Source organism: Macaca nemestrina, chromosome 15, assembly GCF_043159975.1.
Source record: "Macaca nemestrina isolate mMacNem1 chromosome 15, mMacNem.hap1, whole genome shotgun sequence".
NCBI lineage: Eukaryota > Metazoa > Chordata > Mammalia > Primates > Cercopithecidae > Macaca > Macaca nemestrina.
The window spans coordinates 26,588,684-26,702,664 of NC_092139.1; the positions used below are offsets into that span (position 1 = coordinate 26,588,684).

The window sequence follows — 113,981 nt, forward strand, 5'->3', positions numbered from 1 at the left end:
TGGCAAAGAGAATTGCCTCCTGGAGCCGGAGGCCAGTTCCTGTGTTCAGAAGGGAAGGACATGTCTTCTGTGCTCCCTGTGTCACGAGGCCCCTTCGATAGGCATGGACCTTCATTCTCAAGTTCAGGGAACCCTGTGGAATCTTGTCCTTGTCCTCCAGAAAGAATCCTGTCCACCCTCAAGGTCCCCTCTCTCTCTCACCTCCCCACCAAGCCTCCCTGGACTCAATGTCTTCTGTCCCCTTCCCTGCCCAACGTCCACCTCTCCAGGCTCAACCTCTGTGATCCAGTGCCATTGGGGCTCTGTGGGTGGCTGGGTCCTGGTGGTTGGGGACCGTGAGAAGGGTCCTATCTGTCGGGTCTTAGATGGAGCATACAGATGGCCACCCTTCATACTGCCCCGAGTGGCCCCTGCCAGCGCCTCTCTGGAGTGTCATTAAGCTGACAGTGTTTGCCTTGCCTCTGCAGTAGGATGCATTACTGAAGTGGCCTCTTGGTCACCTAGCTCTGAATTTTCCTGGCTCCAGAAAGAGGCTGGTGGGCACAGGTCCCCCGCAATGAGGCTGTGAAGGGGAGACAGGCAGGCCTGGGCCAGGCATAGGAGGACAACTAGGGCTTCTCAGGAGCTGTCTCAGCCAAGAGTCGCACACTCAATACTTAAAATGGCTTCAGGAATCTTCCAAGACTGAAGATTTCCCTGGGCGTGGTCTAGAGCCTGTCTGCCTCAGAGCCATGAGCAGAGCCAGTCAAAAGGCTTGCAAGGGCATCCTACCCCAGACATTAAAATAGACTCTTGGGGCTGGCCGGTGGCTGGAATCTGCGTTTGTAGTCAAGTGCTCTTCCTGTGTGACTCAGCAAAGTGGGGGTGTGTTTGGGGGAACACCCGGGGCTGGGGCCTGAGCCCCCCACCCAAAGCCAGGTTTGATTCTTGCATTTCACTCCCTGCCTTCCATCCAGACAGGCCCAAGGATGCATGAGGTGTGGGATTAGCCCATCTCCATCAATGTCTGTCGCCTCAGAGAGGTCTGAAGGCTCTTAAAATGCAGTTGCCATAGCAACAGCATTCAGCCAGTGGGGACCACAGACAGGGAGCCATGGAACCTGGGGTGCTGGGATGGAAACTGACTTGTGAGAGACCACAGCTACTGCTAGAAGGAAGGGGGGCAAAGTGGGCATAGGTAATCTAAGAATCCTTGGGCAGGAGGAGTCCCCAAGGCTACCTTGTGCATCCTTCTATCCCCAAAAAGAACTGTACCCCAACAATCTCTCCCCTCGCCGCATCCCCTGGGGAAGAAGGGAATGCAGAAATGAAATATCATAATGAGTAACAATGTATAAAAACAACAAATAATAACAGCTAATGTTTCTTTTGCATTTTCTTTGTGCCTAGCTTTGAGCTAAATCCTTTAAAAACTTTACAGGGCTTGTTGATTTTTTTTTTTTTTTTTTTTTTTTACAACATTGTGAGGAGGGATTCCACCCTATTTTACTGAGAATGAAGCTGAAACTCAGAGAGGTTTGGCGGTACCTTGCCCAGTGCCACCATGAGGGGCAGAGCTGGACTTGCCCTGGGCCTAGTTTATTGGCTTTGCCTGAGCCTGCCCACAGTAGGGGCATGGCATGGCCTCCCCCAGAGATTCCCTGTGAGTGATGACATAGCTTTGAATCAGCAAAGCCTCGGTCCCTGAGAGGCTGCTCTGAGGAGGCAGAGGCCACAGGTCCCCTCCATGGGATTTTTAAACAAAGTTTGAAGCCTGCTCTGGTGGAAGAAGATGGGCTCTCAAGGAACCCCAGGTCAGCTAGTGATGTGACTGTGTACATCCCGCTGTGATGCAAGCTCAAGGGGCTGGTAGGCAAGAGGCAGAAGGAGGAGCACAGCCTGGAAGTCAGGCACTTCAGGTGCCACTCTTCCCTGTTGCTGATAGCCTGGTCACCCGAGGCAGGTTGCGTCCTCTCTCGGATGCTCAGTTTACCCCATCTTTCCAATGGAGGCATTGGATGGATGAGGATCTTTCTCATCTTGGAAAGCCCTGCTTTTGAATCCAGGATTAACAGCCTAGTGCCTGTGAATAGACAGGTGCCCTTCAGTTTTCCCATCTGTTCACTGGATTTGTCAAGCCTGCTGGGTCAGGAAGATAAGATCTCTGGATCCTTGTGTTCTGCACCAAGCCTTCTTCTTTTCCAGAGGAGTAGCCATCTTGTGAAGGAATAAAGTTTTGAAAAGACTTTTCACTGCTGGGCAGTCATGTGGGGCAGACATAGGGCTGAGCCCAAACAGAAGTCTAGGCACTTTACAGTTTGCAAAACACTTTTTTTGTCCATATATTTCCCATCTGATATTTACTACAACCCTTTCGGTCACAGAGGTCATACTCTGAGATGGCCCCATTTTACAGATGGGAAGACTAAAGCCTAGAGAGGGGCAATGACTTGCCCAAGGTCACACAGCCAGGAAAGGGGCCAAGAAGGAGAAAGTACAGGGTCGGGGCCTGGTTCTGGATCAATGCCAAATCCAGGATTGTGGATGACTCTGTGTTTTGTCAGCCACTCTGAGGTAGGCCCCTCACACCCTTGTGACACAGACAGGGTGGCTGTCACACCCACTTTAGATCCAGACAGGGTGGCTGGCTGGGGTCAGAATACAGTCTGACCTCATAAAGCAGAGATGTCCTGTTCTCCAGGGGCTGTGAATTGGCCTCCAGCCCAGGACAAATTTGCCTGGTCCCAAAGCCCAGCTGAAAAATAGCTCTCTGAGGCCAGAGTCCCCTGCAGAGCTAGTGCTCTGGATAGGCGGCGGGACTCTGGGAGTCCCATTGCCCTCTGCCTGGGGCACGCTGCGGAACTCCGGGTAGCCGTGTTCTTCCTTAGGATCTCCTTTCCCCATCTGTGAGATGGAGGGATTAGGTCAGACCAGGGAAGGAAAATTGGTGTTGTTTTGTATGTGGAACCTCTGACCTGCCCTCCCAGTCCTGCTTCCCTCTCTGTGCACTGACCATCCATCCAGGCACCCAGGTCGGAAACTTGCAAGTTGTCCTCAAACCTCCTCTTAACTCCTAAATTCACTCTCCTGATCTCTCTGATATCTTCTACTTCTCTCTCCCTCCATCGTCCTCACCCTCATCCCAGCCTCCATCCTCTAGCCCCAGACAACTATAACAGGGTCCTCAGTGGTCTTCCTGCGGTCACTTGGATCCCCTTTATCTGTTCTCCACCCAGAAACGAGAGGAGTCTTTCAAAATGTAAAATAATGTCAGCCCTGCTTAACCCTGAACAGTAGCACCCCATAACTCTCCAGATAGAAAACCCAACCTTCCCGTGATCTACAAAGCCTGTGTCGTCAGCCTCTACCCTCTACTTCAGCTTCATCTCAATCTCCATGTCTTCTGAGTCCCAGAAGCAATAACTTGCTTTCAGTTCCTCAGCCATTCCAAGCTTTTTCTGAGATCAAGTTCCCCAGAAGTGGACCTCGGGGTGAGGATTCAGGTACAGGTGATTCATTGAAGAGGCGATCACAAGAGAAACCAGGAAGGGAAGCAGAACAGGGAAGGGAGGGAAGCCAAGGTGCAATTTCAGACCAAGTCCCAGCCTCTGCCTGGCTGTCTGGGGGAACTCTGGAGGATATTTTACACCTCCAAGGCACTTCAGGCTTTCTGCAGAATCATGTGGCACAAAGCAGAGTCCGATAGTTCCAGGGCAGACCTTGGAAGAAAGTTGCAAGTGTGGGCCCATAAAAGATAATATTCTGCACCAAAAATATGTAAAAAGCTCTCACAACTAAATATTACTACTAATAATAATAAATTTTAAACTGGACAGAGGACCTGAATAGGCTTTTCTCCAAAGAAGATGCACAGATGGCCAATAAGCACATGACAAGATATTCAACATTACTGGCCATCAGGGAAATGCAAATCAAAACCACAAGGAGATGTTGTTTCACAGCCACAAAGATGACTATAATAAAAAGACATATAACAAGTGTTGGTGAAGATGTGGAGAAATCAGAACTCTCATACCCTGCTGATGGCAATGTAAAATGGTGCAACTACTTTGGCAAGCAGTTTGCCAGTTCCTCAAACTGTTAAACATCAAGTCATCATATGACCAAACAATTCCATTACTAGGTATATACCCAAGAGAAATGAAAACGTATCCACACAAAAATTTATACATGAATGCTTATTGAGAATTATTCCTGATAGTCAAAAAGTAGAACCAAATGTTGATTAGCTATTGAATGGATTTTTAAAATATAGTATATACACATAATGAAATATTATTTAGCCATTAAAAAGGAATGGAGTCACTTCTGAACATTTTATGAAGCCACTGTTGTCCTGATATCAAAGCCAAATATGGACATAACAAAGAAAATTACTAACCTTATGAATATACCTTATGAATATAAATGCAAAAATCTTCAACAAAATGCTAGCAAACCAAACATGACAGCATCTTAAAAGGATTATACAGCATGACCAAGTGGGATTTATTCTAGAAGTGCAAAGATAGCTAAACATAAGAAAATCAATCAGTGTAATATGCCAAATTAATGGAATGAAGGAAAATAAACCACATGACCATCTCAATCAATGCAATAGCTTTTCATGATAAAAACACTCGGAAAAATGGGAATAAAAGTGAACTTACTCAACATGATAAAAGGCATTTATGAAAAACCCACAATGAACATCAAACTCAATAGTGAAAGACTGAAAGCTTTCTCTCTGAGGTCAGGAGGAAGACAAGAATACCCACTGGCAGCACTGCTATTCAGTATTTTACTGTAAGTTCTAGCCAGCACAATTAGACAAGAAAAAGGGAAAAAAGGCATCCAAATGGAAAAGCAGAAGTAAAACTATTTATATATTTAAAAGATCAGATCTCATTATTTTATATCTCAAAAATCCCAAAGAATCCACACGAAAGCTACTACAGCTAATAAATTCAGCGAAATTTCAGGTTACAAGATCAACACACAAAAATCAGTTGTGTTTTTATATACCAGAAACAAACAATTCAAAAAAGAAATTAAGAAAGCAAAATTTCATTTACAACAGCACTAAAAGAATAAAATACCCAGTAATAAATTTAACCAAGGAGATGAAAGATTTATACACGGAAACCTACAAAACATTACTAAAAGAAATTAAAGAAGACCTAAATAAATGGAAAGACACACTATATTTACGGATAGGATTGTTAAGATGTCAATACCACTCAAAGCAATATATAGGTTCAACGTAATCCTATCAAAATTCCAACTGCTTTTTTGTCCAGAAATAAAAAACCAATTCTCAAATTTAAAACAGATTGCAATAGGCGCCAAATGGCCAAAACATCTTGCAAAAGAAGGTCAAAGTTGGAGGACTCAGAGTTTTCCATTTCAAAAACTACTGCAAAGGTATAGTAATCAAAACAGTGTGGTACTGCCATAAAGATAAATGTATGGACAAAGGAATAGAATTTTGAATCCCAAAATAATACCATGCATCTATGGCCAATTGATTTTTGGCAAGGATCCCAAGTCCATTCAGTGGAGAAAAAATAGTCTCTTCAACAAATTATGCTGAGACAACAGAATTTCCAAATGTAAAAGAATAAAGTTGGACCCCTGCTTCAGACCATATAAAAAAGATTACTAAAAATAGATCAACAACTTAAATACAAGAGCTAAAACTATAAAACTCACAGAAAACGCCAGGTGCAGTGGCTCACGCCTGTAATCCCAGCACTATGGGAGGCCGAGGTGGGTGGATCAGGAGATCGAGACCATCCTGGATAACACGGTGAAACCCCATCTCTACTAAAAATACAAAACAAAACAAAACAAAAAAATTAGCTGGACATGGTGGCGGGCACCTGTAGTCCCAGCTACTCGGGAGGCTGAGGCAGGAGAATGGTGTGAACCCAGGAGGTGGAGCTTGCAGTGAGCGGAGATCACAGCACTGAACTCCAGCCTGGGCAACAGAGCGAGACTCTGTCTCAGAAAAAAAAAAAAATCATAGAAAAAAACATAGGGGTAAATCTTAATGAGCTTGGATTTGCCAATAGATACTTAGATATGACACCAAAAGTACGATCAATGTAAATAAAAATGGATAAATTAGACTTTATCAAAATTAAAATATTTAGTGCATCAAAGGAAATTATCAAGAAAGTGAAAAGGCAACATATAGAATGGGAGAAAATATTTGCAAATTGTCTATTTGATAAGAGTTTAATATACAGAATATGTGAAGAATTTCTATTACAACAACAAAAAAATACAACCCAATTACCAAATAGGTAAAGAACTTGAATACTTATTTCTCCAAAGAAGATGTACAGATGGCCAACAAGCACATGAAAAGATATATCACCAGTCAACAGGGAAATACAAATCAAAATCACAATGAGATACCATCTCGTAGCTACTAGCATGGCTATAACTTTTTAAATGCAGAAAATAACAAATGTTGGCAAGAACATGAAGAAATTAGAACCCTTATACATTGTTAGTGGGAATGTAAAATGGTGCAGCTGCTGTGTAAAACAGTTTGGAAGTTCCTCCAAAAGTTAAACATAGAATGACCTAGCAATTCCATTCCTAGTTATACACCCAAAATGTTTGAAAACAGAAACTCAAAGAGATACTTGCATGCCAGTGTTTATTGCAGCTTTATTCACAATAGCTCAAACATGGAAATAACCCAAGTGTCCATTAACAGATGAATGAATAAACAAAATACACACATATAATCCCACTTGTTTTATATAATCACATTTTGTTATATATACATATACACACGCACACACATACAATGGAATATTATCCTGCCACATAAAACGGAATGAAGTTCTGATACATGCTGCAACATGGATGCACCTTGAAAAGATTATGCTAAGTGAAATATGCCAGACACAAAAGGACCAATATGTATGAGTCCATTATATGAAATATCTAGAATAGGCAAATTCATAGAGACATAAAGTAGATAAGAGGTTACCAGTGGCTGAGAAGAGGTGGGAATGGGGAGTTATTGCCTAATGGGTAGGGAGTTTCTGTTTGGAGTGATGAAAAACTTTTGGAAAGAGACAGTGGTGATGGGTGTACATTGCAAATGTAATTAATGTCACTGAATTGTGCACTTAAAAACAAAATGGTAAATGTTATATATATTTTACCACAATAAAAAGTGTTTAAAGGAAAGAAGTGCTGATACATGTAATAATATAGATGACTTTGTAAACATTATGCTAAATGAAAGAAGTTAGTCATAAGAGACTACATATTATGTGTCTCCCTTTATAGAAATGTCCAGAATAGGTAAATCTATATACAGAGAAAGTAGATTAGTGGTCACTTAGGGCTGGGGATAGGGGAGGTGGGAGGATATGGCAGTGATCCCTCGAGGATACAGGATTTCTTTTTGAGATGATAAAAATGTTCCAAAATTGACTGTGGTGGTTGTAAATATCAGTGAATATACTAAAAACCATTGAATTGTACACTTTAAATGAGTGAATTGCATGGTGAATTGGCGATATCTCAATATAAGTTGTTTAAAACACACAGACACACACACACAGAGAAGCCAGAGGAGGGAAGCACAGCATTCCTCAGTGTGATTTTGATTTGCACTTCCCTGTAGACTGGTGATGTATCTTTTCATGTGCTTGTTGGCCATCTGTACATCTTCTTTGGAGAAATAACTATTCAAGTTCTTTACCTATTTGGTAATTGGGTTGGATTTTGTTGTTGTTGTAGTAGAGATTCTTTACATATTCTGTATGTTAAAGGTATCTGGGTGTAGCACTGACAGTGTCTGCTACAAGCTCTTTCTCATCTCAAGGCTTCAAACTTTTCAACTAGCTAAGCCCTCCTTATCCTTCAGATACCAGCAAGAGGTTCAGCCTTTCCTGACCACTCCGAAGTGGTCAAAATCCTCTTTTGTTAAAAACCAGGTACTACTTCTTCATAGCATGTATCTCAATTGTCATTTTGCAATATTTTATTTAATGCTTATATCCCCTACTAAACTGTGAGTTTCATGAGAGCAGAAATTGAGTCTACCTGTTCAATGTATGCTTTGCACAGGGAAGAAACTTAACAAAATTTGTCAGATAAATGAATGAATGGATGAATGCCAGATCTTTTCGATTAGTAGGGGCTGCCTCCAGCACCTGGTTGGCTCAGTAAGAAAGAATTCTATGGTTGATTAATGATGTCTGCCATGGGTGCCAGCAGGGATATAAGTAGTAGATGTGCCCTAACTTTGCTGTCCTTGAACTAGTAGAGCCACACCTCAGGATCCCCCATCAGAGGGGGTTCAGGTCTGCCTAGAAACAAGAGTCTCACCTCTCCCCCAGCTCCCAGGAGTGCAGTTGTCATCCCAGTTGGCCTTGCTAATCAATCACACAGCCACGCAGTGCCCGTTAGGATTTGTCACTGAGCCACATCCAGGTGCGCCAGGCAGGAGCAGGCAGGCTCGTTTGCATCTCATCTACATTAAATTTGCATACACCTCCGCAGCTCCCATCTCCTTGCAATTTTCAAGTTAAAATGTCATTACCGCTCCTGTGAAGCCTGTTATTTCTTGATTTCATTCTCCCTGTTCCTCTCCCCCTACTCCCTCCTCCGCCTTAGACACTCAAGCCTGGACTGGGAAAAAGGAGGTGGGAGTTTTCGCTCGGGTTCTGCTGCTGACTCACCGGACTGCGCTCTCTAGGCCGTGTCCGTGGCTCCAGGCACAGCGGCAGGAATGTGGCTGAAAGAGCTGCCCTTCAAGCAGCCACAGGAAGGCTAATAGGAACTTAGCCACTCAGTGTTCTCCACACTAAGCACCCAATTCCCCGCTGCCAAAGCCTTTGCCCATGCTGTACGCTCCTCCCGGAAAAAAGCCTTCTCCCTTTTCTGCATGTCAAAGTATTACCTACCCATAGTAAATGTCCAACAACCTCCACCCATCAGTTCTGTTTCCACCGTGCCACGGGCCACTGGTGTAGGCTGACTGGGTGCGGCGATAGACACGTGACTCAAGGTAGCCAATAAGATTCTTTTCTCCCAGGATTTGGCTTTGGGAATCAGAGATGCTAGGTGGGTTCTGGAGGGAGCATGTTTGGAGGACCACCGTGTCCAGCTACGTCCGTAGAAAACAGAAAGGTGGTCCCCACTGAGGAAGAACCAAAGCTGACAGGCTCAGAGCCAGACTCAAGAGGCCCAGAGGCAGCAGCGGCCCTGGCTCTGGGCTCAGGCCCTTCCCTCCACCCCCAGGTCAGGCTGCCCTGCATACTAGGGTTCCTCTGGTCACCACCCTGCTCCTAAGCCTCCTCTTCCATCCTCCATTCATGCTTGGGCAAGCTCTAGGGCTTCTGTTCCTCGCCTGGGTGGAACAATAAGCAGATTTAATGTGAGCTCAATGAACTTTTTGGGGGAAAGAACTTGATATTTGACATCTCAAAGAGACCATTGAAGTTGTCATGAAGATAAAAAGCTGAACTTCAGTGAGCTTTTATGTTTGTAGTTACACTGAGAAAAGGGAGCACGATAAACTCTTTAGAAACAGGTGTTTCTTAGGACCTTAATCTTGACATGACTATGACCCTGCCCAGGGGCCACCTCCTCCAGGAAGCCCACCCTGATGCCCCTACCCAAACCTCTCCTACATCTCTGAACCCCACAACCCTCAGTGTGTCCTTCATGCCCAGCACTCACTCCCTTAGCCTGGCCTTCATTCCCTGCAACACTGTGAGTAACCCCAGGGCAAGGCCTGAAAGTGTGAGGTCTGCCTTTTTCAGCATAGTTAATAATAACATTAATACAAAATATGAATGACCTCTTATTTACTGAGCATATATTCTATGCCAGCATTGTGGGTCATTTACCCTGCATTATCTCATTTTAATCCCCCATCACTTCTACAGGGGTCAATTGGTTCTATAGATCAGGAAACTCAGGGTTAGACGGATTAGGTAATGGGTCTGAGCTCATACAGCCCTTATGTGGTAGAACCAGGATGCAAACTCAGCAGTCTCATTTCAAAGTATATCCTACATGTAGACTTGAATTCCCCTAGGGGTGCCCCCTGACTTGAGGAATCCTCAAAAATATACCTGCCCCAGAACACTTCGGCCCTAACCTGTGGCCAATGCCTGAGTGACTGACATTGGTGCGTCTAGTACTTGGAGTTAGGCAATGACTATTCAGTAGAGAGACCAGACATCCCTGCTTGTCTTGGCCAGAACTGGTTAATGCCAACAATCACCACATCATTATTAATAGCTCTCCAAAGTGTTCTGGTTTGGCCAATAAATGACATGGTCACCCCACCCACCTGTTGTGTTTCATTAAGAACAATGTCTCCCCAGGCATGGGTGGAGGGAAGTGTAGATCTGGTGTCCTCCACATCGCTGTGCAACAAGACAGGGGCTAGAAAGTCCCAGGCTAGGGCAGCCTCACGGTCGATGGGATGTGGGGATGAGTCACAGCCGCTGTCTGATCTGCTGAGATCTGCAGGGAGGAAGCTGCTCACTCGTGCCTGCTCCTCCATGGTTCCCACGCATCCAGCCTACCCTGGGGAAGGAGCTAGGGTCCAGCTGCAGCTTCTGCTCCTCACCTCAACCCCTCTGGAAAGGGTTACCTGGTTTCCTCTCTGAGCCTCGGTTTGCCTATCTGTTAAAATGGGGACAATTGGCTGGGCACAGTGGCTCATGCCTGTAATCCCAGCACCTTGGGAGGCCAAGGCGGGTGAATCACTTGAGGCCAGGAGTTCAAGACTAGCCTGGCCAACATGGTGAAACTCCGTCTCTATTAAAAATACAAAAAATTAGCCGGGCGTGGTGGCACATGCCTGTAATCCCAGCTACTCTGGAGGCTGATGCACAAGAATTACTTGAACCCAGGAGGTGGAGGTTGCAGTGAGCCAAGATCGCACCACCGCATTCCAGCCTGGTCAGAGTGAGACTCTTTTTCCCTCCCCCCCCAAAAAATGGGGACAATTATCCTGGCTGCAGCTGCTAGGATAGCTGGGGTTGGGAAGTCTGTAGGGCCCACCTGCTTCCACACTTGCCAGGAACTCCTGACAACATAGCCGGATTCAGCCAGGGGCCCTGGGAGTTCTGGTTGCCAGTGGCCTGGGTCAGGAAGCTTCGAAGCACTTGAACAGGGCTGGGAGTTTGCCAGCATGCCTACACTTTCAGGGAAGGCCACTTCCCACCCACAAAACGTGCCCCTGAGCGCGAGTGCCAGGCTTGGGGTCCTGTCCCAGCTCCACCATTCATTCTCTAAGTCACATATCCTCCTCTGGAAATGGGGGTGACAGAGGAGTCCTACCCTCTAGCACTGTTGCGGGGTTGTGCAAAGTGAAGCACTGGCATGTGAGTGCCATGAGTGGGAGGTGGCATGATTATTAATATTAGACCCTTTTTTTTTTTTGAGACAGAGTCTCACTCTGTTGCCCAGGCTGGAGTGCAATGGTGCTATCTTGGCTCAATGCAACCTCCACCTCCTGGGTTCAAGTGATTCTCCTGCCTCAGCCTCCCAAGTAGCTGGGATTACAGGCATGTGCCACCACACCTGGCTAATTTTTTTTTTTTTTTTTTCAGTAGAGACAGGGTTTCACCATCTTGGCCAGGTTGGTCTCGAACTCCTGACCTCAAGTGATCTACCTGCCTTGGCCTCCCAAAGTGCTAGGATTACAGGCGTGAGCCACTGTGCCCAGCATAGACCCATTTACATACAAGGGATTCTGAACCCCCAGAGGCCTCTGCTGGACCGCCTCAGTGGGTTCTAGTCTCAGCTCAGCCTCTGGCTTATTGTGAGACCCCAGCAAGTCCCTCCCTGTCTCTGAGTCCAGAGGTCCTCCTCCAACTCACTGTCATTGCTGGGGAGAGGATCAGATGGTGGAGGAGGTGGAAATTGAGAATGAGCCAGGTCAGGGAGCCATTGTTAATTTGACAGGGCTGCTCAGGCTTTCAGATCTCCCCGCAGAGCCTCAGCAACCCCGACCTCAGTGGTTCCTTCCACTCTGCAATCATCTGCGGCAGCCGTGTGACCCTGCTGCACCCCAGCCTCTGGCAGGGACCCCATTCCACCCAGCTGCTCTCTGAAGGCCTCTGCTCTGGGGGTCCGTGCCAGGGCCCCAGCTCCACCCTCCAGCCCACCACACATAAGCACATCCTGTGGCTTGGGAGGCATTTCCCAGCTAGTTTTGTCTCAACATTTCCCCATGTGCTTGGCCAACTCTTCTGCAAATGCTGGGGTCACCAGGGCTGATGTGTGGGTGGGAGCTGTTTGCTTTTGTTTCCTTCTTTTTTTTTTTTTGAGACAAAGTCTCACTCTGTTGCTCAGGCTGGAGTGTAGTGGCACAGTCTTGGCTCACTGCAACCTCCATCTCCCAAGTTCAAGCAATTTTCCTGCTTCAGCTTCCCAAGTAGCTGGGATTACAGGCGCCTGCCACCATGCCTGGCTAATTTTTTGTATTTTTAGTAGAGAGGGGGTTTCACCATGTTGGCCAGGCTGGTCCCCAACTCCTGACCTCGTGATCTGCCCGCCTCGTCCTCCCAAAGTGCTGGGATTACAGGTGTGAACCACCGTGCGCCCGGCTGTCCTTATTGTTTGTAAGACAAAAGGCTTAACTCTGACTCTGAATACAGTCCTACTGCAGCAATGGCTCAGGGTTACTTTGGAAGGAGACCCAGGATTAAGCAGGGGCTGGTTTTGACCAGAAAAGGCTTGGATGGGTCTGGAGGGAGGAATCTGAACAGCTTGGGCTTCCAGTAACAGGGCTGATGCTGCCTTGAATCAGTGAAGCAAGGTTTTAGGCCCAGACTCCACGTGGGGGCCTCCCACCATGAGCATGGGGTAGGTTGTATTGGCCATAGTTGGCCACATCACCCATCCCATATAGTTTTCCTACACTGTGACCTTGACTCTCCTTCTGTTGAGCAGTGGGGTTCTATGTTCCTTCCCCTTTGTGACTGCCTTGACAATAGAGTGTGACGGAAGTGACAACATGTGGCTTCCATGGCTAGGTCATAAAAATGCATTTCCACCTAACTCGCTTGGAGCCCAGCCACCATGCTGTGGGAAAACCCAAACAGTCCACGCGGAGAGACCCCTCAGAGAGGCCACACGGAGGTGCTCTGGCAACGGCCCAGCTGAACTCGCAGCTGACAGCCAGTGTCAATCCCCAGACCTGCAAGTGCGGATGCTTCCAGACGATTCCAGCCTCCAGCCATTGAGTCACGCTTCAAGTATTCCCAGCTGACATCACGTATCAGGACAAACTGTCTCTCCCTGTGCTATGCCTGCTTTCCTGACCCACAGGACCCTGCGGGTTTTACACCACAAAGTTGTGATGCAGTGATAGTAGCCAGTGTCTTGCCAGGGCCTTCCCCACCCAAAGTTCAGGGCGGCATCTCCCTTCCTAGGGGCGGCTTCACCCCGCTCTCATCACTGGACCTCACCCAGAACATTCCTTCACTGTCCAGGTGAAGAAACAGGATCAGAGGATGAGGGACTTGCCTAGAGTCCACGGCCTTCCGTGGTTAACTGCTTTGCACAGGGGAAGCTCTGACCCAGTCAGATCCCTTAGAGCAATCAGCAAACTGCAGCCTGTAGATTGGCCTCGGGACCTGTTTTTGTAAATAAAGTTTTATTGTAACACAGCCATGCCTATTCATTGATAGATTATCTGTGGCTGCTTTTGAACTACAAAGACACAGTGGGTTCTGGCCCACAAAGCCTACTATCTGGCCCTTTACAGAAAAGGTTTGCAGATAATTCCTGCCTTAAAGATGTAAGGAAGCTGCAGTCCCTTCTAAAAGCTCAAACCTCTCCAAGGGACAAGTTGAAAATTTTTTTAGCAAGAGCTCTAAGGAGATCTGGGTTCTAATCTCCGCGCCCTCTCCAAGCCTCAGTTTTCTTTTCTACAAAACAGGGCAGTAAGTGTTCCTGCTAATTGAGAGTAAATTAGGGTAAAGCGCCCCTCTGCGCCCAAGTGCCAGCATGCAGCAGGCCCTCTTGTGAGCCCCTGCCCACCCCTTTCCTTCCACCCACAGAAGTTTCCGGCATTCGGGGAGGGCAAGAAAGGAGCTGGAGCCCCCAGGGAAATTAGCTCCTCGGCCTTGGTGGCTTCACCTCATTTAGGATGTTAATTAAATAGATTTGCATAATGTGCTCACTGAGGTGTTATTTTACTTGCACGTTTAAATCATTTAATCATCTGTGTTTTCCCCTCTCTGAATCGTGATGATGCCAAGATGGGGAGGGGCTGGTGGAAGAAAGATAGGAAACCAGGAGCCTCCAGGTCTCTCTGTGTCTCCTTTCTCTCTGTCTCTGTCTCTGTCCATCTCTCTTCCTCTCTTCCTCTCTCTCTCTCTCTCTCTCTCTCTCTCTCTCACATGCACACACACACACACATATGCAAACACATTGACAAAATGCACTCAGGTTTGTAACCCCAATGTTCAATGCATCCACCGTCTCCATCACTGGACTCCAGCCACACCGGCCTTCTTGCCATTCCTCACACATCAAGTGCATTCCTGCCCCGGGATCTTTGCACTTCCTTGTCCCTTGGCTTTGTATACCCTTAGTGCACTCATTCCCCAGATATCCACATAGTTTCCTCTCTCGCTTCCTTTAGGTCTTTACTCAAACGTTACCTCTTGAGAGAGGACTTCCTTGACCTCACTGTCTTATTTAGCAGTTCAATCCCTCTGTATTTTCCTGCAAAGTACTTATCACCGGCCAATATTATGTATACACGTTTATTTGTCTGTTGTTGGACTCCCTTAGCAGAATGTAAGCTCCACAAGGGCAGGCCTTTAAGTTTTGGGTTTTGCTCTTTTGCTTGTTTTTGTTTGCTGCTGTCTCCCCTAGTGTTTAGAACATTGCCTGGCACACAGCAGGTACTCAATAATATTTGTTGAATGAATGAACATGCATGGAAGGTTTGCAGGTCCCCAAAGGACAGGCTGTGATACCGTGAGGTTACAGGCTGCCCAGGGATGCACACCAAGCCCCTGCCAGCTCTGGGTCTAGCAGCCAGTCTTACTATCGCACAGGCTGGGCTTTCTCCAGAAATAGAACTGTTTCTGCAATAGCTCTGAAAGCACTGACTCCACGGCAGCTTCCCCTGAGGGCTGACATTTCTCAAGCAGCCTTCTGGGGAACTGGGCAATTGTTTTGCAACTCAGGCATCATCCGTGGGGTACCCTAGGGGCCAGGCTGATAAGCCCCAGAGGTCACAGTCTGACCACAGAGGGCACCGGGAGGAAGGCTCTGGGGACACAGGGCCAGAGGTCACTGAGAGTTCTGAGACAGCTGCTGTGCCCACTTCTCAGTGGATATTTTGAGCCAAGGTCAGAGCTGGAAGCCCAAGCTTCTTCTGCACTCTTGCATAGATGAGGAAACTGAGGCTCGGTGAAGGGATTCAGCTTGTCCAAGTCTGAACAGGACCAACCTCCCCCAGGAGCTCCCGGGGCTGAGAGACCCTCGCCAGCGAAGCTCTGGGCAGCTGGCTGCTCCACTGTCTGTGTTGTGTCTCTTCCCCCGCCAGACCTCAGCTCAGATGCTACTTCCTCAGGAAAGCTCTCCTTGATGCCCTCAGTTTACATCCAGTTTTTCTATTCTCAGAGAACCTCCCTCTTTCCTTTAGAGCTCACATCTCCTTGCAGTGATGACCTGATGTCTGTCTCCAGCCAGCCTCTAAGCTCCATAAGGGGAAAGACCAAGCCAGGCTGTTCTGTTCACCGCCCTGCTCTTGAGCCTAGCTCATAGTGGGTGCGTAGTAGGGTCTTTAGGACTATTTGTTGAATGAATGAGCACAGCATGTGCAAAAGTGTGGAGGCGAAAAAGTGAGGAAGCATTTTGCAGACAACGAGGTGAGCACAGAAACTGCCCAGGTCCTGGGATGGTTGCTCAGCTCCTCTGGGCACCTGTAGAGCCTAGGAATCTCTTTCCGGTCTCCAGCACAGCAGCTCCTGCTATGCACTCAGCCCCAGCAGCCTGCACCTGTGTCTCTTGTGGGCTGCCCCAGCTGCCAGAATTTCCTTTGCCTGGGCATAGGGGGAGCTGGAAGTGCCCGAAAACTGATGCCTCCTCTCATTCCCTTGGGGGTGCAGCCACTACCCAACGACTGCCAGGGCAGGGGCAATAGAGACTCCAGCTCTCCTGCCGCTGCCCTGCCTGAGGACTCACCTTGCTGGCATCCCTGTACTTGGCCTCCTTCCCTTCCCTACCCAGCATCCCGCCTGGCTCTGGTGTTTCTTGTACTTGGCCTCCTTCCCTTCCCTACCCAGCATCCCGCTTGGCTCTGGTGTTTCCTGGGGTCACTCCCTAATAAGCCACTTTCACACAAATCCTGTCTCCGGGCCTGCTTCGGAGTCCCACCTGCAACAGCCCCTCCCACTGAGGACCCCTTTCACACCTGGCTGAAGCTTGAGTCAGATACCCCTGGATCCAATCCCAACTCTGCTTCTGAGCAGCTGTAGGATCCTGGGTGAAACTTCATTGACCTCCCTGACCTCCACAGCAAATGGTGCGGCAACAATTAGAACCAGTATTTGTAAGAAACCTGATCCAGGCCAGGCCCTTATCCAGGGATAAGTGGTCATCGTCATCATCATCATTTTCTAACTCTAAGCATCTAGGAGTCCACCACCTGTCGAGCCTCAAATGGGAAACGCATGTTCAGAAAAGCAAGCACCCTGGTCCTGAGCCGTGGACTTGCCAGGAACTTGGAGGTCTTATTCCAGGAAGTCCCAAATAATCTGCCTGGCCTCCAGCTTCCCCGCCTCTGCTCCGTGTTCTTGGCCCAGCCCCCAGCATCTCCATAACCTCCTCCTGACCCTTGTCAGAGCAGAAACCTAAACATCAGGGCTTGGGGAAGCCTCAGAAAATCCATGTGGGTTGGCCCCGCTTCGTCTTTCCTCAAGCCTCCTTCAGGATGACTGGCTTCCCAGCAGCTCTTTAAAGAGGCTTCACTGCCTTGCTCCACCAGGCTTTGGCTCCTGCTGTTCCCACTCGCCTACCTGGCTAACTCCTACATATCGTTTCAAGGATAGCTCCAACATCACCTCCTCCTGGATGCCTTCCCTGACCATGCGCTTTCCCAGGTTGGGTTTGGTGCCCTCTTTGGGCACCTACATCTTCTGTTCTTGACTCAACAACATGGAGCTGGCTACACTTGTGCGTATTGATACTTGCCTCTTGTCTTGTCTGTTTCCAGGAGAATTGAGACTGGTTTGTGAAAAGCTGAATCCCAATCACCCAGCATAGGGCCTGGAATACATTAGGTGGGTAAACAAATGTTTGATGAATGAATGGATGGATGGACGGTTGGATGGATGGATGGATGGATGGATGGATGGACGGTTGGATGGATGGATGGATGGATGGACGGATGGATGGATGGATGGATGGATGGATGGATGGATGGATGGACGGACGGTTGGATGGATGGATGGATGGATGGATGGATGGATGGACGGTTGGATGGATGGATGGATGGACGGTTGGATGGATGGACGGTTGGATGGATGGATGGATGGATGGACGGTTGGATGGATGGATGGATGGATGGACGGTTGGATGGATGGATGGATGGATGGATGGACGGTTGGATGGATGGATGGATGGATGGATGGATGGACGGTTGGATGGATGGATGGATGGATGGACGGTTGGATGGATGGATGGATGGTTGGATGGATGGATGGACGATTGGATGGATGGACGGTTGGATGGATGGATGGATGGATGGATGGATGGATGGATGGACGGTTGGATGGATGGATGGATGGATGGATGGATGGATGGTTGGATGGATGCATGGATGGATGGAGACACCAAGCCACCTCCAGATCTTCCATCTGAGTTTGTTCCCCCATGTCAGGGAGTGATGAGTATGACCGCTTACTGTGGGTTTCACTGTGTGTGTTTTTATTTTTTGCTTTGGTTTTGGTTTTCCCCTTTTCTAAGGAAACAGTTTTAGTCCTGAGGGGCTCTGTCCTAACTCTCCCGTTACCAGGAAAGCGTGGGCCCCTGCATCACAGGAGCATCTGGCTGACACACTCCTCTTTGGGGGTGTTCCAAGCACACCCTGCACTCTCCGAAGCCTCTCCTCTCCTTCTCTTAAAGCCCTGCAGTGCGGTGGACGGCTAGACTTGAGAGTGACTCAGATCTGAGTTCTAGTCCCAGGCCCACCACTTTACCAGCAGACTAATCTTAGTAAGCCACTTCCCTACTGCGTGCCTGTTTCCCCAGCTGTTAAATGGACAGCTTAGACGTCCTTACAGGCATTCTGAGGCTCCTCTCCCTGCTTCTTGCCTCTGCAGAAAATAAAGGGTCAAAATATGTGCTCAGGGAGAGAACAGAGGTCTCTTTTCAGAAAAAAAGGCTGGAGCTCAGGGCAGGGCTGGGGGCCTCATGCTTTGGGACCTGAATGTCCTGAAAGCCCAGCCTTGGCCCTGGGGATGGTGGCTTTGCCACTGAGGCCTCCAGCAGGGCTGGGCAGGCTGAGCTGGCAGAAGAAGGAGGCTTGTTTTTCAGGGCCTGGCCTTCCCTGGGGGTGTCTCCTCCTTGGCCTGCAGGGCTTGGCCCAGCCCCTGGCAGAACCAAGCTCAGCTAGGGGTGGGTGGTACTGAGGGTGAGCCTGCCTTGGCCTGTCTCCCTCTGTGATACTGACCCAGCCCCACTTTAGCCTTCCCTGCTTTTTAGCCTGGACATACCTTCCCTGGAGGCTACCCCCCAATGCCTGGTTCTCTTGGACCAGGGACAGGCAGTGGTGAGAGCTGAGGGGGCTGCCTGAAGCAGTGACCATAGAAATTGATCAGGGCAAGATTTCTGGACATCAGAGCATGGTGGTTAAGGGCCTGATGGCCACTTTTTAAAACTCCCAGCTCTGCCTTTTGACCTTTCTGGGACTTAGTTTACTTAGTAAAATGGACTAATGATAGTATCAATGCTGCTTTTTATTTGTTTGTTTGTTTGTTTGTTTTTGAGATGGAGTCTCACTCTGTCACCCACACTGGAGCACAGTGGTACAATCTTGGCTCACTGCAACCTCCACCTACTGGGTTCAAACTATTCTCCTGTCTTAGCCTCCCAAGTAGCTGGGATTACAGGTGCAGGCCACCACGCCCAGCTAATTTTGGTATTTTTCGTAGAGACGGGGTTTCACCATGTTGGTCAGGATGGTTTCGAACTCCTGACCTCATGATTCGCCTGCCTTAGCCTCCCAAAGTGCTGGGATTACAGGCGTGAGCCACCGTACCATACCAGTATCAATGTCTTTAGGTTGCTAAGAGGATTGGTAAGTGATTGATCACTCATAACAGTATTTGGCACACAGTAAATGCTCTATAAACTTTATACTTGAATCCATGGACCCATAGAAGCCAGAAGTCTCGACTTTTCTCTGAAGGTTGAATTCATGGGGGGCTAGAGAGAATGTCCAGGCAGGGAGGAATGAGAAGAGAGGGAGGCTCCCTGGCAAAGTAGAACACGAGGTGCAGTGGAAGGAATGTTTCTTTGGCTAGGAAGTGGGCTGCTTTAAGTTCAGAGACCCTGGGAGTGTGTGTATGCAGTGAGGAGGCAGGGTGAGGGCAGTCCCCTGAGCTGAGCTCGGGAGAGCCTGGGTCCTAGCCCCAGTTCAAACCTGTGTTGCTGTGTGACATAGGAAAGCCACCGCCCATTTCTAAGCTTTGCATTTCCTCTCCTTCTTGGAACCATCTGGTCTCCAGGAGTTGTTTCCAGAACAATCAGTGATTCTGGCTGAACCCAGAAGACCAGCTCAGGAGCCCAGCTGAGTCAGCGCACAGAAGATGTGGTCCTGAACTCCGCTCTGCTTGTCACTTCCCTTGTGCCCATTTTACAGATGAGGACGCAGGCTCAAAGGCTGACTCACTAATAGTTCCCCACCTGTTCGTGGCAGGGATGGGTTCAGAGCTCTCCTGCGTGCATAATAATCCACCTACAGGAAATAAACATATCTGTCACTGCAGTGCACAAAAACAACTATGTAAATTTTTACACACTGGGGGGTGTTCGTTTGGGATGATCTGATTTTTTCTTTTTCTTTTCTTTTCTTTTTTTTTTTTTTTCTTTAAGAGATGAGATCTTGCCCAGGCTGGAGTGCAGTGGTGCAATCGTAGCTCACTGCAGTCTCAAACTCCTGGGCTAAAGGGATGGGATGATCTGATTTTAAATACAGGCTGCCTCGAGTATTCAGAGTTTGCTTTTGGGGTTTCCAGGTCGACCCAGAGTGTCTCAGAGAAAAAGCAACTACCCATGGAGTAGGGCTGGAACTGAGGCACCAGGGGAGACACGGGAGATGAGGTGAGTAAATTAAGAAGCTGAGCAGACGGAGAAAACAGTGGCCAGGGGTAGGCGCTCGAATGCTGACATTCATGTCTGACCAAGCTGCCATTTCTTAGAACGCTGAGTCCAAGGTGTTGAAGTCATGTGCTCCTCAGGAGGCAGCAGTGCTTGTTTATTTAATGATGACAGACCTGACATTTCCATTTGGATGTCTGAGGCAACTCAAACTTCACGTGTCTTGAACTAAATCTTCTGCTTTCGCCCCACTAAGCCAGCAACTCCTGCAACCTTCCCATCCCGGGCAATGACAGCTCCCTCCTACTTAGGTCAAAACCCTTGGAATCACCTTTGACACCCCTCTCACATGCACACTCAATCTGTTAGCAAATTATGTTGGCTCTGCTTTCAAGATGTATCCAGAACTTGACCCTTTCTCACCAGCTCCCCTACCTCCACCATTGTTTCTGGCCTAGATTATTTCAATAGTCTCCTTACTGGTCCGGCAGCTCCAAGCTTCCCTGTAAGGTGATCTGTTCCTCAAGCAGTATCTGGAACATCCTTTTAAAAATCTAAGACACATTGCTTCTCTCCTCTGTTCAAACTCCTTCTGTGGCTCCCATCTCTCTCAGAGCAAAGGACAATGTCTTTGGAATGTTCCAGAAGGCCTAAACAGTCTAGTCCTCTTTGTTGGTTCCTTACAATACCTCTGGGAAGTAAGCAAGGGAGGAAGGATTGCTCCCACTTTATGGGTAGGAGAACTGAGGCCCAAAGGGTAGAGATTATGTTCTTAGGTCTGAAGCACAGAGCATCTGGGGACTCTGTCCATCACTCAGTCCCAGAAGCCTGAGTGGGCAGCTGCTGGTGCTTCTCATCAGATGGGTCCGCTCAACCCACCCTCTCCGCAGAGCACTGGCTCCCCGCCCATTCTCCAGAGTCAGACCCGATGCCAAAATAGGCTAATGGACACTGTGTGCTTGGCCGGGGCAGGCCCTCGGATTCCACCCCTTTTTAGGCTAGATCAGAGCAGTGCATGGTCCACTCTGAGCTGCTGAGTAGCCATCAGAGGAATTTAAATCCCCTAAGCCCTGGAGTGGGTCAGTCTTAGGCAGCTGACTTTGTCCCTGCTCTGACTCTGACTCACTGAGTGAGCCTAGGCAAGTCACGTCTCTCTTCTGAGATACACTCTCTCCACCTGCATGGAGTTCTAACATTTAGGCATTGGAAGAACAAATTGATGGAACCTGGGCTGTATCCCTATGAGGCTGACAAAGAACCAGAAGCCAGAAGATATCAACGATCAACTTTTGCCATTGCCCTTAACAAAGGTCCATGGTGGAATGTCACAGGGCTCTGCCCCCAGCCCCACCTGTTCACCAGGTCTATAGATCATTTTAAGGTGGGGAGATGGCCCAGTACAGCATAGCTAGGAGGGGCAATAAGGCATTGGATATCAGAACCAGGATGTCCAAAGATCCTGACCAGCAGGACCGATGAGCAGAATATAAGCAAACAAAATATAATAAGAGTGGCTGGGCACAGTGGCTTGTGCCTGTAATCCCAGCAATTTGGGAGGCTGAGGATGGAGGATCACTTAAGGCCAGGAGCTTAAGACCACCCTGGGCAACACAGAGACACTCTGTCTCTACAAAAAAACACACCAAAAAAGTTAGCTGGGTGTGTTGGCACCCACCCATAGTCCTAGCTACTTAGGAGGCTGAGGTGGGAGGATTGTTTGAGCCCCAGCGATCGAGGCTGCAGTGAGCTATGAATGTGCCACTGCACTCCAAGATGGGTGACAAAGCAAGATCCCATCTCTAAAAAAAATTTAAAACTATATAATAAGAGTGACTGCCAACCCCCAAACTTGGACTCAAATGCCAACAACTAAGTGTGGAGTGAAGAGGTTAAGACTGAGATGGAGTGGGTTTAAACTGGTCGTTCTCTAGGGGACATTTTACATAATGCATGGGGTCGTCTTTGCACTGGGGGCTCTAGTGACATTTACAGGGCAAGAATCAGGAATGCTGGGCATCCCATAGTGGATGGGACAGTCCCACACAACAGAAATTTGGCCCACATCCTTTGTAGTTTTCAAACGTCCGCCAGATGCAAACCTACGACAACTATAAATCGGTCAGCCTTTACTACATTGCAGTACTGAAACGTTTCTACAAGAAGTTCCGTGAAAAACTCAGTAACTTAGAAAAAGGTTGTTATTGACAAGGACTCATAAATGGAATGGCAGTGAGTCAATTATTGAATAACATTCTCATTCCTCACAGCCTGTCTAGTCAATGTGTTAGACCATCGCCAACTACATATCTAGAGGAAAAGGGTTCCAGAGCATGAACGCAGTTACAGCAAAAACAGTGAAACCAACTGCAGATACTTATAACAGAGGAGATGTGTGACTCTTTTTTACAATCTTAGAGACAAGTATTCATAAATTATTAGAGATGCAAGAAATCTCACTGAATCTCACAAAATGACCATAAGGATGAGCATTTTAAATTTCTGTTGTGAAAACGATACATTGAGATGATGAGGTCACCATTTGTTTTCCAGTCTTGCTCAGAAATTGTTTCCACAGGTGCCCCATGTGGCTCCTCCATAGCGTCTTGGATTAAAGCTGCTTTCATGATCTATTTGCTTGTCGCCTCTGCCTCATGAGGGATCTGAAGGCAGAATGCACCCCTCTGTTGCAGGTGGGATTTTCAAGGAAGATACATTTTCTGGGTGACCACACAGGTACCCTGGCCTATGTCATGGGAGTTCTTTATCACTGCACACTGAGGCTCACCTTCCTTATTTCCCCCACTGACAGGCTGCAGCGTGCCTTGGGGGTACTCTCCTTACTCCAATTAAAGTCTTTCTTTCTGTTATCACATACAAATAAGTCAAGTCTGTTATGTCTTGCCCAAACAGCAGGTATTATTTCAATCTTCACCCTCACCTCCTGCCATTTCATTTTTTGGAACTTCTTTTGTGTCATGGCGTCTGGTCTGCTTACATCTCTGGAATCCAGACTTACTAATTACGGGCATACAGGGTTCTGGCACTTTCATTATGCCTTCTTGGGTAGTTGCGCCCAAGAACATATTGAAATACACTTTATTTTTTTTTTTATCACAAATCACTTCCATTTTATGTCTCCTTTATATTAGAGACATTGCATTGATGTATGTATGTATTATCATCCATAAGTTTCATTTCAGACCATTTAAAGGAAAGAAAGCATAAAATATTTGATACAGAAGGGGGCTTGGGTAATCATACTTGTGGGCTTAAACTCAGCTAGAATGTGTTCACGTGTTCATCAAAAGATATGTGGCCAGGTGCAGGAGCTCACACCTGTAATCCCGACACTTTGGGAGGCCGAGGCAGGTAGATTGCTTGAGCACAGGAGTTTGAGACCAGCCTGGGCAACATGACGAAACCTCGTCTCTACCAAAAAATTCAAAAATTAGCCAAGTATAGTGGCACACACCTGTAGTCCCAGCTACCCGGGAGGCTGAGGTGGGAGGATCGCTGGAGCCCAGGGAGGTAGAGGCTGCAGAGAGCCCTGATGGTGCCACACCACTCCAGCCTGGGTGACAGAGTGAGACTCTGTCTGAAAAATAAAAAAAATAAAAGATACGTGCAAGAATGTTTACAGCAGCACCATTTGTAATAGTTCCAAACTGGAAACAACACGAATATCTCAAAAATCTCGAAGCTGAATGGAAACATAAACTGAGGTGAGGCGCACAAAGGAACACCCACAGCAGAAGAATCAGTCACTCGCAGCTACACTCAGCAGTACAGATGGGTTTCACACGAGCATGCGGTTGAGTGAGAGAAGCCAGCCACAAAAGAGTGCGTGCTGAATGACACCACTTATAGAAAGTTCTAGAATCAGCACAACTCATCCATGCTGTTAGAAGGCAAGAAAGTGATTACCTTTGAGGGATGGAGGGTGGATGGAAGCACAAGGGGAACTTCCGGCATGATGATCGTGTTCCTGTTTCGTGGATGGAGGGTGGATGGAAGCACAACGGGAACTCCCGGGGTGATGGTCGTGTTCCTGTTTTGTGATCAGATGGGTTCAGTTTGTGAAAATGTATCAAGTTGTACAGTGATGTGTACTCTTCTGTATATAGGCTCATATTAGGGTTCTCCAGAAACAGAAAACAGAGCCAATGGGGTGTGTGTGTATGTGTGTGTGTGTGTGTGTGTGTGTGTGTGTGTGTGGAAAGAGACAGAGAGAGACAGAGACAGAGAGAGCAGAGAAGAGAGGAGAGATTTATTTTATTTTAAGGAATTGGCTTACATGACTGGAGACTGGCAAGTCCCAAATCTGCAGGCTAGGCTGGCAGGCCAGAGACCCAGAGAAGAGCTGACGTTGCAGTTCAAGTCTGAAGGCCACCTGCTGGCAGAATTCAGTCCTTTCCTATGAAGGCTTTCAATGGATTGACCAAGGCCCACCCACACTGTAGACAGATTGCTTCACTCTGTCTGCTGCTTTACTTTCGTGATCTGCTTTACTCAAGTCGGCTGATTTAAATACCAATTTCATCTTTAAAAAGATCGTGGCCTAGCCAAATTGACACATAAAATCAACTGTCACAATGCTATACCTCAATTAAAAAGTGATTAAAGTGGGGGGTGCTTTGGACTGAGGGTTGAGAACCACTAATTTAGTTGAAAGCTCATAAAGGGACCCACTTTTTTTTTTTTTTTTCAGATGGAGTCTTGTTCTGACTCCCAAGCTGGAGTGCAGTGGCGTGATCTCGGCTCACCACAACCTCTGCCTCCCGGGTTCAAGCAATTATCCTATCTCAGCCTCCTGAGTAGCTGGGACTACAGGCGCACACTGCCACACTCAGCTAATTTTTTGTGTTTTTAGTAGAGACAGGGTTTTGCCATGTTGGCCAGGCTGATCTCGAACTCCTGATCTCAGGTGATCTGTCTGCCTTGGCCTCCCAAAGTGCTGGGATTACAGGCATGAGCCACTGTGCCTGGCCAGGGACCCACATTTTAATTACAATCACCAAAGGGTGAGTTCTGCATTTGGTTGCACAAGCAGGAGTATTGTAACCGGATCAAGGAAGAGGATGTGTGTTCTCCCTGTCCTCCCCCCTCCCTCCTCCACCTCCTCTCCCCCTTTCTGCTGATTATTCATCACCTGGAGAATTCTAGTCATTTCTGAAAGCTATTCCTTCACAGTGACCCAGCTTGTCATGGAAGTTATGTGCCAAGGGAGTAGCCAAGAAAGAATGATTGGTATCTCAAAGAAACACGACTCACACAACAAAACAAAAGCCTTCAAAAAGAATAGGTGCCCTTAACCTCATAAAAGGCATCGATGAAAAACCTACAGCTAACATCATACTTCCTGGCAAAAGATTAGATGTTTCCCTCCCAAAGATCAGAAACAAAACAGTGATGCTCATTCTTGCCATTTCTATTCGACATTGTACTGGAGGTTCCAACCAGAGCAATTAGTTAAGAATATGAAAAAAAAGGCATCCAGATGGGAAAGAAATAAAACTATATTTGCAGATGATATAATCTTTTATATACAAGAAGATGGTAAGGAATCAACTAGAAAATTACTGAAACTAATAAACAAATTCAGCAAGGTTGTGGAACCTGTATGTAAAATCAATATATAAAAAGCAACTGTATTTCTATACACTAGCAATGAACAATCTAAAATCCAACTGAGAAAACAAACTTAATTTACAATAGCATGAACAAGAATGAATAGTTAGGTATAAATTTAACAAAAGGTACACAGACTTGTATACATAAAACTACCAAATATTGTTGAAAGAAATGAAAGATCTAAGTAAATGGAGACACACTCCGTGTTCATGGATCAAAGGACTTAATATCGTTAAGATGCCAATACTCTTGGAATTCGTCTAAAGATTCAATGCAATCTCTGTCAAAATTCCAGCTGGCTTTTTTTTTCCGGCAGAAATTGACAAGATGATCCTAAAATTCATATGGAATTGCAAGAGACCCCAAATAAACTTAACTACAACGCTCAGGTAATCAGGACAGTTTGGTACCAGCCTAAGGATAGACATATAGATTAAGGGAATAAAATGGAGCATGCAGAGATAAACCTTTATGCTTATGACCAATTGACTTTCAACAAGGGTGTCAAGACCATTCATTCAACAGGGGAAAGAAGAGTCTTTCAACAAATGATGCTAGGACAACTAGATATTCACATCCACACCACACATAAAAATCAACTCAAAATGGATCATAGACCTAAATGTAAGTTAAAAGTATAAAACTCTTAGAAAAAAACACAGGAATAAACTTTCATGACCTTGGGTTAATCTAAATCTTCTTCGATATAACACTAAAGGCACAAATGGCTAAAGAAAAAAAGACTGAACTTCATCACAATTAAAAAGTTCTCTGTTGGCCGGGCGCGGTGGCTCAAGCCTGTAATCCCAGCACTTTGGGAGGCCGAGACGGGCGGATCACGAGGTCGGGAGATCGAGACCATCCTGGTTAACACGGTGAAACCCCGTCTCTACTAAAAAATACAAAAAACTAGCCGGGCGAGGTGGCGGGCGCCTGTAGTCCCAGCTACTCGGGAGGCTGAGGCAGGAGAATGGCGTGAACCCGGGAGGCGGAGCTTGCAGTGAGCTGAGATCCGGCCACTGCACTCCAGCCTGGGTGACAGAGCGAGACTCTGTCTCAAAAAAAAAAAAAAAAAAAAAAAAAAGTTCTCTGTTGCAAACAGTATCATCCAGAGAGTGGAAAGACAACCCACAGAAATTTAAAAAAAAAAAAAAAAAGGAAAATCACATATCTTATTAAGGGATTTGTATCCAGAGTATACAAGGAAGCTTTGCAACTCATATAAATATGCAGTGGTTTACACCTGTAATCCCAGCACTTTGGGAGGGCAAGGCAGGTGGATCACTTGAGGTCAGGAGTTCGAGACCAACCTGGTCAACGTGGTGAAATCCTGTCTTACTAAAAATACAAAACTTAGCTGGTCATGGTGGCTGGCACCTGTAGTACCAGCTACTAGGGGGGCTGAGGCACAAGAATCACTTGAACTTGGGAGGTGGAAGTTGCAGTGAGCCAAATGCATGCCACTGCACTCCAACCTGGGCAACAGAGTGAGACTCCGTCTTTAAATAAATAAATAAAAGTCATATAACTCAACCTAAAAATGGGCAAAGGATTTGAAGAGACAATTCTCCAAAGAAGATATGTAAATGGGTAGTAAGCACATGAAGAGATGTTCAGCATCTTCAGTCATTAGGGAACTGTCTATCTAAACCATGAAATATGACTTCATACCCACTAGACTGGCTCTAAAAAAATGAGAGACAATATTAAGTGTTGACAAGGATATGGAACAATTGGAAATTCATAGGTTGCTAGTGGGAATGTGAAATTGTGCAACAACTTTGGAAGGCAGTTTGGTAGTCCCTGAAAAAGTTAAACATTGAGTTACCATGTGATCTAGCAATTCCACTTCTAGGTATATATATCCAAGAGAAATTTTTTTTTTCTCTGCTAAAAATTCCTTTATTAGAGAAGAAGAGGAAGACAAGTCCCAGGAGACAACCAACAATAACTCCCACCACCACCCTTTCTTTTTCTTTTCTTTTTTTCTTTTTTTTTTTTTTTTTATTGAGACAGAGTCTCCCTCTGTTGTCCAGGCTGTAGTACAGTGGCACGACCTTGGCTCACTGCATCCTCCGCCTCCTGGATTCAAGCAATTCTCATGCTTCAGCCTCCCGAGTAGCTGGAACTGACTACAGGTGTGTGCCACCACGCCCAGCTAATTTTTTTGTATTTTTAGTAGAGACGGGGTTTTGCCATGTTGGCCAGGCTGATCTCGAACTCCTGACCTCAGGTGATCCACCCTCCTCAGCCTCCCAAAGTGCTGGGATTACAGGTGTGAGCCACCACGCCTGGCCTCTTTTTCAAACACAAGCAGTCCAATCTGGCAAAAATATCAATCCTTGGATTTGGAGAAAAAACTCGTAACAGGCTTCTCTGACTTTGCCAGACATCTTCCATCCACACATAGACGGAGCCAGAGACTGTAATAAATCAGCATCAGGGGGAGGAAGCTCCAAGTTTGATGACATATGTGTCAGAATGTCTGTCTGAGTAAATTCCTGACTCTTCACCTGAGTGAGCTCTTGGAGGAGTAAACTGTTCCGCTGGCCAAAGGTAGAGAGCAATATCAAAACTCCATGTACACGCTCCAGTTGACTGAATACCATGAAGCATTCTCAGCACAACAATATAGAAAAACTTCAAAGGAAGGATTCTTCCTCTAAGTTCCACCAATTACATTACTTGGGCCTGAAACCATCTTGTTAGACTGCATGTTGAGGCTCATTATTCTAGATTTGTTTGGTGCTGTCTTTGCATTCAAGTCTTGTTTTCCAGAAGAAATGCAGGCACAATCCAATTGCAATTTTATCATCATGTGTTTTGGATGTTATAGTTAGCCTCCATTCCCCTTCCTTCTCCTTCTTAAGTATCACTAAAGCCTTCTCGGTCCCTGACCAACACCCCAACTTTCGCTGACACAAGCCTCCCCAAGAGAAATTAAAAACACGTACACAAATGTTCACAGTATCATTATTCACAAGAATTTAAAAGTGGAAACAAGCCAGGCTCAGTAGCTCACGACTGTAATCCTAACACTTTGGGAGGCTGAGGCAGGAGGATGGCTTGAGCCCAGGAGTTTGAGATCAGGTTAGGCAACACAGTGAGACCTTGTCTCTACAATCAAATGAAATAAGAAAAAATTAGCCAAGTGTGGTAGCACACATCTGTAGTCCCAGCTACTCAGGAGGCTAAGGTGGGAGGATTGCTGGAGCCCAGGAGGTTGAGACTGCAGTAAGCCATAATTGTGCCACTGCACTGCAGCCTGGGCTACAGAAAAAGACCCTGTCTCTAAAAATAAAATAAAAGTGGAGACTACCCAAATGTCTATCAGCTGATGAATGGATAAATAAAATGCGGTATATTCATATAATGGAACATTATCTAGCAATAAAAAGAAATATAATTCTGATATGTGCCACGACATGGATGAACCTTGAAAACATTATGCTAAGTGAAAGAAGCCAGCCACAAAAGATGACATATTGTATAACTTGATTTATGTGAAATGTCCGGAATAAGTAAACCTATAAAGATAGGAAATAGGCTCACGGTTGCCTAGGACTGGGGAGAGAGGTAAGGAGTTGACTCCTAATGGGTATGAAATTTCTTTTTTTGGTGAAGAAATGTTCTAAAATGAGATGATGGTTTGGTGATAGATCTACAACTTTGTGAGTACACTAAGTATCAAATTGTACACTTTAAATATGGTATGTTCATTATGTCTCAGTAAAACTATTTAAATAAAAAGAACGAATCCTTAACTTGTAAGTTCTATGGTAGAGATTTAGTCTAAGGAAATAGTTGCCAACAGGCTCAAAGATGTAGCGTATATCACCCAGAGTTCAGGTGCAGGTCACAGAAACCACATTCACTACTTTCAACATAAGGAGATTTAATGCGAGAAGTTGTGTTCTTGCAAAATCATGAAAAGTTCTGAAGCAAGGGACCTGGGCTTCCAGGAGTGATTCTTAGAATGTCACTACTAAACTGGCCTGCCCAGGAAAGATGCTGCCTCTGCCACCACCCAGAAGCTTGGGCACTATTGTCTTCAGGAATTTGTCACCTTAGCTTCACTCCAGCCATCAGAAGCGGCTGATGTCCCACCACCACTTCTCAACACTCAAGAGTTGGTGACCAGGCACTGTAGACACAGCTGTAGGAGGTCCCAATGGCTTCACAACTGGCAAAAGCTGGAGGATGACGTCTCTCTTACTTTTGCCTTCAAAACCTCACACAAGTGCATTTAATGGGAACTACTTAATTGGTCTCTAAACCCTAGCTGCAAGGGAGTTGGGAAATGCAGTCTTCACCCTTCCAGCCCCTGCAGTTGAGGAAGACATATAAGAGGAGGTTGAAATTGATATGGAATAAGTCAATCCACCTTCTGAGCCCAAGGCTACAGGGATGGCACTGTTTGCAGTAGTGAAAAAAATGGGAAACAACCTAAATGTGCAAGAAAAGCGGGGCTTGATAAGTTAGGATTCAGCCATGTGATGAAATTCTAGAAAACCAATAAATGTGTTGTAGAAATACATGTGATTTGAAAATGTTAGGCACACAGTGAAAAAAGGCAAGGGACAAAATTGTGCTTAGAGTCAACTTTCATGACAGTAGGAACCACATTCTCTGGTCCACTGCCTGCCACATGCTTGGCACAGGCTGAATGTTCAACAAATATTTCCTGGACAATTGAGTGATTCCATTTTTAGAAATAAAACACATAATTATGTGAGTTTGTATATACACATACACTTAAATATGATGTAGCAACACTGAACAAGATAAAACAAAATGTTAACACTTGTTCTCTTTGTTGGTGATATTTGGATTGACTTTAACTTTCATCTTTTCACTGTTCTGTATTTTATAAATTTTAAACAGTGAACATGTATTACGTGTAATTACGGGGAAATCACAGATGTTCTTAAAGCCACAGAGAGAAAGCAGGCCTGCCTCATTTCTTCATCTTCCCCAGGGCCTGGCACAGAGCTGGATCCAGAGTGGGCGCCAAGCCACGCTTGGAGACCAAGTTGACCTCCATTTGCTGCCTGAGAGATTTCAGGGTCTTTCTTTAGGAACTCATGGGTAGAGCTGGGCTTCTAAGATAATCTAGACTCTAACATAGTAGTGCTTCTCCCCATCTAAAACTGGCCAAGTACCAAAGCCATGTGACCTTTCCCAAGTGCCAGTCTTGAGTGCTTGCTGAGGCTGTCCCAGGGTGACTTCAAGCTCAAGGATCTTTAAGAGCTAGATCAACGACTCAGCCCTGCCCCTCCCGTGCACCCATCAGGTCCTGGGGCCATTGTTGTTTTGATCTACGAAGCCAGGCCTGACCTCACTGCTCCCAGCTGTGCTCAGTCAGGCAGAGGCTTTTTAGGGATTGAGAGGAGGGTTGGTCTGCCCTCTGAGGCTGCCCCTTGGTATCATGAGATGTCTCTCAGGGGTTGCTTTGTTTGTTCCACTTTCACTTACACAGCCGTTAAGGTTTTAGGTCACACGAAGAGGGGAGTAGGGACCAGAATGAGAAAAATGCGAGTCCCAGTTGGCTCTGTGCCATCCAGAACCACACAGGCTAGTGAGGTAAATTACGAGCCTTGCTTTCCACAACCAGCTCTGCCTCACACTTTCTGCCAGTGGACGGGGCACTGACAATGGCAGGCCCTCTTCTTCCTCAGGGCCTTTGGGAGAATTGGAGGAGATCCCCGAGTGCTTGATGGTCAGTGCCAGCCATCACTCCACTGATCACCCCCATTAGCCAGGTGGGGAAACCAAAGCTCCAGAGAGGAAGGACACAGCTAGGGTCACACAACTGGAAAAGGAACATGTAACAAGAGAGTTTCCACATCAGCCACCATATTTGGAGACTGCAGGGCAGGCCCGAAGGGGAGGAGCAGAGAGAGGGATGTCACAGAGGACTGGAAACTGGTCCCACTGGGAACAGCTCACTTCACAGGACCTGCAAACACACCCCAGCATCAGGCTCAGCCCCACCTACAGAGACCAGGGTGGGGGCAAATGCTTCCGCCCCGATGAACGGTGGGTGCCATTTCCCTTTCTGGCCTCAATTTGCTCTTCTTTTAAAAATGGCCCAGGGAGGATGATAATCACTAAATTCAAGATCTAAAATTCTGGCCAGGCACGGTGGCTCATATCTGTAATCCCAGCACTTTGGGAGTTCAAGGTGGGAGGATCACATGAGGTCAGGAATTCAAGACCAGCCTGGCAAATATGGTGAAACCCTGTCTCTACCAAAAATACAAAAAAAATTAGCCGGGCGTGGTGGCACAGGCCTGTAATCCCAGCCACTCAGGAGGCTGAGGCAGGAGAATGACCCCAAACCAGGAGGCAGAGGTTGCAGTGAGCCAAGATTGCACCATTGCACTCTAGCCTGGGCAACAGAGCAAGACTCTGCCTCTAAAAAAAAGAAAAAAGAAAAAAAAAATCTAAAATTCCATGATGAACAATTCCAGCACTATTTGCCCAGAATGCAGCCTTGACTATGCCACTTCCCTGCTTTAAACTTTCCCATGGCTCCCTGTGTCTTAAACTGAGCCTGGTAGACAAAGACCTTTGTTGTCCAAGCCCCACTAACCTCTCCAGTCTTGACATTCCTTCCAAGTACCCCCAAACTCCAGCCATATTGTTTGACTCCTTCTTCCTGTGAATTCTTCACACTATTACTCACTTCTGTAACTTTACCCCTGTGTGCACAGACAAGTCTCTTTGCATGTCTGTTAGGCTGTTCTTACATTGCTGTAAAGGAATGTCTGAAGCTGGGTAATTTATAAAGGAAAGAGGTTGAATTGGCTCAGGGTTCTGTAGGCCATACAAGCATGGTACTGACATCTGCTTGGCTTCTAGGGAGGCCTCAGGGAGATTCTACTCATGGTAGAAGGTGAAGGCGAAGTGGGAGCAGGTATATCACATAGTAGGAGCAGGTGCAAGAGAGAGAGGGGGAAGATGCCACACACCTTTAAACAGCCAGATCTCATTAGAACTCACTCACTATCACGAGGATAGTGCCAAGGGTATGATGCTAAATCATTCATGAGAAATCCACTTTTAAAAAAAATTTTACTTTAAGTTCTGGGATACATGTGCTGAACGTGCAGGTTTGTTACATAGGTATACAAGTGTCATGGTGGTTTGCTGCACCTATCAACCCATTACCTAGGTTTTAAGCCCCGCATGCATTAGGTATTTGTCCTAATGCTCTTCCTTCCCTTTCTCCCCACCCCTCAACAGGCCCCAGGGTGTGATGTTCCCCTCCCTGTGTCCATGTGTTCTCATTGTTCAACTCCCACTTATGAGTGAGAACATGTGGTGTTTGCTGAGGATGAGGGTTTCCAGTTTCATCCATGTCCCTGCAAAGGACATGAACTCATTCTTTTTTATGGCTGTAGAGAAATCCACTTTTCATGATCCAATCACCTCCCACCAGACCCCACCTCCAACACTGGGGATTACAATTCAACATGAGATTTAGAACAGACAACATCCAAAATCTATCAGTGTGAAACGCTCCTCTTTACCTTATCTGCAAAACTCATATTCATACTGCAAAACCCATGTTGTGTCACCTTCTCCATGGAGGCTGCCCTGATCTGTCACACAGAGAGAATCCCTTTTTCATCTGGGGGTCTCTCAGGTCCCAAGCCTTCTTCCACCACGACCCTGAACACTGGTTGTGAAAATTAATTGTTGTTCTTGTTTTTTTGTTGTTGTTGTTACAGGGTCTCACTCTGTTGCCCACACTGGTATGCAATGGCACGATCATGGCTCACTGCAGTCTCAGCTTCCTGGGCTCAAGCAATCCTCCTACCTCAGCCTCCCTCAAGTAGCTAGGTCTACAGGCATGTGCCACCATGCCTGGCTAATATTTTATTTTTATTTTTGTAAAGACGAAGTCTCACTATGTTGCCCAAGCTGGTTTTGAACTCTTGGGCTCAAATGATCCTCCCACCTTGGCCTCCCGAAGTGTTGGGGTTACAGGGGTTAGCCCATGCCAGGCCAGGAATTACTATTCGCATAGTGAGCACCTTGTCATCTGCTTTGTCCACTGAGCTGAGAGTTCCTTGCCAGCAGAAACTGTCTTACTCACAATTAAGCATACAGTAGGTACTCAATACATGTTCAGTAAATAAATTATCCAATAAGTAAATGAATCTTTCAAAAACCCCATAGCTCTGTCTCTGGTCATGGGTCCTTGGACAATGGGGCTCCTCTCTGGCCTCAGGGTTCCCAGCTCTACAACGGCAGGTAGACCAGACAGTTTCTGAGGGCATGACCGCTTTCTCCCCACAAGCTACAATGAGTCAGGGACCCCAGTAAAGTCATCAGCTCACTTAGAGCCCGTTTGGCTAAAGAGGAAATTGAGACACAGTTAAGCAATCTCCAGGGTCACACAGCATCTAATGTGTGTGGGCCAAATCTCTGTCCCTTCATCATCAAGTTCCCTCCACACTCTCCCGAGCCCGCTGTGTGGATGCAGCACAGACGGCTCAGGCGCCACACTACACCCAGGCTACCAAGACAAAGAAGAGCACGCCAGGCCGAGGGAACGACCAGTGCAAAAGTTCTAAACAGAGGACACTCCTGGCAAGCTGAAGGAATGGCAGGGAGGCCAGCTTGCCGGGGCCAAGTGAGCAGGGAGTGGCCAGAGAGAAAGTCTGAGAACAATAGGAGCAGATGGTGGAGGTCTTGGGGACCTGAGGAGAACTTTGGCTTTAATCAGAGTGAAGCGGGCAGTCACTGCAGGTTTTGAGCAGAGGAGTGGCAGGAGCTGACTTAAGTTTTAAAGAGATCCCTTTTGCTGTTGTGCGGAATACAGATTGGAAGTGGGGATCAAGGGGAAAAGCAGGGAGACCTAGTCCAGGTGAAAGAAACTGGTGGTTTGCACCAGAATGATGGTGGCGGTGGCAGAGGCAGAGGTCGTGAGAAGTGGCCAGATTCTAGAGATATTTTAAAGGCAGGGCAACCAGGATTTCCTGAAAAATTGGGGTGGGATCTGAGACAGAGGAGTCAAAGCTGACCCTGGGGACTGAGCCTAGGGAATGGTGGCGTTTGTGTCCACTAAGATGGGGATATTGCGGGAGAGTGAATAGGGGGTGGGGCACATCAGGAATTTTGAGGAGGTGATTAGAAACCTGGACCTGGGATTTAAGAGTAAGGACAGGGCTGAAGATGCAAATGTGGGAGCCTTCAGCACATAGATGGCATTTAAAGTCAGGGATGGTGAGTAGACTGAAGATGATGCATGTAAATTTTAGGGCCCCTGTACTCAGTAAGCCCTTGGCAAATGATGGCCAAGCGGCCGTTGATGAGATGGTTGTCATCAAGACGTGATCCTGGAGTTAAGCTGTGAAGGATAAAAAAAGCACGAGAAACACTATGCACAAACAGGGTGTGAGCAGGGTCCTCCCACCTCCCAGCCCAGCCTTCATCGTCTCTCACCTGGACAACAGTACCACCCACCTCCTTCTGCTGCTCTTCTCGTTCTTACTCCCTCCTTAGCTAATGCTGGTATTTTGCAAAAAGCACGGGTTTCGGACCTGGGCAGATCTGGTCCTGGGCAAGTGTCTCACTTTCTGCATCTATAGTCTGTGCCAGAGCATGGGGCCAGGACCCACAGGGAAGGAATCAGACCAAGTGTGAATCCACCCAGACAGACCACAGGGCCCACCCCAGCTCCAGTGACCAGAGGCATGCTCCTTGCTTTCTCTGACCCCTACTTTTTTTTTTTTTTTTTTTTGAGACGGAGTCTCGCTCTGTTGCCCAGACTGGAGTGCAGTGGTGTGATCTTGGCTCACTGCAAGCTCCGCCTCCCGGGTTCACACCATTCTCCTGCTTCAGCCTCCTGAGTAGCTGGGACTACAGGTGCCTGCCCCCACACTCGGCTAATTTTTTGTGTTTTTAGTAGAGACAGGGTTCACCGTGTTAGACAGGATGGTCTCGATCTCCTGACCTCGTTATCCACCTGCCTCAGCTTCCCAAAGTGCTGGGATTACAAGTATGAGCCACCATGCCAGCCTCTGGCCCCTACTCTTTACATCTGGAAATTGGGTGATGGAGCCATTCGTCTTCTAGACATAGAACTACCTGAGAGAAGGATTAACTTATGGTCCTTGTCATCCAGATGGGGCTGAGAACAAACAAACAATCAAAAGGCAATCACGGCCAGGCGCGGTGGCTCACACCTGTAATCCCAGCACTTTGGGAGGCCAAGGCGGGCAGATCGCCTGAGGTCAGGAGTTCGAGCCCAGCCTGGCCAACATGGTGAAACCCCATCTCTATGAAAAATACAAAATTAGCCAGGCATGGTGGCACATGCCTGTAGTCTCAGCTACTCAGGAGGCTGAGGCAGGAGAATTGCTTGAATCCAGGAGATGGAGGTTGCAGTGAACTGAGATCATGCCACTGCACTCCAGCCTGGGCGATAGAGCAAAAGACTCCATCTCAAAAAAAAAAAAAAAGCCGGGGGGGGGGAGGTAATCACATGTATAAAACTTCTTTACACAGAGCCTGGCACACAGGAGGTGAACAATGACCATCCTCTCTCACCTACCCTCAGAGCTGACTTGCGGGGGCACAGATGGAATCAAGGTCTTTGAAGCCCTTGGAAGTAATTATAAGAGTAATAAAAACAGTCAACATCTGCAGCTTTTCCCTGTGCCAAACACTAAACCATGCAATAACTCATTTATTCTTATCTACTCTGTGAGCTTGGTCCCCTCATTACCCCCATTATCAGGGTGTGGAAACTGAGGTCAGAGACATGACATTTGCAGTAGGTTGTACAGCTAGGAGCTGTTGGGCCTTGAAGCCCCAGTCGCTGTGCCTCTGAGCTTCCTGATGGGCCTGGGTACTGTCCTGTGAGCACTGGGAAGGGAGGTGACCTGCGAAGCAGGTGAGTCTGGCTTATAGGTGAGGCCCCCGTCGCTTCCCTCTGCCTACCTCTCTGTGCCCACAGGGGCTGCCGCTTAGGAAACCAAAGGGTTAATCTAATCGGAGCTTCCAGGATAGTGCACAGGGTGATTTATTTTATTTAAAAAAGTTTAAAAAAGAAACCAGCCTGTCAAGTCTTGTTTAGAAAACTGGACATTCTGAAAATATTGGTGAAGAGAGGGGGCTGCACCCCTTAGAAGATTCTTAGCAAAGGGGGGTGATGTGAATCCAAGGTGACGGGGGCTTTTTTCATTTTTTTTTTTTTAGGCCAGAAAGGCAGGAAGTACAAATTGCTCTTCTAGGGGTCAACCAGCTCTGGGCGCAAGCTCAGGAGGCCGCCTGTGGGGACTGATGGCGGAGTGAGTGCTGGGCTCCCCTTCCCCCACCAGCTTCATTTCCCTGGAATTTTTCATCCGGAAAGAAGGGCCTGATGTCTCCACTTTCACAGCCACCGCATGTGAACATCACGGACGCTAGGGGCATAGAAATTCATTACTTGGTCCCTACTTGTCATTTCACACATGGGAAACTGAGGCCCAGAGAAAGGGAGTGAGGCATTTATTCGATAACTCATCAGTCAATAAACACTCACTAGAACCTTCCTTGTGAAAGTTCCCTCCCACCAAGGTGACTGGGAAATTAGAAAGGTGGCTGTGGATTCCTTTGTGACTTTGATTTAGATTTGAGTACCTGATGTGTGGTCTGGGGCAGGTTATTTAGGCTCTCGAAGCCTCTGTTTCCTTGGTAAAATGAGGTCAATAATCCATAAACCCCACAGAGTCACTGGGAGAATTAGGCGAGGGAGCTGTCCCTGTCCCATTCAGCTGCTGGGCTGCATGAATGAAAAGAGGCGCAGGGCAGCTTAACCACATCCAAAAAATTAACTGGAAGGATGTGGGGATGGCTTACAGGTATTTGCCCAAGAGAAGTGAAGAGTCTGTCCACACAAGGAGCTGTACCTCTACGTGTATGGCAAGTGATCTCCATAATCTCCCAGAACAACCCCAGGGTCCTTCAACTGGTTAACGTACAAGTAAATCGTGGTATATTCATTTGACGGAATAGTACTCAGTAATAAAAAGGAATGAACCGCTGATATCTGCAACAACAGGGATGAATCAAATGCATTACGGCAAGTGAAGGAAGCCAGACACAAAAGGCTGTGTGCTGCGTGATTCCATGCCTACGACATTCTGGAAAGGCAAAACCATAGGCGCAGTAACCAGATCAGTAGTTGCCAGGGAAGGAAGGTAGGGGGAGAGTACTGCCTGCAAAAGGGCATAAGGGGAATTGGGGGAGTGACGGAAATGTTCCGTATCATGATTGTGGTGTAGTAACACGACTATATTTGTCGACTCACGGAACTGTATTATGGGTGAATTGCACTGTATGTAATACAACACGGGTGAATTGTATTGTATGTAAATTTTAACTCCATAAATATGACTTTAAAAAAATCAAGTAAACAGCTAAAAAGCCCAATTTTAGAAAAGATGAGAGCTGACGTAGTTCTAGACATGAACCAGCAAATTTCAACCATTATTTAGAACTTGTGTCAGAGTTGTAAGAGTCAAAATCCCAGAAGAGCGTCTGATTGGCTGACTTTAGGTCCCAGACCTGCCCTTAACTAGAGTGGGGTGGGGCCTCTTGATTGACAGTTTGGCAGTATCAACAAGACTATGGAAAAGAGCAGTCAGCCAGAGGCAAAACAAAGGACTAGTTATGCCTACAGAGAGGACACCACCAACTGGAGATGCCTGTACGTGCGTGTGGGGTTTATTATTCTGGAGACCGAGCCCTGCCCTTCCAGGACTGAGGCCAAACCTCCCGTCTCCTGTGATGCTGGCGCGAGGTGACTGCAAGCACCTCCGCAGATGCAAAGATCGGGATTTAAACTAACTGGGTCAAGTTGAATGTTCCCTCAGACCTACAGCATTCAGTTGAGGCAGAAGTCACTCAAGCGGCTCATCAAACAGGCAGGAGAAACAAGTGGTCAGTTTAGCCAAACATGTGTTCAATTTAGTCAAACGAGCTCCGCCACCTCCCCCAAAGGGTCATTCACTTCCATGAATGAAAGTGTGTTTGACTCTTATTGACTGAACTGGGTGTGCCAGGCAGACACAGGCAATGACTCAGCCTCGTGGGAGGGATGTAGGGGAATGCTGTATATGCGGGTGCTTCATCCCTCTGTGTCTCCAGCAGCCCCACATGGCCATGGGAGCCTGGCCAGGCACCCACGACGCAGGCTTAATTCCCTTTGCATGCTATTCCAGCAAGCACTTCTCGGCGCCCCTGCTTCACCCTTTCTGAGCTGTGTGACCTTGAGCAATACACTGCACCTCTCTGAACCTTCATTGACACAAAATCACAGAATAGATTTTCAAGCACTTTCCAGGGTGGTGCTGCAGGGGCACTTTGAGACATAAACAGTTTGTGAAGTAAACAGAAACTCGGTGTAGCCCTCAAAATTACGTTTCTTAGATGTCATTCAGTTCTCATCTTGAATTTCTTATTTATTCATGTGCTTGTTTATGGGTTTGGTTCTGCAAGACTGTGCCAATATTAACAAAAGCATTTTAGGGGTTGATTGTGGATTGGGGGGCACATTTACTTTCTCTTTTATCTTCGACTATACTTTTTTCTATCTACTTTGCCAGAATTTCTTTATTTTGGAGTATTTCCTTTTTTAATAACAGCGCAATTCTAAATGTAAAACAGGTTATTCTTTTGTTTGTAAAATTAACCTTTAATTACCTAAGTGATACATAACATTATTTATTCACAGAAGACTTGTCTCACCTTCCAGGGAATACTGAAATCACCTTTCATTACCACCGTACTTCCCCCGGTTATGGCCCCCAACATCCCCTCCCACCCTGCCAGCAATTTGGAGTGGATTTTTCCAAACCTTCTGTATATTTACATTTACATACTGTGCATATATTTACTTATCTGTTCCCATAGAAATTGAACAGCCTGGTGGAATCGTACTTCATGGAATGTCCTGCAACGTGCTTTCTTCGCTCTACCTTATGACTTGGAATTCTTTTCATGTCCACACACAGGAGACTGTCTCTTCTTTTTTTTCAACTGCTGAGTAATATTCCCAGGCATGGCTTCTTCATCCATCCCCCTCTACTGGGCACTTAGGTTGTGATGGGTTTTTGCCATAACAAACAATGCTGTAAAGACCCTTCCTCGACACATCTCCTTGGGCACATACATGTGCAGTTTCTGTTAGATTTTTTTTAAATTTGAGAATGAGACAATATTTGCAAAGACTTTCAGAGCTTTATTCTTGGCTTTTTTATTTTAAATCGTTCAAACATTTTTGAAAACCACGTTATCAAGAGATATTTCACATACCATAAAAGTCATGCATTTAAGTGTACAATTCAATGGCTTTTAGTCTATTTACGGATTTGTGCAAACACCACCATCCAATTTTAGAATGTTTTATTTACTCCCAAAAAGAAACCCTGTATCCATTAGCAGTCACTCCTCATTCCTCCCTCTTCCTTTCTCCCTTCCCTTGGCTCCTGACAACCCCTGCTGTACTCTCTATATCTATGAATTTGCCTATTCTGGGTGTTTTGTATAAATGGAATCAGATGATATGTGGTCTTTTGTGACTTCCTGTGTTCACTTAGCATGATGGTTTGGAAGTTCATTCTCGTTGTAGCATGTGTCAATGCATCTTTCCTTTTTATTGCTGAGTAATCAACCACCTTTATTTGAGTGCTTACTGTCTACCAAGAATGGTGACAACCTTCACGAAAATCCTGTAACGTAGGCACTGTTTTTATCACCCCCATTTCACAGAGGGGAAAACTGAGGCTTGGAGACGTGCTGTGACTCACTCAAGATCACATAGGACAGTCCATGGCAGAGCTGGATTTGAACCCAGGCCCGTGTCCTCGTAGTTGAACCTTGCTGCTGCTAGAAGAACCTAGAAGGGAGTGAAAAGTGTCTTGTGGGGCTAATGTGCAGGTCACAAAGTCTCTCTACTCGTAGGATGGCTCTAGGTCACCATGGCAATCACTGACAATTGCCCTGTGAAGCTGCACAGAAAGAGCAGGACTGTTTATCCCAACACCAAATGGCCCCATCTGTTGTCAATGTCAGAGCTCCGGTCCTGCTTGTGCAGTTTTTCTGACCCTCCCAGCACCTCCCACCTCTAGTGTTTCCTGAGCCCTAACGTCTCCTCATCTTTTGGAGTTGTCATATCAGATGACCGTCTTTGTTAGGATCGTGTGCCAAGGAAGGGATAATCCGGTTGTCAGTTTTGATCCTATGAGAAAAGCAAATCTTGCTGCCAGAGATGGCCAGAACTCTGTTCTCCAAAAAATCCTAAAACTCCCCATTCCCTTGGGTGTCTGGATTGCTAGGAACTGGAGCCACTTCATAATAACAATAATAGAATCGACTTATTTTCCTTATCTCCCATTTCTTCTGATCTCATCCTTTGAGCCCAGCAGGATGGTGTGTCGGTCGTGTTGAGTCTTTTTTGAAGAAGAGGAGGCCACAGCCAATAAGAGGAGGGCAAGCTGGAGCCTGGAGCTGCGGCCCCTGCCTCACGGACTCACTGCCGGTTCTAGCATTTGAGCCTCATCTTCCATCACACTCCTTGTTAAATGCAACACCTATTCCAAAGTTATATAAAAACAGCTTTCTCAAATTTCAAAACTTACCAGTGCCTGTCCCCCAGTCATAGCCTCCCATATCTCCTTCCACCACTGCCAGCAATTTGGAGTGGATTTTTCCAAACCTTCTTCTGTATGTTTTTATGTATGTACTGTATGTATATTTACTTATCTGTTCCCATAGAAATTGAACAGTCTTGTGGAATCATACCTCATGCAATGTCCTGGCTGGTACAGGGCCACTATTTACTTCTATAGTGTTTGGAAGCCCCAGCCTGACTCTGCCCTGACTTGCAGTGTGGCCTGCGGAAAGGCTGGTGCCCGCTCTGAGGCCCAGCAGCGGGTATTCCTACTCTGTGCTACCCACACATCCCCAGGTCTGTCCTTTGTTTTTCTCCCAATGGTTGTCCTGGGATTGTAGAAGATATGATTGGAGGGTAAGTCAGACCCAGATCTCTCATCTCTGGTGCAGACAACAAAGACTGAGAGAGGCCCCAGCACCTCACCCTGATTCCTGGTCCTACCAGGGGCAACTGGCACCACAAATCCTATCAAACAGAGCTCCCGGGCTAACCTCAAGAACCTGACTTGGTTCTTTCTCTCTCCTCCTTAGAACCCCTGGTGCAGGTCATGAATTCATTCAACAAGCCTTTACTGAGCAGCCACTGAAAGCCAGAGGGGTGGAGGGAGACAGAGATACACAAACACTAGAACTTATACAAGGTAGGCTGTGACTATGTCCTGTGGGTGTGGGGCCAAGAGAGCAAGAAGGAAGTCTCTGGGTGGGTTTCAGGAGGATGGGTAAAGCCTGGGTTAAACTTCGACAGGTGAAGAGGGAAGGCCAGCCCGGGCAGAGGGCACAGCTGGAGCAAAGGCCTGGAGGTGGGTGTTTGCAGGGTGCATTTGGGGGCGAGTACTGTGTCTGGTGAGGCTGGAAGGGAGGAATGTGGAAGATGTGATAGAAGGGTAAGCTGGCTCAGCCCTGCAGGGTCTTCAGTGCCTCGTGAGGTCTGGGATGTGATTTCCACTTTTACAGAAACAGAAACTGACGCTTCGGATAAGTAAATAAAAGTACCTGCCCATGGTCCATCAAGCTCAAGGGGCTGGGACCCTATGCCAGCTGCAGGGACAGTGGAAGGGGGAGGGACTGCACTTGGAGGGTGGTACATTGTGGAATCAGAACTAAGGACAAGATGACCAGGTGAGTCTCTCCATCTGCAACGTGGACACACTGAAAGAATCCTCCCTCCCCACGCAGATGCGTGTTCTCTGTTCCCCACAGCCTGGGAGACCCAGATCCCGCCCCAGACAGGCCACTCTCTCAAAGCGCTTGAAAGGTCACGCCTGCCTCCTGATATTTTCCCTAAGGCCCCATCCTAACACCCCTACCCCACCCCCTCCCACCTCAGGGGAGCCTGCCCCACCCTCCCTATGCTCCCTCACACCAGACACTGCTCATCCCGGTTAGTCAGTAGTTGGAAGAAAAACCTCCAGATGCCCCGGCACACTCCTACCCACCCCACCCTCCCTCCCTCTCACATCAGCTGTCCACGTCTGTCTCTGGCCTGGAGGCACCTTGTCCTCGAGGAGTGGCTGAGCTGAACCAGGGCCTGAGAGCCTGGTCATGCTGTGTGACCTTAGGCAGTGTCTCCGAACTTTCTGAACTTTAATCTTGTTTCTGTGTTTCCTTCCTTCCTTCTATTCTTTCTCCAGCTGTGGTAACTCATCCCTCCCTCAGGCCATAAACGTTTATTAAGCGTCCAGTGTATACCACACACCATGAGTTAGGAGCACAGGCTGCAGTCCTTGGAGGCCTCACTTGCTGAAAGCTGTAGAACTGGACATGGCCCAGGCCCCTGAGGACTGCCCTGGAGGGCACAGGGAGACAGGACTGACCTCTGAACCTCGCGGGAGCAAGCACATGTCCTGCTTTCCCACCTCCTGACCGTGTGGCCTTGGGTGAGGCACTTCCCGTCTCTGAGCCCCGGGTTCCTCATTTAACAAATGATAAGAATCTTACTGTGAGGTTTAAATGGAATGTCTGACTGGTAGTGGGTTATTCCAAAGTTTCTAAATATTCACCTTCGTCTCCACCTTGAGGCCTGAGAATCCTTGGGGAAGGGGCTGAATCTCTCTAACGCTGGGATACTAGGCATCAGTGGCTGTGGGAACAAGATTTATTTGTGAGACACAGTCTTTCTGAGCAACACTGACCAAAAACTCTACATTGACTGCAACCTGCTTCACCCACACACTCTCTCCCTTTTCTGGAGAGAGTCCTGACTCTTGATGACATCATCATAAAGCTTAGATGATGTTTATTGAGTACTTACTATGTGACCTGTAAGCACTGTAGAAACATTATCTCTAATCCCCAGTGTCAGGGACTCTTACTATACCAATTTTATAGAGAAGGAAACTGAGGCTCAGAGAGGCCTAGTAACTTGCCCAGGGTCACAGAGCCAAGAGTGACCTCAGAGCCCTCCTGCTGTAAGCATTGCACAACACTTCCCCTGAATGGATGACAAAGGGCCCTGACTGTAGCGTCTGGGGATCTTGAGCCCATAATCACCCTCTCTGGGACTCAGTGGAGTTTTGAAACCTTTACAACCACTGAGGTAAGACAGGGCACGGTTTCCCAGTCCCTTTGAACAAATGGGAAAACTGCAGCCCAGAGAGGGGCAAAGGTACCTGGTCACTGGGACTGGAATCCAGGTCTCTGGGCCAAGCCTGGGTTCTGGTCTCTGTCTGCCACCTTCCTAGAAGCCAGTCCTTACCCCGGCTGGTCACATCCTGGGGTTGCTCAAGGCCATGCGTCACTCAGGTGGCCATAGTTCTGTGGAATGTGGGAGAGGAAGTGGGGCAGCTGGCTGGGTGCAGGACAGGCCTGGAATTCTGTGCTAAGCCCTGTGCTGGGATCCAGGAATAATCTAATGGGATTTTTCTCACAGCCAGCATCCGCTGAGGGCCGACTGTTTGGCTGCTGCTGTACAAACTCTCCATGAATTAGCTCACTCAGTCCTCACGACACTCTATGCAGTGGGTACCAGTACGACCCCCATTTTACAAATGAGGAAACTGAAGCACAGAGGTTCAGTGACTTGCTGTGTAGTGGACATGGCTACACAGTGAGGAGGCCAAAATTTAAACCCAGGGCTGGGTGACTTACCTACTCTGTGTAATGAACTAAGTCCAGGCCCGCAGGAAGAGGCGATAATGATGTTCAGAATGGAGCTGCTGCTGCTGCTGATAGAATTGATGATTTCTCAAATCAAACATTTTTGGGGGCTGGTGGTGAACCAGGCACCATGCTGGACACTGTGGTCAAGAAGAGTTTAAAAATCTCGGGTAGGCCGGGCACAGTGGTTCATGACTATAATCCCAGCACTTTGGGAGGTCAAGGCGTGCGGATCACTCGAGCTCAGGAGTTTGAGACCAGCCTGGGCAACATAGTGAGTCCCCCATCTCTACAAAAATTAGAAATATTAACTGGGTGTGGTGGCGCACTCCTGTAGTCCCAGCTACTCAGGGGAGCTGAGGCAGGAGGATCACTTGAGCCTAAGGGATGCAGGCTGCAGTGAGCCAAGATCGCGCCACTGCACTGTCTGGGTAACAAAGTGGGACCCTGTCTCAAAAAAATAAAAATAACATGCTTAGGTGGCTCCCTGTCTTCTAAGGAGCTCCCAGGCTGAGGATTTTGAAGGAAACAAATACCTGGTAGAAAAAGCCAAACCCATCCTTTCATTTGGGGCAGGGCTGACACCTGTGGAAACATAGCCTTCCTTCCGCAGAACTGACTGTCCCTGCGCCTCCTGTCTCTCCTTGAGGTCCCAAAATAGGCAGGTTCTGGGACACTTGCTATTTCGGTGCCAAGTCTCAGGGCCCCCAGTTATTGCATGCTCGCCATGTAAGGCACCCAACATCAGTCATTTAGATTGAGTCTTACTCAGGTCTGTGAGGGACGGATTCTTGCCCCCATTTTGCAGAGGAAGAAAATGAGTCAAAATCCTGCCCATGGCCACGCTTGAACCCTGGCCTGTTGACCGACTTCCCTCTCGGTCAGGTGATTCTCCTCACCCTGCTGTTTCTCCAAGCCTCCACCAACCGTGAGGAACAGTTTCTGCAACAATCTCTATAAAATGGGGCAATTACAGGTCAGCTGGGCTCAACATGGTTTGTGGGTTTGTTCACTGAGACTCCAGCCAGAGCCCATTTGACCCAGGGAGAAATATCCATTGAAGCAACACGGGTTTTTTTTCCCTGTTCCATATGTCATCTAGGAATGGACATGGGGGCTGCTTCTATAGTCCAAATTCATCAATAGATATAGAGCTTGTTCCGGAATGTAGAGCTTGTTCCAGCAAAAGTGCCAGGGGAGCCCCGTGGGCCTCTGTCTCTCCAGGAACCCTTCCCACTCAGGGCTCACAGTGGATCTGGAAGCACAGGAGATCAGGAGACCAGAGAAATCAGGATGAGAGATAGGCCCCCTGGTTGCCAGGTTCGAGAAGTCCTAGGCTGAGTCCCTGGAAGGTTGGCCGTGCTCCTTTCTGGCACACAGTGGGGCCTCAAGAAAGCTCAGTGGATGGATGGATTGAGGGAGGGAGGGAAGAGAACATGGAGGGAGGGATGGATGAGGGATGAGTGGATGGATAGATGGATGGGTAGGTGATGCAAGGGTGAGTGGATGGATGGGTAGATGGATGGCTGATTAGATGGATGGCTGATTAGATGGATGGCTGATTAGACAGATACAAGGATGGGTGAGATTGGAGGATTATCTGGGTTTTGCTACAGGAAGGGACACGGGTGTGCCTGTTTTTGCAGGTGTGTCTGCATGTCTGTACCTGAGTCCATGCCGGCATGTCTACCCACCTCTGAGTAGCCACATATTTGTGTGTCTGTGGGTGCCCTCTCTGATTTTGCATCCACATCTAACAGTGGCATTTGGTGTCCGGGAGCTCTGTATGTGCGCCAGGTGCCTGTGGACACCTGATCATCTGTGTCCACAGCTGTGTGTGGCTCGCAGTCAAGGCTACCTGGCTGTGCCAGGCTGTATCTACGTCCTGGTGTGTCTCTGCAATTTGAATCTGATGTTGTATCCATGTCATTGTGTCTGTGTGTCCAGCTGTGTCTGGTGTATCCGTGGGAGTGTATCTGTGTCTGTGTGTGTATCTCTACAGCCCTGTGTGTCTGTGTCTGCTCCCCGTGTATGTGTACCTGAGTGTGTGTGTGTGTGTGTGTGTGTGTGTGTGTGTGTTGGGTGTGGGGAGGTGTTCTTGATCCCAGATCTGACCTGAGAGTCCACGTCTCTGTGTCCAGGTGCACCCAGGTTCCGTTGTGTGTTTCTGTGAGGGTGCTGCGTGTGTCTGTATCTGAGTGTATGTGTCCACGTGTCTGTTCTCCAAGGTCTGACTCTGTGGGTCCAGGTGTGTCTATGTCCTGGGCTAGTTGTGTGTCCCTGTCCGCTCCCCCAGGGGGCGCCCTCGCCCGGCCGCCGTCCCTCCTTCGGGCTCCGGTCCCCTGGGTAAGCCCCAGCGCTGGCGGCGTGGGCCGGGGACTGGGCACTGGGTGGCCTCCCAGGTCGCCGCCTTCCCGCGGGGCCCCGCCCCCGGCCCGCCCCAAAGCGGGCTATAAATTAGCGCCGCGCCCCGCCTCGGCAGTGCCAGCCACCAGTGGTCGCACTTGGAGGGTCCTGCTGCCAGTGTAAGGAGCCACCGCCCCCGCCCCCGCCCGAACATGGCCGAGGGTGAGTATCAGAGTCAGCGCAGCCGCCACTCAGGGGCTCCGGGGCATTGGGGGTCAGGACCTGGTGGGAGCTGAATTCCTAAGTCCTGATTTGGAGAGCAACAGGCAGACTCGGCTGGGTGGGGAGGCGCCTCGATGCTGCTTGGAGCCTCAGTTTCCCGGTCCACAGTGCGTAACCCTTAACCCTTGCCTCCCTGGATCAGGTGAGGCAATGGAACGCAAAGGGGTCCTGGCTGGCAAGAACCACCCGTACCTAAGTGTTCTGAAGCCAGGCCAGCACCCCCTGCACAGCTCCAGGCACACATCAGGGAGCCAGCCCCCACTGACTGACCGGGGACACGTGCCAGTGGTCCGCCAGGACAGTAGTTTCCAGTTTGCAACACTGTAACCCAGTGGTGTGCAAGCCAAGCCTGGCTGAGTCCTTGGCTCCAGCGGCCAGAGAGGAGCTTTCAGCATCCTATCCGGGAGGCTTCGGAAACCAGGCTGGTTCTTCCCGCCCTCACGTTCTGCAACCCCAGACCTTGGCCACTTGTTGAGTCTCGCCTATAAAATAAGAACAACAGTGTCAGTCTTTGGTGCATCTGTGAGGAAGGAGAGGAGTGGAACAGAGGCTTAATTTCATACCTGCACCCTCCTCCCACATCCCCCCAAACACAAGCAGCACTGTCTTGGGTCCCAGCGGGAGGAATTTCTACCATGGAGGATGTCACTGCTGGACCCAGAATCCCAGCTGGCTCTTGGGTCAAGTTCATCTGGGGATGGCTTCTGCACCCATTGCAACCCCCAGGAAGGGGTGTGGTACAGGGACATGGGGCAGGTGGAGCAGGAATGGGTGGCAGGAACTGTGGACCCGCCTGACCCTGCTGTGTGATCTCAGCCACCCGCCTCCCTCGGACCCAGCTCCCAATACACTGTGATGTGTCGCTTTGGTGGCCGCTTGTCCTCAATGCATCTTCTCACCCCCCCGTGGTCAAAAGCAGGGCTCAGTGGGGCTGGGAGATCCTGGAGATGCCAGTTATGATGAGCCCCCAGCCCCGTGTCACAGTGGGCACTTCTGACAGAGGTCTCACTGGCCTGGAAGACCTAGGCCTTTTCTCAGTGCAGAAATCCTATAAATCCTACAATTCTAGACCCCAGTGTTTCTGCACCTTTGGAGCTGGGCGTGATTTCTGGAAACCCTTCTTCGGACAATAGATGGAGAAAATGCCCCGGCTCCCACAGCCCAGGGACTGGCCATATCTCCAGGGTCTTCCACGGGAACAACAATGGCCTCTTTCATACTCAAGCTCCCTGGGACTGAAGTTTCCAAAAACAACATTTTCTCACCGCAACAGGCCAGCAGGAAGTTTTCCCTTCTGGCCACTGAGGTCTCGTCTGTTGTGATTACACGGGGACCGACATCCCTGATACTTCAGTGGCGCAGAACTATCTGCCCCCAGGTTTGAGAACAACACAGGACGTGGCGAGGGAGGGTCGTAAGAGGGGCTGGAGAACGAACTGAGCTGTAGCGAGGTGGTTCCCAGGGCAGAATCCTAGGGAATGCCACAGCTCTGGATTCCAATCCCAAAGCAGCCACTTGCTCTGGGACCTGGGGCCACCTGGTGTCTTTGTCTACAAAATGGAAATCATGATAGCATCTAGGTAAGCGGAGTTGTTTTGGGATTTAAGTTGAGATAATTCACATAAAAGGCACTTTGCATGTCATTTTTGGAATAGTTGAAGGTGAGCCGGAGACCTGGGCTCTCCCACTGCAAGAACCAACTTGCGGCGTGACTCTGAACAAATTCCTGCCCCTGGGCCTCACTTGGACCACATGCTGTCCAGTGGCCCCACTCTCAGAGAGTCTGTCTTGCCCACTCCTCCCACCTTAAGGGCTTCCCAATCTTGACCTTGAGCTTGCCAAGGTTTATGAGATTTGTTTTCCCCCAAGACCCCCACCCATCTGTCACCCTGACTGTGCCCTGGTCCTCTGCTCCATCTGAAACTGTAAATGGAACTTTTACATATCAAGCTTCTGTCCTGGGCTGGCCCTGGGGAAGGGGGTTCCCAACACGTCTTCTAGACTCACAGCAGCCCCTTGAGACTTCAGAGGAGGAGGCCAGAGAGGGGGAGACACTTATCCAGGCTCACACAGCAGCACAGCAGAACTAAAATCTACCTCTGGAAGTCTTCAAAGCTCCTATCATGTTAAAAATGTTTTGTGGTGGAGAATATTGAACATACATAAAAGTAGATAGAATTGTTTAATAAATTCCTATGTCCCCGTCACCCAGCCCTGACCACCGTGGCGTCTCCTGCCCTTGTGCACCTTCTCTGTTATTCGCCAGGAAATCTCAGACATCACATCATGTCATCTGTCAATGTTTCAGTATATGCCTTTAAAGGATAAGGACTCTCTTTTTTAACACAAGCAAATTAACAAAAATTCTTTGATATCACCATTATGCCATCAGTATTTAAATTTCCGGTTGTCTTGTACATGTAATAAATGTTTTAAAATACGTTTTTGAAATCAAGATCCAAATAAGATCAATACATCACAATGGGTTTACATTTCTCTTTACAGGTTCTCTCTTCAATGTTTTGTTCATTTTCTTTCTTGCAATCTATTTATTAAAGAAACCGGACCCTTTGTCAATAGTTTCCCTGTGTATGAAGTTTGTCAATTACATCCCGGTTCTATGTTTAACTTGTTCCTCAGCCCGGGGTATTTCCTGTAAATTGGACATTGGATCTAAAGGCAAAGCCCATGTCATTGACCTATACCAAATACTGCCCCTGTTTAAACCAAAAGAACCCTCTGATAGCAATAGAATAGCTCATGTTTACTGAGTATTTATTACACAACAGACATTGTACTAAGTGTTTTACATGCATTAATTCATTTCATGCTCACACCAGCCCTGGGAGGTAGATTCTACTGTTCCCTATGGCTGCTGGAGGTCACACAGCTAGGAAGTGCCACAGGGGTCACAACCTTGTGATTAAAAGATTTAGGGAAAGCTGGGCACTGTGGCTCACACCTGCACTTTGGTAGATCAAGACAGGAGCATCGCTTGGCCCAGGAGTTTGAGACCAGCCTGGGCAACATGGCAAAACCAAAAATGAAAAAATTATCTAGGCACATACCTATAGTCCCAGCTTACTGATAAATGAAGAAATTAGTGTTGCATGCCTGTCCTCTCAGCTACTGAGGAGGCTAAGGTGGGAGGATCCCTTAAACCCAGGAATTCAAGGCTACAGTGAGCTACAATCACACCACTGCACTCCAGCCTGGGCAACAAAGCAAGACCTTGTCTCAATTAAATTAAAAAGAAAAAAGGGGTTAGGGAGATTGGGCCCCGCCCAGCCCCTGTGTGACCAGGGTTGGGGAGAGAGGTCAGTCAAAAGAATGGCCATGCTTCATGGGGAGTAAGAGGGTACAAGGCCCCCATGTCTAGGGAGGGCAGGTGCATCGCTGGGGGTCTGAAGGCTGCCCCCGAGGCTCATGCATCTCCTTCTGTTTCCATAGATCTGGTCTTGGAGAGGTGTGATCTGGAGCTGGAGACCAATGGCCGAGACCACCACACGGCCGACCTGTGCCGGGAGAAGCTGGTGGTGCGACGGGGCCAGCCCTTCTGGCTGACCCTGCACTTTGAGGGCCGCAACTACGAGGCCAGTGTAGACAGTCTTACCTTCAGTGTCGTGACCGGTGAGTACCTGCATCCTCACTCCTCCACCACCACCACCACCACCACCACCACCACCTCCTCTCCACCCTGACATGTCCCAGACCCCTGACAGAGAACAAAACAAATAACTTTACCCCTCTTTGTTCCCTGGGAGATTGCCACCTGTCATTAGCCCCATTTTAGAGATGAGGGAACTGAGGCCCTGAAAGGGAGAAGATGTCATGCAGACCACCAGCTTTGTGAGCAAGTCTGTGCCTCTGGACCCCTGAGCTTCTGAAAGCCTATTATCACCAGGGTTGCAGGTCAGCCTTCAATGAGGAAAGCTGATCAAGATCCCATCTACAGGCCGGGCGCGGTGGCTCACACCTGTAATCCCAGCACTTTGGGAGACCGAGGTGGGTGGATCACCTGAGGTCGGAAGTTCGAGACCAGCCTGACCAACATGGAGAAACCCCATCTCTACTAAAAATACCAAATTAGCTGGGTGTGGTGGCGCATGCCTGTAATCCCAGCTACTTGGGAGGCTGAGGCAGGAGAATCGCTTGAACCCAGGAGGCAGAGGTTGCGGTGAGCCGAGATCATGCCATTGCACTCCAGCCTGGGTAATAAGAGTGAAACTCTGTCTCAAAAAAAAAATCCCATCCACAAGCCAGGCACAGTGGTACATGCCTGTAATCCCAGCTATTTGGGAGGCTGAGGTGAGAGGATCATTTGAGCCTAGGTCTTTGAATCCAGCCTGGACAACATAGCAAGACACCACCTTAAAGGAAAAAAGAAAAAGATCCTGTCTGCCCTTTCCCATATCAAAACAACTTTCTAATCCCTCTGCAGCCTGAAATCTGTGCAACCCAGCCAGGCACCTGGATCAGGCCCAAATCAGGCCTGGGTGGCACAGAAAGAGCCCAGTTGGCTTCAGCCTTCTATATGAGCAGTTCTGGGTCCCAGCAGTTCATTCTCCAAGCATTTGGCAGCTGCCTCAGTCTCTGAGGCTGGACAGAGAGACCTGGATTCTAGCGCAGGCTGGGTTACCTTAGGCAAATTACTTAACCTCTCTGAACCTGAGTTTCGTTATCTGAAAGCCCTCATATTGCAAGGTTCTTAAGTGTCTGCTGTGGGGGAGGGCCTGCGGATGTTTGCAGCTGTTGCTTATCTTCGTACTGGGGCCGCAGGAATGGGTAAAGGGATGCCAAGGCCCCAGGCATCTCATCCCCAGATGCGTCGTGCCCAATTTTCTTTGTTGGCCATTCCTGGGAAAATGCCCTCAAATGCCAAATTAGTGGGGCTGGTTTCTGGTGGGAGCCACTCCCTTGAGGTCAGTGAGGGGCCACCTGGCTAGGACTCGGGGTGGGAAAGGCCAGCTCTTTCTGAAGTATCCGAGGGCAGAGATGGCAGCAAGCATTCCTTGGCTGAGGCCTGCATTGACCTAGAAGGCCGTTGATAAGGCTTATCATGGGGACTGCAGGCTTGCCTCGGATACCTCCTCCATCCGTCTGCTCCCTGCCCCTGGCCTCCTGGTGGAGACACACCCATTGCCCAGGAACTCCCACCATAAGCACCCTGGCCCCGTAGGTCACTTGCTAACAGAGCCAAGGAGCCCCCAGCAAGTCTCTGACCTTCCAGCCTCAGTTTCCCCCTCTACGAAGTGGAAAGTGAGGGTACGTGGCAGTTAAGGACTGGATCTGGTGGCCTGAGAAAAGTCAGGCTTGTGGTAGTGAAAATCACAACATCTATGGCACACCCGCTGAACGCATGCTTGTCTTGAATCCTCGCAGCTTAGAAGTTATAAAGGACTCCATTTTGCAGATGGGAAAGCTGAGGCTCGGAAAGGTAGTCACTGGCTCAGGAGGGTCAGTCACACAGTGAGTTAGGGACACAGAAGGCTTCCAACCCTGACCGCAGGGTGAGGCTTTTCATCCGTATGTCCCTGCAGTAGGCACATTGATCACAAGTGCCTGCCGGGTCTCAGTGTGTTCCTCTGTGAAATGGAATGGTAGGTGAGCTGCTGGCTTGGGCAGCCTGTGATTTCTACTTTCTTTTTTATTTATTTTTCTTTCTTTAAACTTTTATTTTAAGTTCATGGGTACACGTGCAGGTTTGTTGTGTAGGTAAACTCGGGTCATGGGGGTTTGTTGTACAGATTATTTTGTCACCCAGGTACTGAGTCTAGTACCCAAGCGTTATTTTTTCTGCTCCTCTCCCTCCTCCCACCCTCAAGGAGGCCCCAGTGTGTGCTGTTTCCCTCTATGCGTCCATGTGTTCTTGTCATTTCGCTCCCACTTATAAGTGAGAACATGGATTTGGTTTTCTGCTCCTGCGCTCGTTCGCTAAGGATAAGGCCGCCTTCTTTTCTCTTCTTTTACTCTCCAGATGTCCCCTCACCTTTTTTTTTTTTTTTTTTTTTTGAGACAAAGTCTCGCTCTGTCGCCCAGGCTGGAGTACGGTGGCGTGATCTCGGCTCACTGCAAGCTCCGCCTCCCGGGTTCACACCATTCTCCTGCCTCAGCCTCCCGAGTAGCTGGGACTACAGGCGCCCGCCACCACGCCGGCTAATTTTTAATATTTTTAGTAGAGACGGGATTTCACCGTGTTAGCCAGGATGGTTTCGATCTCCTGACCTTGTGATCCGCCCACCTCGGCCTCCCAAAGTGCTAGGATTACAGGTGTTAGCCACCGCACCCAGCCCAGATGTCCCCTTTCTTATTTCTCCTCCAATTGTCTGGGCAGCGTAGTGTTAGGTGATTAGGGTCCTGAGTTTGGGGTTGGGTGAAGGGCCACTGCTGACCTTCCCACCCCAGCCAGCTAATCTCTGTCCTCCAGTCTCCACCAACTTATCTCAAACCATAACCAACCTGCCCTGGTCACTTCCGCAGCCCCTGTAGGCAGCCACAGAGGAGCCCAGATCTCTGAGTACAGAGTGCACACATCTTCCCTGTCCAAGCAACCAAGAAATTCCCGAGGCCTGGGGAAGCCTGAGGGACAATACCAGGAAACCGGGCCCTCCCTCAACTCCACGCCTGGCCTGGGTCAGCACTCGGTTCAAGGCCTGGCCAGCTGACTCTGCTCCTGTGCGGGAACATTCTAGCTTGTGATGGGAAACTGAGGCCCAGAGAAGCAGGAGAGCTGGCTAAGGTCACTCAGCGAATGGAGCTGAGTGAATGTGAAAGTGAATGTGTGGCCTGACCCCACACATTCCTAGATGTTGTGTGTTTTCACCCAGACAGTTCGAGACCTGACAGATTCTGTTATGGGGTCCAGGCCACACTAGACAAATGCCATCCTTGTTAGAGGGATAAAGCTCTGCTTCCCTCCAAGGATGGGGTTGGGTTTGAGGGGGTGTGGCTGTGGCCGTAGGAGTGAAGTCAGCCTGGAGGAGTGAAAGTAACCCTTATGAGGCGAATAGAAGGCTTTACTCTAGAAGGTTCTGCTCACCCACCCCATCCCAGCCCGGCCGCCATGGTCTGGGATAGTGGCCAGGACCCTAGGCTCCCTGTGGTCATTTGGGCACAGAGTCGTCCTCATGGTGCCCCTGGTCCCACAAAGAGGATGGTGTAGAACCGCAGCCAAGGACTTTGTGAAGCCAGCTTACGCGAGCAGCGGGTGGACCGTGGGACAGCCTGTCCTTCTCCTGTCCCCCCGAGATCTGGGAAGAAAGGGGTGTGTGAGTGTGTGTGACTGTGTGTGCATGGCTGTCCCAAGATAGAGAGAAAGGGAAATGCGTTTCCTGACTTGTCCCCGAGGGTAAAATGTCAACAGTGACATTGGCAATGGGACCTGGCCCAGGCCTGATGCCACAGAGACCAGATCATTGATCCTCTGAGCGGGGACGTTTCTGAGGTTGGAAGGAGGGCCCTTAAGAATTAAGTAAGGGCCACAAGCATAAACTGAGGCTGTCCTGAGCAAACTGTGATGCTTGGTCACCCCAGCGCCACCCTGCTCAGCCTCAGTTTCCATATCTGTGAAGTTCTTCAATAAAACTAGACAATCTCTACATTCCACTCCAGTTCTCATAATCTACTATTTAGCCTGAGAATTCATATTTTTAGTGGCCCCTTCTAATAACACTGACGATCGCTCACATTTCCTGCATGATAACTGAGCTGGTCACTGTTCAAAATGCTTTCTATGAACTCTCTCATGGAACCTTCGAAACAGATCCAGGAGGCGTTCATGAAAACTGAACAAGGCTAACTATGATTTCTTGAGCACTTACTATACACCAGGCGCCTTGTGGGATGCTTTGCATGCCTGTCCTCTTTAAGCTTCACAACAACCTTATAGGGAGGTACTGCCACTGGCCCCATTTTACAGATGAGAAAACTGTGGCATAGAGAAGCTAAGTAACTTGTCCAAGCATAGAGCCAGTTTCGAACCTGAGACTGGACCCTCCCGGGCATGTGGCCTAAGCCTGTTTTCTTCTTGGATAAGAAAGCAGATCAGAGAGGCCTGGTGATGTGGCCCAGGTCACACAGTACTCAGGGGCAGAGTGGGGGAACCAGACCTAGGGTGGGTCTGGGACCCCAAGCCTGCACGGCTACTCCCCGAATGCCAGCTCTGGAAGTCAGGGAGCATTCAAAGGCTTCCAGTTGGTCCCTGGCACTTGGGCAGGGCCCAACTAACCATGCCTGTTAGTTCATGGTTACATTTGAGCTGGGTGTGGGTGGGGCTGGCTGGCAGGGAGGAGGGGGCTGAGGGCTGGGAGGGAGCCCCAGGGTGAGCAGGCCCCAATAATGTCAGCAGCGGGTGGGCAGAGCTGCAGAGAGGGAGATGTAAGAATAAAAATAAACTTTCCTGGGCACCCGCCCAGCCAGGCAGAGAACGTCCTCTGTCTCCTCTCCACCACCCATGTCCAGAAAGTGACCGGCCCCTCCTCGCCCTGCCCATGACTCAGACCTGCCTGTGGGGGTGGCCCTCCCCTCCACCTGGAAAAGTCCCTCAGGCTTCCCCAGGCCTCGGGAATTTCTTGGTTGCTTGGAGAGTGTGCCCATCGCTGTGCCTTTGAGAACCCGGCCAGGGAGTGTCCTGTTTGGGAAGGAGAGGCACCATAGAAGACAACTGAGAGCTAAAGACCCACTTCAGATGCGACCTTTGCCACAGACTCCTAGGATATCCTTGGGAGACCCCCTTCGCTCTGAGCCTCAGTGTTCTCACCTGGGCAAGGGGTCTCAAAGGAAGCAGGTGCTTCATAAAGTGTAAAAGGCTGTAGGAAGGAGAGGGGTGGTTATGACCAGCATCTCAGAACTGCCTGTGGAGATGCGGGGGACAGCAGTTGGGGGGGCTTAGGGAGACAGACACCTAGAGGCTGTGTGGGCCAGCCAGCATCCTCCGCTGGCCTACCGCAAGGGGCTCTCCGAGGAAGGAGGTCCCTTCCTGCTCAGTGTCTGGGCTTCCTTCTCTGAGGGAAAAAGCGGGACGCTAGCAGGTAGAGGATTTAGGCAGGAAAGGGGGGCCCTGGGGCATCTTGCCTAATCCTTGTTTATGCTACACAAATGAGCCAGGCAATCCCAGAGAGAGGGATGGGCTTGTCCCAAGTCACGTCATTGCAGAGCGGTGGAATGAGCCTTGGCTCCGGGTTGCCTGGCCCTCTCTCAGGAGGACTCTCTAGTTGAGGACATGTGTGTGCCTGTGGTTTTTTATGCATTCCCACAAAACCACCCCGAAAGGCTGGGGTTCTGAGCCCCTCTTTACAGATGAGGAAACTGAGGCTCAAGGAGACAAAACTTCTTGCCAAAGTTATTTCAGTGGTTAGTGGCAGAACTAGGCCTGGACCCCAAGCCGGGGGACCCCAGGTAGGTGCCCTGCCGTGCCAGCCCTGCCACCCCTAGCTCACAGCTACTGCTTCTCCCTCCACAGGCCCAGCCCCCAGCCAGGAGGCCGGGACCAAGGCCCGTTTTCCACTACGAGATGCTGTGGAGGAGGGTGACTGGACGGCCACCGTGGTGGACCAGCAAGACTGCACTCTCTCGCTGCAGCTCACCACCCCGGCCAGCGCCCCCATCGGCCTGTATCGCCTCAGCCTGGAGGCCTCCACTGGCTACCAGGGATCCAGCTTTGTGCTGGGCCACTTCATCTTGCTCTTCAATGCCTGGTGCCCAGGTGAGCCACACGCCGTCCACTCACAGCATTGGGGTGGGCAGGGCTGGATCCGCCCATGGAGGCCACTGGAGGTGGGAAGAACAGGGGATAAGAGACACACATCAAAGTGGACTGAGTGGGGCCCACTGTGCTCCAGCCTCACAAAACCCTCAAGACATGAGTACTCCTGTTATCCCTGTTGATAGAAACAAAATGAGGCCGGTCTCAGTGATCCATGCCTATAATCTCGGTCCTTTGGGAGGCTGAGGAGGGAGGATCACTTGAGTGAGCCAGAAGTTAAAGACCAGCCTGGGCAGCAGAGCAAGACCCTGTCTCTACAAAAAAAAAAAAAAAAATTTAACAGTAGCTGGGTGTGGTAGTGCACGCCTGTGGTCCCAGCTAATTGGGAGGTTGAGATGGGAGGATCATTTGTGTCCAGGAGGTGGAGGCTGCAGTGAGCTGTGATTATACCACTGCACTCCAGCCTGGATAACAGAGTGAGACCCTGCCTCTAAAAAACTAAAAATACAAAGAAGTAGAATGATATGCCCAATTCCAGATATTTACCAAGGGACTTCATTCACTGTTTGAGGCCTGTGTATTCCCAGACCACTACAAACTGGGGCTTAGCGGTGACTTGGTTTCAAAAGCTACACATCAGAAAAAGGGTGCCCAGCTGATGCCCAGGCCCGGGCACTATGTCCTGGTTCTGTTTCATGGGGCCCTGTTTTTGTTTTCTGTTTTTTGAGACAGAGTTTTGCTCTTGTTGCCTGGGCTGGAATGCAATGGTACGATCTCGGCTCACTGCAACCTCCGCCCACCAAGTTCAAGCAATTCTCCTGCCTCAACCTCCCAGGTAGCTGGGATTACAAGCATGTGCCACCACGCCTGGCTAATTTTTATATTTTTAGTAGAGACAGAGTTTCACCATGTTGGCCAGGCTGGTCCCGAACTCCTGACCTCAGGTGATCCACCCGCCTCAGCCTCCCAAAGTGCTGGGATTACAAGCATGATCCACTGTGCCTGGCCGAGGTGGGCAGCCATGTTTTAAATCTCACCCAGACTGGTTTGGGGAAGGGAAACGGGGAGTGAGGTTGGGGGGAGGGCTGAGGGAGGGGGTGAGTAGGAGCAGTTTGACTGTCCAGCTGCCTTCTTACGCACTGTCTCAGTCGGGCCTCTCAACAATCCTAAGGGTGACATGACAGCGTCCCCACTTCACACACAGGAAACTGAGGAGGCAGGGGTTGCCCATCACCTCCCCAGGCCTCGATTTTCCCATCTAACTAGCAAGGCAGTCGGGTCTAATGATCTGTTTCCTTTCTGCTCTAATGAAACAAAGCAGGGGGACAAGCATCATGGGCCAGGCCCCTCCTGGGAATTGTGTGTCCGTCCTCAAAAGGGCGGAAATTCCGGCCTCCTGGCTGTTAGACCACCACCTTCTTGCTGGCCCACTGCTTTATCTTTTTTCTTCTTTATTTTGAGGCAATTTATATTTGAGCAGAAAGCTTTTAAAATTTTTCTCGTTTCCATATTTTGACTTTTATTTCCCAGTATAACAGTAGGCCATGACAGCATTCTCTTTAGAAAAGCTTCAAGCCCAGGTGCAGTGTAATCCCACGCCTGTAATTCCACACTTGTAATCCCTGCACTTTGGGAGGCTGAGGCAGGGGGATCACTTGAGCGAGGAGTTCAAGACCAGCCTTGCCAGCATGGTGAAACTCACCATCTCTATAAAAAAAATACAAAAATTAGCCTGATGTGATGACACACACCTACCTGTAGTCCCAACTACTCAGGAGGCTAAGGTGGGATCATCTCTTGAGTCCAGGAGGTTGAGGCTGCAGTTAGCTAGGATTGTGCCACTGTACTCCAGCCTGGGTGACAGAGAAAGACTCTGTCTCAAAAAAAGGGGAGGGGAGGGCTTCAAGACTACAGAGAAACGGCCTCACCCTTTGACCCCTCCTCCTGGGGGAACACCATTGTTAGATATTTTGCGGGGGCTCCCCTCCTTAGGCCAGTCTGCACGTGCCTGGAGAAACTGCTGTATTGTTTAGGGCTCTGTCTCTCTATCACAAACATAAAAGGATCCCACCGTATACATTAACCTACAACTTGGTTTTTCCCCTTGCAATACACTGTGAGGATCTGTCCACATTGGTCTGCATACATGTATTCATTCATTCTTTCTTTCTTTTTTTTTTTTTTTTTGAGACCGAGGATCTCTCTGTCACCCAGGCTGGAGTGCAGCAGTGAAATCTCGGCTCACTGCAACCTCTGTCTCCCGGGTTGAAATGATTCTCCTGCCTCAGCCTCCCGTGTAGCTGGGACTACAGGCATGCACCACCACGCTGGGCTAATTTTTGTATTTTTAGTAGAGACGGAGTTTCACCATGTTGGCCAGGCTGATCTCAAACTCCTGACCTCAGGTGATCCGCCCACCTTGGGCTCCCAAAGTGCTAGGATTATAGACGTGAGCCACCATGCCCGGCCACATCTGCTCATTCTTTCTAAGGGCCTCGAGTGTCCTGTGTCTTGCCCATGTGGATGGTCTAGCCCCCACTGATGGACAAGAGGTTGTGCCTGGAGGCTCATGGCATGCAGGGACCATGCGTCAATGAGCACCATTGCTTCAGACCCTGTGGCCAATGGAATGATTTCTCGGGAGAGAAGTAGCCTTACTGGATCCCCCCGCCCCATAGGTTTGTTTTGAATTTTAGTCAACTGCAGAGGGTCGCAACTAGTTGGCAGCTCTGCCAACAGGACAGGAACACGCCGGTGTCCCCACCCTTGTCCACACCACAGGGTTTCAGAGTTCAGGGAATGGGGAGCGTGGTTCTGGGGGATGGCCCCCTTCCTCCTGCTTGGCCTCACCCGGAGGGTTGGAGTGGCGGTCAGCCAAGCGGCACAGTGACTAAAGTGACCCACATCCCGGGGCGGGAGCTGTAGAGCTGGTGAGGCAGAGGCAGGAAGTTGGGCTGGGGTGAGCGCAGGAGCGCTATGGGAGGAAATCAGTCTGATGGGTGGGAAAGGGCCAGGTCTGCCTGGAAAATGGGACCCTCCTATACGTCAGCTCCAAGACCAATATGATCGAGTGCCAGTTATATGCAAGGCTTCACGTCCCCAGTGCCCCCACCTTTACCAGATGGAGACCTGAGCTGGGGACGTCACAGTCTTGGCATCCTGAGCTGGGGTGGGGACAGTTCAACAAGTGCTGACACTCATTCTAATGTTGAAACACTGTGGGTTGTCCTTTCTCTTTCATTCTTTATCCCACATCCTCCGGCTGCTGCAGAGCCATTATAGTTCATTGACTTCAGGGTTAATTTTTATAGAAGTTTCCAGAGCCAAAGATCAGAATACACAAGAGACTTGGCCTCTTTCCCATTTTTCCTCACTGTGATGAAAGTGGGGGCTGCTGGTCGCCGCAGATGGGCATGACAAAGCCCAGGGGTCTGAGGGTCCGGCAGCTGCTTCCTTCCCAGGCCACCTTCTCCATTAGACCTGACAGGCACAGTGCCTGCGGCCCGAGAAACTTTTAGGGGCCCGTGAACATGTTTTAATTTAATTTAAAATCAGAAGAAAAAAATGAACATTTAAGTTGAACAATAGGTTTTAATATGTAATACTGAGATAGCTGTCATTAACCAAGGCAGTCATTTTTCAATTACTTTTTTTCTCATGGAGGAAGGAATGCATGAAGTCAAGACTGCCTGCGGCTCACCAAAGTCATAATGCGGCTCCAGATTGCCCCTTCTTGGCCTCAGTTTCTTCACCAGTGAAGTGGAGTCAGTAAAGCCCGCCTGATCTTTGGCCTCCTACCATCTGGTCCCAACTTCCTCAGCCCCCTCTTCTCCCCTCACTGGCCACAGACAACTAAATGCCCTGCATTTTCCAGCAGCCAAAACTTTGTTCTTTCTGGTCCTCTGCTTAGAATGCCACCCTCCAGGTTCCAACTCTCTAAACCTTAATCATTTTTCAAGACAGCATTCAGATGCCACCTCCTCCAGGGAGCCCTCTGTGACTCCCTCAAGCTGGACAGGACCCCACCTCTCCTGAGCTGCAGGAATCCTTTCTTGGCCTTCCCCTCTGCTACTGAGCTCTCTCTCCCTTGAATCATGCGCCTCCCTCATGCTACCTCAGGGCTTTCGTTTCCAAAGCACCTTTCAGATCTGCATTTTGGGCTGACACAGTGAGATGTTAAGGTGGGCAGAGAAGGCAAAGTAGCCTACCCAGGGTCACACGGCAAATGAGGCTCAGGAGTTTCCTAACTCCTGGTCCAGTGCTCCTCTGTCTTTAGTCTCAATTTTCCTAGCTATAAAATATTCCTGAGCCTTAGTTTTCCCATCTTTAAAATGGGGCTTTCAAGGGTCCGTTCCTCATAAGGCTGTTCTGGAGATTAAATTTATTAACACAGGCCAGACATTTATCACAGGTCCCGGCACGTGGTGAGTGTTGGAGAAATGGCAGCCTTTGTTGTCACTAACCGATAACACCTTATCTCACTGATGTGGGATTATTCCTTAATGGTGACTTTCTCTAATTAAAAGAAGGATGGATCTCTGAGACACTGGCTTGGCCTAGGGAGGTGGCACCCTTGACTGCCAGATTTGCGGGGACCCTGGGGCCTCTGCAGACCCAGAGCTGAGGTCCCTTTCTTCCTGCCTGCAGCGGACGCTGTGTACCTGGACTCGGAAGAGGAGCGGCGGGAGTACGTCCTCACCCAGCAGGGCTTTATCTACCAGGGCTCGGCCAAGTTCATCAAGAGCATACCTTGGAATTTTGGGCAGGTAGGGGCAACACCTTGTTTCTCCCAACCATCTCAGGCCCTTCTGTGTGCCTGACCCTGTGTCTGGGGGCAGCCAAAGCTGCATAGGTGGGAGTGAGTCACAGAGTCACCCACTTCATGCTGTCATGGATGCAAAGGCCCTGAAACAGCTGAAGGTTCAGAGAGGGCCAAGGCTGGCCTGAGGTCACACAGCAAAGGTGGTGGCCCTGGATTCAAGGTGGGAAAAGAACTAGGAGAGCCTTTGGGAGCTGTGAAGTTGGTTGGTATCCCGGGAGGGGGGAAGAGGGAACAGTAAAGCTCATGTATTTAAATAATAGGCAGTACTTAGAGGGCACTCGCTGTGTGCTAGGCATGTGCTAAGAAGGGGCTTTAAACCCTCACCCAGATCAGTGGTTCTCAGGATCACTGAAAGACGGTGTTAAAATACTAGGGGGTGAGAATTTGCTCTTCAAACAAGTTCCCAGGTGATGCTGATGCTGCTTGTCTAGTAACCGTACTTTGCGAACAAACAAGCCTGAAATTTAGGGACTAAAAACAACCATCACTTATTATTTGTTACAAGTCTATGGGTCAGCCGTGCATGGCTGTCTAGGCTGGGCTTGGCTGGCCTCAGCCAATGGCTCATCTGTTTCATGTGGTTTCTCACTCTCCAGCCGGCCAGCCTGGGCTGGTTCTCTAAACCGGTGATGATAAATTTCATTTATCATCCATCCACCTGTAAAAATTCTTGAGACTGCTGGGAAAACTCACAAAGCAAGAACTATTGCACCCCTGGCCACTCAACCTCCTGGTGTGTTAGGAGGTATTGGCCTCCTGGGGTGGGGTTCACCCTGAGGCTTCCCCCAGCAGCCTCTGGGGCAGGGTTCAATGTTCAGGCCTAGAGGGTCCTACCCTGAAACCATAGGGAAATCTTCCCTGTATGGTCTCAGGCTCTGACCAAAGTTTTCTCATCTGAATATTGTCATGATAATTGCAAAACTGTCTGCCCAGCAACCCCATAGCCTGCTGTGGGATAGAAATGAAATGGGGGTATGACCGTGATGCATAAAATACATCAGAAAATGAATTGGCTCTGATTTTTCATGGCTTTTTATTCTCTCCTGAGAAGGAGAACAAAGTCAATTTCTTCCTTTATTTCCCAGCGTCCTGTTTTGTATCCGGGCTTGTGCTGGGCTATGGGACATGGCCCTTGCAAAGCTTCTGAAGGGGATCACAGTCCAGGAAGATGAGACTTAGAGGAAGGAAGGAATAACAGCCTATGGGGATCGGGGGGACTTCTTGAAGTAGGGAATATTTGAGCTGGGCTTTGAAGAACAAATAGGAGTTTGCCACGCAAGGAGGTGTGTGCACGATATCCTAGGCCAAGGGAACTATGCATGTGAAAGCTCAGAGGTTGGAAAGTTTACGTCACGCCTGAGACGTACGTTGTAGCTTGGGGCATACCTTGTGTGTGAAGGAGCCCCAAGAGATGAGGTGGGAGAAGCCAGCAGTGTCCAGGTTGTGGAACAGCCCTGAACATCAGGCTGATGGCAATAGGGAGCCACAGAGGGTTCACGCCATGGAAGGCTATTGTGCAGCTTGGAGGGAGATCCGGCCCAGGAAAGGACCACAGAGGTGGGGGGAAGAGAGCAGACAGAAGGGCCCCGCAGGTGGATGGTCCAATGGAAGGTGGCAAGAAGGGGTCCTGCTTTTGAGAAAGATGACATTTGAATGGCAAGACATTTGAATGGTGTGAGCCCTGCAGAGAGCAGCAGGAAGCGCATTCTGAGCAGAGAAATAGCACGTGCAAGGGCCCTGGGACAGCGAGCCTGGGCAGAGTGAGTATGGGTGTGAGTGGTGAGAGATGAAGTCAAAGAGGGGATGGGGGCAGATTGTGAAGGGCGTTGTGGGTTGCACGGGGAAGTCTGGGTTTTACTGTGGATACGGTTGAAACAGAAGAGTGATGGGACTGGCTTTCTGTATTTAGAATCTGTCTCAGTTCCCATCAGAGCAGTGTGTGTGGGCTGGGTCGGAGGGGGACGAGGGGCTGACATCAGCTCTGCAGGGTGGGCCACGCCTTGGGGAAGTGGGAGATTTGGCTGAGCAAGAGGAGAAAGGGACAGTGACAGGGCCCAGGGTGACCCTGAGGGGGAGCCCCAGGGACACTGGGCTGCCCACTCCATGGGCTCCTGCTCCAGATTCCCAGGTCCCCTCAACCAGGTCCTGGATGAAGATTGTCACCCCCTTTGTCACACACTCATGGCTCACCCAGTCATTGTCCCACTCCATTCCCTCCTGGGCCAAGAGAAGCTGCCACCAGAGAGATCTGGCAGACTCAGCTGGAGCCTCGCAGTCTGCTGTGTGGGACAGAGCAGGAAACAGTGGAGGCTTCAAGGCAGGCTTCCTGAAGGAAGTGCCTTCCTAGCTTCCTCCTTCTTCTCTTGTTTCCTCTGACACAGTTTGAAGATGGGATCCTAGACATCTGCCTGATCCTTCTAGATGTCAACCCCAAGTTCCTGAAGAACGCCGGCCGTGACTGCTCCCGCCGCAGCAGCCCCGTCTACGTGGGTCGGGTGGTGAGCGGCATGGTGAGTGAGTGGCAGGGCCTTCCGGGGTGGGGCCCACAGGGGGCTCCCGCAGGCCCCTCCCTCGCAGTGGAGACACAGGCCATTCACTGTGCTGGGCGCGGTGGGGGGACCTAGGAGATGGGTAAGTCTCGAGGAAGAGACCTTACGTTGGAAAGATATGATTTACACAGATGAGGCTGATGCTGTGAGATCCCCCAGAGCAATTAATTTATTCAGTTCTTCAGCGGATGTTTATCAAGTACCACTTGTGTCCTAGGCACTGGGGATACAGCTGTGTACAGGTCCCGTGTGATCTCTAACTTTATGGAGCCTGTGTTATAGAAGGTAGGGGAGAGGAGACAGACACTAACCAAAATACCGTATGAACGAGCAGGCAGTCATAAATGACGGTGCACGCTCTGAAGGAACCCGAGGTGTGACAATGCTGGACCGCAGGGCCAGGCTCCGGGAGGGGCTGAGAGGCTCCCTAAGGTGGTACCCAGGAGAAGGGCATTCCAGGCAGAGGGTACAGCTGTGAAAAGGCCCTGAGAAGGGAGCGACTTTGGCAGGTTTGAGGAAGGAAGGGAGGCCAGTGTGCCCGGAGTGGAGTGAGCAGGGCCTGTGGGTGCAGAGGAAGCTGCAGAGGTGGGCAGGGGTGAGACCAGAAGGGCCTCGTGGATCGCGGTCAGGAGGCTGATTTTATTCTTGAGGTAACGGGAGTTCAGGGCGAACGACACAATCTGGGGTGGGAGACCCAAGCAGGTCTTTGTAAAACTGAGATCACGCCATGTCACTCCCGAGCAATCCTGTGTTCTTCACAGGACAGAATCACATCCCCAGCATGGCGTTCAAGACCTTGACCCTGCCCCACCTCCTTCTTCCCCATCTCCCTCCTGTCCCCGGCTCCAGCCCCCACCCTCTGCCACACACCGCAGTCTGTCACACCATGGCCCCTTTGCCCCTGCTCTTTCCTCACCCTGGAGCTCCCCTCCCCGCCTTTCACCCCACGCCTGCTGCGCTCAGGCTCACCCAGGTGGCACAGCTGTCACCCCATCCCAGGTTCAGTCCCCGTACTGCCCTACTGGTTGCAGGTCAACTGCAACGATGACCAGGGTGTGCTGCTGGGACGCTGGGACAACAACTACGGGGACGGTGTCAGTCCCATGTCCTGGATCGGCAGCGTGGACATCCTGCGGCGCTGGAAGAACCACGGCTGCCAGCGCGTCAAGTACGGCCAGTGCTGGGTCTTTGCCGCCGTGGCCTGCACAGGTGAGCTGCTTGCTGGGATGTGGGTCCTGAGCCCTGGGAGGAGCACAAAGAGCACCAGAGTAGGAATCAGGACATCCCTGCCCCTGCCACCAACACTCTCAATGTGCTATGTGGCCTAGAGCCTGTGACCACCCTCTCCGGTCCTTTATCCAATAGCCATTCCTCCGGTGGTGGTCAGGATCAAGGGCTATTATTTGGGAGACTGCACGGGCTCGGGGCTGAGAACTTGGGCACTGGAGCCAAGCACACCTGAGTTAAAAACCCCCACCCTCCCACCACTTGCTCTGTGACCTTGAGCAAATGACTTCTTTCTGAACCTCAGTTTCCTCATCTGGAAAATGGGGACAACATCAAGACCTTCCTCCTAGAGTGGGTGTGACATGAAGCTGCTCAGCACAGAACCTGGCCCAGTGTTGCTCTCAGCAAATATTAGCCAGTAATAACTGGATCCTAACAGTAACATCAGTGTCAAGAAACAAAGCATGTTCTAAATGTCAAGGGGGAATAGCAAGCAATTTAAAACCAAAAAAGTAAAAAAAATTTAAAACAAAAATCTTAAAAATTTAAGGCCAGAAAATATTGATGATTGTTGCCAGGCTAATCACGGTGCTTATGAAAATGGGTTAGCATCACACACTGGCTAAGAATGTGGACTCGAGACAGGAGGATCGCTTGAGGCCAGGAGTTTGAGACCAGCCTGGGCAATATAGTGAGACCTTGTCTCTACAAAAAAAATAAAACAAATAAAAATTAGCAGGCATGGTTGTGTGTGCCTGTAGTGTTGGCTACTCAGGAGGCTGAGGCAGGAGGATCACTTGAGCCCAGGAGGTTGGCTGAAATGAGCTATGATTGTGCCATTGCACTCCAGCCTGGGCAACAGAGCAAGATCCTCTCTCTCAAAAAAAAAAAAAAAAAAAGAGCACAGATTCTGGAGTCAAGGCCTGGGGTTCAAATCCTAGCTCTGCTTCCTACCAGCTGTGTGTCCTTAGGTAAATCACTTAACTCCTCTGAACCACAGTTCCATTGTGTGTAAAATGGGCGTGACAGTAGTGTCTTTATCCTGGGATGGTTGTGAGGATTAAATGAGTTAATATGTGTGAGGTAGCTGAGCGTGGTAGTGGTGCACCTGTAGTCTTAGCTATTTGGAAGGCTGAGGCAGGGGGATCACTTGAGCCCAGGAGGTCAAGGCTGCAGTGTGTCATGATTGCACCACTGTACTCCAGCCTGGGTGACAGAGCGAGACCCCATCTCTAAATAAATAAATGAATGTGGGAAGTGCTTAAAATGATCTTGGGCGCATGATAGAAAATACTTTTGTGATGATATTTATTGTCATGACTATCATTATTACCAGGCTCAATCTAAAAGGCTGGTCTAGGCTTCCCAGCTTTTCTGATTCCAAAACCAGTGCTAAGGCCCTGGAAAGGGTCCCTGGGAGGCCCCCAGCACATCCTCCACACCAGAGGCTGGGTCAGGGCAGCCTAACCTAGGTTCTCAGCCCGGCTGCCCTTGCCTTCTGACCCCTGCCTCTCTGCCTGGGACTGCCTGTTCCCCGTGACCTCTAAGTTCCTTTTTCTTGTGGAAACTCCCTCATCCGAGACACTTCCCTCTGAGAGCCCTAAAACACATCTTTTCAAAGAAGCCCATGGGTTTTCCTGGAGAAAACCCACAATCCAAGGCCTGGGTCCCCAGGCTCACCCGCAGAAACCCTGGTCACCCTGGTCACCCTGGGCTGTGGCCGCCTGAACGTTTAGCAGCAGATCCTGCCCTCCGCTGCCCACTGCAGGGCTGTGTTCCGGTCCCTGCAGCCTCTTCCCAGGCTGTGTAGGATGGAGCCAGGGAAAACTTGGCCAAGAAAAGGGCTGTCTGACCACCTGGCCGTAGAGTTCGTGTGAAGAACCAGTGGTGAATTGGCCCGTGAACTCTGGAGCTGGACCGCCAGGGTTTGAATCCACCTCTGCCTCTAACCCCTGGGTGGACTTGGGCAAGAGAATTGATGCCTCCAAGCCTCAGTTTCCTCATCTGTAAAGTGGAGACAGTAGTGACTGATCTCATTCATAGGAAGCTCTTCATACCAGGGCGAGATCACTCCGCACAGTCTCTGGCTCTGGTTAGCCTTGGGTTTGGGGATTTCCAGGGGAGCCTGGGGTTCCAGCTTTCTCAGCCGGATCCCTCGCTGCACTTCCTCGATGTCAATGAATCAGCCAGCACTGATGGACGACGTTTGCCATAACGGGCACCGTGACGCACTGTGCTGTTCCCAGGCACCCCCTCAGTGCTTGCTCTGGGAATGAGCAGATGAGGCTCTGCCCACACCTGCGGCCTCTCTCTGAATCACCGCAAATCCCCACAAGCTGCTATTATTCACTTCTCTTACTGAGGAGGAAATGGAGGCTCAGAGAGGGCAGGGGCTTGCCCAAGGTCACACAGCTGGTGAGCGGCAGGGTCAGGCTCTGATCCAGGTGTGCACAGTGCTAGGGCAGCCTCCTGTTAGACCGTGTCCTGGGAGGCCAGGACACCATCCCTGGGGGAAGAGTGGCGCTTGGCTCCCTGGACAGCAGAGACAGGCCTCCCCCGTCCTCCGGTGTGTACTCAGGCCCGTTGCATGGTGGGATAAGAGCTGCGGTTAGGACACCAGCCTTCGCTGAGGGCAGCCTTAGGGCAGCCTTAGGGCTGAGCTCTGCCCAGGCCTCACGGGGACAGAAACCAGGCAAGAGGGGGAGGTCATAGCTGTTCCTTCCTCCTTCCTCCTAGCTCCTACAAGTCTCCTGGCAGGAATCCAGGGCCAACTGGTAAGCTCTTACCCTGGCCCATCGATGGTGGCCCCAGGGCAAAAGTCACATCACTTCTCCCCCTCTCCCAGACTCAACTTCAATCAAAGCTAGAAGTAAAACGAAAGTCCCACAGATTACATTATTACATCATCTTGTTTCTCTTCATTTTTAAGATACTTTTTCTGTGAATCTGTTACTTTTACAAGACACTTAAAAAGCACATTTTTAAAATGAGAGAGTAAAAGCACCCATAATTCCGTCTGCCAGGAGCACCCAGCGGGCCGTGTAGGTGAGATCCACGCTGGGGTTTTACTCCCTCCTCTGTGCTCCTCGCCTCTCCGAGCTGAGCTCAGCTTGCAGATTAGTCAATGTCCTGTCTCTGTTTAACATGTCATTGCAACATCAGCCCCTTTCCCAGCAAACAGGGCCTTGGCAGGAATGCAGGGCCCTCCCTCCTGACAAGTCTGAGGACCCTGGCCTGTGCTGCGACCTGCTTATAGGGCCACATGCATCCGTGTTCTCGTACATTGGGAGTGATGATGAGTCCCCAGTGGCATCACTAATACACATAGAGATGGAACCAAGGCCCAGAGAGGTGAAGGACTGGTCCCAGGTCACACAGCTGGAAGCAGCTGGGTCTCCCGACCTCTGTCCCCTTCTCTGCCTGTTCTGCTGTTTGAGTCTTTAAGACCCTATCTTGGGGAGAGTCAGTCATTCAATCACTCCTTCCCTCCCTCCCTCTTTCCTCTCCTCTCTCCTTCCTCCACTCCTTCATCCCGTTTGACAAAATAGTCAATGACAGGCCTGTGCTGGGCTCCAGGATCTAACTTAAGACAGATCCCTCACCGTCCTTGGAGGGCTAATTAAAGAATCCCTCACATGCCAGTACACTGGAAAGGATGACGCATCTCCAGCCGTGCTATGAATGCAAATGATCAGGCAACCTGAAGCTGGCAGGCAGCCTTCCAGGCAGAGGGAATGGCAAACACCAATGCCCTGAAGCTGGCGGAGGCACAGCATGCTGGAGGCCAGTGTGGTGGAGCACAGTGTGCGAGGAGGGTGTCAGGGGCCAGACCCTGCAGGGCCAAGGGCCGTGGCTAGGGCTCTGGCCTTGACCTCAAGGGCCATGGGGAGCCATGAACAATCGATCAGAGGAGTGTTGACATCAGATTTGTATTTTATTTTATTTTGAGATGGAGTCTCGCTCTGTCGCCCAGGCTGGAGTGCAGTGGTGCAGTCTCGGCTCACCGCAACCTCCGCCTCCCAGGTTCAAGCAATTCTCCTGCCTCAGCCTCCTCCTGAGTAGCTGGGGTTACAGGCATGCACCACCACGCCCAGCTAATTTTTGTATTTTTAGTAGAGATGGGGTTTCACCATGTTGGCCAGGCTGGTCTCGAACTCCTGACCCCAGGCCCGCCTCCGCCTCCCAAAGTGCTGGGATTATAGGCGTGAGCCACCACGCCCGGCCCAGGTTTGTATTTTAGAGTCTCCTGGCAACTGTGATGTGAGGGGCATAGAATGGACATGGGGCGACCAGAGAGGTGGGTGCCATTGTCCAGACAAGAAGGGCTGGCTCATGTTCTCACCACTCGGACAGCAGGTACAGTGTTCCCTGGAATGCAGATGGGCAGGTGGAGGCCCAGAGCAGGGCGGATGTCTGCAGGGCCAGCCTGTCCCCTCAGCCCGCTTTCTGCTCCTCTCCAACAGTGCTGAGGTGCCTGGGCATCCCCACCCGCGTCGTGACCAACTACAACTCAGCCCATGACCAGAACAGCAACCTTCTCATCGAGTACTTCCGCAATGAGTTTGGGGAGATCCAGGGTGACAAGAGCGAGATGATCTGGTGAGGTGGGGGCCAGGGTGGGATCGGAGCCCAGTAGGGAGGGCCCCGTGGAGAGGAAACCTGGGAGGGCTTCTTGGAGGAGGTCACATTTGAATTGGACTTTAGAAGTCGAGCAGTATTTGAGCAGGCTTGGGGAAGGACAGCAGGAGCCAAGGCCTACAGGGAAAGGCAACCACATACACGATGGGGCCTCAGGGAGAATCATGCAGCAAATGTTGTCGGGAGTCTGGAATGCCACATTAGGGAGGCCAGGCTTGATTCCAAAAGCAACAGGTTGTCACTCAAGGCTTCAGAGTGGCAGAGGGTGGGGCTGACAGCTGCCAGGAGGGCTAGAGGGGAAGAGATGGGCAGGGGGCTGGGGCATGGCCCAGGTGGGGAGTGATAAGCCCTGAATGGACAGAAGAGAAGGGACAGAGTCAAGAAATTAGGAGGTCAAAAGGGCAACTGAGAGGGGCAAGGAGGGGAGAGGCGTAGAGAAGGGCTCTGAGGTGTAGGAGTGGGCGTCTGGCTAGAGAGGGTGCTGTGAGATGGGCCCCTGTGGGAGGAAGTACAGGGCAGTGGGGAAACGTGCTGGGCTCAGTTTGGGACGAGGTGAGTGTGCATCTGGGGACGTGAATGGGTGGTCTGCCCGTGGGAGGTGGCGATGAATGTTACTCAGGTTCTGCTTCGTTCCCACCTCCCCCCATCCCCCCAGGAACTTCCACTGCTGGGTGGAGTCATGGATGACCAGGCCGGACCTGCAGCTGGGGTACGAGGGCTGGCAGGCCCTGGACCCAACGCCCCAGGAGAAGAGCGAAGGTGCGTGGGCGGGCACTGTCGCGTCAAACAGATGGGGAAGCTGAGGCTTGGAGAGTTAAAGTGACTCAGCTGGAGGGCGGCAGAGCTAGGAGCTCACCCGGAGACCACTGATGGGTCCACACAAGGTTGGGGGACCTCACTTACATCTTAATAACACACTTCTTGATAATCTCAAAAGTAATTCACATGCATCGCGGAAAGCAGGAAATACAGAGAAGCACGAAGAAAAAAATCAAATAGCATCTTTGTCCCCTCCCACTAAAATAAGCAGCATTAACATTCACACAAGCTTCCCCTGATTTCAAATTGTATATTTGTATGCGGGTGTATACGTGTGTGTTTATATACATACATATATAAACACACACACATATATATAGTACCTGTGTGTCTGAAAGAGAGCGTACACTAAGGCAAAATTTTGTGATGCATATGGACACTTTCTAGCAATATTTTTAAATGCATAAAATATAATACATAGCGTTACAAAGAAAACCAATTACATTAAAATACAGTTATCACAAGTTTTAAAAACCAAATTTATGATATAATAACATGCTTCTTTATAGAACAAGATCTAGCAGTAGAGTCAGTAAGTTCCATAATATAGTTGTAGAGATAATTTATGAGCATAAATTAATTTCCTGCCATCTGTGACAGCTGTAAGGTTGCAATGACCACACCTGTGGTTCTTATGAGTGACAAGTCCTAAGTGCTCCTCAGACTGTTACGGTTGTTTCCTGCTTTTGCCATTGAAGGAAGTCCTATAGTGAAAACAAAGATACCCTTTTTTCCCCATCATAGAGTTCATAGACCCCTGAATTCTGTGGGTAGTGCCTTGGTGGATCCGTGGGCTCTAGTTGAAGACCTCCAGCGGCTTAAACTTGGAGCATTTTTCCCCAGCTCTGTCCACTTCTGAATAAAGCATTAGCATTTCTCCAGCGGATAGTTTTCTGTGATTTGAATTTTTATTTAATGTGACCGTCGCCCATCACATGGCCGTGCTAGACTGTATCTATCCAGCCTCTAGTCCTCAGCACTGGAAGTCTGCGGCCAGTGTGGGGTGGTTATCAACCACACTGACATAAACATCAGGCACCCGTATTCACTTGGAGAACACACACGCCCTGGGACCGGCCCCATGCGGGGCACTGAGCTCCACTCTTAGTACAAGCAGGAAACGAGACAGATGTCCTCCTTGCTAACATGTTGCTTGCCCTTGGCTCCGTAATTTCCTTAGGATGTCTGGGATACATTTCCATTTTATTTATCAAATACTTGCATAGCATTTAGTATAGGCTATGAGTTTTACATCTATAATTCATGAATGCTCGTTAGGTGGGCCCAGATCTTATCTCCACATGAAACTGCCGCTTCGAGAAGTTAGTGACTGGCCCAAAGTCACCCAGCTAATAAGAGGCTGAGCTGGGATTTGAACCTTAAAAGCCGTGCTCCAGAGCCCCTGTTCTGAACCCTCGCCCTGTGGTGCCCTCCTAGAAGTGGAGTCCTTCCGTCAGAGGGCTGCGTGGTCCTGAGGCTTTTGGCTACATGTGGTTGAATTGTAGAGGGTTTTAGAGGATACCTCCCAAACTTTACCCAGGCCCATCTCTTCCCCTTTCTACCCCTGCCAGGGACGTACTGCTGTGGCCCAGTTCCAGTTCGTGCCATCAAGGAGGGCGACCTGAGCACCAAGTACGATGCGCCCTTTGTCTTTGCGGAGGTCAATGCCGACGTGGTAGACTGGATCCAGCAAGACGACGGGTCCGTGAGCAAATCCATCAACCGTTCCCTGACCGTTGGGCTGAAGATCAGCACTAAGAGTGTGGGCCGAGACGAGCGGGAGGATATCACCCACACCTACAAATACCCAGAGGGTATGTGCCCTCAGAGTCTTTAACATGGCCTTGAAGATAAGCATCTGGTTTTCCCAGCCCAGCAGGCTCGTGTGTGCGTTTTAATTGGTAGCCTACGTATAGCAATGGCCCCGTAGGCTATACTCCATCTTAAGCAATTCCTTAGAAACAGGAGCAAACATGTTGAGCGACAGTGGTAGAGGATTATTCGTTTCGGAAAAGAGTTTATTCCACAAAAGGGCTCAATTCAGTTATTAAGACACTTTTTTAAAATTGGTTTGACTCTTTTTTCTTTTTTCTCCTTCCTTCCTTCTTTCCTTCCCTCCCTCCCTCCCTCCCTCCCTCCCTCCTTCCTTCCTTCCTTCCTTCCTTCCTTCCTTCCTTCCTTCCTTCCTTCCTTCCTTCCTTCCTTCCTTCCTTCCTTCCTCCCTCCCTCCCTCCCTCCCTCCCTCCCTCTCTCTCTCTCTTTCTTTCTTTCTTTCTTTCTTGACAGGGTCTCACTGTGTCACCTGGGCTGGAGTCATGGCATGATCTCCACTTACTGCAACCTCTGCCTCCAGGGCTCATGCGATCCTCACACCTCAACCTCCCAAGTAGCTGAGACTACATGTGCGCACCACTATGCTTGGCTGATTTTTTTGTTTGTTTGTTTGTATTTTTTGTAGAGACAGGGTCTCAATAAGTTGCTCAGGCTGGTCTCAAACTCCTGGGCTCAAGTGATCTGTCTGCCTCAGCCTCCCAAAGTGCTGGGATTACAGACTGAGCTGCCAGGCCTGGCTGGTTGATTTGACTCTCAATAAAACTTCAGAGGATAAATATTATAGAGGAGAAGGATGCATCTTAGAAAAATGAATAATGGCTGTGCTATTATGTTGCTTATTAACAAGGGGATTTATCGGCCAGGGGTGGTGACTCATGCCTGTAATCCCAGCACTTTGGGAGGCTGAGGTGGGCGGATCATGAGGTCAGGAGGTCGAGACCATCCTGACTAACACGGTGAAACCCCGTCTCTACTAAAAATACAAAAAAATTAGCCAGGTGTGGTGGCGGGCGCCTGTAGTCCCAGCTTCTTGGAAAGCTGAGGCAGGAGAATGACGTGAACCCGGGAGGCGGGGCTTGCAGTGAGCCGAGATCCGGCCACTGCACTCCAGCCTGGGCGACAGAGCAAGACTCCGCCTCAAAAAAAAAAAAAAAAAAAAAAAAAAAAAATCAGTATTTCTCAGCAGTGGGACCTGTAACCATAGATGAGCAATTCCACACGTTTTAATTGCAATGTACTTGTGTTAGCGGGGCTTGAAAGTCCAGAGGGGCCACGGAGGACAGGTTCCTCAAATTTTGCAGTGTTTATTTTTGCAGTATTTGACATACAGATGGGAAAATGAACATGAAGGTGGATAGGAAGAGAAACGGGCCAAGATAAACTTAAAAATAATGTCACAAGTTCAATCAGACATGAGGATGAGGCATCTTTCTGCTACTGATGCTCGATCAGTTGCGGGGGAAAGGACTTGGTTTATTTTTAAAAATTGGATTCGAGCACATCCAACAGCCAATTCAATATAATATATAATTTCTAAGCAACTACTAAGCACAGCAGGGCCCACAGAGGGGACTAAGAAACCATAGTTCCTGCCTGGGCCTGACCCCCGCTGGCTTTCCAGGGGCACGTAGCCATACTCTAGCTGAAAGGGATAACACGGAATGAAATGATGCTCTCCCCATCCCCTGAAAGGTCTAGAGCTGGTGGTTTGATAGAAGAAATAGAGATGCACCCAACAGCACTGGGAGAAAAAAATCAAAGGAGCATAGGAGAGAGGTAAATGGAATATAAGGAAGGGAGCAATCAGAGACAGGGAGGGAAAGGATTTCAGGTAGAAGTAATCCCTGTGCAAATGCTTGAAGGTAAGAAAGATTGCACTGTATTCATGCCTAGCATGCACCAAGCACTGTTGTAGGCACTGGATATGACATAAGGATAAGTAAAAGGATTAGCCCTCGAGCAGCTCAAGAGGGTAAGTTTGAAACAGAAAACAACACAGGGGAAGGAGTGGTCAGAGAGGGCTTCCTGGAGGAGGTGTCATTTGGGGCTGGGTCTTGAGGGTGTATAAGAGTTCACTAGTGGAAAATAAATGAAATACTGTGTCCTCCTCCTGGCTCAGACATGTAAAGAAGGGGTTCCTTCAGGGCTGCCTTGAGTCATCAGGGCTCTGTGAAGCCAGCTCACCCCGTCCCAGCCCCCTTCCTATGATCTATTCTCGCTGTGATTGAGGCTCTCTTCCCAACCCCTACAGGGTCCTCAGAGGAGAGGGAGGCCTTCACAAGGGCCAACCACCTGAACAAACTGGCCGAGAAGGAGGAGACAGGGATGGCCATGCGGATCCGTGTGGGCCAGAGCATGAACATGGGCAGTGACTTTGACGTCTTTGCCCACATAACCAACAACACTGCCGAGGAGTACGTCTGCCGCCTCCTGCTCTGTGCCCGCACCGTCAGCTACAATGGGATCTTGGGGCCCGAGTGTGGCACCAAGCACCTGCTCAACCTCAACCTGGAGCCTTTCTCTGGTAAGGGCCTGTGTTCCTGGAGCATTTGTTGACTGCCAACTGACAATGTGCTAGGTAGTGACCTAACCGCTTAGCATGTGTGATTTCACCCCACAGACACTTACGTGGCACTTACTCTGGGGCAGGCCCTGTCCTAAGCACTTTATACATATCAACCCACTTAATTCTTACAGCAAGAGTGAGGGGTGGATTCTATCATGGCTCCATTTTCCAGATAAGAAGATGGAGGCACAGAGAGGTTAAGTAATTTTCTTAAGGTCACACAGTTGGGGAGTGAACATGTCCTCTCAGCAGTTATACTGTTTGGTTTCACCTCAACTTCGTGTGACCCCTGCTGCCCTCTCCCAGTGAATTCCACTGTCTCCAGCCCCTCATGCCTCAGCAGCCTCTCCCCACGGGCCCTTCAAGAACCTCTCCTGTGCCTCTGGTTGCTCTCGGCCTCAGAGAAAAGGCTCTAGCCCAGCACCTTGGAAAGTGCCCGGTGCACTTTCCACAGTGATGGAGATGCGCTGAGTCTGCACCGCCTGTCCAGCATGGCAGCCACCGGCTCCACATGGCTGCTAAGCGCTTGAAAGGTGGCTGATGCAACTGCAGAACTTAAGTTGTTTTGTTTGTTTGTTTGCTTGTTTTTTATTTTTTTCGAGATGGAGTTTTGCTCTGTTGCCCAGGCTGAAGTGCAGTGACACAATCTCAGCTCACTGCAATCTCAGCCTCCCAAGTAGCTGGGGTTACAGGTGCGCACCACCATGCCCAGCTAGTTGTTGTATTGTTAGTAGAGATGGGGTTTCACCATGTTGGTCAGGCTGGTCTCAGACTCCTGGCCTCAAGTGATCTACCTGTCTCAGCCTCCCAAAGTGCTGGGATTATAGTCATGAGCCACTGCACCTGGCCAAAACTAAAGTTTTAATTGTGTTGAAAGTTAGCTAGCTACGTGTGGCCAGAAGCTGCTCTATTGGACAGAGCAGATCGGCAAGCCAAAGGTGGGAGTGTCCAGGCCTCTGCAGGGAGAAGTGCTTTCTTCCAGGACTTGATTGTCCCTCTTCAGTGTCCCCAGCACCAGCCTAGTTGCCTTTTTTTTTTTTTTGAGACAGAGTCTCGCTCTGTCACCCAGGCTGGAGTGCAGTGGCCGGATCTCAGCTCACTGCAAGCTTCGCCTCCCAGATTTATGCCATTCTCCTGCCTCAGCCTCCCGAGTAGCTGGGACTACAGGCACCCGCCACCTCGCCCAGCTAGTTTTTTGTATTTTTTTAGTAGAGACGGGGTTTCACCATGTTAGCCAGGATGGTCTCAATCTCCTGACCTCGTGATCCGCCCGTCTCGGCCTCCCAAAGTGCTGGGATTACAGCTTGAGCCACCGCACCCAGCCGCCTAGTTGCCTTTTTAGGTAGATCCCCTTCGCTGTGAAATGGTGTCATTAGACCACCCAACCCAGCCCTGAGCCAAGACTTTGTCACCAGGTTTCCCGCACAGAGGCCTGCACAGTGGTTGTCCCCTGGGTCCCTTTCACTGTGTGGCTCTGTCACTGTGCCTGGTTATCTTCCTAAAAATAAGCCTGAGGCCCTCAGAGGAGCCCTGACCACTCAGGTCACTTAGGGAGGCAGTGCGGGGCCAGGAATCAAGCCCAGGGCTCCACCCACAGCCCCCCCACCACCCAGCAGCCCCATCCCACTTTCTACCGTTTGGAGCCCAGCAGGCGTGAGGAGGGCAGAGGGGTCTCCAGGCTGGGAGAGAACCTGGGAGCTGCTGGGTGAGACATTAGCCATCCACCAAGGGGCAGCGGAATCAAGTAGGACATCGTCTTTGGGCAGCATCTCGCTGAGTCACCGGAGAAAATGGCCACCCCCCTGCACCTTAGCGTCCCCATCAGGCTCCTGGGGGTTATGATCTGACAGCGCAGGACCATTGGGAGTAAGAGAGTGTGCACACAATAGGCACTTGTGCCCGGGATTCAGTGTGGCCACACCTGGAGACGCTGGAGAGCCCCCGGGTGGGGCACGGTTTGCGTTTACAGTTTGTTTCCCCGTCTCTTTTCCCCGGACTCCTGCCTGTCAAACCAGTGATCGTCCCTCTCCTCTATGACGGTGCCTGGACCCTTGGCGCCCGTGGGCTGTCGTCTGGGGCACAGCTTTCACCCTCCTAAGAAAGCAGGTCTGTGTTGCGGGCGGGGCGTCTGCAGTGTTGACAGTTGCTGCCTCCTGGTTTTTCTATCTTGGGCCCACCGTGGGCACTCCTGGAGCTGCACCCCCTGGGCACACCCACTGTCAGGCCCTGGCAGACTCCTCAGCAGGGGCCAGGCCCTCAGAGGGCAGATCCTTTTGCTATCAGGACCGCCCCCAACACTAGGGCTGTTGAAAGACATTTTCTGAGGTCAGCAAGACCTGGCTTTGAATCTCGGCTCTGCTGCCCTCTGAACGCACCACCTTGGGCGTGGTGAACATGCTCTGAGTCTTAGGTCATGCTCCCCTGTTACATGGGGCGATGACATGCCTGCCTGATGCGCCCGCAGCCGTGAGGACTGAGGGAGAGGATGTGTGCTCAGGAGGTATCCGGAAAGGGCACAGCAGCGCCAACACGTGGTAGGGCCCTCACTCCTCCCTGAGGGCGAGTGCTAAGAGGTCTGGGGAGGCAAGAAGCTCATGGACCTTTCCTGAACACCTACTGTCCCAGGCAATGCTGTCAGCCCTGGGCTCAGGGGTTCCTGTGTCCCTGACACCTCGATGGTGTAGAAAGGACCTGGCCCTCGCTGCTCATCGAGGCCCCAAGAGTCTGGGACAGGATCCATCTCTACAGGCGTGTAGGGGTTCAGGACCCAAGGACACCCAAGTTCTAGTTCCTGCCACCTGCTGCCTGGCTGTGGGCTCCTGGGTATTCCTCTCCTCCACCCAGGCTACAGGTTCCCCATTCACACAAAGGGGAAGGTGGGTTCCTCTTTTAAGAGCCCTTCCAGCCCTGTTCTCTCTCTCTCTCTCTCCCCTCTCTCTCTCTCCTCTCTCTCTCCTCTCTCTCTCCTCTCTCTCTCTCCCCTCTCTCTCTCCTCTCTCTCTCTCTCTCCCCCCCTCTCTCTCTCTCTCTCCCCTCTCTCTCTCTCTCTCCCCTCTCTCTCTCTCCTCTCTCTCTCTCTCTTCTCTCTCTCTCTCTCTCTGTATGTGTATGTGTGTGTGTGTGTGTGTATATATATATACACATTTAGGAGGTCCAAGTGCAGTTTTGTTACACAGATATATTGAGCAGTGGTGAAGTCTTGGGCTTGACATTGGAGACCCAGTCCCATCGTTTCAATGCACACCCACCAGCTCCTTCTCGTGCTCAGAGCTGCTCCAAGGGGAGAAAGTGTCTCTCCTAGAATGAGTGGCAGGAGGTGAACTCCAGGCCTGGGCCAGACGCACCAAAATCACTCCCTCCCAGGCCTCTGTGGCGTCAGCCCTCACCTCTAAGACACCATCGGGTCACTGAGAGCATTGTTCCCCACTGGCACCAGCCAAGCGTGCTGGCTTTCCTCATCCTCCCAGGAATGTGCTCACCACAGAGGGGGTCCCTCCTGCCGGGGACCCACTGGAAGCATAGCCTTCAGGGAGGGGAAGGGGAGGACAGAAGGTCCTGGGCGTTGGCCTCTGGCTGGAAATTGGGGCTGGTCCAAGTGCCCTGTTGGAACCTCCAACGCCAAGCTCAAACTGAGATGGGTTCCCTCTAAGCCTCCATACTGCGGTTGAGTTGCCAAGTTCAAGCTGAGATGGGTTCCCTCTAAGCCCCCATACTGCGGTTGAGTTGCTTATTATTCTTTGAAGATAAGATCTGGGGAATTTCCGTGTGCTGGTGGACAGGAAGCCAGGCCCTGGACAGCTGAAAGGAATCCAGTTGCCCGCACCCTGCCTCCTTTCTCTGCTGCTTCTCTCTCTTCTCCTTCCTGCCTCCACCCTTTCATGTTCTGTCCTCCCTCATCCCTTCAGGTGGGTCACCGGAATGCAGACAATGCAGCCTCAGTGACTGTCCCCAGAGTAACCTTCTAGAACAGGGCAAATTGTCTAAAGAATGATTGAGACTGACCACACAGGTTTCCTCTTCCCAGTCAGCATCTGGCCCAAGACCAAGGCCATGGCCACTGGCTTGTGGATGGAGACTTTCAAAGGTCCAGCCCTGCCCTGGCCTCCACCTCTTAGAATAGTTGACAGTTGGGCCACATCCTCCAAGCTCCCGGAGGATAATGTTGTCCTTCTTTCCTGTGGAGCAAGCTAGAATTTCCACTCTGCACCACCAGGTCTTGACCTAGTAATTTTCACTCTCTTTTGTCCTTTTTGGCACAAAAGTTTTGGTTTTCTTCCCCAGATCACGTCATCTGATGAGAGGTTGGAGCAGATCCACCCAGGAAACGAAAGGCCAAAGGGGTGGGTAGGCCAGGGGAGCATTTTCCAAAGAGGGGGACGTGGACCACCAGTGTTCACAGTCAAAGCCTGAACCTGGAATCCCACAGTGGGAAAGTGACTGTCTCCTCCGGTCTCAATCCGTCCTTCAGGTGACCTCCTGGGGAAAGTCTCCGAGGGTGCTAATTTGCCTCTGGCCTCCCAAGTCTTGTCAATCTCTCTCTTTAGCAGTAGACTCAGGCCTGAAACTCAGAGGCCACAGCACATTGCTGTATCGGGCCAGAAGTGAATATGCGTGACTTTGTATTTTCTCTCTCTTTTTTTTTTTTTTTTTTACCCCTTGAGACAGGGTCTTACTCTGTTGCCCAGGCTGGAGTGCAGTGATGCAATCATGACCCACTGCAGCCTCGACCTCCCAGGCCCAAGCCATCCTCCCACCTCAGCCTCCCAAGTAGCTGGAACTGCAGGCTTACCCCACCATGCCTGGCTAATTTTTGTACTTTTTGTAGAGACGGGGTCTCACTATGTTGCCCAGGCTGGTCTCAAACTCCTGGGCTCAAGCAATCCTCCTGCCTCAGCCTCCCAAAGTGCTGGGATTACAGGCACGAGCCACTACACCCAACTACTTGTATTTATTTACTGCTCCTCCCTGCCTCCTACAAACAGACCCCAGTCTGTTTCCTTAAAAGCTAAGGTACATGAATCCTTAAAATGCTACACTACTAAGGCCCTCCAGCCTCAGTGTTCTTTTCAGAAACATGGGGCTAAGAACCACACTGCAGTGGGTGGGTTTGTTCCTGCCAGCTTCTTTCTCATCCCCACATCACTGTGCAGCTTTTGCTCTGTGATGACCTTTGGTCTTACCTCTGCCCAGCAGATGATAAGATCTAGGGAACAGAGATGAAACAGAGGGGAAACAGAGAGGGGAGGTCATCTCCCCAGGCTCACACAGCCAGTGAGTGGCCAGACCGGGCCAGAGGCAAGTCTCCCAGTCTGAGCAGTTACTGGCAGAGGTGATTCTTCATCTGTGCAATGGGTACAGCATCATGAGCCTCATGGAGGGAAATGACCTTATGTCCATGAGAGGCATTCTTCAGTGAGTGTGGACCATGTTGTTGGACTCTAAGATCTGGATTATTCGTCCAGATGCCTGCACAGTACATATCAGCTGTGTGACCTAGGACAATGTTATTTCACCTGCCGGAGCCTCAGTTTTCTCATCTGTAAGTTGGGTGGTAATACAAGTACAAGCCTTTTAGGGTTGTTATGAAGGTGAAGTAGGAGCTCGCCATGGGAAGTGCAGTGCCTGATGCAGCAGCAGATGTCGGCTCTGATCCTCCCCAGGATGAAGGGCCCCGCGGCTCACACACCCTGAGTCTGGAGCGCACCAGGCTCTTCCGGGACACTCGCTCAGCTAATCCTCCCACAGCCTTAGGAGTGCCTGTGCCATGCAGATCCAAACGTCAAGGACCTGGGAGGTGGAGTGGCTCATGTGGGGTCAACCCATTAGAGGAGGCAAAGGCAGGATTAGAACCCAGGCCCGTGGGAGTCCAAGTGTGTCCTCTACCCGCTGTTCTGTGTCCACTCTTCAGCTCCTCCCTGGGAACCCTGGAGCCACAGTGGGGAGTTTTGGGATCCGCCCAGCCATTCCCCTGCTGTGTGACCCCAAGCACATTCCTTCCCCTCTCTGTGCCTCTTGGAGTTGCAAGAGGAGAGTTGGGAGGGGTGATTCTGCATCATGAGCACCCTCCTTTCTCCCCTTCTGCAGAGAAGAGCATTCCTCTTTGCATCCTCTATGAGAAGTACCGTGACTGCCTCACAGAGTCCAACCTCATCAAGGTGCGGGCCCTGCTCGTGGAGCCAGTTATCAACAGCTACCTGCTGGCTGAGAGGGACCTCTACCTGGAGAATCCAGAAATCAAGATCCGGGTAAGGGCAGGCTGGGCAAGGGGCAGGGTCCCAGGGCAGCTCAGCGCTGGGGAGAGGGCAGATCCCTACCCCCACCCCAGACACCTGCATCCCTGTAAGCTCCAGACCTTTGGTGCCTTAGCGATCCTCAAATCCTAGCCTCATCGAAGAAAAGCATCATGAAGCCTAGAGAACTGGGGACTCGTAGACTCCAGGAAAGAATCTGAAAATCCCAGAGTGATAGGGTCATGGAATTTGGGGATCTTAGAGTCACGAATCCTTAAAATGCTATACTACTGAGACTGGAAACCCCACGCACTGGGCACTGGTGAGGCAGGGTGGGGTGGGGGAGTGAAGGGCACAGACTAGAGTCTCACTGTCTGAGTTTCTACCAGGGCAGCCCTGGGCATGTGACTTTGCCCTTCTGTGCCTCACTTTATTCATCTGTTATATGGGGTTAATAATAGCCCTGAGGGGTGTTGTAAGAATTAAAAGCATATCCACAGGAAACACACAGAGCCATCCGCAGCACAGGATGAGGGCTCACTGAAAGCTCACTATCCTTATCATCGCCATCATCATCATTATAGCCCTTCACTTACAGCGCCACAGCCCAGAACCCCTAAGGGTGACAATTACACTTAAATGGTAAACAGCAGAGGGAGAGGCGGTGAGCAATGTGCCAGACGTTCTGCTGGAGCTTGCGCATATTAGCTCAGTTAATCCTCACAAGAACCCTCCGTCACGAAGAATTCAAGGTGTGCAGAGTGGAGAGTAACTTCCCCAGGTCACATGAAGAAGGAGCAGAGATCAGCCTGGCTCAAAAGCCTGTGATCTTTCCCCTCCAGACCCTGGGACAAGGGAGGCACTTTGGGCACCCCCTGGGTCATGTGGAGCCTCACTGCAGCTCCATGCAGGAGAACCTGGGCAGGTAGCACGGTCAGTGTTTTCCCAATGAAGAAACTGAGGCACAGAGGTGGAGGGGGGTGATCGTGACAGACCAGGGTACAGCTTTGTTCAGCAAATATTGGGCCAGATGACAGTGAATATAGACGGCCCAGCTTGGATCCCACCTGCCCCTGACATCTGCCCCATGCCCTCTTCCAGATCCTTGGGGAGCCCAAACAGAAACGCAAGCTGGTGGCCGAAGTGTCCCTGCAGAACCCGCTCCCTGTGGCTCTGGAAGGCTGCACCTTCACTGTGGAGGGGGCCGGGCTAACCGAGGAGCAGAAGACAGTGGAGATGTAAGTGCTGGCTGCTCTAGCTTTGGGGCCTGGGGGAAGCGGGCAGATGCCAGTGGGGGTAGAGACTGTCCTTAGGCACCAAGCCCTGGCAGAAACCCCCTCCTCTCATCTCCCACACACACGTGTACCCACTCCCAAACACCCTGGGGCTAGAGTTCCCACCGTCACATCCTCTCTCGATGCTGACACCACCCATGCACAGATCTGCCACAGACCTCCACAGTGACGTCATCCATCAGTAAGCGCTCACCTGCAGACACATGCACCCTCACATAGACAGGTATCTGCCCTCTGAATGTCCACACATGTGCATGCACACACACATGCATGCGTGGGCGTCTCCTCATAGATACCTAGCTACACACATACAAATGAGCACACACTTATTTTTTACTTTTTTACTGTAATGTAACTTATATACAGTAAAAAGCATAGATCACCTATGTACAGCTCAATACCTTTTCACACACATGGCTACCTGAGCATATACCCACTTGTGCCCCCCAAATGCACCATCCGCTTTTATGCACACGGACACACGTGTGCACACGCACTGTTCACTCTAGGAGGGCACATTGTCCAGGCCCCGCAGAGGGCCGAGAATGAGACCCACTGATGACTGTCGGCATTAGCTCGAATTCGAGGAGACACTGTGCTGATCCTTGGAAGTCACGTGACTTCCTGGCTGGACCGCAGTACGGGGGAGCCAGGCCTTGGGCCCCTTTCCTTACCGTCCCTCTCTGGCTGCAGCCCAGACCCCGTGGAGGCGGGGGAGGAAGTTAAGGTGAGAATGGACCTGCTGCCGCTCCACATGGGCCTCCACAAGCTGGTGGTGAACTTCGAGAGCGACAAGCTGAAGGCTGTGAAGGGCTTCCGGAATGTCATCATTGGCCCCGCCTAAGGGACCCCTGCTCCCAGCCTGCTGAGGGCCGCCACCTTGATCCCAATCCTTATCCCAAGCTAGTGAGCAAAATATGCCCCTTCTTGGGCCCCAGACCCCAGGGCAGGGTGGGCAGCTTAGGGGGGCTTGTGGAAATGGAATGTGCCCCTGGCCCATCTCAGCCCCCTGAGCTTGTGGGTCCCCACTCACCCCCTTAGCTGTGAGGAATGCTCTGTGCCAGAAACAGTGGGAGCCCTGACCTTGGCTGACTGGGGCTGGGGTGAGAGAGGAAAGACCTACATTCCCTCTCCTGCCCACATGCCCTTTGGAAAGCCATTGACCACCCGCCATATTGTTTGATCTACTCCATAGCCCCTTGGGGCGTGCAAAAAACGGACAGCATGCCCCTTGGCTGGATCAGGGAATCCAGCTCCCCTAGACTGCATCCTGCACCTCTTCCCCTGACTGCACCCAGCTCCAGGGGCCCTTGGGACAGCCAGAGCTGGGTGGGGACAGTGATAGGCCCAAGGTCCCCTCCACATCCCAGCAGCCCAAGCTTAATAGCCCTTCCCCTCAACCTCACCATTGTGAAGCACCTACTATGTGCTGGGTGCCTCCCACACTTGCTGGGGCTCACGGGGCCACCAACCCATTTAATCACCATGGGAAACTGTTATGGGCGCTACTTCCAGGATGAGGAGACTGAGGCTTAGAGAAAGAGGCGGCCCCCTCCGCACCAGTGGCCTCGTGATTATTAGCCAGGCTGGGTAATGTGAAGGCCCAAGAACAGAGTCTGGGCCTCTGACTGTGAGTCCACTGCTCCACTTATGACCCCAGCCTGACCTGAGACTGTCAGAGAGGCTGTCTGGGACCTGATCAAAAAAAGATTCAGCTGAGACAAGGAGGTAGGGAGGGGACTGGGGGACTGGGAGTCAGGGCCCTGGCTGGGTTCAGGTCCCACATCTGACCAGGTGCTGCCTTCCCCTCTCTGGGCCTCGGTTTCCTTATTGGTCAGAGGAGTGATTGAACCAGCTCATCTCCAAGGGTCCTCTCCGCTCCATCTTTGCAATGCTTTTATATGGCCCAGCCTTGTGAATAACCACAAGGTCCACTCCTTGCTCCACAAAGCCTTAAGCCATAGGCCCAGGATATTTCTGAGAGTGAAACCATGACTGTGACCACCTTCTGTCCCCAGCCCTGTCCTGGTCCCCTCCTGTGCCCAGATACCACCCTTCAGACCCCGGTTCTAGAGGAGAAGAGCCCTGGACACCCCTGCCCTACCCAGGAGCCTGCCCGCTGCAATGCCTAGACTTCCCAACAACCTTAGCTGCCAGTGCTGGTCACTAACCAACAAGGTTGGTACCCCAGATACCCCTTCTTTGCAGGGCTAAGGCCCCCAAACACAGCCCCTGCCCCTGAGGAAGCTTGGGGAGCCTATGAGTTGTCAGCTGTGATTTTATCTCCTGCTCTTTCTACATGACTGGGCCTCCCTCAGGCTGGAGGAAGGGGGGATTCTCTATTGAAGGAGATCACAGCCTCCAGGGCCCCCCCCAAATCCCAGAGAAGGACTTGGAGAGAATCATGCTGTTGCATTTAGAACTTTCTGCTTTGCACAGGAAAGAGTCGCACAATTAATCAACATATATATTTTCTCTATACATAGAGCTCTATTTCTCTACGGTTTTATAAAAGCCTTGGGTTCCAAGCAGGCAGTAGATGTGCTTCTGAACCGCAAGGAGCAAACACTGAAATAAAATAGTTTATTTTTCACACTCAAACTAGGTCTGGTCTGGTCCTTTATGAGTTTGGAGGGAGAAGGGTGGACGAGCTCGCTTACACCTGGACCCCCACTTCCTGCCTAGAAGTCTTTCCTGAGCCTCAGCCCTGTCCCTGGGTTTAAATTTTACTGGCATTCAAGGTCCTACACAGTCTGGCTCCATCTCCGGCCCCTTCCACCAACAATCTCTTTGGGGGCCATAATTAACTTCCTGTATCCCCAGAACACCCCGCAGTTGTCTACCTCTTGGCTTTTGTGTGTGTAGTTCCCTGAGCCTGTAGTGCCCCTCCTCTCCTTTCCCTGTTTGGCAAACTCCTACTCATCCTATAATGCTTAACACCAAACTCACCTCTTCTATGAAGCCTTCCTTGATTTCTTTTCAGGTCCCCAGAGTCCTGGAATATGGACCAATTCAAACATTTATCACAGTAAATTTTACTTCCACGTTGGCCTATCTGTCCCCTTCTCCATCCTATCTGAAGCCCTTGAGGCAGGGACCACATATCTCTTAAACAGACACTAATAAATGCTGAATTGGTAAATCAATGTTTTCCAACTCAGCCCCCACAAGACCTGTGCTGTCCGATAGAAATAAAACATGAGCCACAAATGCAAGCCACATACGTAATTTAGAATTTTCTAGTGACCACTAGACTCTTTTTACTTTGAAAAGAGTAAAAAAGGCCGGGCGCGGTGGCTCAAGCCTGTAATCCCAGCACTTTGGGAGGCCGAGATGGGCGGATCACGAGGTCAGGAGATCGAGACCATCCTGGCTAACACGTTGAAACCCCGTCTCTACTCAAAAAAATACAAAAAACTAGCCGGGCGATGTGGCGGGCGCCTGTAGTACCAGCTACTCGGGAGGCTGAGGCAGGAGAATGGCGTAAACCTGGGAGATGGAGCTTGCAGTGAGCTGAGATCCGGCCACTGCACTCCAGCCTGGGTGACAGAGCCAGACTCGGTCTCAAAAAAAAAAAAAAAAGAAAAGAAAAGAGTAAAAAGCCATAGGTGGAATTAGCTTTAATAATGTATTTTATTTAATCCAATATATCCAAAACATTATTTCAACATGTAATCAATATAAGAATCAGTAAGGTATTTGACATTCTTATTTTTGTATTCAATCTTTGAAACATGGTGTGTGTTTCACACTGATAGCCCATCTCAATTCGAACTAGCTGCATTTCAAGTGCTCAGTAGCCAGTCTGGCTAGTACTGGATGAAGCAGGTCCAGACTGCGATTCCATGGGTGTGTGGACCTGGTCATTCATTTCATTCCCCACCATCGAAGCACTTAAGCACTCATGAGTGTCTGTTGAATGAATAGATGATGCGGACAGTCCCCACCCTTGGAAAGTCATGTCGAAAGACATGACATGCACATTAAAAATAAATCAAAATAAAAACATGACATCACGTGTTCTGGGTGCCGAATCCTTCTGTTCCTTGGACGCTACAACCTGGTGCTGGCTGGGTGGCTTGAGAATTGCATCAGTGAGTCACCGGCTGGAAAACAGAAACCGCACTACTATTTCAGGCAGAGAGGGAGTTCATAGAGGAAGTTCACTCCAGAAGTATCCAAAGGGGCGGAGGAGCAGATGGGAGAAGGAGCGTGACCTAGAAATTGGGAAGCAGCTGCAAAGCCCACGAGCTGGCGCCCACAGCCCTAGAACCAATATAGCTGCTGGGAAATACAGAGCCTGTGGAAGCCGCCTGAGGCTGCAGCCAGAGGCAGGCTGGCATCTCCCCTCCCCAGGCCTCTTTCCCACTGGCAGGTCCTAACCTGAAACTGGCTGGCAAGCAGCTCTGGGAAATGTCATTTTTCAGCTTCCAGACCCCTGAAATACAGAGAGGGTAAGCAAGGGCAAGGATGGAGTAGTTGGGACCTATTGCCATTCCCTGTGCTAAAAACACTTTTACGATATATCCTCTCTACCTAATGAACTCTTACTCAGTCTGCAAAAACCTGCTCCAAGGAGGCCTCCCCTGTGAAGCCTTCCTGGTCTGCAGCCAACTGCTTTGACCTCTAGATCTCCCCAGACCTTTACGATACTGGATACTCAGCAGCCTTAGTTAGAAATAGCTGTTTCTGTGCCTGTCCCCTGTTCCAGAGCACCCCGAGGGCAGGGTCAGGGCACAGCCCCAACAAGGGCTGCCAACTCTGGCTCCCAGGCCTGACAGCCTCCCAGCTATAGAGCAGGGGCAGGGCTGCTCCAGCCAGGGCTGCTGACACTGGGCAGGTGCACAGGCCTCCCTGATCAGCCCCCAAGCCTGCCCCACTCCAGGCAGCCCACTAGCCAGGAACCCAGGAAGGCGAAGCATACTGACTCTTTGGGGTGCATATGTCCATTTTACAGACAAAGAAAAGGAGCCTGAGGCCTTGCCCCTCAAACCCCATGTGAGGGCTGAGTCTGGGCCCCACAAGGACAGTGCTGAGCACTGCTCTTTGGCAGGTCAGGGCTGCCGATCCCCACCCAAGCTCTGCTCATAGCTTGGTGCCAGGGGCCTGGACTCTGGATCAGAGCTGGCTCTGCCACAGATTCACAGTGTGGCTTCAGGCAGGTTGTCACCCTCTCTGTGCCTCCACTTCCTTATCTATCAAATGGGGATGACACGGTGTCTACTTCCGTGACTAATACGCGGGTTCAATAAAATAGTGCACATCAGGTACCTAGCTGTGTCTCGGCACATCATCCTCCTAACAGCCAATAGTGACTGCAGGTCAGAAATCCTTACATGCATCGAGTTATTTACTGCCTTCATTTTATAGATTAAAAAAATGAGGCATAGAGAGGTTAAGAAATGTGCCCAAAGTCACACACTTGGTAAGTTTCAGAGCTGGGACTTGATCCCAGGCAGCTTCCCTCCCCAAGGCAGGGCCTAGCCTGGAGAAGGCCCAACCTCTACCAACACCCTCCCCTCCTACCATGTTCCAGGGCTCTCAGGGGAGGCGACCCATGCAAGCTCTGACAGCCCTCAGCCCTTGTGGAGAGGGGTTCTGATTGGGTCCACCCTCCCTCCCCTAAAGACTTTCTTCTCTCCAGCTGCTTTTGTTTACCTAGGATGCCCGCCAGCTCACCCCTTGGCCTCAAGCCAAGCTCAGAACAACAGAATGTTGATGGAGTTGGGGAAAGAGGGGCAGAGGCTGGGAGGCCAAGGCAGGGCCTCCTAGAAGCACGTTTACTTGAGGCTGGCACTGGGTCAGAACATACACTCCCCCAGCCTCCCCAGCTCCCTCTCCAACAGGCCTGGGCAGAGGCACAGAGATACATCTGGGAGTCGGAGAAGACCTGTGTTCCATTTCAAAGGGGAAAGGCCAAACGGAACCATCAAAAGCAAAAGTGATGAAAAAATGATGGTGTATCCAGCCTTGAGAATGCAGGCTCTGTGATGAGGACGCAGGCTCTGTGATGAGGACGCAGGCTCTGCGAAGAGAACGCAGGCTCTGTGATGAGAACACAGGCTCTGCAATGAGGGCGCAGGCTCTGTGATGAGGACGCAGGCTCTGCGAAGAGAACGCAGGCTCTGCGATGAGAACACAGGCTCTGCAATGAGGGCGCAGGCTCTGTGATGAGGGCGGCAGGCTCTGTAATAACGCAGGCTCTATGACGAGAACGCAGGCTCCGCGATGAGGACGCAGGCTCCGCGATGAGGGTGCAGGCTCGGTGATGAGGATGTAGGCTCTGTGATGAGGGCGCAGGCTCTATGATGAGAACGCAGGCTCTATGATGACAACCCCGCCATGAAGGTCACAGGCAGACACAAAGGACTACACGGTTCCACCCATGTGAAGTTCACCAACAGCTGTGATCATGCTTCCTCTGGTGGGAGACAGGCCGAAGGCAGCCTGAGGGGCTGCGGGGGCCTGTGATGGTTTTTCATTTTCTTCATCTGGGTGCTGGGTAAACAAGCACGTTCAACATGGAAAGATGTGTCCATCGCATATGCATGACGGCACTCCGTTTGTATGCATGATATACTTCAATGTGAGTTTTTTAAAAAAATACAATACTCAAGGGTTCTAAAAGTTCAAAGGGATGGAGAAAAAGGAATCAGTGTTTTTGAGTCATGCTCTGCACCAGGCACTATGCAGGGACTTCTCGGGGAGCACAGGGCATTTTTGAGGGCAGGCTTGAGGTCAGGTGCCTCAAGTCCTGAGTCCCCTCCATACCTTTTTCTGGGAGATAGGGGTTCCAGTAGGGTACACCTCCTAGGGATATTGTGAGCCTTAAACAAGATGCTTTATATGTGAAAATAAGACTGTAAGGCCAGGTGCAGTGGTTCACACCTGTAATCTCAGCACTTTGGGAGGCTGAGGTAGGAGGATCACTTGAGTTCAGGAGTTTGAGACCAGCCTGGGTAACATGGCGAAACCCCATCTCTACAAAAAATACAAAAAAATTAGCCAGGCGTGGTGACGTATTCCTGTAGTCCCAGCTACTCAGGGGGCTGAGGCTGGAGGATTGCTTGAGCCTGGGAGGTGGAGGTTGTAGTGAGCCAAGATTGCACCACTGCACTCCAGCCTGGGAGACAGAGAGAGAGAGAGAGTGATCTGGGGCGTTTGTGAGCTGGAGTGTTTGTGAGGAGGGGAGTTTGTGAGCCCAGAAAGCGGAGGGGTAGCTGGGAAGTTTGTGAGCTGGGGCTGGGGAGTTAGGCAGGGACCAGAGGTGAGCACCAGGCAGAGGTGACTTCCTGGGAAGCTGATGACATTTAAGCCTCAGGGAGATTCATCTGCAGGAGCCCCCTACCAGGAATCCCAGGAAGCCCGGCAGTGTTCACACAGGGCAGGGACCCAGGTCGTTATCAGGAAACATCTGAATGCGCACAATTCTGGGAAACAGGCTCAGAAACGCTTAGAAGAAAGGAATCGAAACTTGAAAGTCTCCAGCAGTTTGTTGTGATTTCTTTTCACATTCTTTATAAATATTTACTTTTGTACTCAATTTATCATTTTCTTTTACTTTTATCTTTTTTTTTGTACTCAATTTATCATTTTCTTTTATCTTCTTCTTCTTCTTCTTCTTTTTTTTTTTGAGACAGAGTCTTGCTCTGTTGCCCAGGCTGGAATGCAATTGTGTGATCTCGGCTCACTGCAACCTCTGCCTCCTGGGTTCAAGCAATTCTCCTGTCTCAGTCTCCTGAGTAGCTGGGATTACAGGCACATGCCACCACACCTGGCTACCTTTTGTACTTTTAGTAGAGACAAGGTTTCACCATGTTGGCCAGGCTGGTCTTGAACTCTTGACCTCAGGTAATCCACCTGCCTCAGCCTCCCAAAGTGCTGGAATTACAGGCGTGAGCCACCATGCCTGGCTTCTTTTTCTTAAAGATGTTCCCTCAAACTTAAAACCATGATGTGGTATGACAGCCTCCTCATGAGAATGACTAAAAATGAAAAAACAAAAAATAGATACGCACATATATGTGTGTGTGTATCTACCTATTGGGGGGTGTGTGTGTGTATCGGGGTGTGTGTGTGTGTGTGTGTGTGTATATATATATATACACTCACACACATCTATATAGCCCCTAATATGGGCCAGGTGCTGATTTAGGCCCTGAGGACAGGCTTGTCCCACAGAGCATTCAGACAGACCACCAGTGTGAAGTGAGAGGTGCCATGAGGGAAGGACTAGTGTTCAGAATAATGGGGATACACACACACACCCCGTATGTGTGTATACATATCTACACACACAGTATATACGCACACATACACTGTGTGCACTGCACGCATGAACTAGGTCCTACCACACACACACACACACTGTGTGTACCCACACACACACACACACACACACACACACACTGTGTGTACCCCCCCACACACACACACACTGTGTGTACCCCCCCCACACACACACACTGTGTGTACCCCCCCCCACACACACACTGTGTGTACCCACACACACACACACTGTGTGTACCCCCCCACACACACACACTGTGTGTACCCCCCCCACACACACACTGTGTGTACCCACACACACACACACACACTGTGTGTACCCACACACACACACACAGTGTGTACCCACACACACACACACACACACAGTGTGTACCCACACACACACACACACTGTGTGTACCCACACACACACACACACACACACACTGTGTGTACCCACACACACACACACACACACACAGTGTGTACCCACACACACACACACACTGTGTGTACCCACACACACACACACACACACACTGTGTGTACCCACACACACACACACACAGTGTGTACCCACACACACACACACACACACACACACACACACACACACGGTGTCAGTGAAGATGTGGAACGGCAGGACTTTCCTCCACAGCTGGGAGGAGAGAGGAAGCTGGCGCGGCCACTCCAGAACACAATTTGCAGTCCCTGAATCTTCGAAAGCAGAACATTTATCTGTCCTTGTGAGGCAGCAACTCCCTCACGGATGACCCAACAGAAATGAGCCCGCATGTCCCCCAAAAGACACGTGCAAGAATATTCATAGCAGCTTTTCCCCCGAATATCCCACAGCTGAAAACAACCCCAAAATGCAGCGCTTGCCGAACGGACACAGGAGCTGTGGTGGTGTCATTCCAAGGGCCGCTACAGGAACGAGAGGAAACGGAGCGCAGCTGTGTGCGGCAGCATGGCTGAATCTTGCTAACATGCTCAGTAAAAGATGCCAGACTCTTTCTGGGCGCGGTGGCTCACGCCTGTAACCCCAGGACTTTGGGGAGGCCGAGGCGGGCGGATCAGTTGAGGTCAGGAGTTTGAGGCCAGCCTGGCCAACATGGTGAAACCTCGTCTCTACTGAAAATACAAAAATTAGCTGGGTGTGGTGGCGCACAACTGCAGTCCCAGTTACTCGGGAGGCTGAGGCAGGAGAATCACTTGAACCCGGGAGGCGGAGGTTGCAGTGAGCCAAGATCGCGCCATTGCACTCCAGCCTGGGCAACAGAGTGAGACGCCATCTCAAAAAAAAAAAAAAAAAAAAAAAAAAAAAAGCTAGACACCAGGGCATGCACTGGATGATTGCAAACATACAGAGTTCAAAACCAGGCAAAACTCATCTATGATGTCAGAAGTCAGGAGGCTGGTTATGTTTAAGGGGTGGATAACGAGAGAGGGGTACTTAGAGGTTTCTGGGGTGCTGGGAATAATGTTCCAATTCTTTTTTTTTTTTTTTTTTTGAGACAGAGTCTCCCTCTGTTGCCCACGCTGGAGTGCAGTGGCACAATCTTGGCTCACTGCAACCTCTGCTTCCCAGGTTCAAGCGATTCTCCTGCCTCAGCCTCATGAGTAGCTGGGACTACAGGTGTGCACCACCATGCTTGGCAAATTTTTGTATTTTTAGTAGATACAGGGTTTCACCATGTTGGCCTGGCTAGTCTCAAACTCCTGACCTCAGGTGATCCACCTGCCTTGGCCTCCCAAAGTGCTGAAGCATGAGCCACCACGCCTGGCCTGATTCTTGGCTTGAATGTCAGTTTATATGAGCATGTTGAGTTTGGGAAAATTCATCAAGCTGTAGACATGATTTGTGCCTTCTCTGTATACATGATCTACTTTAATGAAACTCTCTCCTCCGATGGTATAAAGTTTAGGCCTCTTAAAACCTGACCTGGTGATGGGGGCAGGGAGCGAGACCTCAAGAACAAGAAATAGGGGAGGTGGGGTGGGATTGTTTGGGCAAAGACAGGAAGACTGGAATCACGTAGGGGCGACCAGTGGGGGTTTGGGGTCAGGGGTTAGAGGGAGGTTTGGTTTCTGATTATTCTACACGGAGAGTCAGTCAACTGTTGCCCAGCCAGGCCTAAAGCCAAGATGTGTACACCAGCCCTGCCCAAGCTGAGCACCCTGGCACCACCAGACCCCACTACCCCTGGAAGATAACTCTTTTTTGGCCAACTCCCCCTTCATTCCTTCCCAGGCCTGGCCAACCCTGCTTGTGGAAACTCTGAGAGGCTGCCCCACACCCAGGTCGTGGCAGCCACCCAAACACTCATCACTGCACTGACAATTTTCCCTCTTCAATCATCAGTCTGATTTTTCTTTTTCCTCTTCCCTGTTTCATGAACCCAAGCTTTTGTGAGAACCTCTTGGAGGCAGACTTCAAGCTTGATGATGTCGCATCTTGTTTCATTGGGGTCCCTGGTGGCCCTGGCGAAGTGGATGGTGCTAACCTATTTTACAGATGAGGAGAGTGAGGGCCAACAAGGTGAAGTGACTTAGGGCCAAGATCACCACCCGACAAGGGATAGAGCTAGATTTTAACAGTAACTACAGGCCGGGCACGGTGGCTCACGCCTGTAATCCTAACACTTAGGGAGGCCGAGGCGGGTGGATCACGAGGTCAAGAGCTCGAGACCAGCCTGGCCAGTATGGTGAAACCCTGTCTCTACTAAAAGTGCAAAAAATTAGCCAGGCATGGTGGTGCACACCTGTAGTCCCAGCTACTTGGGAGCCTGAGGCAGGAGAATTGCTTGAATCCGGCATACAGAGGTTGCAGTAAGCCAAGATCGCACCACTAAACTCCAGCGGGCGACAGAGCGAGACTCCATCTCAAAAACAAAAGCAAAAACAAAAAAAACCAATAACTACAGTAACAACTTCACTCCTACGTGTCAGCACTAAGCAGTGGCTGGCTCTGTGCTAAGCACTGTGAGTACCTTTGCCCATCCAGTCCTCACGATGACCCAGTAAAGGAAGCTGCAATTCTTATCAGTCCTGTTTTTTTACAACTGACTTTTGAAGTCTTACAGGCACAGAAAAGTACACAAATTATAACAGCCTGATGAGTTTCCACAAACTGAACCCGCCCATGGGACTCACCCCACATTACAAAACAGAACATAAGATATAATACCAAAAGCACTGGTAATAAAAGAGAAGACTCATAAACTGGACTTCATAAAAATTTAACACTTTTCCATCTCATAGAATGTCATAAAGTGAAAAGACAAGCCATGGGATGGGGGAAATATTTGCAAAGTATATACCTGAGTCTAGCATCCAGAATATATAAAGAACCCTTACAATTCAGCAATAGGAAGGTAAACAGTCTGGGTGCAGTGGCTCATGCCTGTTATCCCAGTGCTTTAGGAGGCTGAGGCAGGAGGAAGCCTTGAGTCCAGGAGTTTAAGACCAGGCTGGGCAACATAGCAAGACCCCATTTCTTAAAAAAAAAAAAAACAAAATAAATTAGCTGGACCTGGTGGCACATAATAGTCCCAGCTACTTTGGAGGCTGAGGCAGGAGGATCCCTTGAGCCCAGGAGTTTGAGGCTGCAGTGAGCTATGATGGCATCACTGCACTCCAGCCTGGGTGACAGAGTGAGACCTTGTCCCCCTCCCCCCAAAAAATGGGCAAGGGATTTGAATAGGCATTTCTCCATAAAAGCTATACAAATGGCTAATAAGCACCTGAAAAGGTGCTCGTATTCAACATCATTAGCCACTAAGAGATGAAAATCAAAACCACAAAGAGATGCCACTTCACCCCCAGAAGAATGCTATGATCCATAACACAGATAACAAGTGTGAGCGAGGAGGTGGAAAAATTAAAACCTTCATACACTGCTTCTGGAAACATCAAATGGTGCAGCTGTTTTAGCAAACAGTTCAGCAGTTCTTCAAAGGTTAAACATAGAGTTTTACCATTTTACCTATCAATCTCATTCCTGGTGGAATTACAGAATAAAAAACATATGCCCACATAAAAGTTGTACACAAATATTCACAGGAGCCAAAAGGTAGAAACAGCCCAAGTATCTATCAATGGATGATAGTAACATCCATTCTTTGAATGGAGTGAATAAAGGAATAAACAAAATACAGTATATTCATGCAATGGAATATTATTCTGCAATAAAAAGGAATAAAGTACTGATACATGCTACAACATGGATGAAACATGAACATGTTATTGTAAATGAAAAATGCCACTCACAAAAGACCACATATTGTACAATTTCATTTATATGAAATGTTCAGAATAAATAAACAGATAGAAGATAGATTAGTGGTTGCTTATGGCTGTCGTGGTTGGAGAAGCAGGAGGATAAGGAATGATTTAATGAGTAGTTTTCTTTTAGGATGATGAAAATGTTCTAAAATTAAATTATGGTGATGGTCACACAACTCTTTTTTTTTTTTTTTTTTTTGAGACGGAGTCTTGCTCTGTTGCCCAGGCTGGAGTGCAGTGGCCGGCTCTCAGCTCACTGCAAGCTCCGCCTCCCGGGTTTACGCCATTCTCCTGCCTCAGCCTCCCAAGTAGCCGGGACTACAGGCGCCCACCACCTCGCCCGGCTAGTTTTTTGTATTTTTTTTAGTAGAGACGGGGTTTCACCGTGTTAGCCTGGATGGTCTCGATTTCCTGACCTTGTGATCCGCCCGTCTCGGCCTCCCAAAGTGCTGGGATTACAGGCTTGAGCCACCGCGCCCGGCCACACAACTCTTAAATATGCTTAAAACCATTGAATTGTACACTTTAAACAGGGGGACCTCACGATATGTGAATTATATCTCAAGCGCAGCAGTTTAAAATAAAAAGATACTCCATGCCTTTATTCATGCTGTTTTCCTACTTGAATTGTCCCTACCTTCTCCTTTGCCTTTGGATGTCCAAAAGTAACAGATTTCTAAGGCCTGACTCAAATGCCATTACAGATTTCCTTAATACGTTCCAATCAGAAGCAAGTTTTCTCTCCTCTGAACTCCCACGCCAATCCACCATCATTCACCCAGAGATTATTTAAAAGGCACCTATCACGTGCCTGGCATTTTTGACATTTTACATGATTACTTAAGGGCCCACTTCATCTCTGCTACTCTACTACAAACTTTGAGAGAGAAGATTGTATCTTACCTCCTGCATACTCAGAACCAAGAAATGTGACCAGCACATAGCTGGCATTCAAAGAAGTTATGTGGAATTCATTCTAAATGTCCTTTTTCTCACATCAGCCTCCCCCCAGGAAACAAGTCCTCCATGGAATGTTCTGGGCCTGATTCATTGTTGCACGCCCTAGAGAATAGCCTAGCACTTAACAGAAGTGTGTTTGCTTCTTTGTTTTTTGAGTACACACAAAATGATTAAATGATGATGGCTTTAGTTTCTACCATGACTGTCCAGCCAAAGATTTTAAAAGGAGATGAAACCTACTTCCAGATTTGGGAGGATGAGTACAGATAAGTGCGGATTAGCAATCTAGATGGGGAACTGCAGGAAGGCAGGCATGTTACCTTACAAATATCTACTGGGAACAGAAACCATTAAAAGTACTAGCAGAATTAAAAGAGAACCAAACAGTGATGGTTGCACATTATGTGTGTATTTAGTACCACTGAACTGTAAACTTAAAAATGGTTAAGATGGTAAGCTTTATGTTACATATATTTTACAACAATTTTAATAATTGAAAAAATAGAGAAACCCAAATAGAACTTCTAGAAATGAAAAATACAGTAACTGAAACATAGAAGTCAGTGGTTGGGTTTGATAGAAGATTAAACAGAGCTAAAGAAAAAAATGAGTGAGGCAGAAGATAAATGATCCAGAATATAGTACAGAGAAGTAGATAGGTGTAAAACATAAAAGAGAAGTTGGGAGACATGGAAGAGAGGCTGAAAATATCTGACATCTATTTAATAGCAGTTTCAGAAAACTAAAAGAGAGAAAATGGGGCAGACACACTAACTGAAGAAATAATGACGGAGAACTTTCCAAAACCGATGAGAGGCACTAATCCACAAATTTCAAAAACCCCAACAAATCTCAAGTAAAGTGATAAGAATAAATCCATGTCTAGACATCATAGTAAAGCAGAAAAACATCACAGACAAAGAGAAAAATCTAATGAGCAACCAGAAAATAAGAAAAATAACCTTGAAAGAAATGACAGAGTGAAGAAGGCTTCTAAACAGCAACAACGGAGCCAGGTGATAGTAACATGATACCTTCAATGTGCTGAAAGAAACTAATTACGCAGCTAAAATTCCATGCTCATCAGTATGTACTTAAAGAAGAAGGGTTAAATAAAGACATGCTCAGACAAAAAAGAATAGAGCACAATCTGCTTGTTGAAACTTGTTAAAGAGTATACTTCACGTAGAAGGAATATGAACCCTGACTGAAGGCTTGAGATGAAAGGAGAAGTGAAGAACAAAGAAACCGATCAATCCATCTTCCAGTCTAGTTGGGCATTGACTACATAAAACAATAACATTAATGTCTTGTAGAGTTTATCTTTTTGAAAGAATAGTTAGAATACACCAAAACTATGATGTGTATGTCAAATTAGAGTAGCAGTGTTCTAAGGCCTGGAAGAAGAGCAACGGTACTGATTATATTTAGACTTCAGTAAGTTAAATATTTGTGTTGTAATTTCAATGATAACAGTGCATAATCCCCAAACTAGTGGGGAGGGGAAATAGAATGAAAAAGTAATCAATCCAAAATGGGAAGGAAGAGAGGAAGGGAGAAAGGGAGTGGAGGAAGAAGGAAGAAAGGAAGGAGGGAGGCAGGGAGAGAGAGAGGGAGGAAGGAGGGAAGGAAGGAAGGAAAGAAGGAAGGAAGGAAGGGAGTAAAGGAGGGAGGAAGGGAGGGAGGGAGAGGAGGGGAGGGGAGAAATCACAAAATAAGCTAGCGGGTTAGCACCCATATACATTGATAAATTATATTAAATATCAAAAGATCAAATGCTCCAGTTAAAAGATGAAGATTCATGAAGATTAATTAAAGAGAAATGGCACAAAAATATTAGGAATAAAAAATTGGACATCACTATAGATGCCGCTAACATTAAAGAAAAAAGAGGCTATTTTGAAAAATTTTGATCCAATAAATTTGAAATTTTAAGTGAAATGAGCAACATACTAGAAGGTATAACATTCCAATTTTGATTTAAGACAAAATAAAAAACCCTAGATAGTCCTCTAACAATTAAAGAAATTGAATCAGTTGTTAAAACCCTTCCCATAAGAAAACTTCAAACTCAGATGGCTTCACTGGTAAGTTCTATCTAACATTCATCTTTGATAATCTCTTCCAGAGAACAGAAAAAGAGTGAATAAACTCCAATTCATTTTATGAGGCTGAACTACTTAGGAGGCTGAGGTGGGGGTATCCCTTGAGCCCAAGAGTTCAAGACTGCAGTGAGCTATGATCAAGCCACTGCACTCCAGCTTGAGTGACAGAGAATGAGATCCTGTCTCTAAAAAAAAAAAGAATAAATAAAAAATAAATATCAGCCTCCCAAAATTCAACATTATTAAAAAATACCACAACCCCCTAGAATCCATTCTCCTCTCTGCAGTCAGAGGGAGTTTCTCAAACATAAATCCAATCATGCATGCCCTAGCCTAGCCATTCAATGTCTCCCTGTTGTCCTTACCATGAGCTGCGTGGTCTGGTGCAGGCCTGCCTCTCTCTGTCAGTTCCGCAGTCACCCATTCTACTCTAACCAAACTGGACTTTTGTGATTTCTCAAAATATCCCAAACTCTTTCCCTCTTTAGGACCTTTGCACAAAGCTGTTTTGTTTAGGATAGTGGTGTTCTACTTATTTCTTATACCCTAAAAGTTAGAGACATAACACAGTAATTTATTGCTGGGCACGGTGGCTCGCACCTGTAATCCCAGCACTTTGGGAGGCCGAGGCGGGCAGATCACCTGAGGTTGGGAGTTCAAGAACAGCCTGACCAATGTGGTGAAACCCCGTCTCCACTAAAAATACAAAAATTAGCCAGGTGTGGTGGTGGGCACCTGTCGTCCCAGCTACTCGGGAGGCTGAGGCAGGAGAATTGCTTGAACCTGGGAGGTGGAGGTTGCAGTGAGCCGAGATTGCACCACTGCACTCCAGCCTGGGTGATAGAGCGAGACTCCATCTCAAAAACAAAAACAAAAACAAAACAGTAATTTATTATGCTTCTGGGGTTGACTGTGTCCAGCTGAGTGTTTCTTTCTGCAGTTGCAGTCAGGTGGGGGATAGGGCTGCAGTCATCTGAGGCTCGAGGGCTGAATGTTCAAGACAGCACATTCACATGGTGGGCAGTTGATTCTTGCTGTTGGCTGAGAGCCCAGTTACATGGTTGGCCACTCCATGTGGCTTAGAATTCTCCCATCATGGCAGCTGGATTCCAAGAGGAAGTGGCCTAAGAAACAAGAGTCCCAAAAACCCAGAAGCAAAAGCTACTGGAGTAGTTAAAGGTTACATCCAGAAATAAGACAGCATCACTCCTGCCTTATTCCATTGGTCGAAGCCATCACAGGTCCCACCCAGAATCAAGGCTGGAAAAATAGACTCCATCTCCTGCTGAAGGAGTGGTGAGTCACACTGCATAAAAGCGGGGGCGATGGAAGATATTGTTGAAGCCATCTTTGGAAAATGCAGTCTGCCGTCGCCAGTCTCTTCTTATCATTCAGGCCTGCCCTTAAATGTTTCAGGCCTTTCCCTGTCCACCCTACCAAGGGTGGTCACTATGTCATGTCACTCTATTTTAATTTTTTGTCATAGCACGTATTATTACCTGGTATTATGTGATATCATTGTATAATATTTGCCTTCCTACAGCTGAACCTAAGCTCCTTGAGAGTTGGGACTTTGTCTTGCTCAATGCTATGTCGCTCCCTCCTCATGAGGGCAGGGCACATGGTAGGTGCCCAGAGACTTACTGAATTATTGAATGAAGCTTCTGGGGAAGGGTTGCACTCGGCAGGCAGGAAGCTCTTTTGAACATCCAGAGATGAACCTTGTGAGAACAGGCTACTGCACACGTCATTGAGTTCCCTGTTACCAGCAGGGTTCATGCAGGGACAGGATGGGCTGCCTCCAGGAGTGCCAGAGAAAGAACGTGGACTCAGAGCGAGAGGCTGGTCCTTCCCCATGCTGGACCTCAGCTCTTCTCACCTTGGGAGCCAGCCTCTCTTCTTTCCTTTGGCTCCTCTTAAAGTCACCCTAATCCCTCTGGTACTCTGGGGATAATGAGCCGGGATTTACGGCTCCACCTCAATCCCTAATATTGTCACTGTCCATTCAACCTCCCCTAGGCCCTGCTTTCCAGAGAAAACCCACAACGGTTATTTCTCCTCCCTTTCCCCTAACCCCGCCCCACCAGGCTTATCTTCCTATTTCAAGTTTTCTGGCAGAGAACACAGCTCCCCGTGTGGTGGGCACTGGGCTGGAGGCCTCTCCACACACAAACTTGAGGGAGGTCACTCTGTTAGAAGCCTCCAAAGGTGCCCTATTGCCTAGAGGAATGTTTTCTCCATACCCCAGGCCCCTTAGATTAAAGCAAATCCTTCCTTGGAACCACCACCACCAGCACCACACTGAGCACTCACTCTGTGCCTGGCACTGTGTTCTGGGCTTTGCCTGTTTGACCTCACGGAATTCTCCATAATTCCTCAGGAGGCTCCTCAGGTCACATGGTATGGGGACTTGGGGCTGGAACATTCTCTGTTCAGACCACACAATTGCGAAACACTGTGTGACCTGGTTTGGTTTTGTTTTTGTAACTCTGTCTTCCAAACCATATTGTACCTGATCCCCTAATGGCACAGCACAGAGTAGTAGAGCTGCTTTTGGTGGAGTGGGGAGTAGGGGGTTCAGGAGCCCTGCCTCCTCAATGCTCCCACCTTCTTCCTTGAAGCAGCTCCCCCAAACCACTGAGGCACCACATCCATCATGCTCCCCATGGTGGGGCCAAGGAAGCAGAGCGGATGATCAGGCAGACTCTGGAGTCAGAGAGCCCTGTGCTTTCCAGCTGTGCAAACCTGGGCCTCGGTTTCCTCCTGCAGCATCAGGCTGATGGACATGCCCACTTTGGGAGGGTTACTATGAGCATTAAACAAGTTGGGGATGGCAGGGCCTTATCACCCAGGAGGTGCGCCTTGCATGTGGGCCTGGTTTATCAGCAGTCTCTGGGGTTTAGGGGAGCTCCTCAACACCTCCCTCTGGACTCAAAACCGTAGGCCCAGGGCCAGAAGCTGAGGAGTTGAGGCAGCCCTGACCCCTGCCAGGGACACAGGCCGATCAGCTGTGCTGGCTCTACTCTCAGCTGGTGCGTTGCAGACAGAGGCAGGGAGGCGAAGCTGCTAATGAATCTGTCAGTTTCCAGAATGTCCCTCCCGCCCCACCCCAACAGAATGCCCCTGCCCTGACAGGCGCCACAGGAGGGCTGAGGCCCAGCTGGCAGCAGACCCAAACATTGGCTGAACCACTGGGAAACTCTGTAATGAACGGTCCCCCAAGCTGGAGGCATTAACCTTGCTGCCCACCTGGAAGTCTGGGCTCTGGGGTTAACCCTTTCCTTCCCAGCCCCAGCCCCAGCCCCAAGAGCTCAGCTCGTGGCAGAAGGGCTGCGTTGATTATCCATTGCTGCTGAACTAGTGACCCAAAAACACAGCAGCTGGAACTAATAGTGGTTTCTCTGTTTCGTGGCTTCGCTGGGTGGTTCTGACTCAAGGGTTTTCACGAGGTGTCGGCCTTGGTGGCGGTCATCTTCAGGCTCAGCTGGTGGAGGGTCCAATTCCAAACTCATTGACTACCTGTTGGCAGTCCTCAGAAGATCTATCTCCAAGATCATCTGTATGAGTTCAAGGTTACAGTGAATCTATGATCGTACCACTGCAGCCTGGATGACAGAGTAAGAAGAAAGAAAGGAAGAGGAGAGGGGAGAGGAGAGGAGAGCGGAGGGGAGAGGAGCGGAGGGGAGAGGAGGGGAGGGGAGGGGGAAAGAAAGGCAGAGGAAGGAAGGGAGGAAGGGAGGGAGGGAGGGAGGGAGGGAGGGAGGGCGGGAGGGAAAAAGGAAGGGAAAACATCTGTTGAATTGAAAAAAAGATTTAAGTCCTTGTGCAGCTGATAAAACTACAACTTTGAAACATAAATTCGTTGGAATCACAGAACTCCAGGGCTCAAAGGGGACTCGGAAACCATCCAGCCAAACTGTTTTCTCATTTTCAGAAGAGGAAACTGAGGCCTAGAGACAGGAAGGACTACTCAGGCTGCAGTCACAAGGACAGAGATGAGAAGCCAGGCCTCTGGGGTGACCCCTCACCTGATGATTTCCATCAGTCACAAGGCCCATCTGCCTTCTGTCACCACCTAATCTTTACCACTGGCATTTGACAAATGCTAACAGGTCACTCCATCAGCCATCGGCAGAAAGGCTGGAAGTCACTGGGAAGCCTTCTTTCTGGTAAATTATTTTCTCAGTTTTGGAAATACCTAAAGAGGCACAATCAGTCTAGAAAATAGGCCAGGTGCCGTGGCTCCAGCCTATAATCTCAACACTTTGAGAGGCCGAGGCAGGAGAATTGCTTGAGGGCAAGAGTTTGAGACCAGTCTGGGCAACCTACGAAGACCCTATCTCTACAAAAAATGTGAAAATTAGCTGGGCATGGTGGTGCATGCCTGTACTCCCAGCTACTCAGGAGACCAAGGCCAGAGGATTGCTTGAACCCAGGAGTTTGTGGTTACAGTGGGCTATGATCACACCACTGCACTCTAGCCTGGGCAACAGAGTGAGACCCTGTCTCTTAAATTTAAAAAAAAAAAAAAAGGAAGGAAAGAAAAAAAAAAAAACCATCATTTACCCCAAATCAAGCACCAGCTCTGCTTTGGAAAACTCTCCACTGTGAGTTTCTCCCAGGTGGAGGCCTAGGCTGGTTGAGCTGGCAGGGGCCAGAGACCCTCTAGGCTAATTCCAGAAGGGGTAACTGAGGCCAGAGAGGAACAGAGACTTTCCTGAGGTCACACAGGTCATCAGTGTCGGGGCTGGGACCAGAACCAAGGCCCCTTCACCCTCAGGCCAATGTCTCCACACAAGGCTGCAGGTGGTGGGCCAGGATTAACTTAAAGAAAGCTACAGACTCTGATTCAAGACCAGCAGATTCTTCTTAGAACAAGGGGTTCTTACTGAGACCGCGGTCAGCTACGCAGATTCCTGCCCTAGATACTCATCAGAGAGTAATTCTACTTGCAAAAGTGGCAAACTAGTGTTCCAGAAAGATCCAAATTAGTTTCCAACATTTAAAATCGAGAGATTCTTACATACAAACCTAGGTTTTCAGCTTCCTCTTAGAAAAATCGGACAATCTGGCGATGCAATCCTGCATGCCAGCACCTGGTTGACCTGAGCAGTGGCTGCAGAGGCAGGCACACCGTCTGTCTCTCCTGTCCGAGTGGTCCAAATTCCCTCCTCCTCACTGCCTTCTCAGCCTTTATAGGCATTGGAGTTTGCAGCCTCTCTTCTATTTGAGTCTGCAGGATACCCTCTGTAACGTACTTCCCCGGTAAGTGGCTTCTTTTGCTGCCTCCAGGGACCAGGAGTTCACTACCAGTCTGTTCCATTGTTGGCCAGGTAGATGGCAGTGGGGAGAGCTTGACTGGAACCACAGCATATCTGAAACAGTGTGTAACAGGTCATACTATAATGCAATCCCAGAGCCTAATAAACTTTATTGCCTTATAACCAGAACTCTCCGTCCTTGTTTTGGCTGAGGAGATAAGAAATCTACCACTAGGACTTTACAGACTTGCAGGCCATTCAAATAAAGTCCAGACGCTGCTGCATTCCGGGTAAACTAGGGGCCAGGTCTGGATGGTCTTTTTGAGATTTCAAAGGCAACCATGGCAAATATCAAAAGAGAGTTTGGAGGTCCTACCTACTTTGGGTTCTTAAGCAATGACAGCTCTCAAATAAATTGCTTTCCCATGACGTGCCAGGCTGAGCTGACTCCTGACCTTGCCAGGAGCTGTCACCACCATCCCTGTGTCATAATACATGGGAGGAAGCAGGGAGGGTCTCATAGCAATGTCAAGCCACTGAGCCCTTCATCAGGAGACGGCCTGGGAAATCTGAGCAGACACTCTTTATAAAGTTCTTGGCAAGCTTCAAAGTTTGGAATGTTAAAATAGCAATGGCTTTGTTCCTACCACACTTATCAGCAGTCCAATCTCAAAGCCAACAGAAACATTAGTCTGGACTATTGGATCTGGGAGGGGCCTTATATGCTTCATCTCATCCCATTCTGCACCTTAACCAAGAAGCTCCTCATAGCACCCGAGCTGTGAAGGGTCAGCCAGCCTCGGTGGGACAACATGTCTTCCTGGTCATGGGACAGAAGCCCTCCTCACTGGAACATCCATCTCTTGGCCCAGTTTTATCCTCAAAGCAAGAACCATTTTAATGCTCCAGCTTCATCCACAGCCATTGAACCCCACTGTCCTTGCTTTTTCTTCACTTAAAGGCTCAACTATTTCCTGTCATCCATTCCTTCCTGGGAGGACTTGGTTTTGAGGCCTGGCCACCCTCCTGCAATTGGCCAGGGTCCTTCTCCAGCATCTTCTTACAACAGCTGTGACCTTAAGAGGACACAGTTCATACTCCGGGACCTCCTGATGGGGTCCAGCTGTGCCCCATCTCAGGCTCTCACTCTCTGAGTTTGCACATATTGTTCTGTATCAGCAAACAACTTGATTTGGCAGATATGTAGCTTGTTACTTGAGCAATAGCAATTCATGAAGTCCCCACAACCTTATGAGATAGAGCCTATTATTATCCTTCCCAGTGTACAGATGATGAAACCAAGACACAGTGAAGTCACTTGGCCAAAGAGCAGGTTAGGTAATAAGTTCCAGACTTCAACTCAGATTATTGGAGTCTGGAGCTGCTGCCTGTAAGCACCCCAGTACTGTCTCTCATTGCAGTTGTTCATGTTAAACATGGGGACGAGGCTTCCAGGGAGATCTGGAAATACTTAAGCCTTCCTGATACATCAGCCCCTTGTCAAGAATTGATTTGTCCCAAGTCACCCAGTTCTGCAGTGATGGAGTTGAGACTTCAACTGGGTTCCAAATTCAGGGCTCTTTGCCCAAGACAAGAGCACGTGAGTGGACTAATCTGATTTAATTGAAATAGAAACAAATCCTCCAGGGTAGCAATGTCACAGAGATACTATCCAGGGAAGCAGAATGCATGTAACCTGGCTTTGAGCCCAGATGCAGATCTGACAGGCCACAATGACACAGTGGGCCCCCGGGCCAAGGAAAGGAGAGAACTGCCCAATCTAAGTATCTGAGAGTTTGAAAGAGCACATGTTAGGAAATACACAGAAACCTCATTAATTCAGAGCCCAATAACTCAGAAGCCATCACGATCTCTGTGGGATGAGGTACATATCGCATTAATCTGGAGATTGGCAAACTCTTTCTTGTAAGGGGCCAGATAGTAAAGATGTTGGGAAAGGCAGACACAGCCTGCTGGCCCTTGCATGGTTGCATAAGAGCCTGCCTCTGGCCTGGAACATTTCCACACAGGAAAGTAAAGAACCCTCAAAGCCTGTGCTGGGTATATCACCTCTCTTGGAAATGTCTTTTCCTATTCTGGGCTTGATGTGTACTTTTTTTTTTTTTTTTTTGAGACAGAGTCTCGCTCTGTCACCCAGGCTGGAGTGCAATGGCGCGATATCGGCTCACTGCAAACTCCGCCTCCCAGGTTCAAGCGATTCTCCTGCCTCAGCCTCCCAAGTAGCTGGGATTACAGGCACCTGTCACCATACCTGGCTAATTTTTGTATTTTTTAATTTTTTTAGTAGAGATGGGGTTTCACCATGTCAGTCAGGCTGGTCTCAAACTCCTGACCTCAGGTGATCTACACCCCTCGGCCTCCCACAGTGCTGGGATTACAGGCGTGAGCCACCATGCCTGGCTGATGTATACTTCTTTAGTCTGCTTAGACACGGGTGCCGTATGACACCTGGCCAGCCCACTGCTATATGTGTTCCTGGCAGAGAGGGAACAGAGTCCCTCACCTGCAGCACAAAAGGGGGGCTGCAAGAGTGCAATAGTGAGCATTGGTTCCCGAGCGAGACCCGCTGGCCATGGGGGACTGATGCTCACTATTGAGGCTGATCTTGCTCTGTCTCTTCTCTAGGTGAATAAAGCATTGTGCCATCCAAGGCCTGTGCAAGTGGCTTTCTTGGCAACCCCAGCACCTGCAAACCATGCAGTGGATTGGCATTCTTGGACTGCCGCTGCTAGTGGCAGGCATTAGAACGCTTTGCTATCCTCTGTGCAGTGGGGCTACTTCCTCTGGAGGTTGTAACACGTGTCACATGCTCAAAATATTCTAGACATTGTGGGCCACCATACAGCCTTCGTCTCAACTACTCAACTCTGCTGTTTTATGGCAAAAGCCGCCACAAACAACACATAAACAAACAGGTGGGACTGTGTTCTAGTCAAACTTTATTTACAAGAACAGGCCAAGGGAAGTTTGCTGACTCGTGCACTAGCTATGGGAAAGGCACATCACCATAAACAAACCAGGCTCTCACAGACTGCCAAACCTACTTATAAGAACTTGTCAGGCCAGGTGCGGTGGCTCACGCTTGTAATCCCAGCACTTTGGGAGGCAGAGGTGGGAGGGTTGCTTGAGGCTAGGAGTTCAAGACCAGCCTGGGTAACATAGCAAAATCCCATCTCTACAAAAAATTTTAAAAATCAGCCAGGTGTGGTGGCTTGAGCCTACGAGTTCAAGACTGCTGTGAGCTATGATTTTGCCACTGCACTCCAGCCTGGCTGGCAGAGTGAGATCCTGTCTCAAAGAAATACAAAATAAAAGAAATTTTCAAACTCTTAAGCAGTACCCGTTTGCCCACAATGGATAAGCAATCCTTAGTGATTCATTAAATTAATTAATTAATTATGTCTTGAGATGGAGTTTCACTCTTGTTGCCCAGGCTGGAGTGCAGTGGTACGATCTTGGATCACGGCAACCTCTGCCTCCCAGGTTCAAGTGATTCTCCTGCCTCAGCCTCCAGAGTAGCTGAGATTACAGGCGCCCACCACCACGCCCGGCTAATTTTTGTATTTTTAGTAGAGATGGGGTTTCATCCTGTTGGCCAGGCTGGTCTCAAACTCCTGACCTCAGGTGATCCATCCGCCTCAGCCTCCCAAAGTGCTGGGATTACAGGCGTGAGCCACCATGTCCGCCGTCTCAATAAATTAAAACAGTAAAATTTATACAGAGAGAAAGAGAGAGAGAGAGAGAGAAGCAAAAAGAGCTCTACTTCTCAGCAATTTTAGCCCTAGTCCTTTTGACATAAAACAATTACTACACTTGTGCCAACTCCATCGTCTTTGAAGCCCAGTGGCATTGCTCATCTTGCCTGAGCCCCCACAACACTGGGAGAGGTGGGTAAAGCACAACCCTCTCATGTGACAGATGAGGACATTGAGGCACAGCATAGTCATATATCATCAGGTTATAAACTTGACTGTCCTTTCTACTGCCCAACATTCCTTCCCTCACAACTTTAAGAGTAATCAAATCATTTCTTTTAAAATAGAATATTGTTCACATAACATTGCATTAGATAAGCCCAGATGAGTGAGATTTTATCGCGTAGGTTCCCTGTAGTTTGCGGTAACAAACAGCAACAATTCAAGAGGCAGGAGGCAGCAGCAGAAACTTGGAGAAGTATTTCCTTTCTTGGACCTCAGTTTCCCCTGGTGTAAAACAAGGCTGCAGATCTTCTACATTTGGCATTCTCCAACAAGCAATACAGGGTGATGGAAAGAGCTGGAGACAAGAGGGACTTGGGGCTAAATCCTCGTTCCATCTATACCAGCATCACACTCTTGGGCAAGTCACAACATCCCTGAGCCTCTGTTTCCTCATCTGTAAAGTGGGGATATTGTGAAGTCACAGGATTATTGTGGTTAATAAATGGTGGGGAGGAGTTTACAGATATAGCCCAATAACTGGCTCATCACTTCATAGGTAGTCAAATGTTCACTACTCACTTCAGAACCCTGCAGCATGATTTGCAAATATTCTGTGGGGTGGGGCTGTCTTTCCTTTTTTATAGGGTCCAAATGAAGACTTTCCAGTTCTTAATTTTGAGAAAGTCCAATTTATGTACTTTTCTGTTGCTTGTGCTTTTGGTGTTATATTTAAGAAGGCTTTGCTGAAACCAGGATCATGAAGATTTACTCATATTTTCTTCGAAGAGGTTTATAGTTTTACTTCGTACTTCTAGGTCTATGATCCATTCTGAATTGATTTTTATGTATGGTGTGAAGAAGAGGCCAAACTTCATTATTTTACATGTGAATATTCAGTCGTTCCAGCACTGTTTGTTGAAGAGGCTATTCTTTCCCCATTGAAGAGTACTGGCACTGTTGAAAATCAATTGGCCACAATGTGAGGATTAGTGCCTAGACGCTAAATTCCATTCAGTTATGTCTGTCTTTATGACAGTACTACACAGTCTTGCTTGTTGTAGCTCTGTAGTAAGTTCTGAAATCGGGGCTCACAGAGTGAGTCCTCCAACTTTGCTCTTCTTTCTCAAGATTGACAATTTCCATATGAATTTTAACATCAGCTTGTCAATGTCTACAAAAAAAGGCCTGCTGGAATCTTGATAGGAATTGCATTGAATAGGTAGATCATTTTGGGAAGTATTTGTGTGTGTGTGTGTATATATATATATATATGTTTGTTTGTTTGAGATGGAGTCTCATTCTGTCGCCCAGGCTGGAGTACAATAACACAATCTCGGCTCACTGCAACCTCTGCCTCCCGTGTTCAAGCGATTCTCCTGCCTCAGCCTCCCGAGTAGCTTGGATTACAGGCACCCACCACCATGCCCGGCTAATCTTTGTATTTTTAGTAGAGACAAGGTTTCGCCATGTTGGCCATGCTGGTTTCAAACTCCTGACCTCAGGTGATCTGCCCACCTCAGCCTCCCAAAGTGCTGGGATTACAGGCATGAACCACTGTGCCCGGCCGTATTGGCATCCTAATAATACTGTTTTCCAATCCACAAACATGGGATGTTTTTCTCTTTATTTAGGCCTTCTTTTCAACAATATTTGTTATTTTCAGAGTATGACTTTTGCACGTCTATTGTTGAATTTATTCATAATTATTTTATTGTTTATGATGCTCTTGAAACATTTTCTTAATTCTATTTTTTCTATTTTTTCCTTTTTCTGTTTTTGGATTGTTCATTGCTAGTGTTTAGAAATACAATTAATTTTTTTTTTGTATATTGGTCTTTCATCCTGCCACCTTGCTGAACTTGCTTATTAGGTTCTAGAAATTTTTTAGTGGATTATTTAGGATTTGCTGTATACAAGATCATGTCACCTGTAAATATCAATAAAATATCAATAGTTTTACTTCTTCCTTTCCAGTCTGAATGTCTTTTATTTCATTTTCTTGCCTGATTGCCCTCACCAGAACATTCAGTACGCTGTTGAATAGAAATGGAGAAAAGCATCTTTGTCTTTTTCCTGATTTTTTTTTTTTTTTTTTTTTGAGACTGAGTGCAGTGGCGTGATCTTGGCTCACTGCAAGCTCTGTCTCCCGGGTTCATGCCAGTCTTGCGCCTCAGCCTCCTGAGTAGTTGGGACTACAGGTGCCTGCCATCACACTTGGCTTTTTTTTTTTTTTTTTTTTTTTGTATTTTTAGTAGAGACGGGGTTTCACCGTGTTAGCCAGGATGGTCTTGATGTCCTGACCACATGATCTGCCCGCCTCTGCCTCCTAAAGTGCTGGGATTACAGGTGTGAGCCACCGCGCCCGGACTGTTCCTGATTTTTTCTCTTTTTAGTTTTTAGGAGACAGGGTCTCACTTATGCTGCCCAGGCTGGTCTCAAACTCTAGACCTCAAGCAATCCTCCCACCTCAGCCCCCAAAGCACTGGGATTATAGGTATCAGCCACTGTGCCTGGTCTTAGGGGGACATTTTGTAGTTTTTCATCATTAAGTATGTTGTTAGCTATGAGTAGTCCATAGAAGCTATTTATTAGGTTGGAGCAATTGTCTTCTATTCCTAGTTTGTTGCCTCCACGAATTCTACTATGTTGGGTTTTAATTTTCATTCAGTTCAAAATACATTCTGATTTCCCTTTTGATTTATTTTTTACCCATATTTTGTTTGGAAGCATGTTACTTAGTTTCCAAATATTTGGGGATTTTCGGGGGATCTTTTCAGTATTGATTTAACTTTTTTTTTTTTTTTTTTGAGATGGAGTCTTGCTCTGTCGCCCAGGCTGGAGTGCAGTGGTGCAATCTCGGCTCACTGCAGCCTCCGCCTTTCAGGTTCAAGTGATTCTCCTGCCTCAGCCTCCCGAGTAGGTGGGATTACAGGCATCCACAATCATGCCCGGCTACGTTTTGTATTTTTATTAGAGACAGGGTTTCACCATGTTGGCCAGTCTGGTCTCCAACTCCTGACCTCAGGTGATTTGTCTGCCTTGGCCTCCCAAAGTGCTGAGATTACAGGCATGAGTCACTGCGCCCGGCCTCGATTTTAATTTTCACTGTGGTCAGAGAATGTACTTTCTTTCTATGACTTGAATCCTTTAATTTTTTTTTTTTAAATAAAAATTTAGTCAGTTTGCTAGAGAACTTTTGAATTTTTGTTTTATGGCCTAGAATGTGGCCTATATTGGTAAATCTTACTTGGACACTTGAGAAGAATTTGTATTTTGCTGTTGTTGGGTAGAGTACTCTAGAAATGTCAATCAGGTCAAGGTTAACGGTGTTGTATGAGTCTACTACAATCCTGACTTTCTGCCTACTTATTGGTCTTAGTCTGCTCAGGCTGCTATAACAAATACCATAGACAGGATGGCATAAATAATAAGCATTTATTTTTCACAGTTATGGAGGCTGGAATTCTGAGAACAGAGTGTTAGTCTAGTTGGGTTATGGCAAGAACCCACTTCATGACTTGTAGACAAGCCACCTTTCTGTGTCCTCACAGGATGAGGACAGAGAGAGAGGGAGCAAATTCTCTGTGTTTCTTCTTATAAGGGCAGTAATCTCATGATGAGGGCTTCACCCTCATTACCTAATTTTCTCCCAAAGACCCCATCTCCAAATACCACCATATTGAGGATTCAAGTTTCAACATACAATTTTTGGAGAGGAGGGAGGACACAAACATTTAGTCTACAGCATTATTCTATCAATTATTAAGATAAGGGTATTGAAATATCCACTATAATTGTGATTTGTCTATTTTCTTTGCAGTTCCATTGGTTTTTCCATTATATATTTTAAAACTCTGTTATTAAATGCATAAGTGTTTAAGATTATCATGTCCTCTTAATTGACCCCTGTATTATTGCAAAATGACCTCATCTATCCCTGATAAATACTTCTTTTCTCTGAAATCTAGTTTGCCTGATATTATTTAGATTTTTTTTGTCTGATGTAGGTATGATATATCTCTTCATTTAAACTATTTGTGTCTTCATATTTAAAGTTTGCTTCTTCTAGGCAGCATATACTTGGTCTTGCCTTTTTTTAAAAAATCCAATCTATTGGCTGGGCACAGTGGCTCACGCCTGTAATCCCAGCACTTTGGGAAGCCAAGGCGAGTGGATCACGAGGTCAGGAGATCGAGACCATCCTGGCCAACAAGGTGAAACCCCATCTCTACTAAAAATACAAAAAATTAGCTGGACGTGGTGGTATGTGCCTGTGGTCCCAGCTACACAGGAGGCTGAGGCAGGAAAATTGCTTGAACCTGGGAGGCAGAGGTTGCAGTGAGCCGAGATCATGCTACTGCAATCGAGCCTGGGCGACAAGGCAAGACTCCATATAAAAAAGAAAATCCAATCTAGCTCTGCCTTTTCATTGAGATGTTTAGACCATTTACATTTAATGTGATTACTGGTATGATTAGGCTTTAGTCTATCATCTTGCTATTTATTTTCTATTTGTTTATCTGTTTTCTGTTCATTTTCCTTTTTCTGTCATCTTTTGGAATAACGGAATAATTTTTACAATTTCATTGTATCTCCTTTGTTGACTTCTTAGTTACAACTCTTAGTTTTGTTATTTTCGTGGTTGTTTTAGACTTTTAGTGTACTTGTTACCTTATTACATTGTACTTTCTTTTTTTTTTTCTTTCTTTTTTTTTTTTTGAGACGGAATCTCCCTCTGTCGCCCAGGCTGGAGTGCAGTGGCCGGATCTCAGCTCACTGCAAGCTCCACCTCCCGGGTTCATGCTATTCTCCTGCCTCAGCCTCCCAAGTAGCTGGGACTATAGGCGCCCACCTCCTCGCCCGGCTAGGTTTTTGTATTTTTTAGTAGAGACGGGGTTTCACCGTGTTAGCCAGGATGGTCTCGATCTCCTGACCTCGTGATCTGCCCGTCTTGGCCTCCCAAAGTGCTGGGATTACAGGCTTGAGCCACCGCGGCCGGCCACATTGTACTTTCAAGTGATATAACGCTTCACAAATACTATAAGAACTTCACAAGAGTATAATTCCATTTATCCCCTTCTGACCTTTATGTTGCTGTTGTACATTTCACTATTTTTCCCAAATGTATTATTATTTTTGCTTAGTCAATTGTCTTTTAAAGAGATTTAAATCAGGTAAATATTATATACTTTCCTATGTAGTTATCATTTTCAGTGCACTTTGTGTAGATTCAGATCTCCATCTGGTATGATTTTTCTTCTGTCTGAAAAGACATTTCTTATTGTTCAAGTCCAGTGGTGATGAATTCTTTCAGTTTTTGTTGCTGTGATAGCCTTTATTTCACTTTCATTTTTGAAAGAAATTTTTGCTAAGTATAGAATTGTAGACCAATGTTGTTTTGTTTTGCTTTGCTTTGTTTCTTTCAGCACTTTAAAGATGTTATGGTATTTTTTCTGGCTTACGTAGTTTCTAAGAAGTCTGATGTCATTCTTATCTTTGTTCTTCTGTATATAATGCTTCTTTTTACCCAATTACCACTGGTTCAGCAATTCAACTATGATGGGTTTTAATGTGTGTAGTTTTCTCATGTTTATTCTTTTTGAGGTTTACTGAGCTTCTTGGATCTATGGCTTTATAATTTTCACCAAATTTCTTTGACATTTCTTCAAAAATGTTTTCTGTCTCTTTCCCTCTTTCCTCTCTTTTCAGTATGTATTTTTGATTGTCGGTACTGTCTCACAGGTTCCTCCAGTTAGTCTTTGTCCAGACTTTTCTCTCTGTGCTTTATTTTGAATAATTTCTGTTTACATGTCTTTAATGTTATACTAATCTTTTCTTTTGCAATGTCCAATCTGCTGTTAATCTCATTGAGATTAATTTCAAATATTCTTCATCTCTAAGAATTTGCTTTGGATTTAAGTCATATACATCCCATGTCTTTCCTCATTATGTTCATGTTTTCCTTTATCTCCTTGAGTACTTGTAACATTAATAGCTATCTTAAGACTTTTGTCAGCTAATTCAATAATCTGTGTCATTCTGGGTCTACTAATTTATTTTTCTCCTAGCTCTGGGCCATAGTTTTCTACTTTTCTGCATGCCTGGTGACTTTTTGTTGGATGATA

General features: G+C 48.8%; 1 protein-coding gene and 2 long non-coding RNA genes across 4 annotated transcripts; 1 reads left to right on the plus strand and 2 right to left on the minus strand.

Moving 5' to 3' along the window:
• Positions 1–40,373: 40,373 nt before the first annotated feature.
• Positions 40,374–47,668, minus strand: LOC105496322 (uncharacterized). The gene is made up of 5 exons (XR_011613366.1): positions 47,542–47,668; positions 44,713–45,976; positions 44,235–44,379; positions 43,626–43,705; positions 40,374–41,543 (listed from the first exon to the last, which is right to left on the minus strand). It is a non-coding gene; the product is annotated as an uncharacterized lncRNA (long non-coding RNA).
• On the plus strand, positions 47,137–85,632 carry LOC105496321 (transglutaminase 2). The gene is made up of 13 exons (XM_011766654.2): positions 47,137–47,289; positions 50,800–50,979; positions 56,810–57,052; positions 61,700–61,818; positions 64,256–64,384; positions 65,455–65,632; positions 70,114–70,249; positions 70,944–71,047; positions 72,679–72,921; positions 75,192–75,464; positions 81,591–81,751; positions 82,838–82,974; positions 83,725–85,632. Exons 1-13 carry the CDS (start codon positions 47,280–47,282, stop codon positions 83,873–83,875), a joined length of 2,064 nt encoding a protein of 687 aa, XP_011764956.1. The 5' UTR covers positions 47,137–47,279; the 3' UTR covers positions 83,876–85,632.
• Positions 85,633–86,736: 1,104 nt separating this feature from the next.
• LOC139358463 (uncharacterized) lies at positions 86,737–89,115 on the minus strand. 2 transcript variants are annotated; one of them, XR_011613368.1, is made up of 3 exons: positions 88,922–89,115; positions 87,415–87,469; positions 86,737–87,137 (listed from the first exon to the last, which is right to left on the minus strand). It is a non-coding gene; the product is annotated as an uncharacterized lncRNA (long non-coding RNA). The 2 variants fall into 2 exon arrangements; XR_011613367.1 differs by having other exon boundaries at positions 88,690–89,115.
• Positions 89,116–113,981: the final 24,866 nt, after the last annotated feature.

Coding starts and splice junctions, on each gene's coding strand:
- LOC105496321 (XM_011766654.2), top strand. Junction 64,385..65,454: donor GTCGGGTGGTGAGCGGCATG/GTGAGTGAGTGG, acceptor TACTGGTTGCAG/GTCAACTGCAACGATGACCA. Junction 82,975..83,724: donor GAGCAGAAGACAGTGGAGAT/GTAAGTGCTGGC, acceptor CTCTGGCTGCAG/CCCAGACCCCGTGGAGGCGG.